This window comes from Drosophila sechellia, chromosome 3L, assembly GCF_004382195.2.
Source record: "Drosophila sechellia strain sech25 chromosome 3L, ASM438219v1, whole genome shotgun sequence".
NCBI lineage: Eukaryota > Metazoa > Arthropoda > Insecta > Diptera > Drosophilidae > Drosophila > Drosophila sechellia.
This window is the reverse complement of record NC_045951.1, coordinates 623-106,102: the sequence shown is the minus strand read 5'-3', so window position 1 is coordinate 106,102 and position 105,480 is coordinate 623. Positions and strand designations below refer to the sequence as shown.

The following is a 105,480-nucleotide window of genomic DNA, read 5'->3' as shown; positions in this document are numbered from 1 at the left end:
CCTTCTGGAATTCTAGTTCGCCTGGTAGTTTAAACCGAAAAATCTCTCAACTTGGCTTACAAAATGCGCATTTTTGTGCAAAATTTTTGGATTTTTCGATTTTAGATACCAGGCGATGATAATCAGTAGTTGGTGTCTACTGAAAACCAACTAATCGTTGGTCACCTTCTGGAATTCTTGTTCGCCTGGTAATTTAAACCGAAAAATCTCTCAATTTGGCATACAAAATGCGCATTTTTGTGCAAAATTTTTGGATCTTTCGATTTTAGATACCAGGCGATGATAATCAGTAGTTGGTGTCTACTGAAAACCAACTAATCGTTGGTCACCTTCTGGAATTCTTGTTCGCCTGGTAATTTAAACCGAAAAATCTCTCAATTTGGCATACAAAATGCGCATTTTTGTGCAAAATTTTTGGATCTTTCGATTTTAGATACCAGGCGATGATAATAAGCAGCGGGTGTCTACTGAAAAACAACTTATCGTTGGTCACCTTCTGGAATCCTTGTTCGCCTGGTAACTTTTTAAAGTTTGCTTTCGTATTGATCTTTTCTACTTTGGTTATAGCTACTTTTCAAAATTTCTGTATTTATAGAAAAACGATTTAACCCCACTACCTGAAAAATAATTATAAGGATCTAATGCTGCACAAAATGAGATACTAATAAATTCTTTGTATGCGTCTAGGTATTTTATGATCTAATCAGGGATATTTCATCGCGTAAAAAACAACGTCAGACGGACGTGAAACAGCCGCCGAAGCCCAACTCCCATTGCTGCCAACTGCTGTAGGATGAATAACAACAACGGACAACAACCATACGATGAACAACAAACAACTGCAGCAGCAACAACTTGGAACACAACAACGGCCACACGGATAACACCAACACACAGGATAGGATATGGCGAACAGAACCATATGTTAATACAATTTAATTAACTTTGAGAACACCAGTACACATACGAACAGCAACAGATATTAATACTATTTGCCACACTCATAACTCCAATCCATAATCCAAGTTAACTTGCATTGTAATATACATAAATATATATATATGATTTAGGCAACAAATTTTTTTCGAAAAAATCAAAAGAAAAGCACACAGACAGGCAACTTACGAATTCTGTCGTTTATTTTTAGTTACTTTTTTTGAATTATCGATGTTTGTGTTGCCGCCGTATAATAAAATGTTAAAACTAAAACCTAAAGCTGAAGCTAAAGCTTAAACATATTAAATATAATCAATCGTAGACACCTAAAGAAGCCCATAATAATTATGCAATTTAAAACTTGCTGCTACAAATATTTCTCTTGTTTAATTATGTATACGCATACATTTTTTTGTAATATTTTAAAGTTTAATAGCAAAATGCAAACCACACAAACCAACAAGAAACCACACAGAAAAGCTTTTTATAAATATATCTAAATATATATTTAAATATATATATTAAATAGTTTAAAGTATGAAACACTTAAAATCCTAGCGAAGAAACAACAGAGGAAAACGGGAAAAACAAAAAATATCTCCAATTATTAATGGTAAACGAAGTGAATCGAAACAACTTTTTAATGCAATTTTTGTAATTTTCTAAACCGAAAGCAAATGTGTAGGGATTTATTAACAACAAAAAACCAATGAGGAATGATACACTAACGTTTCTGAAAAGCTTTGGAGACTTTCCTTTACGAACAGTTATTTTCTTTGCCCTGGAACACATCCAATATATGTATGTATGTATGTTTAGCAATTACTCCCGATTGATTTGCTTCTTTGTGTACTTTTGTATAACTGCATTCTGTATTGTAATATTTAAGCTATTATTATTATGATAATTATTATTATTAAATATATAAGTTATATATGCAATCAAGCGATGATTGGTTCATTTTTTGTATGTATGTATGAGGCATATTCCTAGTTTCCCCTGTGAAAATTTGTGCAACACACACGAAATCTCGACCACAGTTAGAGCACGCAACCATTTGTTTTATCCTCCTTACAGACTTATGCGAATATCCAAAACAAAATCAAACAGACGCATTTTTTTTTATAATATATACATGCATGTATATAAATATAAAAATTACAATTACGAGAGTTAAAAATGTCGATTGATGGAGTGTACGTTTAGCTTGACTCAGAAATAAAACGAAAAATATGAAAACTAAGCAGGACTAATTAATTATACTTTGTTGGGCCTGCAGTGTCATGGAATTTTACTGATCTTTGGCCCATTTAGGAAATTCCTTGTTATTGCTTCAAAATCAAAATATCCATTCCATTCCATTTTCTCCCTTTTGTAATGGTAAATTTTTGGACTGAAGGCACCAGGCAACCAGAAAACACAGAAGGAGGTGTCACCTGCTTGCGCCGGAGTTTAGAAAACAGCTGATATTTTCCATGATGGCTGCCATTTGCATTGTGTCCAATAGGAAACGAGCTCTAAGGAGCAATACCGTTACTTTGCAACAAAAGGCAGATCAGAGATGCGCAATCGCATTGTTCTAGATGCGCTTTCACGACTTGTCACGATAGGCACGAAATAATTATAATATTCCATGTGGTTGTTGGGTACGTGACAAAAAAATCAGTTACACGCGGGCATCTCTACTTCAAGCATAAAAACCGATTTGTTGGCTTCCTACTGGGATTTCTGTTTGTCTGGTATTCAAAATCGGAAACCTCTTCGATTTCGTGGAAATTTCAGCCGTCCGGGACTTCAGCTGATATTTTCCATGATGGCTGCCATTTGCATTGTGTCCAATAGGAAACGAGCTCTAAGGAGCAATACCGTTACTTTGCAACAAAAGGCAGATCAGAGATGCGCAATCGCATTGTTCTAGATGCGCTTTCACGACTTGTCACGATAGGCACGAAATAATTATAATATTCCATGTGGTTGTTGGGTACGTGACAAAAAAATCAGTTACACGCGGGCATCTCTACTTCAAGCATAAAAACCGATTTGTTGGCTTCCTACTGGGATTTCTGTTTGTCTGGTATTCAAAATCGGAAACCTCTTCGATTTCGTGGAAATTTCAGCCGTCCGGGACTTATTTTGTCAGTCGTTTTTTTGTTTCGGACACCAGGCAAACAGAAAGCTCAGCAGGTGTCAGATCGCAGCATCGAATGAAACATAACAGCGCTGTTATTTACCCGTTACTTGTAGAGGGAATTTTTGGGGTGAAATCAATTTTGATCCAAGAAACGAATTTACATATTTGGAGTTTTGGCCAATTTCGTTGCAAAACTAACACAGGGTATTGTGAGCAGTACCTTTTACAGCATTAATATTATGTTCTAGAGATGGGTTATCGCAGAATTCTTCTGGCCGTGTCACGACTTTAGCACGGTAGTGTTTTGTAAAAAATTCAGAAATGAAACGTGTTATTTTTGCTTTGAAATCTCTTTTATTTTTTTTTACGCATTTTCTGTTTCCTTTACACATTTACATTTATATTATATATATATATATATATCATTCTTTATATATATTCTTTTTTTACGCTTTTTCTTTCTTTCTATAATCTAACGATTTTGTTGTTTTTTGTTTGTTTATTTTTGTATGCATTTCGTTTAAAATTAATTTTACAAGTTACATTTACAGCTAAAAAGAATTTCTCTTGATTTCTTTTTGCTTGAAATTGTTTTACTGTTTTTGTTATAATCATTTCTTGTTTTTGTTGCTGTCTCTATAAATATAGTTTTTTTGTTAATTTTTTGTGATGATAATCAGTAGCGGGTGTCTACTGAAAACCAACTTATCGTTGGTCACCTTCTGGAATTCTTGTTCGCCTGGTAATTTAAACCGAAAAATCTCTCAATTTGGCATACAAAATGCGCATTTTTGTGCAAAATTTTTGGATCTTTCGATTTTAGATACCAGGCGATGATAATAAGCAGCGGGTGTCTACTGAAAAACAACTTATCGTTGGTCACCTTCTGGAATCCTTGTTCGCCTGGTAACTTTTTAAAGTTTGCTTTCGTATTGATCTTTTCTACTTTGGTTATAGCTACTTTTCAAAATTTCTGTATTTATAGAAAAACGATTTAACCCCAGTACCTGAAAAATAATTATAAGGATCTAATGCTGCACAAAATGAGATACTAATAAATTCTTTGTATGCGTCTAGGTATTTTATGATCTAATCAGGGATATTTCATCGCGTAAAAAACAACGTCAGACGGACGTGAAACAGCCGCCGAAGCCCAACTCCCATTGCTGCCAACTGCTGTAGGATGAATAACAACAACGGACAACAACCATACGATGAACAACAAACAACTGCAGCAGCAACAACTTGGAACACAACAACGGCCACACGGATAACACCAACACACAGGATAGGATATGGCGAACAGAACCATATGTTAATACAATTTAATTAACTTTGAGAACACCAGTACACATACGAACAGCAACAGATATTAATACTATTTGCCACACTCATAACTCCAATCCATAATCCAAGTTAACTTGCATTGTAATATACATAAATATATATATATGATTTAGGCAACAAATTTTTTTCGAAAAAATCAAAAGAAAAGCACACAGACAGGCAACTTACGAATTCTGTCGTTTATTTTTAGTTACTTTTTTTGAATTATCGATGTTTGTGTTGCCGCCGTATAATAAAATGTTAAAACTAAAACCTAAAGCTGAAGCTAAAGCTTAAACATATTAAATATAATCAATCGTAGACACCTAAAGAAGCCCATAATAATTATGCAATTTAAAACTTGCTGCTACAAATATTTCTCTTGTTTAATTATGTATACGCATACATTTTTTTGTAATATTTTAAAGTTTAATAGCAAAATGCAAACCACACAAACCAACAAGAAACCACACAGAAAAGCTTTTTATAAATATATCTAAATATATATTTAAATATATATATTAAATAGTTTAAAGTATGAAACACTTAAAATCCTAGCGAAGAAACAACAGAGGAAAACGGGAAAAACAAAAAATATCTCCAATTATTAATGGTAAACGAAGTGAATCGAAACAACTTTTTAATGCAATTTTTGTAATTTTCTAAACCGAAAGCAAATGTGTAGGGATTTATTAACAACAAAAAACCAATGAGGAATGATACACTAACGTTTCTGAAAAGCTTTGGAGACTTTCCTTTACGAACAGTTATTTTCTTTGCCCTGGAACACATCCAATATATGTATGTATGTATGTTTAGCAATTACTCCCGATTGATTTGCTTCTTTGTGTACTTTTGTATAACTGCATTCTGTATTGTAATATTTAAGCTATTATTATTATGATAATTATTATTATTAAATATATAAGTTATATATGCAATCAAGCGATGATTGGTTCATTTTTTGTATGTATGTATGAGGCATATTCCTAGTTTCCCCTGTGAAAATTTGTGCAACACACACGAAATCTCGACCACAGTTAGAGCACGCAACCATTTGTTTTATCCTCCTTACAGACTTATGCGAATATCCAAAACAAAATCAAACAGACGCATTTTTTTTTATAATATATACATGCATGTATATAAATATAAAAATTACAATTACGAGAGTTAAAAATGTCGATTGATGGAGTGTACGTTTAGCTTGACTCAGAAATAAAACGAAAAATATGAAAACTAAGCAGGACTAATTAATTATACTTTGTTGGGCCTGCAGTGTCATGGAATTTTACTGATCTTTGGCCCATTTAGGAAATTCCTTGTTATTGCTTCAAAATCAAAATATCCATTCCATTCCATTTTCTCCCTTTTGTAATGGTAAATTTTTGGACTGAAGGCACCAGGCAACCAGAAAACACAGAAGGAGGTGTCACCTGCTTGCGCCGGAGTTTAGAAAACAGCTGATATTTTCCATGATGGCTGCCATTTGCATTGTGTCCAATAGGAAACGAGCTCTAAGGAGCAATACCGTTACTTTGCAACAAAAGGCAGATCAGAGATGCGCAATCGCATTGTTCTAGATGCGCTTTCACGACTTGTCACGATAGGCACGAAATAATTATAATATTCCATGTGGTTGTTGGGTACGTGACAAAAAAATCAGTTACACGCGGGCATCTCTACTTCAAGCATAAAAACCGATTTGTTGGCTTCCTACTGGGATTTCTGTTTGTCTGGTATTCAAAATCGGAAACCTCTTCGATTTCGTGGAAATTTCAGCCGTCCGGGACTTCAGCTGATATTTTCCATGATGGCTGCCATTTGCATTGTGTCCAATAGGAAACGAGCTCTAAGGAGCAATACCGTTACTTTGCAACAAAAGGCAGATCAGAGATGCGCAATCGCATTGTTCTAGATGCGCTTTCACGACTTGTCACGATAGGCACGAAATAATTATAAAATTCCATGTGGTTGTTGGGTACGTGACAAAAAAATCAGTTACACGCGGGCATCTCTACTTCAAGCATAAAAACCGATTTGTTGGCTTCCTACTGGGATTTCTGTTTGTCTGGTATTCAAAATCGGAAACCTCTTCGATTTCGTGGAAATTTCAGCCGTCCGGGACTTATTTTGTCAGTCGTTTTTTTGTTTCGGACACCAGGCAAACAGAAAGCTCAGCAGGTGTCAGATCGCAGCATCGAATGAAACATAACAGCGCTGTTATTTACCCGTTACTTGTAGAGGGAATTTTTGGGGTGAAATCAATTTTGATCCAAGAAACGAATTTACATATTTGGAGTTTTGGCCAATTTCGTTGCAAAACTAACACAGGGTATTGTGAGCAGTACCTTTTACAGCATTAATATTATGTTCTAGAGATGGGTTTTCGCAGAATTCTTCTGGCCGTGTCACGACTTTAGCACGGTAGTGTTTTGTAAAAAATTCAGAAATGAAACGTGTTATTTTTGCTTTGAAATCTCTTTTATTTTTTTTTACGCATTTTCTGTTTCCTTTACACATTTACATTTATATTATATATATATATATATATCATTCTTTATATATATTCTTTTTTTACGCTTTTTCTTTCTTTCTATAATCTAACGATTTTGTTGTTTTTTGTTTGTTTATTTTTGTATGCATTTCGTTTAAAATTAATTTTACAAGTTACATTTACAGCTAAAAAGAATTTCTCTTGATTTCTTTTTGCTTGAAATTGTTTTACTGTTTTTGTTATAATCATTTCTTGTTTTTGTTGCTGTCTCTATAAATATAGTTTTTTTGTTAATTTTTTGTGATGATAATCAGTAGCGGGTGTCTACTGAAAACCAACTTATCGTTGGTCACCTTCTGGAATTCTAGTTCGCCTGGTAGTTTAAACCGAAAAATCTCTCAACTTGGCTTACAAAATGCGCATTTTTGTGCAAAATTTTTGGATTTTTCGATTTTAGATACCAGGCGATGATAATCAGTAGTTGGTGTCTACTGAAAACCAACTAATCGTTGGTCACCTTCTGGAATTCTTGTTCGCCTGGTAATTTAAACCGAAAAATCTCTCAATTTGGCATACAAAATGCGCATTTTTGTGCAAAATTTTTGGATCTTTCGATTTTAGATACCAGGCGATGATAATCAGTAGTTGGTGTCTACTGAAAACCAACTAATCGTTGGTCACCTTCTGGAATTCTTGTTCGCCTGGTAATTTAAACCGAAAAATCTCTCAATTTGGCATACAAAATGCGCATTTTTGTGCAAAATTTTTGGATCTTTCGATTTTAGATACCAGGCGATGATAATCAGTAGTTGGTGTCTACTGAAAACCAACTAATCGTTGGTCACCTTCTGGAATTCTTGTTCGCCTGGTAATTTAAACCGAAAAATCTCTCAATTTGGCATACAAAATGCGCATTTTTGTGCAAAATTTTTGGATCTTTCGATTTTAGATACCAGGCGATGATAATAAGCAGCGGGTGTCTACTGAAAAACAACTTATCGTTGGTCACCTTCTGGAATCCTTGTTCGCCTGGTAATTTAAACCGAAAAATCTCTCAATTTGGCATACAAAATGCGCATTTTTGTGCAAAATTTTGGATCTTTCGATTTTAGATACCAGGCGATGATAATCAGTAGTTGGTGTCTACTGAAAACCAACTAATCGTTGGTCACCTTCTGGAATTCTTGTTCGCCTGGTAATTTAAACCGAAAAATCTCTCAATTTGGCATACAAAATGCGCATTTTTGTGCAAAATTTTTGGATCTTTCGATTTTAGATACCAGGCGATGATAATCAGTAGTTGGTGTCTACTGAAAACCAACTAATCGTTGGTCACCTTCTGGAATTCTTGTTCGCCTGGTAATTTAAACCGAAAAATCTCTCAATTTGGCATACAAAATGCGCATTTTTGTGCAAAATTTTTGGATCTTTCGATTTTAGATACCAGGCGATGATAATAAGCAGCGGGTGTCTACTGAAAAACAACTTATCGTTGGTCACCTTCTGGAATCCTTGTTCGCCTGGTAACTTTTTAAAGTTTGCTTTCGTATTGATCTTTTCTACTTTGGTTATAGCTACTTTTCAAAATTTCTGTATTTATAGAAAAACGATTTAACCCCAGTACCTGAAAAATAATTATAAGGATCTAATGCTGCACAAAATGAGATACTAATAAATTCTTTGTATGCGTCTAGGTATTTTATGATCTAATCAGGGATATTTCATCGCGTAAAAAACAACGTCAGACGGACGTGAAACAGCCGCCGAAGCCCAACTCCCATTGCTGCCAACTGCTGTAGGATGAATAACAACAACGGACAACAACCATACGATGAACAACAAACAACTGCAGCAGCAACAACTTGGAACACAACAACGGCCACACGGATAACACCAACACACAGGATAGGATATGGCGAACAGAACCATATGTTAATACAATTTAATTAACTTTGAGAACACCAGTACACATACGAACAGCAACAGATATTAATACTATTTGCCACACTCATAACTCCAATCCATAATCCAAGTTAACTTGCATTGTAATATACATAAATATATATATATGATTTAGGCAACAAATTTTTTTCGAAAAAATCAAAAGAAAAGCACACAGACAGGCAACTTACGAATTCTGTCGTTTATTTTTAGTTACTTTTTTTGAATTATCGATGTTTGTGTTGCCGCCGTATAATAAAATGTTAAAACTAAAACCTAAAGCTGAAGCTAAAGCTTAAACATATTAAATATAATCAATCGTAGACACCTAAAGAAGCCCATAATAATTATGCAATTTAAAACTTGCTGCTACAAATATTTCTCTTGTTTAATTATGTATACGCATACATTTTTTTGTAATATTTTAAAGTTTAATAGCAAAATGCAAACCACACAAACCAACAAGAAACCACACAGAAAAGCTTTTTATAAATATATCTAAATATATATTTAAATATATATATTAAATAGTTTAAAGTATGAAACACTTAAAATCCTAGCGAAGAAACAACAGAGGAAAACGGGAAAAACAAAAAATATCTCCAATTATTAATGGTAAACGAAGTGAATCGAAACAACTTTTTAATGCAATTTTTGTAATTTTCTAAACCGAAAGCAAATGTGTAGGGATTTATTAACAACAAAAAACCAATGAGGAATGATACACTAACGTTTCTGAAAAGCTTTGGAGACTTTCCTTTACGAACAGTTATTTTCTTTGCCCTGGAACACATCCAATATATGTATGTATGTATGTTTAGCAATTACTCCCGATTGATTTGCTTCTTTGTGTACTTTTGTATAACTGCATTCTGTATTGTAATATTTAAGCTATTATTATTATGATAATTATTATTATTAAATATATAAGTTATATATGCAATCAAGCGATGATTGGTTCATTTTTTGTATGTATGTATGAGGCATATTCCTAGTTTCCCCTGTGAAAATTTGTGCAACACACACGAAATCTCGACCACAGTTAGAGCACGCAACCATTTGTTTTATCCTCCTTACAGACTTATGCGAATATCCAAAACAAAATCAAACAGACGCATTTTTTTTTATAATATATACATGCATGTATATAAATATAAAAATTACAATTACGAGAGTTAAAAATGTCGATTGATGGAGTGTACGTTTAGCTTGACTCAGAAATAAAACGAAAAATATGAAAACTAAGCAGGACTAATTAATTATACTTTGTTGGGCCTGCAGTGTCATGGAATTTTACTGATCTTTGGCCCATTTAGGAAATTCCTTGTTATTGCTTCAAAATCAAAATATCCATTCCATTCCATTTTCTCCCTTTTGTAATGGTAAATTTTTGGACTGAAGGCACCAGGCAACCAGAAAACACAGAAGGAGGTGTCACCTGCTTGCGCCGGAGTTTACAAAACAGCTGATATTTTCCGTGATGGCTGCCATTTGCATTGTGTCCAATAGGAAACGAGCTCTAAGGAGCAATACCGTTACTTTGCAACAAAAGGAAGATCAGAGATGCGCAGTCTCATTGTTCTAGACGCTGTTAAACCCGTAGACACTCTAATTTGTTGCCTTAAACCCTCGCGTAATTGTTTTCGGCACTTATTTCTTTTCTTTTACTAATAACTAATGGTTGAGTTTTATAATATTTCTTATACATCCGCTTATTGAACTTAACATTGGTAAATTTTTGGACTGGAGGCACCAGGCAACCAGAAAACACAGAAGGAGGTGTCACCTGCTTGCGCCGGAGTTTAGAAAACAGCTGATATTTTCCATGATGGCTGCCATTTGCATTGTGTCCAATAGGAAACGAGCTCTAAGGAGCAATACCGTTACTTTGCAACAAAAGGCAGATCAGAGATGCGCAATCGCATTGTTCTAGATGCGCTTTCACGACTTGTCACGATAGGCACGAAATAATTATAATATTCCATGTGGTTGTTGGGTACGTGACAAAAAAATCAGTTACACGCGGGCATCTCTACTTCAAGCATAAAAACCGATTTGTTGGCTTCCTACTGGGATTTCTGTTTGTCTGGTATTCAAAATCGGAAACCTCTTCGATTTCGTGGAAATTTCAGCCGTCCGGGACTTATTTTGTCAGTCGTTTTTTTGTTTCGGACACCAGGCAAACAGAAAGCTCAGCAGGTGTCAGATCGCAGCATCGAATGAAACAAAACAGCGCTGTTATTTACCCGTTACTTGTAGAGGGAATTTTTGGGGTGAAATCAATTTTGATTCAAGAAACGAATTTACATATTTGGAGTTTTGGCCAATTTCGTTGCAAAACTAACACAGGGTATTGTGAGCAGTACCTTTTACAGCATTAATATTATGTTCTAGAGATGGGTTATCGCAGAATTCTTCTGGCCGTGTCACGACTTTAGCACGGTAGTGTTTTGTAAAAAATTCAGAAATGAAACGTGTTATTTTTGCTTTGAAATCTCTTTTATTTTTTTTTACGCATTTTCTGTTTCCTTTACACATTTACATTTATATTATATATATATATATATCATTCTTTATATATATTCTTTTTTTACGTTTTTTCTTTTTTTCTATAATCTAACGATTTTGTTGTTTTTTGTTTGTTTATTTTTGTATGCATTTCGTTTAAAATTAATTTTACAAGTTACATTTACAGCTAAAAAGAATTTCTCTTGATTTCTTTTTGCTTGAAATTGTTTTACTGTTTTTGTTATAATCATTTCTTGTTTTTGTTGCTGTCTCTATAAATATAATTTTTTTGTTAATTTTTTGTGATGATAATCAGTAGCGGGTGTCTACTGAAAACCAACTTAACGTTGGTCACCTTCTGGAATTCTAGTTCGCCTGGTAGTTTAAACCGAAAAATCTCTCAACTTGGCTTACAAAATGCGCATTTTTGTGCAAAATTTTTGGATTTTTCGATTTTAGATACCAGGCGATGATAATCAGTAGTTGGTGTCTACTGAAAACCAACTAATCGTTGGTCACCTTCTGGAATTCTTGTTCGCCTGGTAATTTAAACCGAAAAATCTCTCAATTTGGCATACAAAATGCGCATTTTTGTGCAAAATTTTTGGATCTTTCGATTTTAGATACCAGGCGATGATAATAAGCAGCGGGTGTCTACTGAAAAACAACTTATCGTTGGTCACCTTCTGGAATCCTTGTTCGCCTGGTAATTTAAACCGAAAAATCTCTCAATTTGGCATACAAAATGCGCATTTTTGTGCAAAATTTTGGATCTTTCGATTTTAGATACCAGGCGATGATAATCAGTAGTTGGTGTCTACTGAAAACCAACTAATCGTTGGTCACCTTCTGGAATTCTTGTTCGCCTGGTAATTTAAACCGAAAAATCTCTCAATTTGGCATACAAAATGCGCATTTTTGTGCAAAATTTTTGGATCTTTCGATTTTAGATACCAGGCGATGATAATAAGCAGCGGGTGTCTACTGAAAAACAACTTATCGTTGGTCACCTTCTGGAATCCTTGTTCGCCTGGTAATTTAAACCGAAAAATCTCTCAATTTGGCATACAAAATGCGCATTTTTGTGCAAAATTTTGGATCTTTCGATTTTAGATACCAGGCGATGATAATCAGTAGTTGGTGTCTACTGAAAACCAACTAATCGTTGGTCACCTTCTGGAATTCTTGTTCGCCTGGTAATTTAAACCGAAAAATCTCTCAATTTGGCATACAAAATGCGCATTTTTGTGCAAAATTTTTGGATCTTTCGATTTTAGATACCAGGCGATGATAATCAGTAGTTGGTGTCTACTGAAAACCAACTAATCGTTGGTCACCTTCTGGAATTCTTGTTCGCCTGGTAATTTAAACCGAAAAATCTCTCAATTTGGCATACAAAATGCGCATTTTTGTGCAAAATTTTTGGATCTTTCGATTTTAGATACCAGGCGATGATAATAAGCAGCGGGTGTCTACTGAAAAACAACTTATCGTTGGTCACCTTCTGGAATCCTTGTTCGCCTGGTAACTTTTTAAAGTTTGCTTTCGTATTGATCTTTTCTACTTTGGTTATAGCTACTTTTCAAAATTTCTGTATTTATAGAAAAACGATTTAACCCCAGTACCTGAAAAATAATTATAAGGATCTAATGCTGCACAAAATGAGATACTAATAAATTCTTTGTATGCGTCTAGGTATTTTATGATCTAATCAGGGATATTTCATCGCGTAAAAAACAACGTCAGACGGACGTGAAACAGCCGCCGAAGCCCAACTCCCATTGCTGCCAACTGCTGTAGGATGAATAACAACAACGGACAACAACCATACGATGAACAACAAACAACTGCAGCAGCAACAACTTGGAACACAACAACGGCCACACGGATAACACCAACACACAGGATAGGATATGGCGAACAGAACCATATGTTAATACAATTTAATTAACTTTGAGAACACCAGTACACATACGAACAGCAACAGATATTAATACTATTTGCCACACTCATAACTCCAATCCATAATCCAAGTTAACTTGCATTGTAATATACATAAATATATATATATGATTTAGGCAACAAATTTTTTTCGAAAAAATCAAAAGAAAAGCACACAGACAGGCAACTTACGAATTCTGTCGTTTATTTTTAGTTACTTTTTTTGAATTATCGATGTTTGTGTTGCCGCCGTATAATAAAATGTTAAAACTAAAACCTAAAGCTGAAGCTAAAGCTTAAACATATTAAATATAATCAATCGTAGACACCTAAAGAAGCCCATAATAATTATGCAATTTAAAACTTGCTGCTACAAATATTTCTCTTGTTTAATTATGTATACGCATACATTTTTTTGTAATATTTTAAAGTTTAATAGCAAAATGCAAACCACACAAACCAACAAGAAACCACACAGAAAAGCTTTTTATAAATATATCTAAATATATATTTAAATATATATATTAAATAGTTTAAAGTATGAAACACTTAAAATCCTAGCGAAGAAACAACAGAGGAAAACGGGAAAAACAAAAAATATCTCCAATTATTAATGGTAAACGAAGTGAATCGAAACAACTTTTTAATGCAATTTTTGTAATTTTCTAAACCGAAAGCAAATGTGTAGGGATTTATTAACAACAAAAAACCAATGAGGAATGATACACTAACGTTTCTGAAAAGCTTTGGAGACTTTCCTTTACGAACAGTTATTTTCTTTGCCCTGGAACACATCCAATATATGTATGTATGTATGTTTAGCAATTACTCCCGATTGATTTGCTTCTTTGTGTACTTTTGTATAACTGCATTCTGTATTGTAATATTTAAGCTATTATTATTATGATAATTATTATTATTAAATATATAAGTTATATATGCAATCAAGCGATGATTGGTTCATTTTTTGTATGTATGTATGAGGCATATTCCTAGTTTCCCCTGTGAAAATTTGTGCAACACACACGAAATCTCGACCACAGTTAGAGCACGCAACCATTTGTTTTATCCTCCTTACAGACTTATGCGAATATCCAAAACAAAATCAAACAGACGCATTTTTTTTTATAATATATACATGCATGTATATAAATATAAAAATTACAATTACGAGAGTTAAAAATGTCGATTGATGGAGTGTACGTTTAGCTTGACTCAGAAATAAAACGAAAAATATGAAAACTAAGCAGGACTAATTAATTATACTTTGTTGGGCCTGCAGTGTCATGGAATTTTACTGATCTTTGGCCCATTTAGGAAATTCCTTGTTATTGCTTCAAAATCAAAATATCCATTCCATTCCATTTTCTCCCTTTTGTAATGGTAAATTTTTGGACTGAAGGCACCAGGCAACCAGAAAACACAGAAGGAGGTGTCACCTGCTTGCGCCGGAGTTTACAAAACAGCTGATATTTTCCGTGATGGCTGCCATTTGCATTGTGTCCAATAGGAAACGAGCTCTAAGGAGCAATACCGTTACTTTGCAACAAAAGGAAGATCAGAGATGCGCAGTCTCATTGTTCTAGACGCTGTTAAACCCGTAGACACTCTAATTTGTTGCCTTAAACCCTCGCGTAATTGTTTTCGGCACTTATTTCTTTTCTTTTACTAATAACTAATGGTTGAGTTTTATAATATTTCTTATACATCCGCTTATTGAACTTAACATTGGTAAATTTTTGGACTGGAGGCACCAGGCAACCAGAAAACACAGAAGGAGGTGTCACCTGCTTGCGCCGGAGTTTAGAAAACAGCTGATATTTTCCATGATGGCTGCCATTTGCATTGTGTCCAATAGGAAACGAGCTCTAAGGAGCAATACCGTTACTTTGCAACAAAAGGCAGATCAGAGATGCGCAATCGCATTGTTCTAGATGCGCTTTCACGACTTGTCACGATAGGCACGAAATAATTATAATATTCCATGTGGTTGTTGGGTACGTGACAAAAAAATCAGTTACACGCGGGCATCTCTACTTCAAGCATAAAAACCGATTTGTTGGCTTCCTACTGGGATTTCTGTTTGTCTGGTATTCAAAATCGGAAACCTCTTCGATTTCGTGGAAATTTCAGCCGTCCGGGACTTATTTTGTCAGTCGTTTTTTTGTTTCGGACACCAGGCAAACAGAAAGCTCAGCAGGTGTCAGATCGCAGCATCGAATGAAACAAAACAGCGCTGTTATTTACCCGTTACTTGTAGAGGGAATTTTTGGGGTGAAATCAATTTTGATTCAAGAAACGAATTTACATATTTGGAGTTTTGGCCAATTTCGTTGCAAAACTAACACAGGGTATTGTGAGCAGTACCTTTTACAGCATTAATATTATGTTCTAGAGATGGGTTATCGCAGAATTCTTCTGGCCGTGTCACGACTTTAGCACGGTAGTGTTTTGTAAAAAATTCAGAAATGAAACGTGTTATTTTTGCTTTGAAATCTCTTTTATTTTTTTTTACGCATTTTCTGTTTCCTTTACACATTTACATTTATATTATATATATATATATATCATTCTTTATATATATTCTTTTTTTACGCTTTTTCTTTCTTTCTATAATCTAACGATTTTGTTGTTTTTTGTTTGTTTATTTTTGTATGCATTTCGTTTAAAATTAATTTTACAAGTTACATTTACAGCTAAAAAGAATTTCTCTTGATTTCTTTTTGCTTGAAATTGTTTTACTGTTTTTGTTATAATCATTTCTTGTTTTTGTTGCTGTCTCTATAAATATAATTTTTTTGTTAATTTTTTGTGATGATAATCAGTAGCGGGTGTCTACTGAAAACCAACTTAACGTTGGTCACCTTCTGGAATTCTAGTTCGCCTGGTAGTTTAAACCGAAAAATCTCTCAACTTGGCTTACAAAATGCGCATTTTTGTGCAAAATTTTTGGATTTTTCGATTTTAGATACCAGGCGATGATAATCAGTAGTTGGTGTCTACTGAAAACCAACTAATCGTTGGTCACCTTCTGGAATTCTTGTTCGCCTGGTAATTTAAACCGAAAAATCTCTCAATTTGGCATACAAAATGCGCATTTTTGTGCAAAATTTTTGGATCTTTCGATTTTAGATACCAGGCGATGATAATCAGTAGTTGGTGTCTACTGAAAACCAACTAATCGTTGGTCACCTTCTGGAATTCTTGTTCGCCTGGTAATTTAAACCGAAAAATCTCTCAATTTGGCATACAAAATGCGCATTTTTGTGCAAAATTTTTGGATCTTTCGATTTTAGATACCAGGCGATGATAATAAGCAGCGGGTGTCTACTGAAAAACAACTTATCGTTGGTCACCTTCTGGAATCCTTGTTCGCCTGGTAACTTTTTAAAGTTTGCTTTCGTATTGATCTTTTCTACTTTGGTTATAGCTACTTTTCAAAATTTCTGTATTTATAGAAAAACGATTTAACCCCACTACCTGAAAAATAATTATAAGGATCTAATGCTGCACAAAATGAGATACTAATAAATTCTTTGTATGCGTCTAGGTATTTTATGATCTAATCAGGGATATTTCATCGCGTAAAAAACAACGTCAGACGGACGTGAAACAGCCGCCGAAGCCCAACTCCCATTGCTGCCAACTGCTGTAGGATGAATAACAACAACGGACAACAACCATACGATGAACAACAAACAACTGCAGCAGCAACAACTTGGAACACAACAACGGCCACACGGATAACACCAACACACAGGATAGGATATGGCGAACAGAACCATATGTTAATACAATTTAATTAACTTTGAGAACACCAGTACACATACGAACAGCAACAGATATTAATACTATTTGCCACACTCATAACTCCAATCCATAATCCAAGTTAACTTGCATTGTAATATACATAAATATATATATATGATTTAGGCAACAAATTTTTTTCGAAAAAATCAAAAGAAAAGCACACAGACAGGCAACTTACGAATTCTGTCGTTTATTTTTAGTTACTTTTTTTGAATTATCGATGTTTGTGTTGCCGCCGTATAATAAAATGTTAAAACTAAAACCTAAAGCTGAAGCTAAAGCTTAAACATATTAAATATAATCAATCGTAGACACCTAAAGAAGCCCATAATAATTATGCAATTTAAAACTTGCTGCTACAAATATTTCTCTTGTTTAATTATGTATACGCATACATTTTTTTGTAATATTTTAAAGTTTAATAGCAAAATGCAAACCACACAAACCAACAAGAAACCACACAGAAAAGCTTTTTATAAATATATCTAAATATATATTTAAATATATATATTAAATAGTTTAAAGTATGAAACACTTAAAATCCTAGCGAAGAAACAACAGAGGAAAACGGGAAAAACAAAAAATATCTCCAATTATTAATGGTAAACGAAGTGAATCGAAACAACTTTTTAATGCAATTTTTGTAATTTTCTAAACCGAAAGCAAATGTGTAGGGATTTATTAACAACAAAAAACCAATGAGGAATGATACACTAACGTTTCTGAAAAGCTTTGGAGACTTTCCTTTACGAACAGTTATTTTCTTTGCCCTGGAACACATCCAATATATGTATGTATGTATGTTTAGCAATTACTCCCGATTGATTTGCTTCTTTGTGTACTTTTGTATAACTGCATTCTGTATTGTAATATTTAAGCTATTATTATTATGATAATTATTATTATTAAATATATAAGTTATATATGCAATCAAGCGATGATTGGTTCATTTTTTGTATGTATGTATGAGGCATATTCCTAGTTTCCCCTGTGAAAATTTGTGCAACACACACGAAATCTCGACCACAGTTAGAGCACGCAACCATTTGTTTTATCCTCCTTACAGACTTATGCGAATATCCAAAACAAAATCAAACAGACGCATTTTTTTTTATAATATATACATGCATGTATATAAATATAAAAATTACAATTACGAGAGTTAAAAATGTCGATTGATGGAGTGTACGTTTAGCTTGACTCAGAAATAAAACGAAAAATATGAAAACTAAGCAGGACTAATTAATTATACTTTGTTGGGCCTGCAGTGTCATGGAATTTTACTGATCTTTGGCCCATTTAGGAAATTCCTTGTTATTGCTTCAAAATCAAAATATCCATTCCATTCCATTTTCTCCCTTTTGTAATGGTAAATTTTTGGACTGAAGGCACCAGGCAACCAGAAAACACAGAAGGAGGTGTCACCTGCTTGCGCCGGAGTTTACAAAACAGCTGATATTTTCCGTGATGGCTGCCATTTGCATTGTGTCCAATAGGAAACGAGCTCTAAGGAGCAATACCGTTACTTTGCAACAAAAGGAAGATCAGAGATGCGCAGTCTCATTGTTCTAGACGCTGTTAAACCCGTAGACACTCTAATTTGTTGCCTTAAACCCTCGCGTAATTGTTTTCGGCACTTATTTCTTTTCTTTTACTAATAACTAATGGTTGAGTTTTATAATATTTCTTATACATCCGCTTATTGAACTTAACATTGGTAAATTTTTGGACTGGAGGCACCAGGCAACCAGAAAACACAGAAGGAGGTGTCACCTGCTTGCGCCGGAGTTTAGAAAACAGCTGATATTTTCCATGATGGCTGCCATTTGCATTGTGTCCAATAGGAAACGAGCTCTAAGGAGCAATACCGTTACTTTGCAACAAAAGGCAGATCAGAGATGCGCAATCGCATTGTTCTAGACGCTGTTAAACCCGTAGACACTCTAATTTGTTGCCTTAAACCCTCGCGTAATTGTTTTCGGCACTTATTTCTTTTCTTTTACTAATAACTAATGGTTGAGTTTTATAATATTTCTTATACATCCGCTTATTGAACTTAACATTGGTAAATTTTTGGACTGGAGGCACCAGGCAACCAGAAAACACAGAAGGAGGTGTCACCTGCTTGCGCCGGAGTTTAGAAAACAGCTGATATTTTCCATGATGGCTGCCATTTGCATTGTGTCCAATAGGAAACGAGCTCTAAGGAGCAATACCGTTACTTTGCAACAAAAGGCAGATCAGAGATGCGCAATCGCATTGTTCTAGATGCGCTTTCACGACTTGTCACGATAGGCACGAAATAATTATAATATTCCATGTGGTTGTTGGGTACGTGACAAAAAAATCAGTTACACGCGGGCATCTCTACTTCAAGCATAAAAACCGATTTGTTGGCTTCCTACTGGGATTTCTGTTTGTCTGGTATTCAAAATCGGAAACCTCTTCGATTTCGTGGAAATTTCAGCCGTCCGGGACTTATTTTGTCAGTCGTTTTTTTGTTTCGGACACCAGGCAAACAGAAAGCTCAGCAGGTGTCAGATCGCAGCATCGAATGAAACAAAACAGCGCTGTTATTTACCCGTTACTTGTAGAGGGAATTTTTGGGGTGAAATCAATTTTGATTCAAGAAACGAATTTACATATTTGGAGTTTTGGCCAATTTCGTTGCAAAACTAACACAGGGTATTGTGAGCAGTACCTTTTACAGCATTAATATTATGTTCTAGAGATGGGTTATCGCAGAATTCTTCTGGCCGTGTCACGACTTTAGCACGGTAGTGTTTTGTAAAAAATTCAGAAATGAAACGTGTTATTTTTGCTTTGAAATCTCTTTTATTTTTTTTTACGCATTTTCTGTTTCCTTTACACATTTACATTTATATTATATATATATATATATCATTCTTTATATATATTCTTTTTTTACGCTTTTTCTTTCTTTCTATAATCTAACGATTTTGTTGTTTTTTGTTTGTTTATTTTTGTATGCATTTCGTTTAAAATTAATTTTACAAGTTACATTTACAGCTAAAAAGAATTTCTCTTGATTTCTTTTTGCTTGAAATTGTTTTACTGTTTTTGTTATAATCATTTCTTGTTTTTGTTGCTGTCTCTATAAATATAATTTTTTTGTTAATTTTTTGTGATGATAATCAGTAGCGGGTGTCTACTGAAAACCAACTTAACGTTGGTCACCTTCTGGAATTCTAGTTCGCCTGGTAGTTTAAACCGAAAAATCTCTCAACTTGGCTTACAAAATGCGCATTTTTGTGCAAAATTTTTGGATTTTTCGATTTTAGATACCAGGCGATGATAATCAGTAGTTGGTGTCTACTGAAAACCAACTAATCGTTGGTCACCTTCTGGAATTCTTGTTCGCCTGGTAATTTAAACCGAAAAATCTCTCAATTTGGCATACAAAATGCGCATTTTTGTGCAAAATTTTTGGATCTTTCGATTTTAGATACCAGGCGATGATAATCAGTAGTTGGTGTCTACTGAAAACCAACTAATCGTTGGTCACCTTCTGGAATTCTTGTTCGCCTGGTAATTTAAACCGAAAAATCTCTCAATTTGGCATACAAAATGCGCATTTTTGTGCAAAATTTTTGGATCTTTCGATTTTAGATACCAGGCGATGATAATAAGCAGCGGGTGTCTACTGAAAAACAACTTATCGTTGGTCACCTTCTGGAATCCTTGTTCGCCTGGTAACTTTTTAAAGTTTGCTTTCGTATTGATCTTTTCTACTTTGGTTATAGCTACTTTTCAAAATTTCTGTATTTATAGAAAAACGATTTAACCCCACTACCTGAAAAATAATTATAAGGATCTAATGCTGCACAAAATGAGATACTAATAAATTCTTTGTATGCGTCTAGGTATTTTATGATCTAATCAGGGATATTTCATCGCGTAAAAAACAACGTCAGACGGACGTGAAACAGCCGCCGAAGCCCAACTCCCATTGCTGCCAACTGCTGTAGGATGAATAACAACAACGGACAACAACCATACGATGAACAACAAACAACTGCAGCAGCAACAACTTGGAACACAACAACGGCCACACGGATAACACCAACACACAGGATAGGATATGGCGAACAGAACCATATGTTAATACAATTTAATTAACTTTGAGAACACCAGTACACATACGAACAGCAACAGATATTAATACTATTTGCCACACTCATAACTCCAATCCATAATCCAAGTTAACTTGCATTGTAATATACATAAATATATATATATGATTTAGGCAACAAATTTTTTTCGAAAAAATCAAAAGAAAAGCACACAGACAGGCAACTTACGAATTCTGTCGTTTATTTTTAGTTACTTTTTTTGAATTATCGATGTTTGTGTTGCCGCCGTATAATAAAATGTTAAAACTAAAACCTAAAGCTGAAGCTAAAGCTTAAACATATTAAATATAATCAATCGTAGACACCTAAAGAAGCCCATAATAATTATGCAATTTAAAACTTGCTGCTACAAATATTTCTCTTGTTTAATTATGTATACGCATACATTTTTTTGTAATATTTTAAAGTTTAATAGCAAAATGCAAACCACACAAACCAACAAGAAACCACACATACATAATAATATAATTTGTCCGAAAAGACCACACGTAGGACCACATGTTGGATGGATTACTATAACCGACGACTGGCACGTGAATTTCAAAATTGATCCGGACTTTATCAAAACTATAAATATTCTTATACTTGATGGTTTAGCACCTAGTGACGACGCTTAATCTTTATTGGTTTTTCTATACCTGAAAAGTTATCAACTGTCATATCGTTCAATAAATCAGGAATAAATTCTTCCAACAATAAACTTTTTAAATCTTGCATTTTATTTAAGTTGCTTAAGGTGATTGCTGTTGCTGTGGTGGGTTTTGTCTCTGTCTTGACTGTTCCCTTCTTGTTATCGCTTCTCGCTGCACTTCCTCTGTGAAATCTTTGTGGCTTGCTGGATGGTGACGTTTCGTCACTCGTAGAGCTGCTTCCAACCGAATCTCTATAGTTTCTATTTTCTTTTCCATGGTTTCTGTCCTCGATTGTTGACTGAAATACAGGTGTCGTAGGTGTTGTACTTCGTCCTTCCATCTGTTGATCTCCGAAGTTAGGGATTCCACTACGCCTTCGTTCGTGACTCTGGACGCAGTTCGTGAATCTGAGGATACACACATTCGTAGGAACTATATTTTTGTGTAACCACTATTCAATTGTATACTACCTTTTTGAAGTATTCGCTTCTCAATCTCATCGTTTAGAGCATGTGCTTCATGCCATCGCTTTTTCTCGCTTGGTGTGATAACTTGTCTTTTATTTACGTGATTTATATTTAATATTTTATTTACATCTTCTTCTGACAATTGTGGGTACAACTTTTGTATCTAAAGAGTAGTATTCATATTATAATATAAAGGTACATTATTAGCAGTTTTGGAGGATAAGTAATTTTTAGATTGTACTTGACCAAGAACAACATTATCGTCTCCGTCCTTATCAAATATATTATTAACAAGTGGTGGATTAATATAATGTGGTATGAAGGGCTTTCCACCTGATGGGTGTATATAATCAGTACCTATATCGCATTCTATTTCACAATATGTATTTACAATTATGTCTACATGACATGGAACAACAGTATTTTTATTACCAATTGAACTCCACAGGCTTTCAAGTCCTATAACAAGCGGTGGTTGTTGTTTACCACTATGCATCGGATATGCTCTATCGTCAATTTGTAAGCCAGAATATTCTGTATCTTTATAATTCCTAAACGGTAACCTTAAATATTGATAATTTTCGTCTATATTTTCCTGATTTACTCCACTAGCCTCTGGTACAGGTAGTCGAATACTCTCTTCACCTTCTAGTCCAGATATAAGCGTTTTTGGATTTTTCCTATAATAAGTTCCTGATTCTGCAAAATTCTTTTTTCCTGCTAAGTATTTTCCAGCTACTAAGCCGTGCTCCGGTGAATATTGATATTGACAAAATAAACCTTCATTCATACTTGCATTAACTCTATAATCTACAAATGGATGAATATTGAAGAAATTATAATTGTATTCTAAGGAAGGTATAGATGGTGTATATTCTGAACCGACCTTGGGAGAATAATAGTGAAAGCGGTGATCGTAGTTTTTAGTGATAAATTCACAACCTAAATCGCCGAGTTCTTCAGTCCAATCCTCACTTGTTATATTCATAGCGTGATTTCCCCAAAAAGTATTTTCAATCAAAGCTATATTATCTGAAGTTAATCCAAATCTTTTTGCTCCTATATCTTCGGAAATATGGCACAAATAAGCTCCTATATTGTTATTTCCAATATTTGTTCTCGAACTATTAGTTTCGAATGTTAGTACTGCTGTTTTGTGGTGAACTTCAACTCCTACATGTTTTACTCGTGCACTAGTTTGTCCCATCAACATCGATATTTCGTCCTTAGTGAGGTAAAAGCCCAGCATGTGAACCGGCAAATCATGATAAGGATATCTAATGACGCTAAAACTTTCAGTACCATTGGAAACAGTTTTTGCATCAATTGCAAGATTGTGTATTCGTAAACGGTACTGCTTTGTATACGTTCTAACACCCGATTGAATATTATAACGAATGCCCTGATATAGGGGTGCAACTCCTCGCATGCCAGCACTTCCCCCACCTGAAGCTGATGCATTACCTCCAGTAGAACGGACGTTTCTGCTGCCAACAGTCCCATCAGCGTTGCTACTATTAGCCACAGGATCCAGGTCTTCATCTTGTCCTACCATAGAAGATTCGGTTGTTGTATTGTTTACTTTAGAATTATCTGAAAATACATACGTCTCTTTTTATTATTTTTATTGAAATACCAAAACTTTTTTCCATTCCATTGTCTTTTAACTGGTTTTGATATAACAGACTCTGGTTGGGACGGCATTTCGTACCTGGTAAATCTGGATAAACTGGTTTGCCAGCTAACTTGTCGACTGTACTTTTTATAGAGAGACCTACTTCACCGGCTAAAGCTCCAAGCGTGCGACTTCGTTGAAATTCTTCAGAGAACTGGTTGATGGCCTCAGCGTCTGCCTTATATATATCGTTTGGCGTTCGGGCACGCTCGTATGCCCAATCGTGCTGCTCGGCAATTGCGTCGGTTCTGTTATACGGTTTTCCATTGTGCAGTTTATTTCCAGCACCTAAATACTTATACTTTGGAATCCAAGCATTCATATTGAAAGTCAAAACAATACTGAGTATTTTTCCCAATCACCTTTATTTATATATGTGTGTATACAAGTACATATTTATTGTTCAGATGCATGGTCAGTATCGTCGTACTTTTCCATGTAGTTTAGTAAATCTAACTCGTAATAATTTTCAGTTTCAGTAATCAAATCCAAAAAAGCGAGTGGATGGAACTTTTTTCCACTTATATTTTTTAATAAAGAGCATGTACGCCAAAAATGATATTGAATTCTAACTTTAAATTCGTCGCTTTTGGGAAATGGATTGTGATTAGCTGTTACAATAACTGGAACTTTAGAAATATTAGTATCGTTTTGATTTTTCTGTGCTGCATTCAGTGCATCACCACCAAGTAATCGCAACAATGTACGTTCAACACTTGCTTCGTAGTTAGGTTCATTCCAAAATATTAAGCGTACATCACCACACATTTGCAATGGAAAGGAATTGCTTCGATTCCAGTGAGACATTGTTCCAGTGTTTATAAAAAAGTCACGTACGCAATCAAAAAACAAAGTTTTTCCAGCATTTGGAGGAGAAATATAACAGTCTGTATTCCTCTTATCGCGTTGCCTATCTAGAAAGGAAATAAGGTTGCGTACATAACCATAAACATTCACCTCCCATTGGTTGTCAAGTATAAAAATTTCACTTGTTTTGTCGTTGTAGTTGATAGAGCTTGGATGATAGTGGTTTATAAGCAAGTATTTCATGTATGACAAAGAGTCTTTACGCGATAAGTACCTAGTCGAGAATTCGTCTGGTGATAAGCTCTCCCAATGCGGCTGTGTTATTTTCGAATTGTAAAAAAATTTATAATCTCGAATCCGCTTATTTACAAACTGTAGTTTCGCATATTGTATAGCCTGTCTGTATTCGTTACTATTTGGATTCATAAATCTGAAATTCGATTCCAACCATGCATTTGTTTTGTGAAAGTCTATCAGAGGAACAGTTAAAATTTCTAGTATTTTTTGCTCTATTTGTTCTTGACGCGCTTGGCTTTTGGTGGCCCTGCTTCCTCTGCCTTTATTGTTGTTGTTATATCCTTCAGCAGACTCATTGTTTTCTGTTGAATTGCTGAATTCAATACTCCGTTTCCGTAGAATTTTGTTCTCACCAGTGCATACTTCCACATTTCCTGACTTTCCACTACATTCGGCGGAATCGTCGTCATGTCGTATACTTTGCAATCCACTAAATAACTTGGTGTATTCCTTACCGGCAATTTGAACGTACAAGGCTTCCCGTCCATTTTCAAAGTGATACTTGATGATAGATTCAATATCTGATCTTTGCAATTTTTTGATTGAAACATTGTTACCATGTCCTCGTCTAACATTAAGGAACTTGAAACACCTGCAACTCCTGTTAGAGAATGGGCAGTCGTGGACGAAGTGTAAGTGGTCTCCGTGTTTGATGAGGAATTTAAATACACTATTTTTCCCTCCTTCTTTAAAGCTTTCAAATGCATCACGATATGACTCATACTCGTCAAGTCTTCGGACACCAGAGAAGTAGATGCTGTTGCGAGTAGATTGCTCAATTGCTTTTCGTAAGTACTCTCCGAGATCAACTCTTTGTCGGTCGAAAGTTCCTTCAGATTGTCCACCAACTCCTTGATTGTCGGAGATAGTTCCAAGTCCATGTTGGTTCTGTCCCAATCCATATTCTCCGTAAGACCCATCAGAGCTTCCATATGGTATTGGAATCGCTCCTTCAGTTTCTGATTCTCCTTGGCTGACATTACGTTTGTTATTTTTTTTTTTTTTTAACTTTGTAGGTGGAGGTACGGAGACAGAATGAATTCTGTTCCGCATCCACAACTTTATTTTGCCTTTGATTACAATAAATGCAATATGTAGGTACAATAATTTGAATTTTTGAGTTTAACATAGCATGGGGTGAGTTTGGGGCTTGGACATAGTTAGTATTAATTTTAAGTTAGTATTTTGTAGGCAAGGATTTCAGACATTGATATGATTGGTGACATTATCAGCTTGCATGTTTGTTTACATTTTTGAAATGAAATTATTTTGCAATAAACATTAAAATTTTAGACTAACATTGTTTTGTTTATTTCTTTTCAGGTACCCCCATCAGAAGGACAGGAGCACCGCGTCGCAGAGAGCCTCAGGAGTCATCACAGGTAAGTTTTGTTGCATTTTGGCGGTGGTCTGTTGAGGCCGCTGGAAGTGGGCAACTTGCAACAAGTTGCAGGTGATTTGTTCTCAGCTGCGTCATCCCACGCAGCCGTCGTTTGGTGAAGATCCGATTATATCGTCAATGGCAGCTTTATGCAATTGTTTAATGAGTTTGTTTGTATTGTAGATGCATATTGCCGGTCGTCGGGAAGAGTTGCGAAGAGTTGTCCAGCGCAGCCGTCATTGCGTTTTTATTGAGCGAAGGAAGCCAGGTGCGTCGCGTCTTGTGGCCATAGCTTCAGGATTGGTTGCTTGGGGCCGCCAGTTCGAGATTTGTTGCAGAGAGCCGCCGCAACGAGATTGCCATGGAAATGGATGTAAAAATAGAATTTGGTAAGTATTATATATGCTATTTGTTAATTATGATTGCATTAATTTTTGTTGTTTCAGGTACATTGAGTGGAATTTAATTTAAGGTAAGTATTATATTGGTGTATATTTGTTTATATAGTTGCGTTTATTATTGTTTTTCAGGTACTTAAAGAGGAAGCTAGTCTGGGGTGAGTATTTGATTGCTTTTATAATTGCGTTGATTTATTTGCTTTTCAGGTACGTTTTGTATGGGCTAAATTGGAGGCCCTTGTCATTGTGTTATTGCAGCTGGAAAGCCACGATTTTGGAGTCATCAAGTTTGCAATTAGATAAGTATTATATTATAAATATATATTTCCCAGTAATAGCTTGTGTTCCCTTTTTTCAATAGTTGAAGTCTTGGAAGCTGGAGCTGCGTGCTTGACGTCAGCAGGATGGGGCCGTCTGTTATCGTCTGCTACTTTGTTTGTCCGGTTTGTTATTATTTATGTGTCCTTGAGTAGTTTTTATATCGCATTCTTATTTATTTTCCTTTCATTGCAGGTTAGGAGAGAATTCGTCGATGATGCAGGACAGGGGAGAAATATACAATTTGAGGACAAGTTTTGCAGCGTAAGGGTGTGGCATCTGCGCCACGCAAATGATCTTTATTAAAGCATTGGCGTCAGGAGGAGGAGACGGCATCATAAAATTGTCAGATTTTTGTATCTATAATCGCAAATGTTGGCGATTTTGTTTTGCTTTGACGGGGCCCGTCTCCTGGTTTGCGTGCGCGTCATCGGCAGGATGAGGTCGTATTTTTGTGTCTGCTGGTTTGCCTGTCAGGTTTGTAATTTCCTGTGTGTCCTTGATTAATTTATTATTATATTATTATTAATTTTCCTTTCATTATAGATTCTCAGGAATTCATTGGAAAAAAAAACGGAATTGTGGAAATTATACAATTTGGAGACGGATTTTAATTCTTTTTAATTTGATGTCAGCTCCGGGATAATGATCCTTGTTAGTGCAGTGGCATCAGGAGGTGGAGACGGCGTTGTAAGATTGTCAAATTTTTGTGTTTATAATCACAAAATATGGTGATTTTGTTTTTCTTTGCAGGGCTCGTCTTCTCTTGTTGGTTGCTTTGGATCACCAGTTGGCTGTGTTTATTGAGGTAAGTGCTTTATTTGATTGTCTTTGTTAATTTTCTTATTGGTTAATTGTTTTGTTTTCAGGTTTAGCGTCTCTAATGTAGGCGCTCGTCGATCTGAGAGAATTTAAGAGTAGTGGAAAGGATAGATTTTGCAGCTCCGCGCTGAGAGCCCTGAACGAAGCGTAGGCAGCTTATATGGCCCGTCTATTGCAGTGCAGCATTGCAAGTGGATTGCATCGGAGATAAGGGATACTAATCGGGACCGTGTGGCAAGGAGGTTCAGGTAAGTGACGTTGTGCATAAATTGCTGCAGCGAGTCGCCTTTTATTCATCATGTTTCTGCCACACTAATCCTTTTCGTATCGATCTACCGCTTCATCTTATAGGACTTGGTTGTATTTTTCCGTATCTTTCATCAGTATCAGCTGGAGTGCGTTTTCGTAAGCTTGATTATCCGGATGCTTTGAGGTGTGAGTATTGATTATATTGATTATATTTTAATTCCATTATCTAATTGAATTTGTATTCTAAGGAAATTAGGCTGTGTCGAGGAAGGAGATGACCGAGCAAGAGTTTGGGAGCAGACTGACGTGCGCTTTTCCATCGGATATAGATGTTGTTAGAATAAGTATAAGTAAATGTAGGATTAATTGGAAGTTTCCATGTCAGGATTGTTAACTCTTCCTTGTATGATTAAGGCCAATAAACTGTCAATTTTCTTCTCTAAATTGTCGACTCTATTTGCTAAGTTTGTTGTGTGGTCGTCCAAGAAGCCTTTTTGCGAGTTAGGATTGTAGTTTATTGGCGATGGCGTGGCTTCATCTATAAATCTTGGCTTGAAGCTAGCTCTAGCAGCTCTGCTGGTGGTAGGAGGGCTGTCATTTCTAACTTGCATGGGATTTGAAGTACCTTTTTCAGGTTCCTGGTCGTTTTCTTCACTCCTTTGTTTTCGGAGCATGTCCTGGTAATTTTCCAGATGTCTTTGCGCTGGGTTGCTTGTCTTGGGTGCCATTCTTGGCTTTGCATTGTTTTTTGAAGTTATCCTACCCTTTTTGGGAAACTTATTAGTGTTTCGGCGCCATTTATTCAGCCGCGTCTGAATGGCAGTGTCATGGGAGGAAAAACGTGGCCTTCTGTCATTCATATTCTGTCGGAATGGATTTAGCATCGACTTTCTGGCTGCTTCCTGGCGGGCTTCAGCGATTGATCTGTTCAGGATTGCTGAGCTGTGTGGCAGCCGAGGGGTGTTATTGCGTGGAGGAGGGCCTTGACGTCTATAAAAGTTGTTGGTTGCGTCTTTAATTATGCGTATTTTATTTGTGTCAATGTTGTTTGCCGCAAGCTTTTGTTTTTCAGCCTTGTAAACAGGACATCCCTTGTATGCACTAATGTGCTCTCCAGAGCAGTTGATGCAGGTAGCAGGGGTGGTTCTTGGCTTGGTGCAACAGGATGACAGGTGGTCGCCAGCGCATTTCATGCATCTTGGAGGCCTCATGCATGAGTTCTTGGCATGCCTGAAGCCCTGGCATCTGTAGCACTGGACCGGCTCCCGTGTCCTGTTTTTCCTTTCAATATCCACTCTTTGCCCACCGATTTGTTTGAGTGAGATAATTTTGTCATGACTGCCGTCCTTGGCCATGACGATCTCAACTTCAAACATGCGCATGGGCCCACCTGTAGCCGGGTTCGTCATATTTCTGACGAAGCGAGCTGTGAATCCGAGCGTCAGCAACTCCTTGACAATCCACGAGCATGGAGTGGAGTTGTGGAGATGTCTGATTACAACTCGGAAGCCCCTCTCGGACTTTGGCTGGTTGGTGAATAGGGGAAAGCCGTTTGCAATAAGGACATCTTTGATTTTGTGGTAGGCGGTCATGTCCTTGGCCTGGATCCTGACCCCGTTCCCTTCAGTTGCCCTGGTAGTGTAGCTGGAGACTCCTGCTGTATAGTTTAGCTTTTCCAGGAGCGGGACAATTTCTTTGACGTCGTCAACGAGTATGGGTGGCGCTCTGCAGCTTAGTGGCACAAGTTTCCAAGGTGGCAGCTCAGCATCTGTATTTTGAGGGGGTGCCGTCGTTGCGCTGCGTGCAGGAGCATTGGTGCTGCAGGGTAACGGCTGGTTTGAGGGTCGATTCCTGGTTTTGGCTTCCTCATATACAGATTTGGCTGCCTTGCTTTGGAAAACGGGTGTGGTGAGGGGTGGGAAAATGCTGGGAGACTTGAAATTGGTGGTCACGCATAGTCGTTTATTTGGCGTCTTAAAACTGGAGCAGTCCAGATCGTCATTAGTCCTCTTGGCCGGGGTTTTCGTAGTTGGAGCCGGAACTGAAGGTGCCACAAAGATTGGACCTGTTCCAGCAACCACTTCCGAGAAACTCATGGGCTGCTCGTCTGGGCTCTTGGACGGTGATTTAAATAAGTCCCGCTTGGCAGCAGGCCGACTAAGGGTGCGAGCTGTTGCTAAATTCCCCACAGTGGGCATGGATCTATTGTTGGGTAATTTTATTTTTAAATCTCCCTGAGCATCAGGGCGTAAAGAAGCACTCCTTTGGTGAGGGGAAATGCTTCTTTTCCCAGTATTTATGGAGCGAGTGGTGGGTTTCATGCTTAGGCTGAGTTTAGAAGTGTCCGGCTTAGGGTTAAAAATTGACCAGAAAGCTTTGGCAGTTGTACTTGGTTTTTCCTCCTGCTTGCTTTCGTTAATTTGTATAAGTGGGGAAGCAATTTCCCCACTGTCAATATCATTGGCTTTGTTGAGTTGAGTTTCTGAATTGGCAAGCGCGGAAGGTCTAGAGCAGCTTTCTAAATTAGTTTTGGTAGCTTTATTTATTTGTGTGTGTGTAATAGAAGGAGGGGAAAATTCTGTGTCCGTATTAGTGGCTGTGGCTGCATTAGTGCTGGTCGCTGTGGTGGATAAAAACTCTCTTTGAGTAGCGTCGGTGTTTGTGTGTGCGGCTGTATTTGTTTGAGTCATTGTGGGGAGTGAATTTCTTTTGTGTATTTGTGAAGAGAATGAAGGAGAAGACGGCGATTTCCCCTTCGAGATGCTGCTTTTGGCGCCAACATTGACTGCAGCAGTATTGGTGATCGAGAGGGGGTCTCTTTGGGCATTTTTGGCATTTATATTCTCTTTCATATTTAGAGAAAGGGAATTAAAGAAATTCATGGCTACCCAAGAAGAGTTAATTGGGCTTTTCTTTTGTTTTAAAGGCAATTTCTTCTGGTTAATATTGGTCGTTTTAACCAGGGAATTGCCAGACCCGTGAGACATAGGCGAAATATTTACGTGAATAGGGGAAGATCGCTCGCTAGAGGTAATTGAAAGCACCTCGTCTTCAGAGAAAAGGTGGTCAGAGCTGGACATGTTTATTTTTTTTTTATTAATATATATAATTTTTAATAAAAAATAAAAATATTGCGATAGTTGTGGTGGTATAAATACCCTTGATTTTTGATTTAATGTGTTCTCCGGTTTTTCGTTTCTTTGCTTTGGAACTCCTCCTTCTCTTTTAAAATTTCTCCAAGTGTAATTTCTTCCTTTCTCTCTGCTTTTCTTCTCCTGGTTTCCTTTGGTTGGGGCGGCGTCTTTTCGCGGTTTTTTCGCGGTTGCACAATTACTGTTTATTTATTCGTTTTCTTTAGACCACTCAATGTTAATTGTTGTCGCGGTTTATTACTTTGCGGCCGGAAGACAATTTATAACAATTAATTTGTCTATTGACGAACGAATTTAAGTTTGCGCGTGAAAGTAATAGGCAAGCGAAGCGCGTTTGTTTTAATTAAATAAATTTAATTTAATTGTTTATTGATTTATTTATTTAATTTATTTTATTTGTTTATTTAAATTATTTTATTTAATTTTCCCCTTATTATTTTTTTTTAACTTTGTAGGTGGAGGTACGGAGACAGAATGATTTTAACTTTGTAGGTGGAGGTACGGAGACAGAATGAATTCTGTTCCGCATCCACAACTTTATTTTGCCTTTGATTACAATAAATGCAATATGTAGGTACAATAATTTGAATTTTTGAGTTTAACATAGCATGGGGTGAGTTTGGGGCTTGGACATAGTTAGTATTAATTTTAAGTTAGTATTTTGTAGGCAAGGATTTCAGACATTGATATGATTGGTGACATTATCAGCTTGCATGTTTGTTTACATTTTTGAAATGAAATTATTTTGCAATAAACATTAAAATTTTAGACTAACATTGTTTTGTTTATTTCTTTTCAGGTACCCCCATCAGAAGGACAGGAGCACCGCGTCGCAGAGAGCCTCAGGAGTCATCACAGGTAAGTTTTGTTGCATTTTGGCGGTGGTCTGTTGAGGCCGCTGGAAGTGGGCAACTTGCAACAAGTTGCAGGTGATTTGTTCTCAGCTGCGTCATCCCACGCAGCCGTCGTTTGGTGAAGATCCGATTATATCGTCAATGGCAGCTTTATGCAATTGTTTAATGAGTTTGTTTGTATTGTAGATGCATATTGCCGGTCGTCGGGAAGAGTTGCGAAGAGTTGTCCAGCGCAGCCGTCATTGCGTTTTTATTGAGCGAAGGAAGCCAGGTGCGTCGCGTCTTGTGGCCATAGCTTCAGGATTGGTTGCTTGGGGCCGTTTTACTGGTGGAGGTACGGAGACAGAATGAGTTCTGTTCCGCATCCACAATTTATTTTGCCTTTGATTACAGTGTGTGTAATATATAGAACAATTATTTGAAATTTCGAATTTTACATTGCATGGGGTGAGTTTGGGGCTTGGACATAGTTAGTATTTAATGTTAAGTTAGTATTTTTTTTTGTAGGCTTTAGATTATAGTCAAAGACATGGACTGGTTACATTATCGTCTTGCATGTTTTGTTTACATTAATAAAATGTAATGATTTTACGAAAAACATTGAAATTTAGGACTAACATTGTATAATTTGTTTCTTTTCAGATACCCCCGCCAGAAGGACGGAAGCATCGAGTCGCTGTGGAGCCTTAGGAGTCATTACAGGTGAGTTTTTGTTGCATTTTGGCAGTCGTCTATTGCGGCCGTTGGAAGTGGGCCGCTGGCAACAAGTGTGTCCGGCCGGAGTTGCAGGTGATTTGTTCTCGGTTTCAGCATCCCTCGCCGCCGTCATTTGGTGAGTATCAATTGTATCGTCAGTGGCAGTTTTATGCAATTGTTTGAGTATGTTGCAGATAGAATTGCCGTTCATCAGGAAGAGGAGTTGCGATGTGTTGCCCCACGCAGCTGTCATTGCATTTTTTGAGAGCTGCTGGCTATATGGTGGAGGAGTCGTCTCGTGGCAAAGAAGTCGTCAGAGAGGATTGTGGCTCGGTCTATCACCGAGAGAAGCCAGGTGCGCCGCATCTTGTGGCCCTGTCGCCAGGTGTGGCAGCTTGGGGCCGCCGGTTCGAGATTTGTTGCAGAGGGCCGCCGCGAAGAAATAGGCATGGAAATGGATGCAAAAATAGTGTTTGGTAAGTATTATATATGTTATCAGTTTTTTATGATTGCATTAATTTTTGTTTTTTCAGGTACGTTGAGTGGATTTTAATTTAAGGTAAGTATTATATTTGGGTATAAATGTTTATATAATTGCGTTTATTATTGTTTTTCAGGTACTTAAAGGAAGCTTGTCTGGGGTGAGTATTGAGTAGCTTTTATAATTGCGTTGATTTTGTTTTTGCTTTTCAGGTACGTTTTGTAGGAGCTGACTTGGATGATCTTTGTTATTGTGCAAATTGCAGCTGGAATGCCACGGTTTTGGAGTCATCAAGTTGTCAATTAGATAAGTATTATATTATAAATATATTTATCCCAGTAATAGCTTGTGTTCCCTTGTTTCAATAGTTGGAGTCCTAGAAGCTGGAGCTGCGTGCTTGTCGTCAGCAGGATGGAGCCGTTCACTAGCCTCTGCTACTTTGTCTGTCCGGTTTGTTATTATTTCTGTGTCCTTGAGTAATTTTTGTATCGCATTCTTATTTATTTTCCTTTCATTGCAGGTTAGGAGAGAATTAGTCGAGGATACAAAACTGAGGAGAAATATACAATTTAAGGACAAATTTTTCAGCATATTGATGTGGCATCTGTGCCACGCAAATGATCCTTATTTGTGCAATGGCGTCAGGAGATGGAGACGGCATCATAAAATTGTCAACTTTTTGTGTTTATAATCGCGAAAATTGGCGATTTTATTTTGCTTTTGCGGTGCCTGTCTCTTGTTGTCGGTTGCGTTGAAGGATTTACGTGCGTGGCGTCAGGATGATGGAATCGCATATCTGTATCTGCTTGTTTACCTCGCAAGTTTTACGTTTTTCTGTGAGTCCTTTATTAATTTTGCATCATATTCTTATTGATTTTCCTTTCTTTACAGGTTATCTGAAAATAATTGAACGTACCATACTGCGGAAAATTATGCATTTTAGAGACGGATTTTGAGACTTTTTAAAAAATGGTGTCAGCTCCGCGCTAGTGATCCTTAAACGTGCAGTGGCATCAAGAGGTGGAGACGGCGTCGTAAAGTTGTCAATTTTTTGGGTTTATAATCGCGATAGCTGCCGGTTTTGTTTTTCTATTGTGGAGACCGCCTCTTCTTGTAGGTTGCATTGGATCACCATTAGGCTGTGGTCAAGGAGGTAAGAGCAATATTTGATTGTTTTGTTTAATTTTTTATTGGTTAATTGTTTTGTTTTCAGGTTTTAGCGTCAATTAATGTAGGCGCTCGTCGTTCTGGGATCGGCCCGTCTATTGCAGCGCAGCATGCAAGTAGGTTGTATCGGTGATAAGAGATACTACCAGGGACTGTGTGGCAAGAAGATTCAGGTAAGTGACGTTGTGCATAAATTGCTGCGGCGAGTCGCCTCTTATTCATCATGTTTCTGCCACACTAATCCTTTTCATATCGATCTACCGATTCGTCGATTATGTCCTGGTTGATTTTCCCCGCATCGTTTCGTCAGGTTCAGCTAGAGTGCGTTGTCTTAGGCTTGTTCATCCGGATGCGTTGAGGTGAGAGTATTGTTTATGTTTTATTGCGATTATCTAATTGAATTTATATTCCAGGAAAGTTAGGCTGGGTCGAGGAAGGTGATGACCTTGCATGAGTTTGGGAGCAGACTGACGTGCGCTTTTCATCGGATATAGATGTCGTTAGAATAGATATAAAGAGATGTGGGTTTAAATGGATGTTTCCATGTCAAGATTGTAATCTCTTCCTTGTATGATTAAGGCCAATAAACTGTCAATTTTCTTCTCTAAATTGTCGACTCTTTTTGCTAGGTTTGAAGTGTGGTCGTCCGAGAAGCCTTTTTGTGAGTTAGGATTGGAGTTCCTTGGCGATTGCATGGCTTCATCTATGAGTCTTGACTTGAAGCTGGCTCTAGCAGCCCTGCTGGTGGTAGGAGGGCTGTCGTTGCTAAAATGTATGGGGTTTGGAGTACCTTTTTCAGGTTCCTGGTCATTTTCTTCGCTCCTTTGTTTTCGGAGCATGTCCTGATAATTTTCTAGGTGTCTTTGCGCTGGGTTGCTTGTCTTGGGTACTATTCTTGGCTTTGCATTGTTTTTTGAAGTTGTCCTACCCTTTTTGGGTATCTTGTTAGTGTTTCGTCGCCATTTATTCAGCCGCGTCTGAATGGCAGTGTCATGGGAGGAAAAACGTGGCCTTCTGTCATTCATATTTTGTCGGAAAGGATTAAACACCGACTTTCTGGCAGCCTCCTGGCGTGCTTCAGCAATTGATTTGCTCAGGATTGCTGAGCTGTGTGGCAGCCGTGGGGTGTTGTTGCGTGGGGGAGGGCCTTGACGTCTATAAAAGTTATTGGTTGCGTCTTTAATTGTTCGTATTTTATTTGTGTCAATGTTGTTTGCCGCAAGCTTTTGTTTTTCGGCCTTGTAAACGGGGCATCCCTTGTATGCACTAATGTGCTCTCCAGAGCAGTTGACGCAGGTAGCAGGGGTGGTTCTTGGCTTGGTGCAAACGGTTGACAGGTGATCGCCGGCGCATTTCATGCATCTTGGTGGTCTCATGCATGAGTTTTTGGCGTGCCTGTAGCCCTGGCATCTGTGGCATTGGACCGGCTCCCGTGTCCTGTTTTTTCTTTCGATATCCACCTTTTGCCCGCCGATTTGTTTGAGTGAGATGATTTTGTCATGACTGCCGTCCTTGGCCATGACGATCTCCACTTCAAACATTCGCATGGGACCACCTGTAGCCGGATTCGTCATATTTCTGACGAAGCGCGCTGAGAATCCGAGCTTCAGCAACTCATCAACAATCCACGAACATGGAGTGGAGTGGTGGAGATGTCTGATTACTACTCGGAAGCCCCTCTCGAACTTTGGCTGGTTGGTGAATAGGGGAAAGCCGTTTGCTGTAAGGACATCTTTGATTTTGTGGTAGGCGGTCATGTCCTTGGCCTGAATCCTGACCCCGTTCCCTTCAGTTGCCCTGGTAGTGTAGCTGGAGACTTTTTTTTTTTTTTTTTTTTACTTTGTAGGTGGAGGTACGGAGACAGAATGAATTCCGTTCCGCATCCACAAATTTATTTTGCCTTTGATTACATTTTATGCAATATGTAGGTACAATTATTTGAATTTAGAGTTTAACATTGCATGAGGTGAGTTTGGGGCTTGGACATAGTTAGTATTTAATAATAAGTTAGTATTTTTTTTCGTAGGCTTTAGATTATAGACAGAGACATGGACTGGTTACATTATCGTCTTGCATGTTTTGTTTACATTAATAAATTGTAGTGATTTTACAAAAAACATTGAAATTAGAGACTAACATTATACAATTTGTTTCTTTTCAGGTACTCCCGCCAGAAGGACGGAAGCATCGAGTCGCTGAGGAGCATTAGTTGTCATTACAGGTGAGTTTTTGTTGTAAGTTGGCTGTAATCTGTTGCGGTCGCTGAGAGTGGGCCACTTGCAATAAGTGTGTCCGGCCGGCGTAGCAGGTGCTTTGTTCTTGGTTGCAACATCCAGCGCAGCCGTCATTTGGTTATCGTCAGTGGCAAGATGAATCCCGCGCAGCTGTCATTGCGTATTTATAGAGCTGCTGTTCGTCTTGTTGTGGCAGAGAAGTCGTCAGTGCGGATTGTAGCTCGGTCTGTCACCGAGAGAAGCCAGGTGCGCCGCGTCTTGTGGCCATAGCGTCAGGATTGGCAGCTTGGGGCCGCCGGTTCGAGATTTGTTGCAGAGGGCCGCCGCAACGGAATAGCCATGGAAGTGAATGCAAAAATAGTATTTGGTAAGTATTATATATGCTATTTGTTTTTTATGATTGCATAAATTTATGTTGTTTCAGGTACGTTGAGTGGAATTTAATTTAAGGTAAGTCTTATATTGATGTATATTTGTTTATATAGTTGCGTTTATTATTATTTTTCAGGTACTTGAGGAGCAAGCTAGTCTGGGGTAAGTATTGTGTTGCTTTAATAATTGCGTTGATTTTTTTTTTGCTTTTCAGGTACGTTTTGTAAGGGCTAAATTTGAGGCCCTTGTTATTGTGTTATTGCAGCTGGAATGCCGCGATTTTGGAGTCTTCAAATTGTCAATTAGATAAGTATTATATTATAAAAATATTTTTCCCAGTAATAGCTTGTGTTCCCTTATTTCAATAGTTGAGGTCTTTGAAGCTGGAGCTGTGTGCTTGTCGTCAGCAGGATGGAGCCGTCAACTAGCGTCAGCTACCTTTTCTGTCCGGTTTGTTATTATTTAATTGTCCTTGAGTAATTTTTGTATACATTCGTATTTATTTTCCTTTTATTACAGGTTAAGAGAGAATTCGTCGATGATGCAGAACTGAGGAGAAATATACAATTTGAGGACAAATTTTGCAGCATATTGATGTGGCATCTGTGCCACGCAAGTGGTCCTTATTTGTGCAATGGCGTCAGGAGATGGAGACGGCATCATAAAATTGTCAACTTTTTGTGTTTATAATCGCGAAAATTGGCGATTTATTTTGCTTTTGTGGTGCCAGTCTCTTGTTGTCGGTTGCGTTGAAGGATTTGCGTGCGTGGCGTCAGGATGATGGAATCGCATATCTGTATCTGCTTGTTTGCCTGGCAAGTTTTAAGTTTTTCTGTGTGTCCTTTATTAATTACGCATCATATTCTTATTGATTTTCATTTCTTTACAGGTTATCGGAAGATAATTGGGCATAAGATACTGAGGAAAATGATGCAATTTGGGGACGGATTTTGAAGCTTTTAAAAGTGATGTCAGCTCCGCGCTAGTGATCCTTATTAATGCAGTTTTCAACTTTACTGGTGGAGGTACGGAGACAGAATGACTTCTGTTCCGCATCCTTTTAACTTTGTAGGTGGAGGTACGGAGACAGAATGAATTCTGTTCCGCATCCACAACTTTATTTTGCCTTTGATTACAATAAATGCAATATGTAGGTACAATAATTTGAATTTTTGAGTTTAACATAGCATGGGGTGAGTTTTTGGGGCTTGGACATAGTTAGTTAGTATTAATTTTAAGTTAGTATTTTGTAGGCAAGGATTTCAGACATTGACATGATTGGTAACATTATCAGCTTGCATGTTTGTTTACATTTTTAAAATGAAATTATTTTGCAATAAACATTAAAATTTTAGACTAACATTGTTTTATTTGTTTCTTTTCAGGTACCCCCATCAGAAGGACAGGAGCACCGCGTCGCAGAGAGCCTCAGGAGTCATCACAGGTAAGTTTTGTTGCATTTTGGCGGTGGTCTGTTGCGGCCGCTGGAAGTGGGCAACTTGCAACAAGTTGCAGGTGATTTATTCTCAGCTGCGTCATCCCACGCAGCCGTCGTTTGGTGAAGATCCGATTATATCGTCAATGGCAGCTTTATGCAATTGTTTAGTGAGTTTGTTTGTATTGCAGATGCGTATTGCCGGTCGTCAGGAAGAGTTGCGAAGAGTTGTCCAGCGCAGCCGTCATTGCGTTTTTATTGAGCTGCTGGCATTATGGTCGTGGAGTTCGTCTCGTGGCAGAGAAGTCGTCTGTGGGGATTGTAGTTCGGACAATCACCGAAGGAAGCCAGGTGCGTCGCGTCTTGTGGCCATAGCTTCAGGATTGGTTGCTTGGGGCCGCCGATTCGAGATTTGTTGCAGAGAGCCGCCGCAACGAGATTGCCATGGAAATGGATGTAAAAATAGAAATTGGTAAGTATAATATTTGTTATTTGATGATTGCATTAATTTTTGTTGTTTCAGGTACATTGAGTGGAATTTAATTTAAGGTAAGTATTATAATTGTGTATATTTGTTTATATAACTGCGTTTGTTATTGTTTTTCAGGTACTTATGGGGGAAGCTAGTCTGGGGTGAATATTGCATTGCGTTTATAATTGCGTTGATTTTTTGCTTTTCAGGTACGTTTTGTAGGGGCTAAATTGGAGGCCCTTGTCATTGTGTTATTGCGGCTGGAGTGCCGCGATTTTGGAGTCATCAAGTTTGCAATTAGATAAGTATTATATTATACATATATATTTCCCAGTAATAGCTTGTGTTCCCTTGTTTCAATAGTTGGAGTCTTGGAAGCTGGAGCTGCATGCTTGACGTCAGCAGGATGGAGCCGTCTGTTATCGTCTGCTACTTTGTCTGTCCGGTTTGTTATTATTTATGTGTCCTTGAGTAGTTTTTGTATCGCATTCTTATTTATTTTCTTTTCGTTGCAGGTTAGGAGAGAATTCGTCGAAGATACAGAACTGATGAGAATAATACAATTTAAGGACAAGTTTTTTCAGCATATTGATGTGGCAGCTGCGCCACGCAAATGATCCTTATTTATGCTTTGGCATCAGGAGAAGGAGACGGCATCATAAAATTGTCAACTTTTTGTGTTTAAAATCGCGAAAGTTGGCGATTTAGTTTTGCTTTTGCGGTGCCTGTCTCATGATTTACGTGCGCATAGTCGGCAGGGTGAGGTCGCATTTTTTGTATCTGCTGGTTTGCCTGTCAGGTTTGCAATTTTCTGTGTGTCCTTGAATAATTTTGTATTATATTCTTATTAATTTTCCTTTCCTTACAGATTATCAGGAAATCATTGAAAATACAGTAATGAGGAAATTTATACAATTTGGATAAGGATTTTAATTCTTTTTAATATGATGTCGGCTCCGGGATAGTGATCCTTTTTTGTGCAGTGGCATCAGGAGGTGGACACGGCGTCTTAGGATTATTAATTTTTTGTGTTTATAATCGCGAAAATAGGCGATTTCGTTTTGTTTTTGCGACGCTCGCCACCTCTTGTCAGTTGCTTTAGATGTGGAACAGCAGTTGGTTGTGGTCAAGTAGGTAAGTGCATTTGATTGTTTTGTTTAGTTTGTTTATGGTTAATTGTTTTATTTTTAGGTTTTAGCGTCAGCTCTTGTAGGCGCTCGTCGATCTGGATTTTGAGAGTAGCAGGAAGGATGGATTTTGCAGCTCCGCGCTGGGTGCCCTGGTCGAAGCGTAGGCAGCTTTTGTGGCCCGTCTTTTGCAGCGCTGCATTGCAGGTAGATTGCATCGGTGATGAGGGATACTGTCAGGGACCGTGTGGCGAGAAAGTTCAGGTAAGTGACGTTGTGCATGAATTGCTGCAGCGAGTCGCCTTTTATTCATCATGTTTCTGCCACGCTAATCCTTTTTATATCGATCTACCGATTTTTCTTTTATGTCCTGGTTGATTTTCTCCTCATCGTTTCTTCAGGATCAGCTGGAGTGCGTTGTCTTGGGCTTGTTCATCCGGGTGCGTTGAGGTGAGAGCATTGTTTATATTTTATTGCTGTTATTTACTTGTATTTGTATTCCAGGAAAATTAAGCTGAGTCGAGGAAGGTGGTGACCGTGCACGAGTTTGGGAGCTGACTGGAGTGCGCTTTTCCATCGGATATAGATATCGTTAATATATTTATAAATAGATGTAGATTTAATTGGATGTGTCCATGTCCAGATTATTGTTTCTTCCTTGTATGATTAAGGCCATTAAAATGTCAATTTTCTTCTCTAAGTTGTCGACTCTATTTGCTAGGTTTGTTGTGTGGTCGTCCGAGAAGCCTTTTTGTATGTATGGATTGGAGTTTCTTGGCGATGGTGTGGCTACATCAATAACTCTTGGTTTGAAACTAGCTCTGGCAGCTCTGCTGGTGGTCGGAGGGCTGTCATTGCTAGCTTGCATGGGATTTGAGTTACCTTTTTCAGGTTCCTGGTCATTTTCTTCACTCCTTTGTTTTCGGAGCATGTCCTGGTAATTTTCCAGATGTCTTTGCGCTGGATTGCTTGTCCTGGATACCAGTCTTAGCTTTGCGTTGTGTTTTGAGGTTGTCCTACCCTTTTTGGGTATCTTGTTAATATTTCGGCGCCATTTATTCAGCCGGGTTTGAATGGCAGTGTCGTGGGAAGAAAAACGTGGCCTTCTGTCGTTCATATTTTGACGGAAGGGATTTAATACCGACTTTCTGGCAGCCTCCTGGCGGGCTTCAGCGATTGATCTGCTCAGGATTGCTGAGCTATGTGGTAGCCGAGGGGTGTTATTGCGTGGAGGAGGGCCCTGACGTCTATAAAAATTTTTAGTTGCGTCTTTAATTGTACGTATTTTGTTTGTGTCAATGTTGTTAGCCGCAAGCTTTTGTTTTTCTGCCTTGTAAACTGGGCATCCCTTGTATGCACTAATGTGCTCTCCAGAGCAGTTGACGCAGGTAGCAGGGGTGGTTCTTGGCTTGGTGCAACAGGATGACAGGTGGTCGCCAGCGCATTTCATGCATCTTGGTGGCCTCATGCATGAGTTCTTGGCATGCCTGAAGCCCTGGCATCTGTAGCATTGGACCGGCTCCCGTGTCCTGTTTTTCCTTTCAATATCCACTTTTTGTCCACCGATTTGTTTGAGTGAGATAATTTTGTCGTGACTGCCGTCCTTGGCCATGACGATCTCCACTTCAAACATGCGCATGGGGCCGCCTGTAGCCGGATTCGTCATATTTCTGACGAAGCGCGCGGTGAATCCGAGTGTCAGCAACTCCTTGACAATCCACGAGCATGGAGTGGAGTGGTGGAGATGTCTGATTACTATTCGGAAGCCCCTCTCAGACTTTGGCTGGTTAGTGAATAGAGGAAAGCCGTTTGCTATAAGGACATCTTTGATTTTGTGGAAGGCGGTCATGTCCTTGGCCTGAATCCTGATCCCGTTCCCTTCAGTTGCCCTGGTAGTGTAGCTGGAGACTCCTGCTGTATAGTTTAGCTTTTCCAGGAGCGGGACAATTTCTTTGACGTCGTCAACGAGTATGGGTGGCGCTCTGCAGCTTAGTGGCATGAGTTTCCAAGGTGGCAGCTCAGCATCTGTATTTTGAGGGGGTGCCGTCGTTGCGCTGCGTGCAGGAGCATTGGTGCTGCAGGGTAACGGCTGGTGTGAGAGTCGATTCCTAGTTTTGGATTCCTCATATACAGATTTGGCTGCCTTGCTTTGGAAAACGGGTGTGGTGAGGGGTGGGAAAATGCTGGGAGACTTGAAATTGGTGGTCACGCATAAACGTTTATTTGGCGTCTTAAAACTGGGGCAGTCCAGGTCGTCATTAGTCCTCTTGGCCGGGGTTTTCGTAGTTGGAGCCGGAACTGAAGGTGCCACAAAGATTGGACCTGTTCCAGCAACCACTTCCGAGAAACTCATGGGCTGCTCGTTTGGGCTCTTGGACGGTGATTTAAATAAGTCCCGCTTGGCAGCAGGCCGACTAAGGGTGCGAGCTTTTGCTAAATTCCCCACAGTTTTTTTTTTTTTACTTTGTAGGTGGAGGTACGGAGACAGAATGAATTCTGTTCCGCATCCACAACTTTATTTTGCCTTTGATTACAATAAATGCAATATGTAGGTACAATAATTTGAATTTTTGAGTTTAACATAGCATGGGGTGAGTTTGGGGCTTGGACATAGTTTGTTAGTATTAAATTTAAGTTAGTATTTTATATGCATGGATTTCAGACATTGACATGATTGGTAACATTATCAGCTTGCATGTTTTGTTTACATTTATAAAATGAAATTATTTTGCAAAAAACATTAAAATTTTAGACTAACATTGTTTTATTTATTTCTTTTCAGGTACCCCCATCAGAAGGACAGGAGCACCGCGTCGCAGAGAGCCTCAGGAGTCATCACAGGTAAGTTTTGTTGCATTATGGCAGTGGTCTGTTGCGGCCGCTGGAAGTGGGCCACTTGCAACAATTTTGTCCGGCCGGCGATTGCAGGTTAGTTGTTCTTGGTATCGGCATCCATCGCTGCCGTCATTTGGTGAGTATAAGTTGTATCGTCAGTGGCAGTTTTATGCAATTGTTTGAATATATTGCAGATAAAATTGCCGTTCGTCAGGAAGAGGAGTTGCAATGAGTTGCCCCACGCAGCTGTCATTGCATTTTTTGAGAGCTGCTGTCTATATGGTGGTGGAGTCGTCTCGTGGCGAAGAAGTCGTCAGAGAGGATTGTGGCTCGGTCTGTCACCGAAGGAAGCCAGGTGCGCCGCGTCTTGTGGCCATAGCGTCAGGATTGGCAGCTTGGGGCCGCCGTTTTAAGATTTGTAGCAGAGAGCCGCCGCAACGGAATAGTCATGGAAATGGATGCAAAAATAGTATTTGGTGAGTATTATATATGCTATTTGTTAATTATGATTGCATTAATTTTTGTTGTTTCAGGTACATTGAGTGGAATTAATTTAAGGTAAGTATTATATTGGTGTATATTTGTTTATATTGTTGCGTTTATTATTGTTTTTCAGGTACTTAAAGAGGAAGCTAGTCTGGGGTGAGTATTTTATTGCTTTTTTAATTGCGTTGATTTATTTGCTTTTCAGGTACGTTTTGTATGGGCTAAATTGGAGGCCCTTGTCGTTGTGTTATTGCAGCTAGAATGCCACGATTTTGGAGTCATCAAGTTTGCAATTAGATAAGTATTATATTATTAATATATATTTCCCAGTAATAGCTTGTGTTCCCTTGTTTCAATAGTTGAAGTCTTGGAAGCTGGAGCTGCGTGCTTGACGTCAGCAGGATGGAGCCGACTGTTATCGTCTGCTACTTTGTCTGTCCGGTTTTTTTAACTTTGTAGGTGGAGGTACGGAGACAGAATGAATTCTGTTCCGCATCCACAATTTATTTTGCCTTTGATTACATTTATGCAATATGTAGGTACAATTATTTGAATTTAGAGTTTAACATTGCATGGGGTGAGTTTGGGGCTTGGACATAGTTAGTATTAATGTAGTATTTTGTTAGTTTAAATTTCAACAGTAACATGGACTGGTAACATTTTAAAATTTGCATGGTTTGTTTACATTTAACAATTGGATTATTTTACAATAGATTTTGCAATTTTGACTATCATTGTTGTTTAATTTATTTATTTTCAGGTACCCCTGCCAGAAGGACAGGAGCGCCGAGTCGTTGGAATCGTCAGGAGTCATCACGGGCAGGCGCCTGTAGTGTGTTGGCTGTGATTTGTTGTGGCCGCTGGAGGAGCGCCGCTTGCAACGAGCTCGTCCCGGTCGGTGTTGCAAGCAGTTGCATAAGTTTTGAAGAAGCTAGAATCCCGCGCAGCCGTCATTGGGATGTAATGGAGCTGCTGTCAACATGGTGGTGGAAACGAAGGTTGCACGGTGCGCCGCGTCCTGTGGCCATTGCGTCGGGACTGGCAGCTAGGAGCTTCCAGATCAGGAAAAGTTGCCGAGGACCGCCGCATCGGAAGAGGTCATGGTGTTTCAGGATGTTCCGGGTCAAGGATTGTTGTCGGGGACCGTAGCAGCGATTTGGGCCATGGAATTGAATGTAAAGATAAATTTTAGGTAAGTATTACATTTGTTAATTGTTTTTGTGGTTTCATTGGTTTTCTTTTGTATTTTTCAGGGGCCCAGGCTGAACGATATTTGGAGGTAAGTATTATGTTTGTATTTGTTTATTTATATAGTTGTATTAATTATTGTTATTCAGGTGTGTTTTTTTTTTAAAGGCTGTTCTGAAGGTGGGTATTATGTTTGTTTTTAAATTGTATTAAATTTTTGTTTTTGTTTTGTTTTCAGGTGCGTTTGTAGCAGCTAATTTAGAGGCCGTCGTAGCTGTGATGCCGTGGTTTTTGGGTTCTTCAAGCTTGCGATTAATATGGAGGTGAGTATTAAATTTGTTGTTATAATTGCATTAATAAGTTTGTAATTATAATTGCATTAATATTTGTTTTTGTTTTCAGGTACATTTGTTGCAGCTTTTATTGAGGCCGTCGCAGCTGAGATCCCGTGGTTTTGAGTTCTTCACGTTTGAGATTAATCTGGAGGTAAGTATTGTGTTTGTTATTATAATTGCTTTAATATTTGTTTAAGTTTTAGGTACGTTTGTAGCAGCTGATATTAAAGCCGTCGCAGCTGGTATGCCAAGGTTTGCGATTAATCTAGAGGTAAGTATTGTGTTTGTTATTTTAATTTCATTAATATTTGTTTTTGTTTTCAGGTACCAGTTTGCGATTAGTCTGGAGGTAAGTATTAAGTTTGTAGTTATAATTGAATTAATATTTGTTTTAGTTTTCAGGTACGTTTGTAGCAGCTAATATTAAGGCCATCGCTGCTGGAATGCAATGGTTATGGATTCTACAAGTTTGCGATTAATCTGGAGGTAAGTATTATGTTTGTTTTTATAATTTCATTAATATTGGTTTATGTTTTGTAGTAGTTTGTAGTTATAATTGCATTAATATTTGTTTTAGTTTTCAGGTACGTTTGTAGCAGCTAATATTAAGGCCATCGCTGCTGGAATGCAATGGTTTTGGATTCTACAAGTTTGCGATTAATCTGGAGGTAAGTATTATGTTTGTTTTTATAATTTCATTAATATTGGTTTATGTTTTCAGGTGCGTTGGTTGCAGCTAATGTTATTTCCGTCGATTATAGTTTGTAGCTTGTATCTTAATAAATTAGGGATTAATTGTAAATAAATGTATTTTGGTTTTAATTGCTTTTATTAATTTGTGAAGACTGTTTATTTTGGTCAGCTTCGGGTTCGTAGTCTGGGATTACTATTTTGATTACAGTGGTGGGTTGTCCGAGCATTAATTCAAGAATTTCCTCTCTGGTCCTTAGTCCTTTTCTGAATTTTTTGAGATTAATATGGAGGTAGGTATTGTGTTTGTTATTATAATTGCTTTAATATTTGTTTAAGTTTTCAGGTACGTTTGTAGCAGCTGATATTAAAGCCGTCGCAGCTGGTATGCCAAGGTTTGCGATTAATCTAGAGGTAAGTATTGTGTTTGTTATTTTAATTTCATTAATATTTGTTTTTGTTTTCAGGTACCAGTTTGCGATTAGTCTGGAGGTAAGTATTAAGTTTGTAGTTATAATTGCATTAATATTTGTTTTAGTTTTCAGGTACGTTTGTAGCGGCTAATATTAAGGCCATCGCTGCTAAAATGCAATGGTTTTGGATTCTACAAGTTTGCGATTAATCTGGAGGTAAGTATTATGTTTGTTTTTATAATTTCATTAATATTGGTTTATGTTTTCAGGTGCGTTGGTTGCAGTTAATGTTATTTCCGTCGATTATAGTTTGTAGCTTGTATCTTAATAAATTAGTGATTAATTGTAAATAAATGTATTTTGGTTTTAATTGCTTTTATTAATTTGTGAAGACTGTTTATTTTGGTCAGCTTCGGGTTCGTAGTCTGGGATTACTATTTTGATTACAGTGGTGGGTTGTCCGAGCATAAATTCAAGAATTTCCTCTCTGGTCCTTAGTCCTTTTCTGAATTTTTTGAGATTAATCTGGAGGTAAGTATTGTGTTTGTTATTATAATTGCTTTAATATTTGTTTAAGTTTTCAGGTACGTTTGTAGCAGCTGATATTAAAGCCGTCTCAGCTGGTATGCCAAGGTCTAGAGGTAAGTATTGTGTTTGTTATTTTAATTTCATTAATATTTGTTTTTGTTTTCAGGTACCAGTTTGCGATTAGTCTGGAGGTAAGTATTAAGTTTGTAGTTATAATTGCATTAATATTTGTTTTAGTTTTCAGGTACGTTTGTAGCAGCTAATATTAGGGCCATCGCTGCTGGGATGCCGTGGCTTTGGATTCCACAAGTTTGCGATTAATCTGGAGGTAAGTATTATGTTTGTTGTTATAATTTCATTAATATTTGTTTATGTTTTCAGGTGCGTTGGGTGCAGCTAATGTTATATCAGTCGATTATAGTTTGTAGCTTGTATCTTAATAAATTATTAATTAATTGTAAATAAATGTATTTTGGTTTTAATTGCTTTTATTAATTTATGAAGACTGTTTATTTTGGTCAGTTTCGGGTTCGTAGTCTGGGATTACTATTTTGATTACAGAGGTGGGTTGTCCGAGCATTAATTCAAGAATTTCCTCTCTGGTCCTTAGTCCTTTTCTGAATAATTTGCTGTAATAATTTATTTCAAGTTCACACCATCTGTCTGGTGGTCCCTTCTCTAAAGCTTTTCTCCTATCGGCTTTTTCCTTTTCCACTCTCATTTTCTCAGCTATGGATTGCCTTATTTCTAATTCTTGGTCAGCAATCAGGAGGAGTGTTGGAAGGGTCTGTCTGTATTTGGTTCTCATTTTGACGACTATTTCAGCTTCCTCGTTTTTTGTATAATCATGTATGGAGCTATAGGTGGGTTCCGCAGGTGGTTTTGGTTGGTGTTGTTGAAGAGGCAGGAAATATTTTGAAAATTGCTTGGCGTATCTGCTTCTGCTTGGTTCCAGTCTGGTAGGCTTGTAGGCATTGATTAGGAGGTCATATATTAGAGGGTTTTCATGGTCAGTAAGGGAGTTGGCGTAGCGTTGGCTTGCTTTGTCAAAAATTTCCTCGAATGATTTAATGTTATAAATTGTCCTAATGGTTGCTTGTCTCGTATATCTGCTGGCGTTAATGATTCGTCTGATAAATTTGTTTTCCATTGTTTGAATTTTATTTGCTTGGGTGTCCGATACCAGAGAGCCCCATATTGCAATGGCGTAATGCCAGATTGGGGAGACAATTTGTTTCCAGAGGAGAACCTTTGCGTTTTTAGGTAGGTGGCTATTTTTTCCTACTAGCCATTCTAATTTTTTGTAAGCAGCTATAGTTTTTCCTTTTAGCAGCGTTATGTGTGCCCCAAAGGTCAGTTTTCTATCTAGCATGAGCCCGAGATAGCGTTGCTTGTTTAATTTGGCGGCTCTTTGTCCATTAATTGTTGGAGGAGTGTATGTATTTGTTACTTCTCTTTTTAGGGAGAAGAGAATGTGTCCAGTTTTTTTTGCATTAATTGCTATGTCCCATTTTTTTGACCATCTACAGAAAACATTAAGGTAATTTTGATTTAGGTTAATCGCAATATTGGTATATTTAGACCGGCTAAGAATTATGGTATCGTCTGCATATGTAGCTAAGATAGTATTTGTTTGGTTGTAATCGGGGAAGGATATGTGGCGCATATAGTCTTTTACGATTGGGTAGGGCATATCAGATGAGTATATTGAGTAGAGGACCGGGCCCAGTATGCTGCCCTGAGGAACTCCTGCTCTAATTTTACCTATCCTAGACGTCGTTTCACCGTCGATCCTGACAGAGAAGGTTCTATTAGATAAATAGTTTTCAAGTAGGTCAAATAGGTATCTGGGAATAAGTCTGGATAGTTTATATAGTAGGCCGTCGTGCCAGACTCTGTCAAAGGCTTCCGTAATGTCAAGGAAAGTGGCAGAGCAGACATCTTTCTCTTCAAAGGCTTTTAGAATAAATTGAGTCACCCTGGCTAGCTGATGTTCCGTTCCGTGGTCCTTTCTGAATCCGAATTGGTGGGATGGGATTGCTTTGGCAAAGTAATCAATGTCGTACAGTCGTTTCAGTAGTATTCTTTCGAGTAGTTTAGAAAGGCCAGAGAGTAAGCTAATTGGTCGGTAGGAATTTAGAGCAAAAGGTGATTTCCCTGGTTTGGGAATCATTGAGATGCTTGCGTGCTTCCATTTGTTTGGGAAATGTCCAATTTTCAGGATGTTGTTATAAATAAGTATTAGGTATAATCTGGCTTTGGTGGGTAGGTTTTTTAAGGTTTTGTTGTTAAGATTGTCAGTTCCTGGGGCTTTTTTTAATTCCAGTGAGTTTATCAGCTCATTTAGTTCGGCCAGCGTGACTGGCTTGAAGGTGCTGTTACCAGATTCGCCGTTCGTATCTAAAGATCTGAATTTTTCTAATTCACTTCTGACGAAATCCCTGTCTTTGGCGTCATTATTTTGATTTGGCTTGAAGCGGGACTCAAGGTGGGCTGCAAAAGCTTCAGCTTTTTCATCTAAGGTCCTGGTCCAGGGGTAGTCAGTTCTTAGGCGGTTGTCTTCATTGTCCTTTTTAATCGGCCAGCAGGGTCGGGGTTGCTTTTTGATTGTGTTTGTAGTTTTCCATAGTTTTTGCATTCTATATCGGTCGGTGGTATCAATGTCCTGAAGGTTGCGGTTGAGGAGTTTAAGTTTGAGCTTTCTGATTTCTTTAGACAGTCTATTTTGCACGTTTTTAAACCATCTTCGGGCTTCGTCAGTTCCTACTGCCCTAAAGATTCTATTTAGCTCCTTTTTCTCCTCTAGTAACCTTTTAGTAGCATCATCTAGTCTTAGCTTTGTGGGTCTTCTTGAGGAGTTGTAGTTGCGCAATAATTGGGGGCGATTTGATGGGGTGGCTTCATTGGCTGCTGATTTTATATTGTTGATAAGAATGTCTATGCAATCGTCAATGTCCTGTCCTGTGCGTATTTCCGTATTTAGTAATATTTTGTTTTCTAGATTTTTCTTGAATTTCGTGAGATTTGTTCTTTTTTGTATAATTGCATTGTTTGTTGTGTTATTGAGTTGCCAGTCGGTGTCGTCGGGACATATGACTATTTGGATAGGGAGGTGGTCCGAGCTGAGTTCATCTGTAGAGTAGGTTTTTAGACTTTGAGTGTGGAAGCCCTTGCAGATTGCAAAGTCCAATGCAGAGGGCTGTTTTTTCTTGTCAAAAGGAAAGTGTGTGGCTTGGCCGGTGGCCACTATGTCAAGGTCTTTTCTTGCAAGGATTGACTGAGACAGGGATCTTCCCTTAGCGCAAGATAAATAGTTACCCCAGAGTCTGTGTTTGCAGTTCCAATCGCCGCCAAGTACAAATTTAGTTTTTCCGTCGAGGAGCATGTCAAAGTGGTTAAAAAGCTTTGAGAATTGCTCAGTGGTCCATTTAAATACAGGTGGGCAGTATATTGGGGCAACAATTGTCATGTTTGCGCGTATGCGACTTGAAGGTATAAGTGCTATGGGTGCGCTTTGCAAGAAATCAGTCTCTATTGGATTAAGGCAGGTGTGTCGAACGTTTTGATTGATGATGGTAGCCGTGCCGCCTTTTCTGTGTGAAGTAGGGTTTTGTGCTAGGTATGTGTGGAAACCTTTGAAGTTTAGTGCGTTGGAATTTCGCTCTAACCTGGTTTCTGTTACTAGCATAATTTGGATACCTTCTTTTTTAATGTAGGCCTCCAGTTCATTTGTTTTATTAGTAATTCCGCATGCGTTCCAATATCCTATTTTAAGGGTATTGAAAGATTGTCCGTTGTTTAGATTTATAGTCATAGTGAGAGTTTAATTTGCGTTAAGGATTTGAAGATTCAGGAGGTCATGAGGTGTGCTAAGGTAGGCTCTTTGTTAGATTCGAGGCACTTGAATAAAAGTTCCATTAGGCTGTCAATTTTCTTTTCAATATTTTCCACTCGTAGTGTAAGACTTTTACTGTGGTGGTCAGAGGGACTTTTTTGCGGATTAGAGTGAGTGTCCATAGGCGTGGGGATGTTGTCTTCTATAATCCTTGGCTTAAGGAATGCTCTGGCAGCTCTGCTGGTGGTCGGCGGGCTGCCATCGTCTACTCTCCTTATGTTTGTTGTCTTTTCTTCGGGCTCATGGTCCTTGCGTTCACGTCTTGCTTTGCGGAGCTTGTCCTGGAAGCGTTCCAGGTGCCTTTGTGCCGGGTTGCTCGTCATGTTAGGTCGTCGTGAATTTGGCTTATCTTTGGGATTGATCGTGCCTTTATTGGAGACATTGTCTGGATGGCGGCGCCATTTACTCAGTCGCTTCTGGATGGCCAAGTTGTGGGAAGATAGGCGAGGCTGGATTTGCCTTTCATCGTTTCTGTTTTGCCGGAAAGGGTTCTTCCAAAATGCTCTTGTTGTGTTTTGACGGGATTCAGCTGTTGTCCTATTGAATAATGATGAGCTGAAAGGCAGCCGGGGGGTGTTGTTGCGAGAGGGAGGGTACTGTCGACCATAGTTGTTTGTGTTAGCATCCTTGATTGTCCGTATTTTGTTGATGTTGATGTTGTTAACTGCCAGTTTTCGTTTTTCAGCCTTATAAGCAGGGCATCCCTTATACGCACTTATATGCTCTCCAGAGCAGTTAGCGCAGGTGGCGGGTGTGGATTTTGGTTTGGTGCAATAGGATGACAGGTGATCGCCAGCGCATTTCATGCATCTTGGTGGCCTCATGCATGAGTTTTTGGCATGCCTGTAGCCCTGGCATCTGTAGCACTGGACCGGCTCCCGTGTCCTGTTTTTTCTTTCAATGTCTACCCTTTGCCCACCAATTTGTTTAAGTGAGATAATTTTGTCATGACTGCCGTCCTGGGCCATGACGATCTCCACTTCAAACATGCGCATGGGGCCACCTGTAGCCGGATTCGTCATATTACTGACGAAGCGCGCAGAGAAACCGAGCTTCAGCAACTCCTGAACAATCCACGAGCATGGAGTGGAGTGGTGGAGATGTCTGATTACTACTCGGAAACCTCTCTCGGACTTTGGCTGGTTGGTGGATAGAGGGAAGCCGTTGGCTGTAAGGACATCTTTGATTTTTTGGTAGGCGGTCATGTCCTTGGCCTGGATCCTGACCCCGTTCCCTTCAATTGCCCTAGTGGTGTAGCTGGAGACTCCTGCTGTATAATTTAACTTTTCTAGTAGCGGGACAATTTCTTTGATATCGTTGACGATTATGGGAGGTGCTCTGCGGCTTTTAGGCACAAGTTTCCAAGGTGGCAGCTCTGCATCTGTGTTTTGAGGGGGAGGCGTCGTTTCGCTGCGAGCAGGATCATTGATGCTGCAGGGTAACGGCTGGTGGGGGGGACGATTCCTGGTTTTAGATTCCTCATATACAGATTTGGCTGCCTTACTTTGGAAAACGGGTGTGGTGAGGGGGGGGAAAATGCTGGGAGATTCGAAATTGTAGTTCGCGCATAGTCTTTTATTTGGCGTCTTGAAGCTGGAGCAATCTAAGTCGTCATTAGTCCTCTTGGCCGGGGTTTTTGTAGTAGGGGCCGGAACTGAGGGTGCCACAAAGGTTGGACCTGTTCCAGCAACCACTTCCGAGAAACTCATGGGCTGCACGTCTGGGCTCCTGGAAGGTGATTTGAATAAATCCCGCTTAGCAGTAGGCCGACTAAGGGTGCGGGCTGTTGTTTGATTCACCACAGAGGGCATGGCGCTGTTGTTTGGTTTTAATTTTAAAACGCCCTGAGCATCGGGGCGTAAAGAAGCATTCCTTTGGTGAGTTTTTCAACTTTACTGGTGGAGGTACGGAGACAGAATGACTTCTGTTCCGCATCCACAATTTATTTTGCCTTTGATTACATTTTGTGCAATATATAGGTACAATTATTTGAATTTAGAATTTAACATTGCATGAGGTGAGTTGGGGATTTGGACATAGTTAGTATTTAATATTTAGTTAGTATTTTTTTTTTTTGCTTTAGGCTTAGATTATAGACAGAAACATGGACTGGTTTTTTAACTTTGTAGGTGGAGGTACGGAGACAGAATGAATTCTGTTCCGCATCCACAATTTATTTTGCCTTTGATTACATTTATGCAATATGTAGGTACAATTATTTGAATTTAGAGTTTAACATTGCATGGGGTGAGTTTGGGGCTTGGACATAGTTAGTATTAATGTAGTATTTTGTTAGTTTAAATTTCAACAGTAACATGGACTGGTAACATTTTAAAATTTGCATGGTTTGTTTACATTTAACAATTGGATTATTTTACAATAGATTTTGCAATTTTGACTATCATTGTTGTTTAATTTATTTATTTTCAGGTACCCCTGCCAGAAGGACAGGAGCGCCGAGTCGTTGGAATCGTCAGGAGTCATCACGGGCAGGCGCCTGTAGTGTGTTGGCTGTGATTTGTAGTGGCCGCTGGAGGAGCGCCGCTTGCAACGAGCTCGTCCCGGTCGGTGTTGCAAGCAGTTGCATAAGTTTTGAAGAAGCTAGAATCCCGCGCAGCCGTCATTGGGATGTAATGGAGCTGCTGTCAACATGGTGGTGGAAACGAAGGTTGCACGGTGCGCCGCGTCCTGTGGCCATTGCGTCGGGACTGGCAGCTAGGAGCTTCCGGATCAGGAAAAGTTGCCGAGGACCGCCGCATCGGAAGAGGTCATGGTGTTTCAGGATGTTCCGGGTCAAGGATTGTTGTCGGGGACCGTAGCAGCGATTTGGGCCATGGAATTGAATGTAAAGATAAATTTTAGGTAAGTATTACATTTGTTAATTGTTTTTGTGGTTTCATTGGTTTTCTTTTGTATTTTTCAGGGGCCCAGGCTGAACGATATTTGGAGGTAAGTATTATGTTTGTATTTGTTTATTTATATAGTTGTATTAATTATTGTTATTCAGGTGTGTTTTTTTTTTTAAAGGCTGTTCTGAGGGTGGGTATTATGTTTGTTTTTAAATTGTATTAAATTTTTGTTTTTGTTTTGTTTTCAGGTGCGTTTGTAGCAGCTAATTTAGAGGCCGTCGTAGCTGTGATGCCGTGGTTTTTGGGTTCTTCAAGCTTGCGATTAATATGGAGGTGAGTATTAAATTTGTTGTTATAATTGCATTAATAAGTTTGTAATTATAATTGCATTAATATTTGTTTTTGTTTTCAGGTACATTTGTTGCAGCTTTTATTGAGGCCGTCGCAGCTGAGATCCCGTGGTTTTGAGTTCTTCACGTTTGAGATTAATCTGGAGGTAAGTATTGTGTTTGTTATTATAATTGCTTTAATATTTGTTTAAGTTTTCAGGTACGTTTGTAGCAGCTGATATTAAAGCCGTCGCAGCTGGTATGCCAAGGTTTGCGATTAATCTAGAGGTAAGTATTGTGTTTGTTATTTTAATTTCATTAATATTTGTTTTTGTTTTCAGGTACCAGTTTGCGATTAGTCTGGAGGTAAGTATTAAGTTTGTAGTTATAATTGCATTAATATTTGTTTTAGTTTTCAGGTACGTTTGTAGCAGCTAATATTAAGGCCATCGCTGCTGGAATGCAATGGTTATGGATTCTACAAGTTTGCGATTAATCTGGAGGTAAGTATTATGTTTGTTTTTATAATTTCATTAATATTGGTTTATGTTTTGTAGTAGTTTGTAGTTATAATTGCATTAATATTTGTTTTAGTTTTCAGGTACGTTTGTAGCAGCTAATATTAAGGCCATCGCTGCTGGAATGCAATGGTTTTGGATTCTACAAGTTTGCGATTAATCTGGAGGTAAGTATTATGTTTGTTTTTATAATTTCATTAATATTGGTTTATGTTTTCAGGTGCGTTGGTTGCAGCTAATGTTATTTCCGTCGATTATAGTTTGTAGCTTGTATCTTAATAAATTAGGGATTAATTGTAAATAAATGTATTTTGGTTTTAATTGCTTTTATTAATTTGTGAAGACTGTTTATTTTGGTCAGCTTCGGGTTCGTAGTCTGGGATTACTATTTTGATTACAGTGGTGGGTTGTCCGAGCATTAATTCAAGAATTTCCTCTCTGGTCCTTAGTCCTTTTCTGAATTTTTTGAGATTAATATGGAGGTAGGTATTGTGTTTGTTATTATAATTGCTTTAATATTTGTTTAAGTTTTCAGGTACGTTTGTAGCAGCTGATATTAAAGCCGTCGCAGCTGGTATGCCAAGGTTTGCGATTAATCTAGAGGTAAGTATTGTGTTTGTTATTTTAATTTCATTAATATTTGTTTTTGTTTTCAGGTACCAGTTTGCGATTAGTCTGGAGGTAAGTATTAAGTTTGTAGTTATAATTGCATTAATATTTGTTTTAGTTTTCAGGTACGTTTGTAGCGGCTAATATTAAGGCCATCGCTGCTAAAATGCAATGGTTTTGGATTCTACAAGTTTACGATTAATCTGGAGGTAAGTATTATGTTTGTTTTTATAATTTCATTAATATTGGTTTATGTTTTCAGGTGCGTTGGTTGCAGTTAATGTTATTTCCGTCGATTATAGTTTGTAGCTTGTATCTTAATAAATTAGGGATTAATTGTAAATAAATGTATTTTGGTTTTAATTGCTTTTATTAATTTGTGAAGACTGTTTATTTTGGTCAGCTTCGGGTTCGTAGTCTGGGATTACTATTTTGATTACAGTGGTGGGTTGTCCGAGCATAAATTCAAGAATTTCCTCTCTGGTCCTTAGTCCTTTTCTGAATTTTTTGAGATTAATGTGGAGGTAAGTATTGTGTTTGTTATTATAATTGCTTTAATATTTGTTTAAGTTTTCAGGTACGTTTGTAGCAGCTGATATTAAAGCCGTCTCAGCTGGTATGCCAAGGTCTAGAGGTAAGTATTGTGTTTGTTATTTTAATTTCATTAATATTTGTTTTTGTTTTCAGGTACCAGTTTGCGATTAGTCTGGAGGTAAGTATTAAGTTTGTAGTTATAATTGCATTAATATTTGTTTTAGTTTTCAGGTACGTTTGTAGCAGCTAATATTAAGGCCATCGCTGCTGGGATGCCGTGGCTTTGGATTCCACAAGTTTGCGATTAATCTGGAGGTAAGTATTATGTTTGTTGTTATAATTTCATTAATATTTGTTTATGTTTTCAGGTGCGTTGGGTGCAGCTAATGTTATATCAGTCGATTATAGTTTGTAGCTTGTATCTTAATAAATTATTAATTAATTGTAAATAAATGTATTTTGGTTTTAATTGCTTTTATTAATTTATGAAGACTGTTTATTTTGGTCAGTTTCGGGTTCGTAGTCTGGGATTACTATTTTGATTACAGAGGTGGGTTGTCCGAGCATTAATTCAAGAATTTCCTCTCTGGTCCTTAGTCCTTTTCTGAATAATTTGCTGTAATAATTTATTTCAAGTTCACACCATCTGTCTGGTGGTCCCTTCTCTAAAGCTTTTCTCCTATCGGCTTTTTCCTTTTCCACTCTCATTTTCTCAGCTATGGATTGCCTTATTTCTAATTCTTGGTCAGCAATCAGGAGGAGTGTTGGAAGGGTCTGTCTGTATTTGGTTCTCATTTTGACGACTATTTCAGCTTCCTCGTTTTTTGTATAATCATGTATGGAGCTATAGGTGGGTTCCGCAGGTGGTTTTGGTTGGTGTTGTTGAAGAGGCAGGAAATATTTTGAAAATTGCTTGGCGTATCTGCTTCTGCTTGGTTCCAGTCTGGTAGGCTTGTAGGCATTGATTAGGAGGTCATATATTAGAGGGTTTTCATGGTCAGTAAGGGAGTTGGCGTAGCGTTGGCTTGCTTTGTCAAAAATTTCCTCGAATGATTTAATGTTATAAATTGTCCTAATGGTTGCTTGTCTCGTATATCTGCTGGCGTTAATGATTCGTCTGATAAATTTGTTTTCCATTGTTTGAATTTTATTTGCTTGGGTGTCCGATACCAGAGAGCCCCATATTGCAATGGCGTAATGCCAGATTGGGGAGACAATTTGTTTCCAGAGGAGAACCTTTGCGTTTTTAGGTAGGTGGCTATTTTTTCCTACTAGCCATTCTAATTTTTTGTAAGCAGCTATAGTTTTTCCTTTTAGCAGCGTTATGTGTGCCCCAAAGGTCAGTTTTCTATCTAGCATGAGCCCGAGATAGCGTTGCTTGTTTAATTTGGCGGCTCTTTGTCCATTAATTGTTGGAGGAGTGTATGTATTTGTTTCTTCTCTTTTTAGGGAGAAGAGAATGTGTCCAGTTTTTTTTGCATTAATTGCTATGTCCCATTTTTTTGACCATCTACAGAAAACATTAAGGTAATTTTGATTTAGGTTAATCGCAATATTGGTATATTTAGACCGGCTAAGAATTATGGTATCGTCTGCATATGTAGCTAAGATAGTATTTGTTTGGTTGTAATCGGGGAAGGATATGTGGCGCATATAGTCTTTTACGATTGGGTAGGGCATATCAGATGAGTATATTGAGTAGAGGACCGGGCCCAGTATGCTGCCCTGAGGAACTCCTGCTCTAATTTTACCTATCCTAGACGTCGTTTCACCGTCGATCCTGACAGAGAAGGTTCTATTAGATAAATAGTTTTCAAGTAGGTCAAATAGGTATCTGGGAATAAGTCTGGATAGTTTATATAGTAGGCCGTCGTGCCAGACTCTGTCAAAGGCTTCCGTAATGTCAAGGAAAGTGGCAGAGCAGACATCTTTCTCTTCAAAGGCTTTTAGAATAAATTGAGTCACCCTGGCTAGCTGATGTTCCGTTCCGTGGTCCTTTCTGAATCCGAATTGGTGGGATGGGATTGCTTTGGCAAAGTAATCAATGTCGTACAGTCGTTTCAGTAGTATTCTTTCGAGTAGTTTAGAAAGGCCAGAGAGTAAGCTAATTGGTCGGTAGGAATTTAGAGCAAAAGGTGATTTCCCTGGTTTGGGAATCATTGAGATGCTTGCGTGCTTCCATTTGTTTGGGAAATGTCCAATTTTCAGGATGTTGTTATAAATAAGTATTAGGTATAATCTGGCTTTGGTGGGTAGGTTTTTTAAGGTTTTGTTGTTAAGATTGTCAGTTCCTGGGGCTTTTTTTAATTCCAGTGAGTTTATCAGCTCATTTAGTTCGGCCAGCGTGACTGGCTTGAAGGTGCTGTTACCAGATTCGCCGTTCGTATCTAAAGATCTGAATTTTTCTAATTCACTTCTGACGAAATCCCTGTCTTTGGCGTCATTATTTTGATTTGGCTTGAAGCGGGACTCAAGGTGGGCTGCAAAAGCTTCAGCTTTTTCATCTAAGGTCCTGGTCCAGGGGTAGTCAGTTCTTAGGCGGTTGTCTTCATTGTCCTTTTTAATCGGCCAGCAGGGTCGGGGTTGCTTTTTGATTGTGTTTGTAGTTTTCCATAGTTTTTGCATTCTATATCGGTCGGTGGTATCAATGTCCTGAAGGTTGCGGTTGAGGAGTTTAAGTTTGAGCTTTCTGATTTCTTTAGACAGTCTATTTTGCACGTTTTTAAACCATCTTCGGGCTTCGTCAGTTCCTACTGCCCTAAAGATTCTATTTAGCTCCTTTTTCTCCTCTAGTAACCTTTTAGTAGCATCATCTAGTCTTAGCTTTGTGGGTCTTCTTGAGGAGTTGTAGTTGCGCATTAATTGGGGGCGATTTGATGGGGTGGCTTCATTGGCTGCTGATTTTATATTGTTGATAAGAATGTCTATGCAATCGTCAATGTCCTGTCCTGTGCGTATTTCCGTATTTAGTAATATTTTGTTTTCTAGATTTTTCTTGAATTTCGTGAGATTTGTTCTTTTTTGTATAATTGCATTGTTTGTTGTGTTATTGAGTTGCCAGTCGGTGTCGTCGGGACATATGACTATTTGGATAGGGAGGTGGTCCGAGCTGAGTTCATCTGTAGAGTAGGTTTTTAGACTTTGAGTGTGGAAGCCCTTGCAGATTGCAAAGTCCAATGCAGAGGGCTGTTTTTTCTTGTCAAAAGGAAAGTGTGTGGCTTGGCCGGTGGCCACTATGTCAAGGTCTTTTCTTGCAAGGATTGACTGAGACAGGGATCTTCCCTTAGCGCAAGATAAATAGTTACCCCAGAGTCTGTGTTTGCAGTTCCAATCGCCGCCAAGTACAAATTTAGTTTTTCCGTCGAGGAGCATGTCAAAGTGGTTAAAAAGCTTTGAGAATTGCTCAGTGGTCCATTTAAATACAGGTGGGCAGTATATTGGGGCAACAATTGTCATGTTTGCGCGTATGCGACTTGAAGGTATAAGTGCTATGGGTGCGCTTTGCAAGAAATCAGTCTCTATTGGATTAAGGCAGGTGTGTCGAACGTTTTGATTGATGATGGTAGCCGTGCCGCCTTTTCTGTGTGAAGTAGGGTTTTGTGCTAGGTATGTGTGGAAACCTTTGAAGTTTAGTGCGTTGGAATTTCGCTCTAACCAAAATTACTTTGTAGGTGGAGGTACGGAGACAGAATGAATTCTGTTCCGCATCCACAACTTTATTTTGCCTTTGATTACAATAAATGCAATATGTAGGTACAATAATTTGAATTTTTGAGTTTAACATAGCATGGGGTGAGTTTGGGGCTTGGACATAGTTAGTATTAATTTTAAGTTAGTATTTTGTAGGCAAGGATTTCAGACATTGATATGATTGGTAACATTATCAGCTTGCATGTTTGTTTACATTTTTAAAATGAAATTATTTTGCAATAAACATTAAAATTTTAGACTAACATTGTTTTGTTTATTTCTTTTCAGGTACCCCCATCAGAAGGACAGGAGCACCGCGTCGCAGAGAGCCTCAGGAGTCATCACAGGTAAGTTTTGTTGCATTTTGGCGGTGGTCTGTTGCGGCCGCTGGAAGTGGGCTTTTTTTTTTTACTTTGTAGGTGGAGGTACGGAGACAGAATGAATTCTGTTCCGCATCCACAACTTTATTTTGCCTTTGATTACAATAAATGCAATATGTAGGTACAATAATTTGAATTTTTTTTTTAACTTTGTAGGTGGAGGTACGGAGACAGAATGAATTCTGTTCCGCATCCACAACTTTATTTTGCCTTTGATTACAATAAATGCAATATGTAGGTACAATAATTTGAATTTTTGAGTTTAACATAGCATGGGGTGAGTTTGGGGCTTGGACATAGTTTGTTAGTATTAAATTTAAGTTAGTATTTTATATGCATGGATTTCAGACATTGACATGATTGGTAACATTATCAGCTTGCATGTTTTGTTTACATTTATAAAATGAAATTATTTTGCAAAAAACATTAAAATTTTAGACTAACATTGTTTTATTTATTTCTTTTCAGGTACCCCCATCAGAAGGACAGGAGCACCGCGTCGCAGAGAGCCTCAGGAGTCATCACAGGTAAGTTTTGTTGCATTATGGCAGTGGTCTGTTGCGGCCGCTGGAAGTGGGCCACTTGCAACAATTTTGTCCGGCCGGCGATTGCAGGTTAGTTGTTCTTGGTATCGGCATCCATCGCTGCCGTCATTTGGTGAGTATAAGTTGTATCGTCAGTGGCAGTTTTATGCAATTGTTTGAATATATTGCAGATAAAATTGCCGTTCGTCAGGAAGAGGAGTTGCAATGAGTTGCCCCACGCAGCTGTCATTGCATTTTTTGAGAGCTGCTGTCTATATGGTGGTGGAGTCGTCTCGTGGCGAAGAAGTCGTCAGAGAGGATTGTGGCTCGGTCTGTCACCGAAGGAAGCCAGGTGCGCCGCGTCTTGTGGCCATAGCGTCAGGATTGGCAGCTTGGGGCCGCCGTTTTAAGATTTGTAGCAGAGAGCCGCCGCAACGGAATAGTCATGGAAATGGATGCAAAAATAGTATTTGGTGAGTATTATATATGCTATTTGTTAATTATGATTGCATTAATTTTTGTTGTTTCAGGTACATTGAGTGGAATTAATTTAAGGTAAGTATTATATTGGTGTATATTTGTTTATATTGTTGCGTTTATTATTGTTTTTCAGGTACTTAAAGAGGAAGCTAGTCTGGGGTGAGTATTTTATTGCTTTTTTAATTGCGTTGATTTATTTGCTTTTCAGGTACGTTTTGTATGGGCTAAATTGGAGGCCCTTGTCGTTGTGTTATTGCAGCTAGAATGCCACGATTTTGGAGTCATCAAGTTTGCAATTAGATAAGTATTATATTATTAATATATATTTCCCAGTAATAGCTTGTGTTCCCTTGTTTCAATAGTTGAAGTCTTGGAAGCTGGAGCTGCGTGCTTGACGTCAGCAGGATGGAGCCGACTGTTATCGTCTGCTACTTTGTCTGTCCGGTTTGTTGTTATTTATGTGTCCTTGGGTAGTTTTTGTATCGCATTCTTATTTATTTTCCTTTCATTGCAGGTTAGGAGAGAATTCGTCGATGATGCAGAACAGGGGAGAAATATAAAATTTGAGGACAAGTTTTGCAGCATAAAGGTGTGGCATCTGCGCCACGCAGATGGTCTTTATTTATGCATTGGCGTCAGGAGGTGGAGACGGCATCATAAAATTGTCAGATATTTGTATCTATAATCGCAAAAGTTGGCGATTTTGTTTTGCTTTAACGGGGCCCGTCTCCTGGTTTACGTGTGCGTCATCGGCAGGATGAGGCCGGATTTTTGTATTTGCTGGTTTGCCTGTCCGGTTTGTATCTTTCTGTGTGTCCTTGATTAATTTTGTATTCTGTTATTATTAATTTTCCTTTCCACACAGATTATCAGGAAATCATTGAAGAAACGGTACTGAGGAAATTTATACAATTTGGAGACGGATTTTAATTCTTTTTAATATGATGTCAGCTCCGGGATTGTGATCCTTTTTTTTTTTTTTTTTTTTTTTTTAAATATTCTCAGCGCCTGTTGGTGCTGTCATTTTATTGTACTCTGATTTTGTTTTAAAATATATAGTTACAATTTATGGCATTTTACAGTTTTGGATCGGCGGCGATTGTGCGCACCATGGTTATGAGAGCTATTTAAGAATTTCAATTTCGAGGAAAATTTTTGATTTGCTTGGCGGCAGTTATACGCGCCATGATTTAAATTGGAATCTAAGATTTAGGATTTTACGTTAAGTTAGCCTTAGCTTATGGTAGTTACAATTTTTATAGGTACTAGTAGTTTAGGTAGTAGTTTTAAGTTTAAGTAATATAGTAAGAAGAAAATTTGTAGTATTATGGGGAAAGATTTTAGGTGGATGTATATTCTAAAGCTAAAATGTTGTGGCATAGGATTCCAGCGATGAGACTCTAGCAGATGGCGGTGACGACGAGCAGTTGCTATCATCCGAGGAGATAGATAGCACTGTTGCCCATCCTTCACTTTGGTCTCCATTATTTTTTAACTTTACTGGTGGAGGTACGGAGACAGAATGAGTTCTGTTCCGCATCCACAATTTATTTTGCCTTTGATTACAGTGTGTGTAATATATAGAACAATTATTTGAAATTTCGAATTTTACATTGCATGGGGTGAGTTTGGGGCTTGGACATAGTTAGTATTTAATGTTAAGTTAGTATTTTTTTTGTAGGCTTTAGATTATAGTCAAAGACATGGACTGGTTACATTATCGTCTTGCATGTTTTGTTTACATTAATAAAATGTAATGATTTTACGAAAAACATTGAAATTTAGGACTAACATTGTATAATTTGTTTCTTTTCAGATACCCCCGCCAGAAGGACGGAAGCATCGAGTCGCTGTGGAGCCTTAGGAGTCATTACAGGTGAGTTTTTGTTGCATTTTGGCAGTCGTCTATTGCGGCCGTTGGAAGTGGGCCGCTGGCAACAAGTGTGTCCGGCCGGAGTTGCAGGTGATTTGTTCTCGGTTTCAGCATCCCTCGCCGCCGTCATTTGGTGAGTATCAATTGTATCGTCAGTGGCAGTTTTATGCAATTGTTTGAGTATGTTGCAGATAGAATTGCCGTTCATCAGGAAGAGGAGTTGCGATGTGTTGCCCCACGCAGCTGTCATTGCATTTTTTGAGAGCTGCTGGCTATATGGTGGAGGAGTCGTCTCGTGGCAAAGAAGTCGTCAGAGAGGATTGTGGCTCGGTCTATCACCGAGAGAAGCCAGGTGCGCCGCATCTTGTGACCCTGTCGCCAGGTGTGGCAGCTTGGGGCCGCCGGTTCGAGATTTGTTGCAGAGGGCCGCCGCGAAGAAATAGGCATGGAAATGGATGCAAAAATAGTGTTTGGTAAGTATTATATATGTTATCAGTTTTTTATGATTGCATTAATTTTTGTTTTTTCAGGTACGTTGAGTGGATTTTAATTTAAGGTAAGTATTATATTTGGGTATAAATGTTTATATAATTGCGTTTATTATTGTTTTTCAGGTACTTAAAGGAAGCTTGTCTGGGGTGAGTATTGAGTAGCTTTTATAATTGCGTTGATTTTGTTTTTGCTTTTCAGGTACGTTTTGTAGGAGCTGACTTGGATGATCTTTGTTATTGTGCAAATTGCAGCTGGAATGCCACGGTTTTGGAGTCATCAAGTTGTCAATTAGATAAGTATTATATTATAAATATATTTATCCCAGTAATAGCTTGTGTTCCCTTGTTTCAATAGTTGGAGTCCTAGAAGCTGGAGCTGCGTGCTTGTCGTCAGCAGGATGGAGCCGTTCACTAGCCTCTGCTACTTTGTCTGTCCGGTTTGTTATTATTTCTGTGTCCTTGAGTAATTTTTGTATCGCATTCTTATTTATTTTCCTTTCATTGCAGGTTAGGAGAGAATTAGTCGAGGATACAAAACTGAGGAGAAATATACAATTTAAGGACAAATTTTTCAGCATATTGATGTGGCATCTGTGCCACGCAAATGATCCTTATTTGTGCAATGGCGTCAGGAGATGGAGACGGCATCATAAAATTGTCAACTTTTTGTGTTTATAATCGCGAAAATTGGCGATTTTATTTTGCTTTTGCGGTGCCTGTCTCTTGTTGTCGGTTGCGTTGAAGGATTTACGTGCGTGGCGTCAGGATGATGGAATCGCATATCTGTATCTGCTTGTTTACCTCGCAAGTTTTACGTTTTTCTGTGAGTCCTTTATTAATTTTGCATCATATTCTTATTGATTTTCCTTTCTTTACAGGTTATCGGAAAATAATTGAACGTACCATACTGCGGAAAATTATGCATTTTAGAGACGGATTTTGAGACTTTTTAAAAAATGGTGTCAGCTCCGCGCTAGTGATCCTTAAACGTGCAGTGGCATCAAGAGGTGGAGACGGCGTCGTAAAGTTGTCAATTTTTTGGGTTTATAATCGCGATAGCTGCCGGTTTTGTTTTTCTATTGTGGAGACCGCCTCTTCTTGTAGGTTGCATTGGATCACCATTAGGCTGTGGTCAAGGAGGTAAGAGCAATATTTGATTGTTTTGTTTAATTTTTTATTGGTTAATTGTTTTGTTTTCAGGTTTTAGCGTCAATTAATGTAGGCGCTCGTCGTTCTGGGATCGGCCCGTCTATTGCAGCGCAGCATGCAAGTAGGTTGTATCGGTGATAAGAGATACTACCAGGGACTGTGTGGCAAGAAGATTCAGGTAAGTGACGTTGTGCATAAATTGCTGCGGCGAGTCGCCTCTTATTCATCATGTTTCTGCCACACTAATCCTTTTCATATCGATCTACCGATTCGTCGATTATGTCCTGGTTGATTTTCCCCGCATCGTTTCGTCAGGTTCAGCTAGAGTGCGTTGTCTTAGGCTTGTTCATCCGGATGCGTTGAGGTGAGAGTATTGTTTATGTTTTATTGCGATTATCTAATTGAATTTATATTCCAGGAAAGTTAGGCTGGGTCGAGGAAGGTGATGACCTTGCATGAGTTTGGGAGCAGACTGACGTGCGCTTTTCATCGGATATAGATGTCGTTAGAATAGATATAAAGAGATGTGGGTTTAAATGGATGTTTCCATGTCAAGATTGTAATCTCTTCCTTGTATGATTAAGGCCAATAAACTGTCAATTTTCTTCTCTAAATTGTCGACTCTTTTTGCTAGGTTTGAAGTGTGGTCGTCCGAGAAGCCTTTTTGTGAGTTAGGATTGGAGTTCCTTGGCGATTGCATGGCTTCATCTATGAGTCTTGACTTGAAGCTGGCTCTAGCAGCCCTGCTGGTGGTAGGAGGGCTGTCGTTGCTAAAATGTATGGGGTTTGGAGTACCTTTTTCAGGTTCCTGGTCATTTTCTTCGCTCCTTTGTTTTCGGAGCATGTCCTGATAATTTTCTAGGTGTCTTTGCGCTGGGTTGCTTGTCTTGGGTACTATTCTTGGCTTTGCATTGTTTTTTGAAGTTGTCCTACCCTTTTTGGGTATCTTGTTAGTGTTTCGTCGCCATTTATTCAGCCGCGTCTGAATGGCAGTGTCATGGGAGGAAAAACGTGGCCTTCTGTCATTCATATTTTGTCGGAAAGGATTAAACACCGACTTTCTGGCAGCCTCCTGGCGTGCTTCAGCAATTGATTTGCTCAGGATTGCTGAGCTGTGTGGCAGCCGTGGGGTGTTGTTGCGTGGGGGAGGGCCTTGACGTCTATAAAAGTTATTGGTTGCGTCTTTAATTGTTCGTATTTTATTTGTGTCAATGTTGTTTGCCGCAAGCTTTTGTTTTTCGGCCTTGTAAACGGGGCATCCCTTGTATGCACTAATGTGCTCTCCAGAGCAGTTGACGCAGGTAGCAGGGGTGGTTCTTGGCTTGGTGCAAACGGTTGACAGGTGATCGCCGGCGCATTTCATGCATCTTGGTGGTCTCATGCATGAGTTTTTGGCGTGCCTGTAGCCCTGGCATCTGTGGCATTGGACCGGCTCCCGTGTCCTGTTTTTTCTTTCGATATCCACCTTTTGCCCGCCGATTTGTTTGAGTGAGATGATTTTGTCATGACTGCCGTCCTTGGCCATGACGATCTCCACTTCAAACATTCGCATGGGACCACCTGTAGCCGGATTCGTCATATTTCTGACGAAGCGCGCTGAGAATCCGAGCTTCAGCAACTCATCAACAATCCACGAACATGGAGTGGAGTGGTGGAGATGTCTGATTACTACTCGGAAGCCCCTCTCGAACTTTGGCTGGTTGGTGAATAGGGGAAAGCCGTTTGCTGTAAGGACATCTTTGATTTTGTGGTAGGCGGTCATGTCCTTGGCCTGAATCCTGACCCCGTTCCCTTCAGTTGCCCTGGTAGTGTAGCTGGAGACTCCTGCTGTATAGTTTAGTTTTTCCAGAAGCGGGACAATTTCTTTGACGTCGTCAACGAGTATGGGTGGTGCTCTGCAGCTTAGTGGCACAAGTTTCCAAGGTGGCAGCTCAGCATCTGTATTTTGTAGGGGAGCCGTCGTTACGCTGCGTGCAGGAGCATTGGTGCTGCAGAGTGAAGGCTGGTGTGAGTGTAGTTTCCTAGTTTTGGATTCCTCATATACAGATTTGGCTGCCTTGCTTTGGAAAACGGGTGTGGTGAGGGGTGGGAAAATGCTGGGAGACTTGAGATTGGTGGTCACGCATAATCGTTTATTTGGCGTCTTAAAATTGGAGCAGTCCAGATCGTCATTGGTCCTCTTGGCCTGGGTTTTCGTAGTTGGAGCCGGAACTGAAGGTGCCACAAAGATTGGACCTATTCCGGCAACCACTTCTGAGAAACTCATGGGCTGCTCGTCTGGGCTCTTGGACGGCGAGTTGAATAGGTCCCGCTTGGCAGCAGGCCGACTAAGGGTGCGGGCTTTTGTTAAATTCCCCATAGTGGGCATGGATTTATTGTTGGGATTTGATTTTAAATCACCCTGAGCATCAGGGCGTAAAGAGGCACTCCTATGATGCGGGGAAATGCTTCTTTTCCCAGTATTTACAGGGCGAGTGGTGGGTTTCTTGCTTAGGCTGAGTTTAGAAATGTCCGGCTTAGGGTTAAAAATAGACCAAAAAGCTTTGACGGTTGTACTAGGTCTTTCCTCCTGCTTGCTTTCGTTAATTTGTATAAGTGGGGAATCGATTTCCCCACTGTCAATATCATTGGCTTTTTTGAGATGAGAGTCAAGATTAGCAAGCGCGGAAGATCTAGTGCAGCTTTCTGAATTTGTTTCGGTGGCTTTATTTGTTTGCGTGTGTGTATAAGAAGGAGGGGAAGAAGCATTGCGTCCAATTTTGGTGGATGAGCTGAGATTTTTCTCTGCGCTGTCGCTGTATGGGAGAGAGGGGAAATTTCCCATAGCGTCTTTCGGTTTGTAGTCTCTTATTTCTGTGTCCGTATTAGTGGCTGCAGCTGCATTAGTGCAGGTCGCTGTGGTGGATAAAAGCTCTCTTTGAGTAGCGTCGGTGTTTATGAGTGCGGCTGTATTAGTATGAGTCGTTGTGAGGAGTGAATTTCCCTTGTGTATATGAGGAGAGAATGAAGGAGAAGAAAGCGATTTCCCCTTCGAGATGCTGCTTTTGGCGCCAACATTGACTGCAGCAGTATTGGTAATCGAGAGGGGGTCTCTTTGGGCATTTTTGGCATTTATATTCTCTTTCGTATTTTGAGAAAGGGAATTAAAGAAATTCATGGCTACCCAAGAAGAGTTAATTGGGCTTTTCTTTTGATTTAAAGGCAATTTCTTCTGGTTAATATTGGTCGTTTTAACCAGGGAATTGCCAGACCCGTGAGACATAGGCGAAATGTTTACGTGAATAGGGGAAGATCGCTCGCTTGAGGTAATTGAAAGCACCTCGTCTTCAGAGAAAAGGTGGTCAGAACTGGACATGCTTATTTTTTATTTTATTTAAAATATATATTATTTTATTAAAAATAAAAATTTTGCGATATTGCGATAATTGTAGTGGTATAAATACCCTGGATTTTGATTTAAGTGTGTTCTCCAGATTATCGTTTCGTTGCTTTGGAAATCCTCCTTCTCTTCTAAGATTTCTCCAGGTGTACTTTCTTCCTTTCTCTCTGCGTTTCTTCTCCTTGTTTCCTTTGGTAGAGGCGGCGTCTTTTTGGAGTTGCACAATTACTGTTTTATTGTTCGTTTTCGTTAGACCACTAAAAGTTAATTGTTGTCGCGGTTTTATACTTTGCGGCCGGAAGACAATTTATAACAATTAATTTGTCTATTGACGAACGAATATAATTATGTTTGCGCGTGAGTGTGTTTGGTTGGTTGCGCGCTGGTGTTGGTGTCTCGCGTATTTCTTTTGTTCTTCGCACAGAATTGGGTTTTATTCAATATATAATCCTCCTGCTTATTTAATTTATTTAATTTATTTGTTTAATTTATTTTATTTATTTATTTAATTTATTTTATAAACTTTACTTTTACTTTGTAGGTTTACTTTGTAGGTTTTTAACTTTGTAGGTGGAGGTACGGAGACAGAATTTTTACTTTGTAGGTGGAGGTACGGAGACAGAATGAATTCTGTTCCGCATCCACAATTTTATTTTGCCTTTGATTACAATAAATGCAATATGTAGGTACAATAATTTGAATTTTTAGAGTATAACATAGCATGGGGTGAGTTTGGGGCTGGACATAGATTAGTATTTAATGTTAAGTTAGTATTTTTCTTTGTAGGCTTTAGATTATAACAGTGACATGGGCTGGTAACATTATCATATGCTTGTTTTGTATACATTTTTTTTAAAATGAAATTATTTGCAATAAACATTAAAATTTTAGACTAACATTGTTTTATTTATTTCTTTTCAGGTACCCCCACCAGAAGGGCAGGAGCACCGCGTCGTTGAGGGCCTCAGGAGTCATCACAGGTAAGTTTTGTTGCATTTTGGCAGTGGTCTGTTGCGGCCACTGGAAGTGGGCCATTTGCAACAAGTATGTCCGGCCGGCGTTGCAGGTTAGTAGTTCTCGGTTTCAGCATCCCTCGCCGCGGTCGTTTGATTAAGGTAAGTTGTATCGTTAGTGGCAAGAATGTAATCCCACGAAGCTGTCATTGCGTTTATATAGAGCTGCTGGCATTATGATGGTGGAGTTCGTCTCGTTGTGGCAGAGAAGTCGTCAGTGAGGATTGTGGCTCGATCAATCACCGAATGAAGCCAGGTGCGCCGCGTCTTGTGGCCATATCGTCGGGATTGGCAGCTTGGGGCCGCCGGTTCGAGATTTGTTACAGAGGGCCGTCGTAACGTTATAGGCATGGAAATGGATGCAAAAATAGTATTTGGTAAGTATTATATATGTTATTTGTTTTTTATGATTGCGTTAATTTTTGTTGTTTCAGGTACATTGAGTGGAAATTAAATTAAGGTAAGTATTATATTTGTGTATATTTGTTTATATGATTGCGTTTGTTATTGTTTTTCAGGTACTTAAAGGAAGCTTGTCTGGGGTGAGTATTGAGTATTTTTTATAATTGCGTTGATTTTGTTTTTGCTTTTCAGGTACGTTTTGTAAGAGCTGGTTTGGAGGACCTTTGTTATTGTGCAATTGCAGCTGGGATGCCGCAGATATGGAGTCATCAAGTTGCAATTAGATAAGTATTACATTTTAAATATAAATTTCCCAGTAATAGCTTGTGTACCCTTGTTTCAATAGTTGGAGTCTTTGAGGCTGGAGCTGCGTGCTTGTCGTCAGCAGGATGGAGCAGGCTAATAGTATCTGCTACTTTGTCTGTCCGGTTTGTTATTATTTATGTGTCCTTGGGTAATTTTTGTATCGCATTCTTATTTAATTTCCTTTCATTACAGGTTAGCGGAAAATTCGTTGAAGATACAGAACTGAGGAGAAATATGCAATTTAAGGACATGTTTTGCAGGATGTTGGTGTGGCATCTGCTCCACGCAATTGCTCTTTATTTATGCAATGGCGTCAGGAGATGGAGACGGCATCATAAAATTGTCGGTTTTTTGTATCTATAATCGCAAAAGTTGGCGATTTTGTTTTGCTATAGTGAGGCCCGTCTCCTGATTTACGTGCGCATCATCGGCAGGATGAGGGCGAATTTTTGTATCTGCTGGATTGCCTGTCAGGTTTGCAATTTTCTGTGTCTTTGATTAATTTAGTATTATATTTTTATTAGTTTTCCTTTCTTTATAGGTTGTCGGGAAGTCATTGAGAAAACGGTACTGCGGAGATTTATACAATTTGGAGACGGATTTTAATTCATTTTAATATGATGTTAGTTCCGGGATAGTGATCCTTGTGAGTGCAGAGGCATCAGGAGATGGAGACGGCGTTGTAAGGTTGTCAGTTTTTTGTGTTTATAATCGCGAAAGGTGGCGATTTTGTTTTTCTTTTGCGGAGCCGGTCTTCTCTTGATGGTTGTGTTGGATCACCAGTTGGCTCTGGTTATTGAGGTAAGTGCTTTATTTATTTGTTTTGTTTATTTTCTTATTGGTTAATTGATTTGTTTTCAGGTTTTAGCGTCAACTAATGTAGGCGCTCGTCGATCTGGAAGATTATCAGAGTAGCAGGAAGGATAGATTTTGCTGCTCCGCGCAAGGTGCCCTGATCGGAGCATAGGCAGCTTATATGGCCCGTCAATTGCAGCGCAGCACTGCAAGTAGATTGTATCGGTGATAAGGGATACTACCAGGGACTGTGTGGCAAAGAAAGTTCAGGTAAGTGACGTTGTGCATAAATTGCTGCAGCGAGTCGCCTTTTATTCATCATGTTTCTGCCACACTAATCCTTTTCATATCGATCTACCGATTCATCCTTTATGTCCTAGTTGGTTTTCTCCGCATCGTTTCGTCAGGATCAGCTGGAGTGCGTTGTCTTAGGATTGCTCATCCGGATGCGTTGAGGTGAGGGTATTGTTTATTGTTTTTGTGCCATCCACTAATTGAATTATTATTCCAGATAAATTAGGCTGCGTCGAGAAGGGTGGTGACAGTGGAGGAGGTTTATAAGCAGACAGACGTGCGCTTTTCCATCGGATAAAGATATCGTTTATTTAGATGTAAGAGGATATAGATTTAATTTGATGTGTCCATGTCAAGATTATTGTTTCTTATTTGTAAGATTAAGGCCATTAAAATGTCAATTTTCTTTTCTAAGTTGTCGACTCTGTTTGCTAAGGTTGTTGTGGGGCCGTCAGAGAAGCCTTTTTGTGAGTTAAGATTGGAGTTTCTTGGCGATTGCATGGCTTCATCAATAAATCTTGGTTTGAAGCTAGCTCTGGCAGCTCTGCTGGTGGTAGGAGGGCTGTCTTTGCTAACTTGCGTGGGATTTGAAGAACCTTTTTCAGGTTCCTGGTCATTTTCTTCACTCCTTTGTTTTCGGAGCATGTCCTGGTAATTTTCCAGGTGTCTTTGCGCTGGGTTGCTTGTCTTGGATGCAAGTCTTGTCTTTGCATTATTTTTTGATGTAATCCTACCCTTTTTGGGTAATTTATTAGTGTTTCGGCGCCATTTATTCAGTCGCGTCTGAATGGCAGTGTCATGGGAGGAAAAGCGTGGCCTTCTGTCATTCATGTTCTGTCGGAAAGGATTTGACACCGACTTTCTGGCAGCCTCCTGGCGTGCTTCAGCAATTGATCTGCTCAGGATTGTTGAGCTGTGTGGCAGCCGTGGGGTGTTATTGCGTGGAGGAGGGCCTTGACGTTTATAGAAGTTGTTAGTTGCGTCTTTAATTGTACGTATTTTGTTTATGTCAATATTGTTAGCCGCAAGCTTTTGTTTTTCGGCCTTGTAAACGGGGCATCCCTTGTATGCACTAATGTGCTCTCCAGAGCAGTTGACGCAGGTAGCAGGGGTGGTTCTTGGCTTAGTGCAGCAGGATGACAGGTGATCGCCAGCGCATTTCATGCATCTTGGTGGCCTCATGCATGAGTTTTTGGCATGCCTGTAGCCCTGGCATCTGTAGCACTGGACCGGCTCCCGTGTCCTGTTTTTCCTTTCAATATCCACCCTTTGCCCACCAATTTGTTTGAGTGAGATAATTTTGTCATGACTGCCGTCCTTGGCCATGACAATCTCCACTTCAAACATTCGCATGGGGCCACCTGTAGCCGGATTCGTCATGTTTCTGACGAAGCGCGCTGAGAATCCGAGCGTCAGCAACTCCTTGACAATCCACGAGCATGGAGTGGAGTGGTGGAGATGTCTGATTACAACTCGGAAGCCCCTCTCGGACTTTGGCTGGTTGGAGAATAGGGGAAAGCCGTTTGCTATAAGGACATCTTTAATTTTGTGGTAGGCGGTCATGTCCTTAGCCTGAATCCTGACCCCGTTCCCTTCAGTTGCCCTGGTAGTGTAGCTGGAGACTCCTGCTGTATAATTTAGTTTTTCCAGGAGCGGGACAATTTCTTTAACATCGTCGACAAGTATGGGTGGAGCTCTGCAGCTTAGTGGCACAAGTTTCCAAGGTGGCAGCTCAGCATCTGTATTTTGAGGAGGTGGCATCGTTGCGCTGCGTGCAGGAGCATTGGTGCTGCAGGGTAACGGCTGGTGTGAGTGTAGATTCCTAGTTTTGGATTCCTCATATACAGATTTGGCTGCCTTGCTTTGAAAAACGGGTGTGGTGAGGGGTGGGAAAATGCTGGGAGACTTGAGATTGGTGGTCACGCATAATCGTTTACTTGGCGTCTTAAAACTGGAGCAGTCCAGGTCGTCATTAGTTCTCTTGGCCGGGGTTTTTGTAGTTGGCGCCGGAACTGAAGGTGCCACTAAGATTGGACCTGTTCCAGCAACCACTTCCGAGAAACTCATGGGCTGCTCGTCTGGGCTCTTGGACGGTGATTTAAATAAGTCCCGCTTGGCGGCAGGCCGACTAAGGGTGCGAGTTGTTGCTAAATTCCCCACAGTGGGCATGGATCTATTGTTGGGTTTTGATTTTAAATCACCCAGGGCATCAGGGCGTAAAGAATCACTCCTATGATGAGGGGAAGTGCTTCTTTTCCCAGTATTTACAGAGCGAATGGTGGGTTTCTTGTTTAGGCTGAGTTTAGAAATGTCCGGCTTAGGGTTAAAAATTGACCAAAAAGCGTTGACAGTTGTACTAGGTTTTTCCTCCTGCTTGCTTTCGTTAATTTGTATAAGTGGGGAAACGATTTCCCCACTGTCATTATCATTGTCTTTTTTGAGATAAGAGTCAAGATTGGCAAGCGCGGCAGATCTAGAGGAGCTTTCTAAATTAGTTTTGGTGGCTTTATTTATTTGTGTGTGTGTATAAGTAGGAGGGGAAAAAGCATTACGTCCAATTTTGGTTGATGAGCTGGGATTTATCTTTGCGCTGTCGCTGTGTGAGAGCGAGGGGAAATTTCCCATAGCGTCGCTCGGTTTGTCGCCTCTTAATTCTATGTCCGTATTAGTGGCTGCGGCTGCATTAGTGCTGGTCGCTGTGGTGGGTAAAGACTCTCTTTGAGCAGCGTCGGTGTTTGAGTATGCTCCTGTATTTGTTTGAGTCATTGTGGGGAGTGAATTTCGCTTTTGTATTTGTGAAGAGAATGGAGGAGAAGAAGGCGATTTCCCCTTCGAGATGCTGCTTTTGGCGCCAACATTGACTGCAGCAGTATTGGTAATCGAGAGGGGGTCTATTTGGGCATTTTTTGCATTTATATTCTCTTTCATATTTAGAGAAAGGGAATTAAAGAAATTCATGGCTACCCAAGAAGAGTTAGTTGGGCTTTTCTTTTGTTTTAAAGGCAATTTCTTCTGGTTAATATTGGTCGTTTTAACCAGGGAATTGCCAGACCCGTGAGACATAGGCGAAATATTTACGTGAATAGGGGAAGATCGCTCGCTAGAGGTAATTGAAAGCACCTCGTCTTCAGAGAAAAGGTGGTCAGAACTGGACATGTTTTTTTTTATTTATTTTATTTAAAATATGTATTATTTTTATTAAAAATAAAAAGAATATTGCGATAGTTGTGGTGGTATAAATACCCTTGATTTTTGATTTAATGTGTTCTCCAGTTTATCGTGTCTTTGATTTGAGTTTCCTCCTTCTCTTATAAAATTTCTCCAGGTGTACTTTCTTCCTTTCGTCTTTATGTTTCTTCTCCTTTTTCCTTTTGGTTATGGCGGCGTCTTTTCCAAATTGCACAAATAGTTCACTGTTATTCGCTTTTCGTTTGACTAATAATGTTTATTGTTGTCGCGGTTTTGAACTTTGCGGCCGGAAGACAATTTTAAACAATTAATTTGTCTACTAGAAGGACGATTTTAGTTAATTTGCGCGTGGGGGAATTTGGCAAGCAATCGCGTTTATTGTTATTAAATAAGTTTAATTTAATTGTTTATTTAATTATTTAATATATTTTATTTATTTATTTAATTTTACTTTGTAGGTGGAGGTACGGAGACAGAATGTTTTTAACTTTACTGGTTTTACTTTGTAGGTGGAGGTACGGAGACAGAATGAATTCTGTTCCGCATCCACAACTTTATTTTGCCTTTGATTACAATAAATGCAATATGTAGGTACAATAATTTGAATTTTTGAGTTTAACATAGCATGGGGTGAGTTTGGGGCTTGGACATAGTTAGTATTAATTTTAAGTTAGTATTTTGTAGGCAAGGATTTCAGACATTGATATGATTGGTAACATTATCAGCTTGCATGTTTGTTTACATTTTTAAAATGAAATTATTTTGCAATAAACATTAAAATTTTAGACTAACATTGTTTTGTTTATTTCTTTTCAGGTACCCCCATCAGAAGGACAGGAGCACCGCGTCGCAGAGAGCCTCAGGAGTCATCACAGGTAAGTTTTGTTGCATTTTGGCGGTGGTCTGTTGCGGCCGCTGGAAGTGGGCAACTTGCAACAAGTTGCAGGTGATTTGTTCTCAGCTGCGTCATCCCACGCAGCCGTCGTTTGGTGAAGATCCGATTATATCGTCAATGGCAGCTTTATGCAATTGTTTAATGAGTTTGTTTGTATTGTAGATGCATATTGCCGGTCGTCGGGAAGAGTTGCGAATAGTTGTCCAGCGCAGCCGTCATTGCGTTTTTATTGAGCGAAGGAAGCCAGGTGCGTCGCGTCTTGTGGCCATAGCTTCAGGATTGGTTGCTTGAGGCCGCCAGTTCGAGATTTGTTGCAGAGAGCCGCCGCAACGAGATTGCCATGGAAATGGATGTAAAAATAGAATTTGGTAAGTATTATATATGCTATTTGTTAATTATGATTGCATTAATTTTTGTTGTTTCAGGTACATTGAGTGGAATTTAATTTAAGGTAAGTATTATATTGGTGTATATTTGTTTATATAGTTGCGTTTATTATTGTTTTTCAGGTACTTAAAGAGGAAGCTAGTCTGGGGTGAGTATTTGATTGCTTTTATAATTGCGTTGATTTATTTGCTTTTCAGGTACGTTTTGTATGGGCTAAATTGGAGGCCCTTGTCATTGTGTTATTGCAGCTGGAAAGCCACGATTTTGGAGTCATCAAGTTTGCAATTAGATAAGTATTATATTATAAATATATATTTCCCAGTAATAGCTTGTGTTCCCTTTTTTCAATAGTTGAAGTCTTGGAAGCTGGAGCTGCGTGCTTGACGTCAGCAGGATGGGGCCGTCTGTTATCGTCTGCTACTTTGTTTGTCCGGTTTGTTATTATTTATGTGTCCTTGAGTAGTTTTTATATCGCATTCTTATTTATTTTCCTTTCATTGCAGGTTAGGAGAGAATTCGTCGATGATGCAGGACAGGGGAGAAATATACAATTTGAGGACAAGTTTTGCAGCGTAAGGGTGTGGCATCTGCGCCACGCAAATGATCTTTATTAAAGCATTGGCGTCAGGAGGTGGAGACGGTATCATAAAATTGTCAGATTTTTGTATCTATAATCGCAAATGTTGGCGATTTTGTTTTGCTTTGACGGGGCCCGTCTCCTGGTTTGCGTGCGCGTCATCGGCAGGATGAGGTCGTATTTTTGTGTCTGCTGGTTTGCCTGTCAGGTTTGTAATTTCCTGTGTGTCCTTGATTAATTTATTATTATATTATTATTAATTTTCCTTTCATTATAGATTCTCAGGAATTCATTGGAAAAAAAAACGGAATTGTGGAAATTATACAATTTGGAGACGGATTTTAATTCTTTTTAATTTGATGTCAGCTCCGGGATAATGATCCTTGTTAGTGCAGTGGCATCAGGAGGTGGAGACGGCGTTGTAAGATTGTCAAATTTTTGTGTTTATAATCACAAAATATGGTGATTTTGTTTTTCTTTGCAGGGCTCGTCTTCTCTTGTTGGTTGCTTTGGATCACCAGTTGGCTGTGTTTATTGAGGTAAGTGCTTTATTTGATTGTCTTTGTTAATTTTCTTATTGGTTAATTGTTTTGTTTTCAGGTTTAGCGTCTCTAATGTAGGCGCTCGTCGATCTGAGAGAATTTAAGAGTAGTGGAAAGGATAGATTTTGCAGCTCCGCGCTGAGAGCCCTGAACGAAGCGTAGGCAGCTTATATGGCCCGTCTATTGCAGTGCAGCACTGCAAGTGGATTGCATCGGAGATAAGGGATACTAATCGGGACCGTGTGGCAAGGAGGTTCAGGTAAGTGACGTTGTGCATAAATTGCTGCAGCGAGTCGCCTTTTATTCATCATGTTTCTGCCACACTAATCCTTTTCGTATCGATCTACCGCTTCATCTTATAGGACTTGGTTGTATTTTTCGTATCTTTCATCAGTATCAGCTGGAGTGCGTTTTCGTAAGCTTGATTATCCGGATGCTTTGAGGTGTGAGTATTGATTATATTGATTATATTTTAATTCCATTATCTAATTGAATTTGTATTCTAAGGAAATTAGGCTGTGTCGAGGAAGGAGATGACCGAGCAAGAGTTTGGGAGCAGACTGACGTGCGCTTTTCCATCGGATATAGATGTTGTTAGAATAAGTATAAGTAAATGTAGGATTAATTGGAAGTTTCCATGTCAGGATTGTTAACTCTTCCTTGTATGATTAAGGCCAATAAACTGTCAATTTTCTTCTCTAAATTGTCGACTCTATTTGCTAAGTTTGTTGTGTGGTCGTCCAAGAAGCCTTTTTGCGAGTTAGGATTGTAGTTTATTGGCGATGGCGTGGCTTCATCTATAAATCTTGGCTTGAAGCTAGCTCTAGCAGCTCTGCTGGTGGTAGGAGGGCTGTCATTTCTAACTTGCATGGGATTTGAAGTACCTTTTTCAGGTTCCTGGTCGTTTTCTTCACTCCTTTGTTTTCGGAGCATGTCCTGGTAATTTTCCAGATGTCTTTGCGCTGGGTTGCTTGTCTTGGGTGCCATTCTTGGCTTTGCATTGTTTTTTGAAGTTATCCTACCCTTTTTGGGTAACTTATTAGTGTTTCGGCGCCATTTATTCAGCCGCGTCTGAATGGCAGTGTCATGGGAGGAAAAACGTGGCCTTCTGTCATTCATATTCTGTCGGAATGGATTTAGCATCGACTTTCTGGCTGCTTCCTGGCGGGCTTCAGCGATTGATCTGTTCAGGATTGCTGAGCTGTGTGGCAGCCGAGGGGTGTTATTGCGTGGAGGAGGGCCTTGACGTCTATAAAAGTTGTTGGTTGCGTCTTTAATTATGCGTATTTTATTTGTGTCAATGTTGTTTGCCGCAAGCTTTTGTTTTTCAGCCTTGTAAACAGGACATCCCTTGTATGCACTAATGTGCTCTCCAGAGCAGTTGATGCAGGTAGCAGGGGTGGTTCTTGGCTTGGTGCAACAGGATGACAGGTGGTCGCCAGCGCATTTCATGCATCTTGGAGGCCTCATGCATGAGTTCTTGGCATGCCTGAAGCCCTGGCATCTGTAGCACTGGACCGGCTCCCGTGTCCTGTTTTTCCTTTCAATATCCACTCTTTGCCCACCGATTTGTTTGAGTGAGATAATTTTGTCATGACTGCCGTCCTTGGCCATGACGATCTCAACTTCAAACATGCGCATGGGCCCACCTGTAGCCGGGTTCGTCATATTTCTGACGAAGCGAGCTGTGAATCCGAGCGTCAGCAACTCCTTGACAATCCACGAGCATGGAGTGGAGTGGTGGAGATGTCTGATTACAACTCGGAAGCCCCTCTCGGACTTTGGCTGGTTGGTGAATAGGGGAAAGCCGTTTGCAATAAGGACATCTTTGATTTTGTGGTAGGCGGTCATGTCCTTGGCCTGGATCCTGACCCCGTTCCCTTCAGTTGCCCTGGTAGTGTAGCTGGAGACTCCTGCTGTATAGTTTAGCTTTTCCAGGAGCGGGACAAATTCTTTGACGTCGTCAACGAGTATGGGTGGCGCTCTGCAGCTTAGTGGCACAAGTTTCCAAGGTGGCAGCTCAGCATCTGTATTTTGAGGGGGTGCCGTCGTTGCGCTGCGTGCAGGAGCATTGGTGCTGCAGGGTAACGGCTGGTTTGAGGGTCGATTCCTGGTTTTGGCTTCCTCATATACAGATTTGGCTGCCTTGCTTTGGAAAACGGGTGTGGTGAGGGGTGGGAAAATGCTGGGAGACTTGAAATTGGTGGTCACGCATAGTCGTTTATTTGGCGTCTTAAAACTGGAGCAGTCCAGATCGTCATTAGTCCTCTTGGCCGGGGTTTTCGTAGTTGGAGCCGGAACTGAAGGTGCCACAAAGATTGGACCTGTTCCAGCAACCACTTCCGAGAAACTCATGGGCTGCTCGTCTGGGCTCTTGGACGGTGATTTAAATAAGTCCCGCTTGGCAGCAGGCCGACTAAGGGTGCGAGCTGTTGCTAAATTCCCCACAGTGGGCATGGATCTATTGTTGGGTAATTTTATTTTTAAATCGCCCTGAGCATCAGGGCGTAAAGAAGCACTCCTTTGGTGAGGGGAAATGCTTCTTTTCCCAGTATTTATGGAGCGAGTGGTGGGTTTCATGCTTAGGCTGAGTTTAGAAGTGTCCGGCTTAGGGTTAAAAATTGACCAGAAAGCTTTGGCAGTTGTACTTGGTTTTTCCTCCTGCTTGCTTTCGTTAATTTGTATAAGTGGGGAAGCAATTTCCCCACTGTCAATATCATTGGCTTTGTTGAGTTGAGTTTCTGAATTGGCAAGCGCGGAAGGTCTAGAGCAGCTTTCTAAATTAGTTTTGGTAGCTTTATTTATTTGTGTGTGTGTAATAGAAGGAGGGGAAAATTCTGTGTCCGTATTAGTGGCTGCGGCTGCATTAGTGCTGGTCGCTGTGGTGGATAAAAACTCTCTTTGAGTAGCGTCGGTGTTTGTGTGTGCGGCTGTATTTGTTTGAGTCATTGTGGGGAGTGAATTTCTTTTGTGTATTTGTGAAGAGAATGAAGGAGAAGACGGCGATTTCCCCTTCGAGATGCTGCTTTTGGCGCCAACATTGACTGCAGCAGTATTGGTGATCGAGAGGGGGTCTCTTTGGGCATTTTTGGCATTTATATTCTCTTTCATATTTTTTTTATCTTTGTAGGTGGAGGTACGGAGACAGAATGAATTCTGTTCCGCATCCACAAATTTATTTTGCCTTTGATTACATTTTATGCAATATTTTTACTTTGTAGGTGGAGGTACGGAGACAGAATGAATTCTGTTCCGCATCCACAACTTTATTTTGCCTTTGATTACAATAAATGCAATATGTAGGTACAATAATTTGAATTTTTGAGTTTAACATAGCATGGGGTGAGTTTGGGGCTTGGACATAGTTAGTATTAATTTTAAGTTAGTATTTTGTAGGCAAGGATTTCAGACATTGATATGATTGGTAACATTATCAGCTTGCATGTTTGTTTACATTTTTAAAATGAAATTATTTTGCAATAAACATTAAAATTTTAGACTAACATTGTTTTGTTTATTTCTTTTCAGGTACCCCCATCAGAAGGACAGGAGCACCGCGTCGCAGAGAGCCTCAGGAGTCATCACAGGTAAGTTTTGTTGCATTTTGGCGGTGGTCTGTTGCGGCCGCTGGAAGTGGGCAACTTGCAACAAGTTGCAGGTGATTTGTTCTCAGCTGCGTCATCCCACGCAGCCGTCGTTTGGTGAAGATCCGATTATATCGTCAATGGCAGCTTTATGCAATTGTTTAATGAGTTTGTTTGTATTGTAGATGCATATTGCCGGTCGTCGGGAAGAGTTGCGAATAGTTGTCCAGCGCAGCCGTCATTGCGTTTTTATTGAGCGAAGGAAGCCAGGTGCGTCGCGTCTTGTGGCCATAGCTTCAGGATTGGTTGCTTGAGGCCGCCAGTTCGAGATTTGTTGCAGAGAGCCGCCGCAACGAGATTGCCATGGAAATGGATGTAAAAATAGAATTTGGTAAGTATTATATATGCTATTTGTTAATTATGATTGCATTAATTTTTGTTGTTTCAGGTACATTGAGTGGAATTTAATTTAAGGTAAGTATTATATTGGTGTATATTTGTTTATATAGTTGCGTTTATTATTGTTTTTCAGGTACTTAAAGAGGAAGCTAGTCTGGGGTGAGTATTTGATTGCTTTTATAATTGCGTTGATTTATTTGCTTTTTTTTTTTTTTTTTTTTTTTTTTTATTATTTTCAACGTCTGGTGGCGTTGTCATTTTATTGTCCTCTGATTTTTGCTTAAAAATATATAGTGACAATTTGTGGCAAATTACATTTTCGGATTTTTTGGCTGCAGATATGCATGCCATAGATTAAAGTAATAATTTATCATTAAAAATTGCGGGAGACATTTTTGAAATTACTTGGCGGCTGTCTTGCGCGCCATGGTTCTAGTGTGGAATTTAAATTTAAATATTACATTAGGATATAGCATATGGAATAGAAGTAGTTATGGTAAGTAAATTTTAATAATTGTTTAACAATGATGAGTCTCTAACTGGTGGCGGTGAATTACATTAATTTATAATTTAAATTTGAAGGAGAACATTTTTGAAATATTTGTCGGTAGTTTTATGCGCGCCATGTTTTTGAAATATTTGTCGGTAGTTTTTGCGCGCCATGTTTTTGAAATATTTGGCGGCAGTTTTTTGCGCGCCATGGTTCTAAAGTGGTATTTAAGTTTGAATATTACGTTACTTAGGAAATAGCTTATGGAATAGGAGAAAATAGTTAAGGTAAGTAATTTTAAGATAAAGTTTAACGATGATTTGGTATCCAGCGATGAGACTATAACAGAAGGCGGCGAGGATGAGCAGTTGCTGTCGTCAGATGATATGGATAGAACCGATGCCCATCCTCCGCTTTGGTTCACGTTCTGGCCGTCCATTAGTTGTTGTTGTTGCTGCTGGCTTCACTTGTAGTTACTATTACGCGCGCGCCTCTGTCGGTTTTATGATCTCAACTGACTTGCAAATTTGGGCTAGGCGCGAAGGCAGGCTTTTTCGATAGTCAGAAGGCGCGGCGGGATATCGATATGCTACCAATTTAATTTGTCGTCAGCCTATCGACTATCGGGCAGAAATACTGGAAGTGTTCAGGTTAGTATTTTCGGAATTCCAGTATTTTTCACCGCGCATGTCAGTGTCAATGGCATATGCAGGCAAGGGTCTCACTTCAAGCGGAAACGAGGCAGAAAAATTGTGTATGTATTTCTTATTGTAATATTTAATTTTTCTGCGCATTGCCCAATAGTAAAACCTGTTTCTGCTTTCAGTGGTGCTGATAACGTAGATGCTGCGGAGATGTCGGTGTGCTGCAATCATCGGTCGGCGTGGCCCGTCGACTTTGGTGCACGCACAACCTTTTGAGGAAAAAGTGAGCCGCAGTCAGCGTCATCTATAGGCTTCAGTTTGTCTGTGTGTATACGTGAGTACAGTCTGTGTGATGTTCCAATTTGAGCCGAGTCTCATGTTTGTATCTTTTTGAAAATTGCAGGTCCATTTCAACTGAGCAAGAAATTGCCATTAGGAGACTGCAGACAAACATTTCCTGCTGCTGCCGCCACTGTTGCTGACGTCTATAACTGCGCATACATAGTCCGCTGCCGTTGCTGCTATCCTGGCGCAGGTCCGGTGGGCAGAAACGGGCCGATTCCATCTTGTGGCCGTCCACCGGGCAGATAATCGTCATAATCTCCATCGCGCAGGCCCATGTGACTGGCCAACGACCTGGCGAGAAATACGGGCTCCGGAAAGTGCCAATTGGATTGTTCCGTGAGGTCATTTCCTGCTACTGCTGCCGCTGTTGTTGTTGTTGCTGCTGCTGGTGAGTGTGTCGCCGCCTAGTTCATTTCGATATAACCGATGCTTCAATTTTTCAGGGTGAAATCAGCCGCCAATTTAGGTGTACGAAGAAAAGCCAGGGCCAACATGAGTCGAGTCCTGGAATGCATGCAATTTGGCTATTGCTGCAATGAGATCTCTCTGCTGCTGCCGCCACCGTTGCTAACGCTGTTGCTGATGGATGTGTCGACGCCTAATGGATCTGCATATATGAGGGCTATTAGCAGTGCCGCCGCTCGCACCCAAGAGACGCCTCTGTTGCTGCTGCTGTTCCGAGAAATGGATGCGCCGCCGTTTCTATAAGAAAGTTGTCGGGCTTCTGTTGTTGCTGTTTCTGGTCTTGCTGCTGCTGTTTCTGTTGACGCTGCCATGGTAAGTTTAGGCTTTTGTTGGTCTCGTGCTCCTACTAATAATCTCTTCTTTCAGGGAGGAGACGCTAGTGAGGCGCCAGATGCAGTCCCGCGTCTTCAAAAAGAGAAGGCCGGCTTGCCAGGAGCGCTGACACTGCTACCACTGCCTTTGTGTCACCAGCTGCTTCTACTGGAGCGGAAATACCCAAAGTGCTGCTCCAACCATAAGATTTCCGACGACTTGCCGCTGCATAAGCATCCACTGGCGGATACTCTGGTACTAGGCGCTCCAGTATCCTAAATCAGGACTTCCTTAGTCTGTCCTGACGTCTGTCCCGTCAGTCCTGATGCGGTCATCCTATCAGTGGCGGGCGGGAAAGCATGCGCCGCAGTCCAGTGTCATATACAGGAAAAAGCCGGTTGTCCAGGAGAGCAGTTTTTATACCCTAGCTTGAGGGAGAAAAGGAAATTAATCCATTCATCTTTTTTCTTCCAGGGCGAAACATCAGAGGCCAAGCGAGGAGTCTGGTCGTCGGAATGTTGTCAAATGGAAAATGCTGCATCCAATTAAGTGCTGCTGCTGCCAATATTGCTGTTATTGCTGCTGCTGGAGTTGGTGTGGCCGCCTCAAGGTACCGCTACCCTGTTGAAGAAATGTTGCCACTGTCGTCATTCCGAGGATTGCATGCGCCGCTGTTGCTGCATTTCCAGACTGTTGCCACCGGGGGATGGACTGCGCGTGGCTGCCATGTTGCTGGTGACGCCCATGTCCAGGCCCGCTGCCGTCTCCTGCCCAATCAGTCCAGGCAGTCCCTGTGGACGCATACCGCCACTCGGCATCACATCGCCAAAGGACCGATTCTGGGATTTACTCGGCCAAGCATAGGCCGCCGATCCCGATGCCGCTGCCGTTGCTGCTACTGCTGCCGCTGGGGAAAGACCACGCCACGAGCTGAAGCAACCTCTCCTAAAGACGCCGAATTTGCAACGCCGTCGCTGAGCTCGGAGCTGAGAGCGTCACATTGGAGTTGGACCTTCAGATTTCAGGAACTTCAGCTCCCTCTTTCAGGGCCTACAGGAGTGGTGGGTGTGGCCAGCGAGCTGTTCAGCACACCGCTTGGTCTCTGCCGCCATTGTTGCTGGCCTTGCTGCTGTTGTTGTTGCTGCCTTGGTGAGCTAGAGCGCCCGATGCGCTGTTGTTTTTACTGTAGAGGTTTGGTGATTTAGTTTATTAGAAAAAAGAAAGAAAACTAAGACATATTATCTTTCTTTTAGGTTGGAGCGCCGGTGTGGCGTCCATTACAGCAGCAGATGGATCCATCAGGAGCCGATGAGTCACAGATCCCTCGGTTGGAAAGGAGAGATGGATTTTAATCACGCCCGGAGAGAAGATTTATATAAGCAGCCATCCAGCCATCGTAATTTTGTTGTCCAGTAGGTGTTTAGTTAAGTTAATTTTACCATTATATCTATAAGCGCATTTCCCTTTTTTATGTAACCTGTAAATTAGCCTTTAGCCTTTTTGTATTTCTTTCATTTCTTTTCAATATTTTTTTGCCACCCCTTCCGCCAGTTTAGTTATTTCTGCCTTCTGCACCTACCCTGGTTTGTTTTGATTTAATTTTTGTCCCCTTCGTAGTCAGGTAGGATTATTCGTTGTACATTTAATGGTTGCCCTCTAAATCTTTCTATAACTTCCTGCCTGGTTAGGTCGCCATTTCTATATTGTTTATTACATCGGTTTATTTCCGATTCACACCATCTATCTGGAGGCCACTTTTCGTTTTCCCTTTCTTTTCTTTCCCTCTCTTCCTGTTTTTTTATTCTTATGAGCTCTTTCTCCTCTTCCTCCAGTCTTAGCAGAGTAGGGAGTTCAGTTAGATGCGTTTGTCTTATTTTCTCTCTCTCGCTTCGCTTCTTTAAGGTTCTGCAGTCGTCTAGATCTGGGATTTTTAAGAGTTTAGGTGAGAGAGTCAGTCCAATCTGTTTTAGGGTGATGTGGTCCCTTGTCATTTTCAAGTATCTCTGCCTACTTCTTTCTAGTCTATTCGGGATATAGTGCCTAGAGAATATCCTGCGAACAACTATGTTTGGGTGCGATTTTGTAGTTTCTGAGAACCTATGGACAGCCTGTTGATAGAACTCTTCTACTGTTTTGACACAAAAACGGTCCCTTATAGTTTGGTTTTTCGTGTATCTTCCGGCTCTGAATATGTCCCTCATTTTCTTGTTTTCCTCAACTTGGAGCCGTCTTATCTGTGCATCTGTTACAAGAGGACCCCATGCTGCTATGGCATACTGCCATATTGGCGATAGAACTGATTTGAGGATCAGCATCTTAGTATTAGTAGGGAGTTTGCTTCTTTCGTTTAGGATCCATGACATTTTTCTATAGGCTGTCAAGTATTTACCCACTACCTTTGTGACATGAGGACTGAGTGTTAGTTTGCTGTCAAGGATTACGCCAAGGTATGATTGCTTGCTTTCCTTTTTCACAGCTTGACCCTTGATCTTCATAGTCTTTAGGTTTGTAGGTATGTCGTTTTTTAATGTATAGATGACATGTCCTGTTTTGGAAGCATTTACTGATATACCCCATTTGTCTGCCCAGTCCGAAAAAGTCCTAAGGTAGTTTTCGTTGTTTCTTGTGGCGGCAGTTGGTAGTATGTCTGAGCTGAGTACTATAGTGTCGTCTGCGTAAGTTGAGAGCATAATTCTTTCTGTTGGTGAGGGGCGGTGGATATATGGAAGAGGCATGTCTGAGGAGAAGATAGAATAGAGTAGTGGTCCAAGATTACTTCCTTGAGGCACCCCTGCGCCTATTTGTCCTGTTCTCGAGGTCTCTCCAGCTTGGTCTTTCACCTCGAACGTTCTGTTTGTAAGATAGCTCTCCAGAATGATGTATAGGTTGTATGGTAATATTTTAGCTAGTTTAAGCAGAAGGCCTTCATGCCATACCCTGTCGAAAGCCTCAGAGATGTCAAGGAAAACCGCTGAGCAGTATTCCTTTCGCTCAAAGGCCTCGATTTTTTAACTTTACTGGTGGAGGTACGGAGACAGAATGACTTCTGTTCCGCATCCACAATTTATTTTGCCTTTGATTACATTTTGTGCAATATATAGGTACAATTATTTGAATTTAGAATTTAACATTGCATGAGGTGAGTTGGGGATTTGGACATAGTTAGTATTTAATATTTAGTTAGTATTTTTTTTTTTGCTTTAGGCTTAGATTATAGACAGAAACATGGACTGGTAACATTATCATCTTATTTTTTTTCAACTTTACTGGTGGAGGTACGGAGACAGAATGACTTCTGTTCCGCATCCACAATTTATTTTGCCTTTGATTACATTTTGTGCAATATATAGGTACAATTATTTGAATTTAGAATTTAACATTGCATGAGGTGAGTTGGGGATTTGGACATAGTTAGTATTTAATATTTAGTTAGTATTTTTTTTTTTTTTTTGCTTTAGGCTTAGATTATAGACAGAAACATGGACTGGTAACATTATCATCTTATATGTTTTGTTTACATTAATAATTTGTAGTAATTTTACAAAAAACATTGAAATTAGGTACTAATATTATACATTTTATTTCTTTTCAGGTACCCCCGCCAGAAGGACGGAAGCACCGAGTTGCTGGAGGCCTCAAGAGTCATTGGAGGTGAGTATTAGTTGTGATTTGGCAGGAAATTTGCTTCGGACGCTGGATGCGCGCCACTTGCCATATGTATGTCCGGAAAGCGTTGCAGGTAATTTATTGGTGGTAAGAATATGACGCGCCGCTGTCATTTGTTGGTTTTCTCTTCCACCCTCAGTGGTAGATGTTTGCGATTATTTATTTAGCTTGTTAGATTGCAGGTCAGCTTCGGCGGTCGTCGGGAAGAGGATGCCTGAAGAAAGGTCCGGAACAGCGGTCGTCACGTAGTTTTGGAGCTGCTGCCATTATTGTGGTGTGATCTGTCTCATTATGGCAGAGGAGTCGACAGTGATGATTGTGGCTTGGTCGTTCATCTAGGGTGGCTAGGTGCGCCGCGTTTTGTGGCCATTTCGTCAGGGTTTGCAGCTTGGAGCCTCCGGAACGTGATTAGTTGCCGAGGGCCGTCGCAACGATTGGGGCCATGGAAATGGAAGTAAAATTAGAGATTGGGTGAGTATTATATTTGTTATTTGATTTTGTGATTGTGTCATTTTGTGTTTTTTCAGGTACGTTTAGTGGGAGGTAAGTATGATATTTATAATTTTTTGTTTTTATAATTATTGCATTAATTTTGTTTTGTTTTATTTTTGTTTTTCAGGTACATTAGGTGGAAGCTAGTCTGGTGGTAAGTGTTATAATTGTTTTTAAGGTTGCATTAATATTTTGTTTTTCAGCTGCGTTTTGTAACTAATTGGGAGGCCCTTTGTTTTTGGAACATGGCAGCGGAAAAGCCGCGGGTTTAGGGTCGTCGAGTTGGCAATTAGATAAGTGTTTTGTTAAAGTAATTAATTCCCAGTTTTAGCTTGTGCTTCCTCGTTTCAGAATTTACAATCTTGGAAAGAGCAGTTGCATGCTTATCGTCAGCAAGATGGAGCCGCCTGTTGTCGCCTATTGTCGCCTGGTTATTTGCCTGTCCGGTTTGCTTTGTCCTTAATTAATTATATTTTGTATCATATTCTTATTAAAATTTTTCCTTTCGTTGTAGGTTAGCGGAAAATCCGTGGGAGATGCGATACTGAGGAAAGGAATTTTGTGTTTTTCTTTTCAGGTACATTTGGTGGGAGGTAAGTATTATATTTATAATTTATGTGTTTTTATAATTATTGCATTAATTTTGTTTTTGTTTTTCAGGTACATTTGGTGGAAGCTAATCTGGTGGTGAGTATTTTAATTGTTTTATGGTTACATTAGTCTTTTGTTTTACAGGTACGTTTTGTGACTAATTTGGAGGCCCTTTGTTTTTGAAACATTGCAACAGGAGAGCCGCGGGTTTAGTGTCGTCGAATTGGCAATTAGATAAGTGTTTATTTAAAGTAAATAATTCCCAGTATTAGCTTGTGCTTCCTTGTTTCAGAGTTCACAATCTTGGAAAAAGCAGTTGCGTGCTTTTCATCAGCAGGATAGAGTCGCCTGTTGGCGTCTATTAATTTGCCTGTCCGGTTTGTAAATTTATATTTGTCCTTAATTAATTTTCTTTGTATCCTATTCTTATTAATTTTCTTTTCGTTGTAGGTTTTCGGAAAAATTTGTGGAAGATGCGATACTGAGGAAAAGTATACAATTTGAGGACAAGTGGTACGGTTTAATTGTGTGACGTCAGCTCCGCGCTAGTGATCCTTATTGGAGAAGTGGCATCAGGAGGTGGAGACGGCATCGTAATGATGTCGATTTTTTTTGTGTTAAAAGGCAAAAAGTTGGCTTTTTTGTTTTACGTTTGGTGGAGCCGTCTCCTCTTGTCTAATGCATAGGATGTGGGTAAGCTATGTCTGCAGTGGGTGAGGTATTTGCTTTGTTTGATTTTATTTTGTTTATTTAATTTGTTGTTGATTGTTTACTTTTAGGTTTTAGCGTCAACTCGCTGTTGGCGCTCGTCAAGCTGGAAATTTATGGGAGCAGCAGAGTGTCCTGTTCGACGAGGTGGAAGCGTTGTTGGCCCGTCTTTTGCAGAGCATCAATTTGTGTAGATTTCAGCGTTGATAATAGATACTTCAAAGGACCGTGCGGCAAAAATTTCAGGTAAGTGACGTTGTGCATAAATTGCTGCAGCGAGTCGCCTTATATTCATCATGTTTCTGCCGAGCTAATCCTTTTCATATCGATCTTCCGATTCGTCTTTTAGGCTCTGGTTGGTTTTTTCCGTATCGTATCGTCAGGATCAGCTGGAGTGCGTTGTCGTAGGCTTGTTTATTCGGGTGCGTTGAGGTGAGAGTGTTGTTTATATTCCTTTGCCATTTTATAATTGAATTAGTATTCCAGGAAAATTGGGCTGCGTCGAGGAAGTTGATGACCGTGAAGGAGTTTGGAGCAGACTGACGTGCACTTTTCGGTCGGATATGGATATCGTTAGAATAGATATAAGTAAGAGTAGATATAAGTAAGAGTAAATTTAATTGGATGTATCCATGTCAAGATTGTTATCTGTTCCTTGAATAATTAAGGCCAATAAACTGTCAATTTTCTTTTCTAAATTGTCGACTCTATTTGCTAAGTTTCTTGTGGGGTCGTCAGAGAATCCTTTTTGTAAGTAAGGATTGGAGTTTCTTGGCGATGGCGTGGCTTCTTCAATAATTCTTGGCTTGAAACTAGCTCTGGCAGCTCTGCTGGTGGTCGGGGGGCTGTCATTGCCAAATTGCGTGGGATTTGAAGTACCCTTTCCAGGTTCTTGGTCATTTTTTTCACTCCGTTGTTTTCGGAGCATGTCCTGGTAGTTTTCCAGATGTTTTTGCGCTGGGTTGCTTGTCTTCGGTACCAGTCTTGGCTTTGCATTGTTTTTTGAAGATTTCCTACCCTTTTTGGGTATGTTGTTTGAGTTTCGGCGCCATTTATTCAGACGCATCTGAATGGCAGTGTCATGCGAGGAAAATCGTGGCCTTCTGTCGTTAATATTTTGTCGGAAAGGATTTGACATTGACTTTCTGGCTGCCTCCTGGCGGGCTTCAGCGATCGATCTGCTCAGGATTGCTGTGCTGTGCGGCAGCCGTGGGGTGTTATTGCGTGGAGGAGGTCCTTGACGTCTATAAAAGTTGTTGGTTGCGTCTTTGATTGTTCGTATATTATTTGTGTCAATGTTGTTTGCCGCAAGCTTTTGTTTTTCGGCCTTGTAGACGGGGCATCCCTTGTATGCACTAATGTGCTCTCCAGTTTTATCTTTGTAGGTGGAGGTACGGAGACAGAATGAATTCTGTTCCGCATCCACAAATTTATTTTGCCTTTGATTACATTTTATGCAATATGTAGGTACAATTATTTGAATTTAGAGTTTAACATTGCATGGGGTGAGTTTGGGGCTTGGACATAGTTAGTATTTAATATTAAGTTAGTATTTTTTTTCATAGGCTTTAGATTATAGACAGAGACATGGACTGGTAACATTATCATCTTGCATGTTTTGTTTACATTAATAAATTGAAATTAATTTACAAAAAACATTGAAATTTAGTACTAATATTGTACAATTTATTTCTTTTCAGGTACCCCCGCCAGAAGGACGGAAGGACCGAGTTGCTGGAGTCCTCGAGAGTCATTGGAGGTGAGTATTAGATGTGTTTGGCAGGGAATTTGCTACGGACGCTGGATGCGCGCCACTTGCAACATTTATGTCCGGATAGCGTTGCAGGTAATTTATAGGTGGAGAGTTTATCCCGCGCCGCTGTCATTTGGTGGTTCTCTCTGCCACCCTCAGTGGTAGATGTATGCAATTATTTATGGAGTTTGTTAAATTGCAGGTCAGCTTTGCCGGTCGTCATTGTTGTGGAGGGATCTGTCTCGTTTTGGCAGAGGCGTCGTCAGTTTAGATTGCGGCTTGGTCGTTCAACGAGAGTAGCTAGGTGCGCCGCGTCTTGTTGCCATTTCGCCAGGTTTGGCAGCTTGGAGCCTCCGGAACAGGATTAGTTGCCGAGGCCGTCGCAACGATTGGGGCCATGGAAATGTGTGAAAATAGAGATTGGGTGAGTATTTATTGTTATGATAGTGTAATTTTGTGTTTTTTCAGGAAATTAATGGGAGGTAAGTAGAAGGTAAGTATTGTGTTTATAATTGTTTGTTATTATTATTAATGCATTTATTTTGGTTTTGATTTCAGGTACATTAGGTGGAAGCTGATCTGGTGGTGAGTTTTCCAATTGTTTTTTGCAATTTGTTTGCTTGTTTATATGATTAATGCCTTTATTTTGATTTTGATTTCAGGTACATTAGGAGGAAGCTAATCTGGTGGTGAGTATTCTAATTGTTTTTTTTGGTTTTTTGTAATTTGTTTGTTTGTTTTTATAATTAATGCATTTATTTTTGGTTTTAATTTCAGGTACATTAGGTGGAAGCTAATCTGGTGGTGAGTGTTCTAATAGTTTTTTTTTTTTTTTTGGTTGTATTAACATTTTGTTTTTTCAGGAACGTTTTGTAACTAATTTGGAGGCCCTTTGTTTTTGGAACATAGCAACAGGAGAGCCGCGGGCTTAGTGTCGTCGAGTTGGCAATTAGATAAGTGTTTTGTTAAAGTTCGTAAATCCCAGTATTAGCTTGTGCTTCCTTGTTTCAGAGTTTACGAGCTTGAAAGAAGCATTTGCGTGCTTATTGTCAGCGGGATAGAGTCGCCTGTTGGCGTCTATTTATTTGACTGTCTGGTTTGTTAATTTATATTTGTCCTTAATTAAATTTTCTTTTGTATCATATTCTTATTAATTTCCCTTCGTTGTAGGTTTTCGGAAAATTCGTGGATGATGCGATACTGAGGAAAAGTATACAATTTGGGAACAAATAGTGCGATTGATTTGTGTGGCGTCAGCTCCGCGCTAGTGATCCTTATTGGAGTAGTGGCATCAGGAGGTGGAGACGGCATCGTAATGTTGTCGATTTTTTTGTGTTAAAAGGCAAAAAGTTGGCTTTTTTTAACTTTGTAGGTGGAGGTACGGAGACAGAATGAATTCTGTTCCGCATCCACAATTTTATTTTGCCTTTGATTACAATAAATGCAATATGTAGGTACAATAATTTGAATTTTTGAGTTTAACATAGCTTGGGGTGAGTTTGGGGCTTGGACATAGTTTGTTAGTATTAATTTTTAAGTTAGTATTTTGTAGGCATGGATTTCAGACATTGACATGATTGGTAACATTATCAGCTTGCATGTTTTGTTTACATTTATAAAATGAAATTATTTTGCAGAAAACATTAAAATTTTAGACTAACATTGTTTTATTTATTTCTTTTCAGGTACCCCCATCAGAAGGACAGGAGCACCGCGTCGCAGAGAGCCTCAGGAGTCATCGCAGGTAAGTTTTGTTGCATTTTGGCAGTGGTCTGTTGCGGCCGCTGGAAGTGGGCCACTTGCAACAATTTTGTCCGGCCGGCGATTGCAGGTTAGTTGTTCTTGGTATCGGCATCCATCGCTGCCGTCATTTGGTGAGTATCAGTTGTATCGTCAGTGGCAGTTTTATGCAATTGTTTGAATATATTGCAGATAAAATTGCCGTTCGTCAGGAAGAGGAGTTGCAATGAGTTGCCCCACGCAGCCGTCATTGCATTTCTTGAGAGCCGCTGTCTATATGGTGGTGGAGTCGTCTCGTGGCGAAGAAGTCATCAGAGAGGATTGTGGCTCGGTCTGTCACCGAAGGAAGCCAGGTGCGCCGCGTCTTGTGGCCATAGCGTCAGGATTGGCAGCTTGGGGCCGCCGTTTTAAGATTTGTAGCAGAGAGCCGCCGCAACGGAATAGCCATGGAAATGGATGCAAAAATAGTATTTGGTAAGTATTATATATGCTATTTGTTAATTATGATTGCATTAATTTGTATTGTTTCAGGTACATTGAGTGGAATTAATTTAAGGTAAGTATTATATTGGTGTATATTTGTTTATATTGTTGCGTTTATTATTGTTTTTCAGGTACTTAAAAGGGAAGCTAGTCTGGGGTGAGTATTTAATTGCTTTTTTAATTGCGTTGATTTATTTGCTTTTCAGGTACGTTTTGTGAGGGCTAAATTGGAGGCCCTTGTTATTGTGTTGTTGCAGCTGGAATGCCACGATTTTGGAGTCATCAAGTTGTCAATTAGATAAGTATTATATTATAATTATATTTTTCCCAGTAATAGCTTGTGTTCCCTTGTTTCAATAGTTGTGGTCTTGGAAGCTGGAGCTGCGTGCTTGTCGTCAGCAGGATGAGGCCGTCCACTAGCATATGCTACTTTGTCTGTCCGGTTTGTTATTATTTATGTGTCCTTGATAATTTTTGTATCGCATTCTTATTTAATTTCCTTTCATTACAGGTTAGCGGAAAATTCGTCGAAGATACAGAACTGAGGAGAAATATACAATTTAAGGACAGGATTTGCAGCATTTTGATGTGGCATCTGCGCCATGCAAATTATCCTTATTTATGCTTTGGCGTCAGGAGATGGAGACGGCATCCTAAAATTGTCAATTTTTTGTGTTTAAAATCGCGAAAGTTGGCGATTTAGTTTTGCTTTTGCGCTGCCTGTCTCCTGATTTACGTGCGCTTCATCGGCAGGATGAGCTCGTCAGGTTTGCATTTTTCTGTGTGTCCTTGATTAGTTTTGTATTATATTCTTATTAATTTTCCTTTCCTTTCAGGTTATCAGGAAATCATTGAAAAAACGGTGCTGGGGAAATTTATACAATTTGGAGACGGATTTTAATTATTTTTAATATGATGTCAGCTCCGGGATAGTAATCCTTGTTAGTGCAGTGGCATCAGGAGGAGGAGACGGCGTTGTAAGATTGTCAATTTATTGTGTTTATAATCACGAAGGATGGCGATTTTGTTTTTTCTTTGCAGGGCTCGTCTTCTCTTTTTGGTTGCGTTGGATCACCAGTTGGCTGTGTTTGTTGAGGTAAGTGCTTTATTTGTTTGGCTTTGTTTATTTTCTTATTGGGTTATTGTTTTGTTTTCAGGTTTTGGCGTCTCTAGTGTAGGCGCTCGTCGATCTGAGGGAATTTAAGAGTAGCGGATGGATAGATTCTGCAGCTCCGCGCTAAGTGCCCTGAGCGAAGCGTAGGCAGCTTATATGGCCCGTCTATTGCAGTGCAGCACTGCAAGTAGATTGCATCGGTGATAAGAGATACTAATCGGGAAACGTGTGGCAAGAAAGTTCAGGTAAGTGACGTTGTGCATAAATTGCTGCAGCGAGTCGCCTTTTATTCATCATGTTTCTGCCACATTAATCCTTTTCATTTCGATCTACCGATTCATCTTTTATGTCCTGGTTGATTTTCTCCGCCTCGTTTCGTCAGGATCAGCTGGAATGCGTTGTCTTGGGCTTGTTTATCCAGGCGCGTTGAGGTGAGAGTATTGTTTATTATTTTTGTGCATCCACTAATTGAATTATTATTCCAGATAAATTAGGCTGCGTCGAGGAAGGTGATGACAGTGGAAGAATTTGTAAGCAGACAGACGTGCGCTTTTCCATCGGATAGATATATTATTTAAATAGAAATAAGTAGATGTAGATTTAATTGGATGTGTCCATGTCCAGCTTATTGTTTATTCCTTGAGTGATTAAGGCCATTAAAATGTCAATTTTCTTTTCTAAGTTGTCGACTCTGTTTGCTAAGATAGTTGTGGGACCGTCCAAGAAGTCTTTTTGCGAGTTAGGATTGGAATTTCTTGGCGATTGCATGGCTTCATCAATCAATCTTGGTTTGAAGCTAGCTCTGGCAGCTCTGCTGGTGGTGGGAGGGCTGTCGTTGTTAACTTGCGTGGGATTTGAAGTACCTTTTTCAGGTTCCTGGTAATTTTCTTCACTCCTTTGCTTTCGGAGCATGTCCTGGTAATTTTCCAGATGTCTTTGCGCTGGGTTGCTTGTCTTGGATACCAGTCTTGGCTTTGCGTTGTTTTTTGAAGTTGTCCTACCCTTTTTGGGTATCTTGTTTGTGTTTCGGCGCCATTTATTCAGCCGCATCTGAATGGCAGAGTCATGGGAGGAGAAACGTGGCCTTTTGTCGTTCATATTTTGTCGGAAAGGATTTAGCATCGACTTTCTGGCTGCTTCCTGGCGGGCTTCAGCGATTGATCTGTTCAGGATTGCTGAGCTGTGTGGCAGCCGAGGGGTGTTATTGCGTGGAGGAGGGCCTTGACGTCTATAAAAGTTATTGGTTGCGTCTTTAATTGTACGTATTTTATTTGTGTCAATGTTGTTTGCCGCAAGCTTTTGTTTTTCGGCCTTGTAAACGGGGCATCCTTTGTATGCACTAATATGCTCTCCAGAGCAGTTGACGCAGGTAGCAGGGGTGGTTCTTGGCTTGGTGCAGCAGGATGACAGGTGGTCGCCAGCGCATTTCATGCATCTTGGTGGCCTCATGCATGAGTTCTTGGCATGCCTGAAGCCCTGGCATCTGTAGCACTGGACCGGCTCCCGTGTCCTGTTTTTCCTTTCAATATCCACTCTTTGCCCACCGATTTGTTTGAGTGAGATAATTTTGTCATGACTGCCGTCCTTGGCCATGACGATCTCAACTTCAAACATGCGCATGGGCCCACCTGTAGCCGGGTTCGTCATATTTCTGACGAAGCGAGCTGTGAATCCGAGCGTCAGCAACTCCTTGACAATCCACGAGCATGGAGTGGAGTGGTGGAGATGTCTGATTACTACTCGGAAGCCCCTCTCGGACTTTGGCTGGTTGGTGAATAGGGGAAAGCCGTTTGCTATAAGGACATCTTTGATTTTGTGGTAGGCGGTCATGTCCTTGGCCTGGATCCTGACCCCGTTCCCTTCAGTTGCCCTGGTAGTGTAGCTGGATACTCCTGCTGTATAGTTTAACTTTTCCAGGAGCGGGACAATTTCTTTGACGTCGTCAACGAGTATGGGTGGCGCTCTGCAGCTTAGTGGCACCAGTTTCCAAGGTGGCAGCTCAGCATCTGTATTTTGAGGGGGTGCCGTCGTTGCACTGCGAGCAGGAGCATTGGTGCTGCAGGGTAACGGCTGGTGTGAGAGTCGATTCCTGGTTTTGGATTCCTCATATACAGATTTGGCTGCCTTACTTTGGAAAACGGGTGTGGTGAGGGGTGGAAAAATGCTGGGAGATTTGAAATTGGAGGTCACGCATAATCGTTTATTTGGCGTCCTGAAACTGGAGCAGTCCAAATCATCGTTTGTCCTCTTGGCCGGAGTTTTCGTTAGAGGAGCCGGAACTGTGGGTGCCACAAAGATTGGACCAGTTCCAGCAGCCATTTCCGAGAAACTCATGAGCTGCTCGTCTGGGCTCCTGGACGGAGATTTAAATAAGTCCCGCTTGGCAGCAGGCCGACTAAGGGTACGAGCTGTTGTTAAATTCACCACTGTGGGCATGGATCTGTTGTTGGATTTTATTTTTAAATCACCTTGAGCATCAGGGCGTAAAGAAGCACTCCTTTGATGAGGGGAAATGCTTCTTTTCCCAGTATTTACAGAGCGAATGGTGGGTTTTTTGCTTAGGCTGAGTTTAGAAGTGTCCGGTTTAGGGTTAAAAATAGACCAGAAAGCTTTGGCAGTTGTACTTGGTCTTTCCTCCTGCTTGCTTTCGTTAAATTGTATAAGTGGTGGAGCAATTTCACCACTGTCAATATCATTGGCTTTGTTGGGTTGAGTTTTTGAATTGGCAAGCGCGGGAGATTTAGAGCAGCTTTCTAAATTTGTTTCGGCGGCTTTATTTATTTGTATGTGTGTATAAGAAGGAGGGGAAGAAGCATTACGTCCAATTTTGGTGGATGAGCTGAGATTTTTCTCTGCGCTGTCGGTGTGTGGGAGAGAGGGGAAATTTCCCATAGCGTCGCACGGTTTGGCGCCTCTTAATTCTGTGTCCGTATTAGTGGCTGCAGCTGCATTAGTGCAGGTCGCTGTGGTGGATTTGAACTCTCTTTGAGTAGCGTCGGTGTTTGTGAGTGCGGCTGTGTTTGTGTGAGTCATTGTGGGGAGTGAATTTCGCTTGTGTATTTGTGAAGAGAGTGGAGGAGAAGATGGCGATTTCCCCTTCGAGATGCTGCTTTTGGCGCCAACATTGGCTGCAGCAGTATTGGTGATCGAGAGGGGGTCTCTTTGGGCATTTTTAGCGTTTATATTCTCTTTCATATTTGGAGAAAGGGAATTAAAGAAATTAAAGGCTACCCAAGAAAAGTTAATTGGGCTTTTCTTTTGATTTGCAGGCAATTTCTTCTGGTTAATATTGACGGAATTAACCAGGGAATTGCCGGACCCGTGAGACATAGGCGAAATATTAACATGAATAGGGGAAGATCGCTCGCTAGAGGTAATTGAGAGTACCTCATCTTCCGAGAAAAGGTGGTCAGAACTGGACATTATTTTATATTTTTTATTATATTTAAAAAATTTAAAAAATTTAAACGATAAATGTGGTGGTATAAATACCCTGGATTTTTTTATTTAAATGTGTTCTCCAGTTTATCGTTGCTTTGCTTTGGAATTCCTCCTTCTCTTCTAAAATTTCTCCAGGTGTACTTTCTTCCTTTCTTCTCTTCTCCTTTCCTTTGGTTGAGGCGGCGTCTTTTCGCGGTTGCACAATTACTGTTTTATTGTTCGTTTTCGTTAGACCACTGAATGTTATTAGTTGTCGCGGTTTAATACTTTGCGGCCGGAGACAATTTATAACAAATAATTTGTCTATTGACGAACGAGTTTAGTTTAGTTTGCGCGTGAGAGTAATCGGATCGCGAAGCGCGTTTGTTTTAATTAAATATATTTAATTTAATTGTTTATTTATTAATTTATTTAATTTATTTTATTTGTTTATTTAGTTTAATTTGTTTAAACTTTGTTAACATTGCTTTTATTTTTTATTTTTTTTTAGTTTGTTTTTTTTTACTTTGTAGGTGGAGGTACGGAGACAGAATGAATTCTGTTCCGCATCCACAACTTTATTTTGCCTTTGATTACAATAAATGCAATATGTAGGTACAATAATTTGAATTTTTGAGTTTAACATAGCATGGGGTGAGTTTGGGGCTTGGACATAGTTAGTATTAATTTTAAGTTAGTATTTTGTAGGCAAGGATTTCAGACATTGATATGATTGGTAACATTATCAGCTTGCATGTTTGTTTACATTTTTAAAATGAATTTTTTTTTTTTCACTTTGTAGGTGGAGGTACGGAGACAGAATGAATTCTGTTCCGCATCCACAACTTTATTTTGCCTTTGATTACAATAAATGCAATATGTAGGTACAATAATTTGAATTTTTGAGTTTAACATAGCATGGGGTGAGTTTGGGGCTTGGACATAGTTAGTATTAATTTTAAGTTAGTATTTTGTAGGCAAGGATTTCAGACATTGATATGATTGGTAACATTATCAGCTTGCATGTTTGTTTACATTTTTAAAATGAAATTATTTTGCAATAAACATTAAAATTTTAGACTAACATTGTTTTGTTTATTTCTTTTCAGGTACCCCCATCAGAAGGACAGGAGCACCGCGTCGCAGAGAGCCTCAGGAGTCATCACAGGTAAGTTTTGTTGCATTTTGGCGGTGGTCTGTTGCGGCCGCTGGAAGTGGGCAACTTGCAACAAGTTGCAGGTGATTTGTTCTCAGCTGCGTCATCCCACGCAGCCGTCGTTTGGTGAAGATCCGATTATATCGTCAATGGCAGCTTTATGCAATTGTTTAATGAGTTTGTTTGTATTGTAGATGCATATTGCCGGTCGTCGGGAAGAGTTGCGAATAGTTGTCCAGCGCAGCCGTCATTGCGTTTTTATTGAGCGAAGGAAGCCAGGTGCGTCGCGTCTTGTGGCCATAGCTTCAGGATTGGTTGCTTGAGGCCGCCAGTTCGAGATTTGTTGCAGAGAGCCGCCGCAACGAGATTGCCATGGAAATGGATGTAAAAATAGAATTTGGTAAGTATTATATATGCTATTTGTTAATTATGATTGCATTAATTTTTGTTGTTTCAGGTACATTGAGTGGAATTTAATTTAAGGTAAGTATTATATTGGTGTATATTTGTTTATATAGTTGCGTTTATTATTGTTTTTCAGGTACTTAAAGAGGAAGCTAGTCTGGGGTGAGTATTTGATTGCTTTTATAATTGCGTTGATTTATTTGCTTTTCAGGTACGTTTTGTATGGGCTAAATTGGAGGCCCTTGTCATTGTGTTATTGCAGCTGGAAAGCCACGATTTTGGAGTCATCAAGTTTGCAATTAGATAAGTATTATATTATAAATATATATTTCCCAGTAATAGCTTGTGTTCCCTTTTTTCAATAGTTGAAGTCTTGGAAGCTGGAGCTGCGTGCTTGACGTCAGCAGGATGGGGCCGTCTGTTATCGTCTGCTACTTTGTTTGTCCGGTTTGTTATTATTTATGTGTCCTTGAGTAGTTTTTATATCGCATTCTTATTTATTTTCCTTTCATTGCAGGTTAGGAGAGAATTCGTCGATGATGCAGGACAGGGGAGAAATATACAATTTGAGGACAAGTTTTGCAGCGTAAGGGTGTGGCATCTGCGCCACGCAAATGATCTTTATTAAAGCATTGGCGTCAGGAGGTGGAGACGGTATCATAAAATTGTCAGATTTTTGTATCTATAATCGCAAATGTTGGCGATTTTGTTTTGCTTTGACGGGGCCCGTCTCCTGGTTTGCGTGCGCGTCATCGGCAGGATGAGGTCGTATTTTTGTGTCTGCTGGTTTGCCTGTCAGGTTTGTAATTTCCTGTGTGTCCTTGATTAATTTATTATTATATTATTATTAATTTTCCTTTCATTATAGATTCTCAGGAATTCATTGGAAAAAAAAACGGAATTGTGGAAATTATACAATTTGGAGACGGATTTTAATTCTTTTTAATTTGATGTCAGCTCCGGGATAATGATCCTTGTTAGTGCAGTGGCATCAGGAGGTGGAGACGGCGTTGTAAGATTGTCAAATTTTTGTGTTTATAATCACAAAATATGGTGATTTTGTTTTTCTTTGCAGGGCTCGTCTTCTCTTGTTGGTTGCTTTGGATCACCAGTTGGCTGTGTTTATTGAGGTAAGTGCTTTATTTGATTGTCTTTGTTAATTTTCTTATTGGTTAATTGTTTTGTTTTCAGGTTTAGCGTCTCTAATGTAGGCGCTCGTCGATCTGAGAGAATTTAAGAGTAGTGGAAAGGATAGATTTTGCAGCTCCGCGCTGAGAGCCCTGAACGAAGCGTAGGCAGCTTATATGGCCCGTCTATTGCAGTGCAGCACTGCAAGTGGATTGCATCGGAGATAAGGGATACTTTTTTTAACATTTCAGGTGGAGGTACGGAGACAGAATGAATTCTGTTCCGCATCCACTACTTTATTTTGCCTTTGATTACATTTTATGCAATATATAGGTACAATAATTTGAATTTTGAGTTTAACATAGCTTAGGGTGAGTTTGGGGCTTGGACATAGTTAGTATTAAATTATAGTTAGTATTATTGTAGACTTGGATTTCAGACAATGACATGGATTGGTAACATTATTGACTTGCATGTTTAGTTTACATTTTTAAAATAGAATTATTTTACAATAAACATTAAAATTTTAGGCTAACATTGTTTTATTTATTTCTTTTCAGGTACCTCCGCCAGAAGGACGGAAGCACCGAGTCGCTGGGAAGTCTCAAGAGTCATCACAGGTAAGATTTGTTGCATTTTTGCAGTGTTCTGTTGCGGCCGCTGGAAGTGGGCCACTTGCAACAAGTATGTCCGGCCGGTGTTGCAGGTTATTTGTACTCGGTTTTAGCATTCCTCGCCACGGTCGTTTAGTGAAGGTAAGTTGTATCGTCAGTGGCTAGAATTTAATCCCACGCGGCTGTCATTGCGTTTTTGTAGAGCTGCTGGCATTATGATGGTGGAGTTCGTCTCGTGAAGTCGTCAGTGAAGATTGTAGCTCGGTCTATCACCGAGAGAAGCCATATGCGCCGCATCTTGTGGCCGTAATCGCCAGGAGTGGCAGTTTGGGGCCGCCGGTTCAAGGTTTGTTGCAGAGGGCCGCCGCAACAAAATAGGCATGGAAATGGATGCAAAAATAGTATATGGTAAGTATTATATATGCTATTTGTTAATTATGATTGCATTAATTTTAGTAGTTTCAGGTACATTGAGTGGAGTTTAATTTAAGGTAAGTATTGTGTTTGTGTATATTTGTATTTATAATTGCGTTTGTTATTGTTTTTCAGGTACTTAAGGAGGAAGCTAGTCTGGGGTGAGTATTGTATTTGCTTTTATAATTGCGTTGATTTTAATTTTATTTTTGCTTTTCAGGTACATTTTGTAATAGCTAGTTTGGAGGACCTTTGTTATTGTGCTATTGGAGCTGGAATGCCGCGGTTTTGGAGTCATCAAGTTGCAATTAGATAAGTATTATATTTTAAATATATATTTCCCAGTAATAGCTTGTGTTCCCTTGTATCATTAGTTGCAGTCTTGGAAGCTGGGGCTGCGTGCTTGACATCATCAGGTTGGAGCTGTCTATTAGCATCTGCTGCTTTGTCTGTCCGGTTAGTTATTGTATGTATGCTCTTGAGTTATTTTTGTATCGAATTATTGTTTATTTTCCTTTTATTGTAGGTTAGCGGAGAGATCGTTGAAGATACGATACTGAGGAGAAATATTCATTTTAAGGACGAAATTTGCAGCTTATTAATGTGGCGTCAGCTCCGCGCTGGTGATCCTTGTTAATGCAGTGGCATCCGGAGGTGGAGACGGCGTTTTAGGGTTATTAATTTTTTGCGTTTGTATTCGCGAAAATTGACGATTTCGTTTTATTTTTGCGTTGCCCACCTCCTCTTGTCGGATGCATTAGATGTGGATCAGCAGTTGGCTGTGGTCAAGTAGGTAAGTGCATTTGATTGTTGTTTAATATGTTAATGATTAATTGTTTTATTTTTAGGTTTTAGCGTCAGTTCTTGTAGGCGCTCGTCAGTCTGAGTTTTGAGAGAGATTGGAGGCAGACAGAAGTGCGCTTTTCCATCAGATAAAGATGAAGATGTCGTTTTAATAGATATAAGTATTTGTAAGTTTAATTGGATGTATCCATGTCAAGATTGTTGTCTCTTCCTTGAGTAATTAATGCCAATAAAATGTCGATTTTCTTTTCTAATTTTTACTTTGTAGGTGGAGGTACGGAGACAGAATGAATTCTGTTCCGCATCCACAACTTTATTTTGCCTTTGATTACAATAAATGCAATATGTAGGTACAATAATTTGAATTTTTGAGTTTAACATAGCATGGGGTGAGTTTTTGGGGCTTGGACATAGTTAGTTAGTATTAATTTTAAGTTAGTATTTTGTAGGCAAGGATTTCAGACATTGACATGATTGGTAACATTATCAGCTTGCATGTTTGTTTACATTTTTAAAATGAAATTATTTTGCAATAAAATTTAAAATTTTAGACTAACATTGTTTTATTTGTTTCTTTTCAGGTACCCCCATCAGAAGGACAGGAGCACCGCGTCGCAGAGAGCCTCAGGAGTCATCACAGGTAAGTTTTGTTGCATTTTGGCGGTGGTCTGTTGCGACCGCTGGAAGTGGGCAACTTGCAACAAGTTGCAGGTGATTTATTCTCAGCTGCGTCATCCCACGCAGCCGTCGTTTGGTGAAGATCCGATTATATCGTCAATGGCAGCTTTATGCAATTGTTTAGTGAGTTTGTTTGTATTGCAGATGCGTATTGCCGGTCGTCAGGAAGAGTTGCGAAGAGTTGTCCAGCGCAGCCGTCATTGCGTTTTTATTGAGCTGCTGGCATTATGGTCGTGGAGTTCGTCTCGTGGCAGAGAAGTCGTCTGTGGGGATTGTAGTTCGGACAATCACCGAAGGAAGCCAGGTGCGTCGCGTCTTGTGGCCATAGCTTCAGGATTGGTTGCTTGGGGCCGCCGATTCGAGATTTGTTGCAGAGAGCCGCCGCAACGAGATTGCCATGGAAATGGATGTAAAAATAGAAATTGGTAAGTATAATATTTGTTATTTGATGATTGCATTAATTTTTGTTGTTTCAGGTACATTTAATTTAAGGTAAGTATTATAATTGTGTATATTTGTTTATATAACTGCGTTTGTTATTGTTTTTCAGGTACTTATGGGGAAGCTAGTCTGGGGTGAATATTGCATTGCGTTTATAATTGCGTTGATTTTTTGCTTTTCAGGTACGTTTTGTAGGGGCTAAATTGGAGGCCCTTGTCATTGTGTTATTGCGGCTGGAGTGCCGCGATTTTGGAGTCATCAAGTTTGCAATTAGATAAGTATTATATTATACATATATATTTCCCAGTAATAGCTTGTGTTCCCTTGTTTCAATAGTTGGAGTCTTGGAAGCTGGAGCTGCATGCTTGACGTCAGCAGGATGGAGCCGTCTGTTATCGTCTGCTACTTTGTCTGTCCGGTTTGTTATTATTTATGTGTCCTTGAGTAGTTTTTGTATCGCGTTCTTATTTATTTTCTTTTCGTTGCAGGTTAGGAGAGAATTCGTCGAAGATACAGAACTGATGAGAATAATACAATTTAAGGACAAGTTTTTTCGGCATATTGATGTGGCAGCTGCGCCACGCAAATGATCCTTATTTATGCTTTGGCATCAGGAGAAGGAGACGGCATCATAAAATTGTCAACTTTTTGTGTTTAAAATCGCGAAAGTTGGCGATTTAGTTTTGCTTTTGCGGTGCCTGTCTCATGATTTACGTGCGCATAGTCGGCAGGGTGAGGTCGCATTTTTTGTATCTGCTGGTTTGCCTGTCAGGTTTGCAATTTTCTGTGTGTCCTTGAATAATTTTGTATTATATTCTTATTAATTTTCCTTTCCTTACAGATTATCAGGAAATCATTGAAAATACAGTAATGAGGAAATTTATACAATTTGGATAAGGATTTTAATTCTTTTTAATATGATGTCGGCTCCGGGATAGTGATCCTTTTTTGTGCAGTGGCATCAGGAGGTGGACACGGCGTCTTAGGATTATTAATTTTTTGTGTTTATAATCGCGAAAATAGGCGATTTCGTTTTGTTTTTGCGACGCTCGCCACCTCTTGTCAGTTGCTTTAGATGTGGAACAGCAGTTGGTTGTGGTCAAGTAGGTAAGTGCATTTGATTGTTTTGTTTAGTTTGTTTATGGTTAATTGTTTTATTTTTAGGTTTTAGCGTCAGCTCTTGTAGGCGCTCGTCGATCTGGATTTTGAGAGTAGCAGGAAGGATGGATTTTGCAGCTCCGCGCTGGGTGCCCTGGTCGAAGCGTAGGCAGCTTTTGTGGCCCGTCTTTTGCAGCGCTGCATTGCAGGTAGATTGCATCGGTGATGAGGGATACTGTCAGGGACCGTGTGGCGAGAAATTTTTCTTTGTAGGTGGAGGTACGGAGACAGAATGAATTCTGTTCCGCATCCACAACTTTATTTTGCCTTTGATTACAATAAATGCAATATGTAGGTACTTTTTTTTTACTTTGTAGGTGGAGGTACGGAGACAGAATGAATTCTGTTCCGCATCCACAATTTTATTTTGCCTTTGATTACAATAAATGCAATATGTAGGTACAATAATTTGAATTTTTAGAGTATAACATAGCATGGGGTGAGTTTGGGGCTGGACATAGATTAGTATTTAATGTTAAGTTAGTATTTTTCTTTGTAGGCTTTAGATTATAACAGTGACATGGGCTGGTAACATTATCATATGCTTGTTTTGTATACATTTTTTTTAAAATGAAATTATTTGCAATAAACATTAAAATTTTAGACTAACATTGTTTTATTTATTTCTTTTCAGGTACCCCCACCAGAAGGGCAGGAGCACCGCGTCGTTGAGGGCCTCAGGAGTCATCACAGGTAAGTTTTGTTGCATTTTGGCAGTGGTCTGTTGCGGCCACTGGAAGTGGGCCATTTGCAACAAGTATGTCCGGCCGGCGTTGCAGGTTAGTAGTTCTCGGTTTCAGCATCCCTCGCCGCGGTCGTTTGATTAAGGTAAGTTGTATCGTTAGTGGCAAGAATGTAATCCCACGAAGCTGTCATTGCGTTTATATAGAGCTGCTGGCATTATGATGGTGGAGTTCGTCTCGTTGTGGCAGAGAAGTCGTCAGTGAGGATTGTGGCTCGATCAATCACCGAATGAAGCCAGGTGCGCCGCGTCTTGTGGCCATATCGTCGGGATTGGCAGCTTGGGGCCGCCGGTTCGAGATTTGTTACAGAGGGCCGTCGTAACGTTATAGGCATGGAAATGGATGCAAAAATAGTATTTGGTAAGTATTATATATGTTATTTGTTTTTTATGATTGCGTTAATTTTTGTTGTTTCAGGTACATTGAGTGGAAATTAAATTAAGGTAAGTATTATATTTGTGTATATTTGTTTATATGATTGCGTTTGTTATTGTTTTTCAGGTACTTAAAGGAAGCTTGTCTGGGGTGAGTATTGAGTATTTTTTATAATTTTAACTTTGTAGGTGGACTTACTTTGTAGGTGGAGGTACGGAGACAGAATGAATTCTGTTCCGCATCCACAACTTTATTTTGCCTTTGATTACAATAAATGCAATATGTAGGTACAATAATTTGAATTTTTGAGTTTAACATAGCATGGGGTGAGTTTTTGGGGCTTGGACATAGTTAGTTAGTATTAATTTTAAGTTAGTATTTTGTAGGCAAGGATTTCAGACATTGACATGATTGGTAACATTATCAGCTTGCATGTTTGTTTACATTTTTAAAATGAAATTATTTTGCAATAAAATTTAAAATTTTAGACTAACATTGTTTTATTTGTTTCTTTTCAGGTACCCCCATCAGAAGGACAGGAGCACCGCGTCGCAGAGAGCCTCAGGAGTCATCACAGGTAAGTTTTGTTGCATTTTGGCGGTGGTCTGTTGCGACCGCTGGAAGTGGGCAACTTGCAACAAGTTGCAGGTGATTTATTCTCAGCTGCGTCATCCCACGCAGCCGTCGTTTGGTGAAGATCCGATTATATCGTCAATGGCAGCTTTATGCAATTGTTTAGTGAGTTTGTTTGTATTGCAGATGCGTATTGCCGGTCGTCAGGAAGAGTTGCGAAGAGTTGTCCAGCGCAGCCGTCATTGCGTTTTTATTGAGCTGCTGGCATTATGGTCGTGGAGTTCGTCTCGTGGCAGAGAAGTCGTCTGTGGGGATTGTAGTTCGGACAATCACCGAAGGAAGCCAGGTGCGTCGCGTCTTGTGGCCATAGCTTCAGGATTGGTTGCTTGGGGCCGCCGATTCGAGATTTGTTGCAGAGAGCCGCCGCAACGAGATTGCCATGGAAATGGATGTAAAAATAGAAATTGGTAAGTATAATATTTGTTATTTGATGATTGCATTAATTTTTGTTGTTTCAGGTACATTTAATTTAAGGTAAGTATTATAATTGTGTATATTTGTTTATATAACTGCGTTTGTTATTGTTTTCAGGTACTTATGGGGAAGCTAGTCTGGGGTGAATATTGCATTGCGTTTATAATTGCGTTGATTTTTTGCTTTTCAGGTACGTTTTGTAGGGGCTAAATTGGAGGCCCTTGTCATTGTGTTATTGCGGCTGGAGTGCCGCGATTTTGGAGTCATCAAGTTTGCAATTAGATAAGTATTATATTATACATATATATTTCCCAGTAATAGCTTGTGTTCCCTTGTTTCAATAGTTGGAGTCTTGGAAGCTGGAGCTGCATGCTTGACGTCAGCAGGATGGAGCCGTCTGTTATCGTCTGCTACTTTGTCTGTCCGGTTTGTTATTATTTATGTGTCCTTGAGTAG

General features: G+C 39.5%; 1 protein-coding gene and 14 long non-coding RNA genes across 34 annotated transcripts; 14 read left to right on the top strand and 1 right to left on the bottom strand.

The window, feature by feature from the left end:
* Positions 1-21,820: 21,820 nt before the first annotated feature.
* LOC116800959 lies at positions 21,821-26,159 on the bottom strand. Of its 7 annotated transcripts, none has more exons than XM_032717867.1 (4): positions 23,951-24,355; positions 23,808-23,891; positions 22,347-22,506; positions 21,821-22,308 (listed from the first exon to the last, which is right to left on the bottom strand). In XM_032717867.1, exons 1-4 carry the CDS (start codon positions 24,338-24,340, stop codon positions 21,845-21,847), a joined length of 1,098 nt encoding a protein of 365 aa, XP_032573758.1. In that variant the 5' UTR covers positions 24,341-24,355; the 3' UTR covers positions 21,821-21,844. The 7 variants fall into 7 exon arrangements, 6 of the variants coding, with proteins under 6 accessions (XP_032573758.1, XP_032573760.1, XP_032573763.1 ...); XM_032717869.1 differs by having other exon boundaries at positions 24,122-24,355; XM_032717872.1 differs by having other exon boundaries at positions 23,808-23,936; positions 24,055-24,353.
* Positions 26,160-27,317: 1,158 nt separating this feature from the next.
* Positions 27,318-28,734, top strand: LOC116801183. Of its 3 annotated transcripts, XR_004361816.1 has the most exons (7): positions 27,318-27,344; positions 27,415-27,696; positions 27,766-27,909; positions 27,973-28,027; positions 28,089-28,289; positions 28,393-28,476; positions 28,539-28,734. It is a non-coding gene; the product is annotated as an uncharacterized LOC116801183 (long non-coding RNA). The 3 variants fall into 3 exon arrangements; XR_004361817.1 differs by lacking the exon at positions 27,318-27,344 and having other exon boundaries at positions 27,396-27,696; positions 28,547-28,734; XR_004361815.1 differs by lacking the exon at positions 27,318-27,344 and having other exon boundaries at positions 27,396-27,696.
* Positions 28,735-34,123: 5,389 nt separating this feature from the next.
* LOC116801185 lies at positions 34,124-35,249 on the top strand. 4 transcript variants are annotated; one of them, XR_004361822.1, is made up of 4 exons: positions 34,124-34,309; positions 34,365-34,813; positions 34,951-34,999; positions 35,054-35,249. It is a non-coding gene; the product is annotated as an uncharacterized LOC116801185 (long non-coding RNA). The 4 variants fall into 4 exon arrangements; XR_004361821.1 differs by having other exon boundaries at positions 34,365-34,626; positions 34,687-35,249; XR_004361820.1 differs by having other exon boundaries at positions 34,365-34,999.
* A 1,508-nt stretch (positions 35,250-36,757) lies between these two features.
* On the top strand, positions 36,758-37,400 carry LOC116801216. Its single transcript, XR_004361855.1, has 3 exons — positions 36,758-37,241; positions 37,299-37,324; positions 37,383-37,400. It is a non-coding gene; the product is annotated as an uncharacterized LOC116801216 (long non-coding RNA).
* A 9,001-nt stretch (positions 37,401-46,401) lies between these two features.
* LOC116801110 lies at positions 46,402-46,597 on the top strand. The gene is made up of 2 exons (XR_004361781.1): positions 46,402-46,443; positions 46,497-46,597. It is a non-coding gene; the product is annotated as an uncharacterized LOC116801110 (long non-coding RNA).
* A 256-nt stretch (positions 46,598-46,853) lies between these two features.
* LOC116801109 lies at positions 46,854-47,250 on the top strand. The gene is made up of 4 exons (XR_004361780.1): positions 46,854-46,868; positions 46,922-46,946; positions 46,993-47,083; positions 47,137-47,250. It is a non-coding gene; the product is annotated as an uncharacterized LOC116801109 (long non-coding RNA).
* Positions 47,251-63,564: 16,314 nt separating this feature from the next.
* LOC116801181 lies at positions 63,565-64,690 on the top strand. Of its 2 annotated transcripts, XR_004361812.1 has the most exons (3): positions 63,565-64,254; positions 64,392-64,440; positions 64,495-64,690. It is a non-coding gene; the product is annotated as an uncharacterized LOC116801181 (long non-coding RNA). The 2 variants fall into 2 exon arrangements; XR_004361811.1 differs by having other exon boundaries at positions 63,565-64,440.
* A 3,718-nt stretch (positions 64,691-68,408) lies between these two features.
* On the top strand, positions 68,409-69,001 carry LOC116801041. The gene is made up of 3 exons (XR_004361738.1): positions 68,409-68,845; positions 68,903-68,928; positions 68,987-69,001. It is a non-coding gene; the product is annotated as an uncharacterized LOC116801041 (long non-coding RNA).
* A 337-nt stretch (positions 69,002-69,338) lies between these two features.
* LOC116801193 lies at positions 69,339-70,679 on the top strand. Of its 3 annotated transcripts, none has more exons than XR_004361831.1 (4): positions 69,339-69,650; positions 69,718-69,977; positions 70,038-70,427; positions 70,483-70,679. It is a non-coding gene; the product is annotated as an uncharacterized LOC116801193 (long non-coding RNA). The 3 variants fall into 3 exon arrangements; XR_004361832.1 differs by having other exon boundaries at positions 69,343-69,977; positions 70,038-70,241; positions 70,352-70,427; XR_004361830.1 differs by having other exon boundaries at positions 69,341-69,977.
* A 4,463-nt stretch (positions 70,680-75,142) lies between these two features.
* LOC116801186 lies at positions 75,143-76,558 on the top strand. Of its 2 annotated transcripts, none has more exons than XR_004361824.1 (7): positions 75,143-75,169; positions 75,240-75,521; positions 75,591-75,734; positions 75,798-75,852; positions 75,914-76,114; positions 76,218-76,300; positions 76,371-76,558. It is a non-coding gene; the product is annotated as an uncharacterized LOC116801186 (long non-coding RNA). The 2 variants fall into 2 exon arrangements; XR_004361823.1 differs by having other exon boundaries at positions 76,363-76,558.
* A 10,127-nt stretch (positions 76,559-86,685) lies between these two features.
* LOC116800998 lies at positions 86,686-88,249 on the top strand. Of its 4 annotated transcripts, none has more exons than XR_004361707.1 (4): positions 86,686-86,698; positions 87,294-87,797; positions 87,901-87,983; positions 88,038-88,249. It is a non-coding gene; the product is annotated as an uncharacterized LOC116800998 (long non-coding RNA). The 4 variants fall into 4 exon arrangements; XR_004361706.1 differs by lacking the exon at positions 86,686-86,698 and adding an exon at positions 86,954-87,220; XR_004361708.1 differs by lacking the exon at positions 86,686-86,698 and having other exon boundaries at positions 86,961-87,536; positions 87,623-87,797.
* A 4,241-nt stretch (positions 88,250-92,490) lies between these two features.
* Positions 92,491-93,322, top strand: LOC116801235. The gene is made up of 4 exons (XR_004361871.1): positions 92,491-92,623; positions 92,685-92,886; positions 93,024-93,072; positions 93,127-93,322. It is a non-coding gene; the product is annotated as an uncharacterized LOC116801235 (long non-coding RNA).
* Positions 93,323-98,042: 4,720 nt separating this feature from the next.
* On the top strand, positions 98,043-99,003 carry LOC116801027. Its single transcript, XR_004361726.1, has 5 exons — positions 98,043-98,069; positions 98,140-98,421; positions 98,491-98,634; positions 98,698-98,752; positions 98,814-99,003. It is a non-coding gene; the product is annotated as an uncharacterized LOC116801027 (long non-coding RNA).
* An 899-nt stretch (positions 99,004-99,902) lies between these two features.
* Positions 99,903-100,836, top strand: LOC116801053. 2 transcript variants are annotated; one of them, XR_004361748.1, is made up of 4 exons: positions 99,903-99,939; positions 99,999-100,244; positions 100,305-100,571; positions 100,627-100,836. It is a non-coding gene; the product is annotated as an uncharacterized LOC116801053 (long non-coding RNA). The 2 variants fall into 2 exon arrangements; XR_004361747.1 differs by lacking the exon at positions 99,903-99,939 and having other exon boundaries at positions 99,950-100,244.
* A 2,689-nt stretch (positions 100,837-103,525) lies between these two features.
* LOC116801048 lies at positions 103,526-104,118 on the top strand. The gene is made up of 3 exons (XR_004361742.1): positions 103,526-103,962; positions 104,020-104,045; positions 104,104-104,118. It is a non-coding gene; the product is annotated as an uncharacterized LOC116801048 (long non-coding RNA).
* Positions 104,119-105,480: the final 1,362 nt, after the last annotated feature.

What these genes read in the sequence shown, in the direction of transcription:
- LOC116800959 (XM_032717867.1), bottom strand. Translation starts at nt 24,340, where the DNA reads ATGAATGCTTGGATTCCAAAGTATAAGTATTTAGGTGCTGGAAATAAA. An exon ending in TAAAAATAATAAAAAGAGAC is followed by an intron (nt 23,892 to 23,950) that starts GTATGTATTTTC and finishes CTTCTATGGTAG; the next exon opens with GACAAGATGAAGACCTGGAT. An exon ending in GAAGCGAATACTTCAAAAAG is followed by an intron (nt 22,309 to 22,346) that starts GTAGTATACAAT and finishes ACAAAAATATAG; the next exon opens with TTCCTACGAATGTGTGTATC.